The following is a 125,865-nucleotide window of genomic DNA, read 5'->3' on the forward strand; positions in this document are numbered from 1 at the left end:
TTTCCAATATCCTTCATTACTTAATTATTATTTTTGATCATTTTGTGAAGGTTTGTTATTAGCTTCATTAATGAGATGTGCTGAAGACCCTTATAACCGTCCTTGAGCTGGCTTAATTGTCTCTGAATGCTTTACGTTTTATTGTAATGTTTTCATCGCGTTATGCCTATATTATCAGAAATAATCACAGGAAATGGAGGTTCTAAAGACTGGCATTTAACATTACTTTTCTGGTTATATTTTGGTTAAGTCTAAACTACTGCCCCTAACCATTCAGAATCCCCGTTCAGTAGAAATTGCCATCTGTAACAAGTTTTGATATGAAAAAAAAATCGCAATTTCATGTAAGAAGCATTCCAAATCAACACGATCCGTAAATTTTTCATAATTTTAATTTCACCAACTTAAATGCTTTTGAAACTTCTATAGAAAGTATCTTTATAGGATTTATCATAAGGTTCTTGAAGGTCAGCAGGCCAGGCCATGAAGCTTTCTGTAGTAGCCCACCTACGAAAAGGCTTACCGTATATACTCGTGTATAAGCCGACTCGTATATAAGCCGACCACCCCCCCCCCCTCCCACTTCAGGACCACCAAAGCCGTGTATTGGCCGACCCAAAAAAATCCGTGCATTTCAGAAGAAAAAAAAATTCTTATATTTTCATGCAAAATCAACAGCTTACGGAAATTTACAATAGAAAATGATTCAAACTTTTTAATCCGTTTCTTCTGAGTCTCCAAGCTCATCGTAATTCATCAGATCGTCATAGGGGGTGCGGCATCTTCGTTTTTATTCTCATCTGGGCTGTCATCGCCATTGTCACTTTCTAAGAGGATATCATCTTCAGTTCCGTCCATCGCATTGCTGATGCAACACTTTTTGAAGGATCGGATGATAATTTTGATGGAAACGGAACAATGTCAGGTTTCTTCAAGGCACTTTTTGTAGTTTCTTTATCATCGGAACTCATCCATTAGATCCACAAATTCCTCTCGAATAGTCTTTGAAAGGCTTGTTAATACTCACTTCTAAAGGCTGTACAATCGACGTTAGTCCACCTGGAATCAAAGCCAATGACGTTTTCGATTTCTTTGCCTCGGCTTTGACATTATCGGTTCAGTGGGGTTTGAACATATCCCGTACCAATAATCCCGGTTTCTCGAACACTGCTACAAAAATGACTACTGATTGCGGGGTCGATATTTTATCATCAAAAACTGACCCGAATATGAGCCGACCCCCCCCCCCCCCCTAAGGAACGAATTTTATCACAAAAAAAACTCGGCTTATACACAAGTATATACGGTATATAGTTACAGAGTCCTGATAAATACAGAGATAAAAATGCTGAATAAACTCCTCAGAGAAAAAAAAATTATTCAGGAATTGGTCACAAAAAGGAATAATTTCAAATGTTCGTTCAGAAAACATTTCGGAGCTACGTATTGGGAGGAATCATTTCAGAAGAAATGAGAAATAGTTTCGTAATTTATGAAAAATAATTTCGTAACTGATGAAAAATAATTTCAAAATTAATGAGAAATAATTTCGTAATTAATGAGAGATATTTTCAGAATTGTGGGAAAGGGTATTCCGCAATTTATGAAAACTCAGTAATGAAAATTATATTTCAATAATTATTGAAGTATTTCCAGAGTTAATGAAAAATACTTCAATAAAATTACTGGAATATTTTCAGAACCAATGATGAAGAATTGATGGAATGATGAATAATCAAGAATTAATGAAAGATATAATTTCTGCATTGATGAAAGTAATAAATCCAAAATGGATGAAAATTCACAATTAAAGAAGAAAATAAGTTAAGAATTTTGGGGAAAGCTTCCAATATAATTTATCATGAGTGCAGAACCCCACAAATCGGGTGGGGGGGGGGACTGGTAAGCCCGCTCCCGTCCCACACCCCTAAGGGTATCTCTGCCAATGTATAACAGTAAAAAATGGTATTCAAATTCCTTTAAATTTCATTGGATATCAAAGAAAAATCCAAATTTGGCGAAATGTTCAAATGATTCACAAACGCTCAAATAAATTACAACTATGATGAGCTACAATTTTCGAACTCGGTACACGTACAATAAAAAAAACATAATTGAGCTGAAGTCTGTACCATATTTGATTGATTGAAATACATTGTGATTTGCCAAGCGTTCAATAAAAATATTCTTCCAATTACGTAATTTAATGGTGAAAGAAATTGTGATGAAAATCGCGGGCCACCAAGTTGATAATTGTTATTTGAAATGATAATGACTCCCCTAAAAACCTGGATCTACTTTGCCGGTATTCATACATTCATTCAGGTACATTCTGCTCTACTTGCATGAAACATAAGTGTTCAAGAATAGAAAAGAACAGGTAGAAAGAAAATAGTTTCTTGATCGGTCATGGACATTTCAAAATAGAAAAACCTAAAAGCGTCAAATACGTGTGTTAAACACCTAAACATAATAGAATTCTTTACTAAAGGAAGAAACCCATTTTCCCATGTCTTTTCTTGTTGTTGTTTCTCACCACACCCTTTGAATCCCGTCTGAATTGTTTTCGGTCAAAAAATAAATAAATGAAGAAAAACAAATTTAAATATATTTGGGGGGGAAAAGAGAGTTTTTTTTTTTTTTTTCTAACTGACGACGACCCTGAATAACTCCGTTTGACCGAAATGAATGGTTGAGGAGCATGGCGTGCTATTTCACGCGTGGTTACATTGAGCAGATAGTATCTCTCATTCAACTTGTGACGTGTATTGTACACATGTTTCTCACTGCTCTTGTTGTTTAGGACAATTGCAATGAAAATTCATTGCATGGTGGAAAAAAAATACTCCGGCATTGTAATTTTATTTTTTTTCATCACTGTAGATCGATTTGATTGCAACTGGCTCACAAAATACAATGGAACCTCGTTTATACGCCTCTCAGATATACGACTTTCACATTTGTACGACGTTTGGCTTCGTCGTAATTGGTTCTTATACATATAAACCTCAATTATATTCGACGTTTTTCACTTCGACTCGAACTCCAAATTTTTTTTTTTTAATATCATTTATATCCTTCAAACACACGTAATTTCTGTAGGCAATGAAAACGTGTTGCTAAAACAGTTCTTGCATATTATCACCGCAAAAACTATAAATTTAAAGGTGATTGTTGACATATATGAAAATAGCCATTAAGCTAGCCGATGATAATTTAGAATGGACACTCTAAACTCTTTGTTGCTTGTTTCTGAAAATACACAGACACGGCGAGCCGCAAAGAAACGGGTGTTAGTTGTTTGAAAGATGGTCATAATTCCTTTCAGAATTTTTCCCCCAATGTTTTCAGCGTTATCACCAGAGGGTGTAAATTGTAATTATTTAGAGAAAACAGGTCTGCCAATGAAAATGAAATTCGGAACTAACTCATAACCACCCCCAAGTAATACACAATGACGCTGAAACAATAGCAAGTCTTTTTGAAAAATCCTGCTCTACTTTTTACTTCACCAAACACCATCTCTGGCCATATTGCAATTTACTGCCATTAATGAGATAAGTTGAAAACGAAGGCGCTGTCTATCGTCGTTCGCCTCAAGCTCGTTAGAGAAAATATGTTTTTTACATCTTCCCTTGAGTTTGAACCTGGGACCGCGACAACAACCTTCACAACGGTAAACGAGCATCTTACCACCACGCCGCTCGGGCTATGCGCAACCTAACTCTGGCTCCTACATTTGAAACATAATAAACAGGCCCCACGAAATACATTACTAAGGGAATCAAGATTTCAAACGTTATTTAAAGCCGGATTTTTGTAGGATAAAGTTTTTCTGCACCGCGTGCACCGAATAGGACCATTTCGCGTCTTCAGAAACGTGTAACTTCATCACGCTTCGTGTTTGTGTTTCCTAGCGTGACGTATCACCTGTTCTGTCGTCAGCACATCCACTTGCACAATAAAAGAGGAAGGGAAAGACAACACAACACACAAAAGTGAAAAGAGAAGATCGTTGAAATGCGCGGCTCGCGATGCATTTGACTTCTCCAGAAGCAGTCGGCCCATCACGCCCGACGTAAAGCGCTGGCGTGAGGCGTGTTAGGCTCATGCCTAAAGCAGTCATACCGTTTTTCCTATTGCTGAGTGGACGGCGCGTCGCGCTGTGCGATTCACCTTGCACAGAAAACCTGTTCCTAGAAAACCCAGCTTAAATGATTCATGCTCATGAAGGCAAAAGAAACATCGCATTAACTGATAGTTCACAGTATCCGATTATTTTAAAAGTGGACAAAACTTATCGAAATAATTAATTATTTAGTGCTTCTAGTAACAGACAAATGACGCCTATAGAAAACAAAATTCCTCTTTTTCGTGAAATGAGCATCAGTTGGAACCGAAATGGTTGAAGTTGGGAAAGTCCATTGTAAGCATTCGGAAGGTACAGGCAGGGCCGTCTTAATAGTACCATGGAGCCCCCATGCGTGATATTATGTGGTCACAAAAGAGCTGAACATACCTAGTTAAAAATATCTATATGCTTTCTTTTTGTAATTACAGCACAAAATCTAATTATCAGGAGGCCTCTTGTGCACTTGTGGCCCCCGGGCCGTTTCCGGTGGGGTTCATGCGTTAACACGGCTCTAGATACAGGAGAATGTTTACAAAGTGAGCGTGTGGGTGAGTTGTAGTAGTAGCATACTGTATCGTTCTATAGGAGTTGTTGGCTGACACCACAACATAATTCCCAATGCTTTTTTAAGACCAGGGCTTGACAAATTAGAAAACAAATTGGGTGCCAGCAAAATGCCAGATTATGCAAGCATTTTTTTCCCATAAAATCGAGGCAAAATGGTATAGTCAGTGACTTTTCCGGGACTTGGGGGACACTGAAATAATTTTCGATAATTTTGTGCTGTCCTCAGACTTCATTCAGTTATCATACGTAGAAGAAAAATTGAGGAGCTATCCCAACTTTTCAATCGCCATAGTGACCTGGTGACTGGGATTTGTCAAGCCCTGGCTTAGATTAGCTGAATTTAATCAGTGACTCGTGTTAAATGCTGTGTACGAACTAGGTAAAATGTGAAGCCTCTCGCATATCTGAAACGGCTTATCTCTGCAGCAACTGGTTTAATGTTGCACCTCAAATGCACCTCAAATGCTGTTAAACACTTGGCGAGAGATTCAATACCGTTTGGACATCAGCAGAACCACTAATCAGGGTCTGATTTCCGCATGGGCAACATGAGCCGGGGGGGGGGGTCGGCAATTCATCATAGTGGACATATTTTACTCAAATTTTTATAAATTTAAGATTGTGAAATTTTGGTAGATAAAAAAAATGTCCCTAAATTGCATCATTCTTTTTCTAAAATTCTCATTATTAGCAAACCCTATTAAATATAAATTTCAATATTATAACTAATCATTAATAGACAAATAATTATGTATAAAGAGTTGTGAGATAACTCAAAAATTAGATTTTGATAGCATTATCAATGATTTCTCTAATACTGTATTTAGAGGACGAAAAATATTCTATCTTATGAAAATTTTGCGCAACGTTTTTCATATAAAATAGTGCATATCCTTTTTTGTTGTGTTTACAAACATGTACTGTATTTGCTGACGTACCAAACATCTTCGATCGTACTCGGGGGGGGGAGGGGGGGGGCCAATATTTCTTCGGGCCCTCAGGGCTTCAAGTTAAAAGTCGGCTCTGGCACTGATTGTGCTGACATTTAGCATTGTTACCATGCAAATAAACTTAAGGAATTATCCTTTTCAATATAATTTGAATGCATCAGTTTTGTCATGAGTGGTTCTCCCACTATAAGTCGTTACTTTTAGATATTTATTTTCAGTCATTTTTATTTTTTAGATATCTTTCAGTCCAGATACCATGTATATAAAACCACTGTAATGCTGAATCCGACAGAACGTAAAACATGCCATAGTCAGTGATAGACATGAAGGGTTGGGGGACATGATGAGATGATGATGCAAAGGCTGGAGAAGGGCATTGCTGCCAGGACCCCCCCCCCCAAAATGCGTACTTGCTCCGGCTAACAAAGTACTTGGTTTCGGCCCTGGTCAGGGTTGGCCAGGGAGGCCCTTTGGAGTCTGAACGTAGCTGACTCCGGATTAGAGAATTTTTCTGATAACGGATCAAGAGTATTATTCATTTCATAAAATGAGTAAGTTGCCTCTTTGAGGTTACAGATTAATACAGATTATCCCACAATCGACTGATGGTTTTCAAAATGGGGATAGCAAGAAAACGGAGACAGATATTAGAGTCATTCTTGCGGAATATGCTCGTTTTGTACCAAGGCACCAGGACATGTCCCGTATTTGCATTGTTCTGGGATCAAACTTATGCAAGACAATGTCTACTATTGCCCCTACATGCCCAAATAAATTAGGTATTGTGCGTTAGCGTTGCCGGTTAAGCAATCATGACCGAGTGGTTAAGGCGATGGACATGCGATCCATTGCGGTTTCCTCGCACAGGTTCGAATCCTGTAAACCAGTGTTTCTCAACCTGTGCCCACATGGCCCCCTTGCGGTCCTGGGATAGTCTAAGAGGCCACGGTTGAAAATCAGATGAAAGGGGAGCCACGACAACTGGTGAAGTGGGCCTCAGAGAGCTGTGTAAAGATAAAGCTTTCAAGTGAAATATGGTGGTACAAATAGGAGTACTTACAGAATTCAGCAGAGCTGTTCATAGAACAAGGGCCTATCTTAACCCATGGTCCGTATTTGAGCATTGGCCAGGCGTTTTGTAAATTTTGGGCCTACGTGAGATGGTTTTCGACTGTAAATATATAAGTTGTTCACTTCCAGCTAACTATGGGGCCCCCAAAACATCATTTCACCCAAGGACCAGGTGAGACAGTCATGCATAGAATCCCCCCCAAGAAGGAAAAAAAAAAGCTCACAGAATTCTAGCCCAAGGGTAAGCACTGAAGGAAGGTCGTAGGTTTGTTGGACTGCCACGTATTCTACACGTACTTATTTTTTCCACATAATATGGTTCTCGGGAGGGATGCTCATCCTATCTGTGCCTGACGCAGACGTCCAGAGATAGATCTTATTTACAAAATTGTTGTTGATTATAAATTTTGACTACATTTATTTAATAATACGGTCTCTCTTGCTCTCTTGGATGAAGGTAGAGGGACAGATAATACGGGGCCACGGGCTTAAGAAGGTTGGGCAAAGCGTTGTAAATAAATTTATTTTATATTTTATTTATTTTTAATTACCTCAAAACTTGATGAAAAAATATGTCTAAAAAATTTTTCGTAACATTCTAATTTCTACTGAAAATTTCCAAAAAATAAAAATAGAATATACAGATATAAAAGTCATGTTAAAAAAATGTTAGTTTCATGTTTTCAAAGTTTTTTGTATTTATCTTAGTTTATTTTATTGTACACTAGATGGCGGCACTAATGCTTCCTATCTCTGATATCTGAGCTGAATTGGTTGGGCTAGGATTTTTATGACCTAAAAGAAAAATCTGAATTCTCTATGAGAAAAAGAAAAATCTCTTCCTACCTTATTAAGTTAAAAAAAAACAAAAAATTCAGTTTTATTTAAAATCATTTTAATTAAAATTCTCTCGCCAGTTTCAAATACAAACCACGCATGCCTTAATCCACAATAACTATGTTCCTGAGTACGTTGTAGATGTGCACTGAATTTTATGAAATGCAGTTTCAAATATTTTAAAAAAAGCAGCTATCGTTTATGAAACTGCATCAGTGTGTGCTAAAGTTTCTTCTAGGAAATATTTTAGGAAACTACATGCTTTGCAAAGATTTTTTTTTTTAATTCAAGTTACAGTAAAAGTTGTTGCTGTACCTCCCAAAAGTTTTTGACTCCAAAAATGTAGGTGTCATAATTTCTTTCTTTTTAATGCCTTGAATGCGCTTTAAATTTTGTAAGAGGTAATAGGACATAAAAAGAGGAAGAAACGAGCAATTCAAATATATTTTTTAGGTTTGGTTTGGTCGACAATGAAGTGATTTTTTTTAAGGTGCATCATAATTGCCCTCTTTTTCGAGTGTAGCTTATTTATCCTAATACACCCTACTTGCCCGTTCGGTTGTGGCCTTGGTTGTAGGGGGGCTCATTCAAGTATTACGTCAGCATCAAGAGGATGGTTCCGATTTGCTGACTTTTGATGACAGGGGTAGAACTCCTTAATACATATAAAGGCGCCTTAGACAGGGGGGGTTTTGATGATGCTTACGTTATCAACCAACCTTTATAAAAATATGAAATATTCTTAATGGCGGTTTATTCCGTGCACCACAAACAAGAAAAACCTTTCGCCAGTTTGTAGGCACCTGAACAAACATTCTCCATATTTATGAGTCCTCTATAGAGCCACTTTAATGATCTCTAAATGTTTCCCTGATCCAAGTGATCAGGAAATGTGTACGGGCTGCTTAAGTGCTCTGGAAATTTGTACGGGCCGCTTAAGTGCTCTGGAAATGTGTACGGGCCGCTGAAGTGCTCTGAAAATGTTTCCGGGCCACTTAAGTGCTCTGGAACTACACCACGCATCACTCAGGTGATCCGTGATTATGCCGCGGATCACTTGAGTAATCTGGGAATGCACCGCGGGTAACTTGAGTTATGTAGAGCTGCACTAGGGGCCGCAAGTGCTTTAAAACTGTACCACATGACACTCAAGGGATATCTAAATGTGCCACCGATTGTTTAAGTGTTCTGGAACTGTGTTGCGGATCACTTAAGTGATCTATGAATGTGCCACGGGCCGCTTAAATTCTCTGGAATTGTGCCATGGGACACCTAACGATTTGTAACTGTGCCGCTTAGTTCATTTTTACAAAATTAGGTTTGAGTGGGCAGGCCACATCAGAAAAATCCTCAGGACCACATTTGGTCCACGGGCCAAGGGTTTTATCCCATATGGCTTAGAGAGTGGGTCGCAATGAATTTCTTAAAAATAAATTTTGAATTCTTAGCCTCCAAATAGCATTGAAACTAACATAACGGCTTATGCAAGCACAACGACTGTGCAAGACCAAAAGAAAGCGGCTGTCGAATCCCTTCAAAGCAGAACGGAAGTAGCTGTTCAAGCCCTTCAAATCAGAACGAAAATGCAAACCCGAACGGAAGCAGCTGTCCAAGCCCTTCTAACCAGAAAGAATGTGCCTGCCGGAACGAAAGCGGCTCTCCAAAACCTAACAAGCAGAACAAAAGTGGCTCTCCAAAACCTTCCAAGCAGAACAAAAGTGGCTCTCCAAAACCTTCCAAGCAGAACGACTGTGCAAGGCCGAACGAAAGCGGCTGTCCAAGCCTTTCAATCTAGAAAACAATGATACTGAAGCCAAGATTGCTTCACTCTTGCTGCAATTCGTTGGTTACCGTGAAAATTAAAACAATTTTATTTAACTTTAATGACAATTTTTTTTCAAAACAAAAAAAAAATTCAATGAAAAATAAGAGCTTAGACATGAATGTTTTCCGTGCACTTTAAATGAATGTAAATATAAATCAACTGAATGGTTGTTATGCTGTCTCTAAGAGCTGCTAAAACCTTTCATAGTGGCCCTCGCAAATGTACGAGGTGTTTCACTTACATACACGTTTGAGAGTTGAAGTTGAATATAGAGCAAATCGCCAGCTAAACTTCAATTTTGTGTGCGTGCGTGTGTTTTGAGAGAAATGCGGAAATTAGATGATTTTCACACACATAAAGTATAATTTTAAATCAGTAAACATTTGCCATTTTTTCAACAGAAATTTTTGACGAAATGTTAGCAGTTAGAACTTTTCATTTGAAAATAATGGCAAGTACTGAAAGTTGAGCAAGTCGAGTTCTTACATAACTGCTCATTTTAGCACGGGAGAAGTGGTAAAAATCGAAAATTATAATCATCGGTATCTGAATAAAATTTCCTTCAAATTTTCGTTGTTAATTTCTTTCTTTCTCAGTGTTGCAAGTTTAACTGTTGCATTTATTGATTGGGAATTGTGTAGAAACTTCTATATTTTTTTATCCTCCCCCCCCCTTCCACCTCCAGTCGCTATTTTAAAACAAAAAACAAAAACTTAATCCAAGCTGGTAATTTTCCATATTGAACTTCAACAACAGTTCGGACCACAGAATTTTTTCACTTTCCGACGCTTTTCGAAAAACATCTTGTATATGTTACGGTAAATGTTATAGATCAGTGATTATGCATATTCGCCGACCAAAATAGTAGGTGATTATGCGAAATTACGGCAATTATGCATAATCACCAGATTCAGTGTCGACAAGTGTTGTCGAAATTAGTGCTCCGTGACGTAAGAAGTTTAGGAACCACTGCCTTAATGGGATAGTTTTAAGAATTTTTCCCCGCGTAATCGCTTATTACGATTCACGCGACAACTGTAAATATAGATTAACTATTAAAATAATATCTTTATCAGATAAAACACCTGAAAATCACGATAAATATGTTGCCGGTTAAGACATATAAGGCCACTCTAAATAGCCATCAGCTAGATTACTGGCTATTTTCGTATGTCAGCAATCATCCTAAAATTTATAGCTATTGCAGTGACAATATGCAATAAGAACTGTTGCAGCAACGCGTTTTCACTGCATACAAAAATTGCGCGCTTTCGATGGACGTTTTTTCAAAAGATTCGGTGTGCGAGTCGAAGTGAAAACGTTGAGAAATTAGTTTTTGCGTTGAATAAATGGAATTATTTTAACATTAAAATATTTAGGAACATATTGCGATGTAACCCAAACGTCGTATAAACGTGAAAGTCGTATAACCGTATACCGAGTGACGTATAAACCAGAGAGGTGTTCCACTGTTTTTCTCTTTTTTCTTTCTTTCTCTGTGCTGTACCTAATCACCATGTTATTTGAATGCCGTCACTCTAAAATTCTAGAGAGGGTTGTGGGATTTCGGGATTTTTATTTTCATTTTCAGCCTGTATTGGCGTTCAAAATATTTACAATTTTTTTGAGTGGCCCATAATAATTCTGCCGGATATTTTTACATTTTTGTGCATATTTAAATGAGTAAAATTAGTGGTAATTTTTTCGAAGCATTTGACATTTGAGGATGACACCTTCCGACCCTTTCCTTGTAAGCTTCAGTATATTTAATTATTTTATTTTTGTTCTCTGTTATGCCACTAGAGAGCGCTAACTTTCCCAATGAAATTAAAAATCTAAGAAAATCTTCACAACAGCCAAATTCTTCATGCAATATCTTGAAATTAACAAAAATGAATGTGAAAAGAAAGGATTTGAGAGTTTCAGCAACAAATTAAACGTTTTAGATGCAATAAAAAAAATTCGAACTGAAATTGCCAAAATTTAGTATAGAATTTCACAAGCTCAGGTGACAAGGATTAAGAAAGATTTGTATGAAATTGAAAAAATATTGGTGAAAGAGAACGGGAGCTTGATCAGGACAGAAAACCTCATTTCAATGGTGTTGATTAATTTTTTTTATCGTAATGGTTTCATGCTGAAAGAGAAATGCATGGTGCCAGCTCCATGATTGGACAAAAAGCAGAAGCCAAAGATTCTGAAAACTGTGTAAAATTTTTCTGCTTCAAAAAGATGGTTGCACAGAGGACGCCAAAGGAACAATTTCATGTTTAAGACACTTCAAATTACATAAATAATTTTACAAACTGTGCTAAAGGCAATTGAATTGTTCCTCACATAATCGAAACAGAGCCGCCCTTATCAGACCCGATCACGGTGCGAAAATTAAAGCGGGGGCCCCCGCCCGGATTTTTTTTCTTCCTTAATATATATTATTTTTTTTGCTGGAATATTATGAAAGAAGTAATTCCAGACTTGTGTGAGAACAAAACAAAGGAATAATTCCAGAATTGGGGAAAATTCAGAATAAATGAAAGAAATAGCTACAGAATTGATGAAAATTTTCAGAATTTCAGAATTGAAGAAAATCTGAAAATATTTTTATTTTTTCCGAATTTTCATCAATTCTGGAATTCTCAAAATATCCAATTCTGAAACTATTTTCTTCCATTCGTTCTAAATTTCCATCAATTCTGGAATCATTTCTTTCTTTTGTCATCACCACAATTCATAATAATACAAATACAACGCCACAACAGGCAAATTGCCCAACGAGGTGGCTGACTTAAGCCGCCGAAATTCCAGAATTTTTTGTGTTTCTTATTTTTTTAGCGGTGCTGTTTTAGAGTTGGGAAAAATTATTGTTGTGGCCGGTTTTATTGGTCGGAATAGTGGCGCCATCTACTGGGGAATTTCGGGGTAAGTGACGTACACTGAGGATGCGTGTGTAGACTTCCTCCGTCTTCGGATCTCGACGCGCGAGTAGAAGCTTCTGCGAATGTTTGTGCTGCCATCTATATTTTAAATTAGAATATAATTTTGAAAGAAGATAACTAATTTCCACAATTTGTGATAAACGACTGCGGACGGCAACTGCTGCCTATACGATGATTTTCAACGTTGAAAAATATCAGTTTGGCTCCCCTGCACAAATTGTTCCTATTCATGTTATATTCATATAGATCGTTATTATTTTCGTACGGCATTGATGTATAGTTAATGAAAAAAATATTTCTACTAAGGGGTCATTCAAGTATTATGTCAGCATCGAGGTGAGGGGGTTTCGTATTTGCTGACTTTTGATAACAAGGAGGGAGGGAGGGAGGGAGGGAGGGAGGGGGGGGTTCGAAGGTTGCTTACGTCATCAACAACCCCTTTTTGAAAATATGAAATATTCTAAGCTGCTGACAAAATTTTGCTGTTAGGGGGGGGGGGTGAGTGTTTTGCTGACAAAGAGGGGGACGGGGTCAAAAATGGCTGAAAATCTGCTTATACGTAATACTTGAATGGCCCCTAACGAAAATACAGTAATTGATTACATGAATTATAATAAACTTCGAAACGATTTTGGCACACCCCCACACTCAGGATTTTCCGTTACGAGCTGCCACTGCTGTGGTGGGATGGTCACCTTAAGACATGAGCCCACCCGTTCAGGGCCTCGTATTAATTGAATTCAGTATTATAATTTTCCATAGTAAGCATGTGAGCTGGTGGACAGACATCTTCAGCTAAGATAGGGGCCCCAGAACATCATCAATTTCTTCCCCAGGATGCATATTGCCATGAAAATTAATTATGCACTGTTTGTTATGTGCTAAGGTGACGGTAGCGCATCTGACTCCGTATTGATGAGACATGATACGAGATATACGTGATATTCAATTATTAAGTTAGAAAGATATTTGCAGGTGCATATTTACATTGAGATTAAGAGAGAGAAAGACGACGTAGATGTTCCTCATGTGAGAGCTGGAGCTGATCTGGTGTTCTCACACACATGGCCCTTCGGACCAAAGCCGCTTAAAGGACTCTTAATGCAGCTTTGCTTCGGACCTCCGAAGGGGCATCCGGTCAGGTGATAATCTCGCGTTTCAGTACAGAATGTACTGAAATTCTTTCACGTGACCAGAGCGTACTTGGTAGGAGAGCCAATGTGCAAAGTATAACAATAATTACACATAGAAGAATATTGAGGCTCTACAGATGCATTTTATGTGCTATGTCTAGTTTCTTCGTTTTGCAATGCCACCTGAGAATAAAATTTTAATTTTTCTTTTTTCTTTATCCGAAAAAAAAAACTCAAGGCCATGATAAGTATTTTAGTGCAAACCGTATCTCAATTGGTTGATTTGTTATTAAATTTTAAAATGCATTCAGAAATTTTCATCCACCCTGTATTTTGAAATTGCAATTCTATCAAAAAAAAAAAAATTTCCCCTTTAACCGAAACACGTTTGAAAATTTATTCCAATCACCCCATTGGCTACATCCATATAGATCTAAAAAAATAAACGAAAACAAATTCTTTTATGCCTATTTTTATATTCTGATAGAGTGTTTAAATCTCGAAAAAATTCCCGTTTCTATCTCTCTAACGTGTCTACTATTTTCTTCGTGTGTATGTACGATAGCACGTTCAAACTCCACAGTATGATATTATGTAGTCAAAAAACGTGTGAACGCAAGAAATATATATATGTAATATTGGGTTTATAGTATGCACACACATATAAAAAAAAGTCATAACTTTATTTCTTAAGATTGGAAACACAAGGTCTTATGTTTCCAAGATGTTCCTTTAAAAGAAAGAGAGGAAAGGTAGCAATCGATACAGGAATATTGATTCGTCCAAAGGGTCGCAACGGTTTGTAGTTAAAACAACACACGCGCGTGTTTCCGGAAACCTTCTTATTAGATTTTCATCTTTACATTTTTTTTTTTGTTTTTTGGCCATTTTCTTTTATCTGGAATCCCAAGAAAGTGTCCTTCTCGAGGAGAAGCAAAGAGAAATCCCGTCGCCTTTCTTGAAGTGTTTTAACGTCCCTGTGCTTTCTCTCTTTCTCTCTGCTCTTCTATCGTTAAGATAGTAAGTACGCACATTAATTTTTTTTTTAATACAGGTATTGTAAATATCTACAAAATTTATTTTTTTTTCCTCTCAATTTGTCAGTGGTTTTCCATAAATTTTTTCCCGAGGAACATCTTGGTCTATTGCATACATGTTCAACCCGTGGCCTACGGGTCAAATGAGGCTCTCGGATTCATTTGGCCCGCGACTTTTGTAAAAAATTTTTAAAAATTGAAGTAATTGATACATTTACTGATTAAGGGCACTTGAGTGATCTGTGAATAATTATAGTCACAATTATAGTCTATACCAGTGGTTCCCAACCGGGGGCGTGGGAGAGCATTTTTTGGGGTGCGAGACGGGGAAGAAATTGCAAAATGTTGACTGATTATTCAGAAAAATGAAAATGATGATAAAAATTGAAACATCATATATTTCACATATTTATCGAACTAAAGGTTTTTTTTATCGGCATTACATTTCAATCCATTTGCGATTTTCAGTAACATTCATTTCGCGAGATTGGTGATTTTTCAGGGAGAAATGGGAATTTCACTTAAATTTTTGAGGATTTTTTTGGCGATAACTGGTATGGATCCCGATTTCGCACATTTTTATCTAAAAATTATGTTCAACCTAGGTGTCTTACTGGCGTGGTCCCCATGATGAAGGAGATGTAGACCTTTAGAATTGAAATAGGTCTGGCGCTCTACATAACTGTTTCACGGTCACGGTTATAATTTGAGTGTATAGTTGATTTTCTACTAGAACTCTTTCGTGGGTCAAATGAACCCCCTTTAGTAGGCAGAAGGTTGTGCACCTCTCCGGCTTACAGAAGTTCAATCACTTTTTTTTTATCATGTTCATATTACTTCGTAGATATAGTATGTACATGTATATTGTTTTTACAAACGACTGGTAAATTTGTTTTTTCTCAATTCACGTGAGCTGGCCCCGGCTGTTATCAGGCTATGCGTTAAGACAGTGCTGAAAACGAATATTAACTTGATGCCAGAAGTGTATTAAAAGCAGGGGGAATTATAGCCCATAGTGGCAATGCTAGAGAAATGTCAAATTTCAGTAGTAAGTGGTCGAGAAAATTACCCTAGTATGGGAGATAGGCGGCAAACTAATAAATCCGCGTCTGTTTGAAGCCCTGCAAATTGACTCTAATCTGAACTCCGAAATTATGCTGCAATATAACTAATATTGACTAATTACGTCACTTGACCACAGTTCTACGCAGTGTTCGCCAATACACATCGAAATCCAATTTTACTCCTATAGATTTCTTTGAGTAATGGAAATACTTCTCGAGTTTTAGATGATGTTTTTTTTAATCAAGTTATTTCTCATTGATAAAAAAAAATACTCCTCATTTTATAAAAAATATCCTTTAAAATTTTGAAGAGGAGCAAAATTACTCTTCAAAATCATATTTTTGGACATCAGTGATTCTAAGTTATTATCTTCCAACATGTTTTCTATTTATTTACCAATTGATCAGTTGATTCTCTCCCCAGGTTATGAAAAAAAGCGCTGCCGTGAGCAAAGGATTTTCCCTGAAAGACGCCGTTAAGAAATGGGAATCATCCAACAAGCGTAAAGCACTGGAAGCCTCTGTTCTCAAGCTGAACGGCTGGCAACCCCCAATCGAGAGACTTGACGGGTCGCTACCATTTTACGAGTCTTGCGAGAGACTCTCCCTATCGACAAATCTGATCGAGAAATTGACCAACCTCCAGTGTTTCCCGAATCTTAGGATCTTGTCGTTGTCGCGTAACCTCTTGAAGAGCCTCTCCGGCGTCGAAGTTCTATCGGGAACATTGATCGAGCTCTGGGCGTCCTACAATCAAATCGAAAAACTGAGGCCGCTGGCAAATATGAAGAACCTCAAAGTGCTTTACCTTGCGAACAACAACGTCAAGGATATCAACGAGCTGAAGCATCTTTCCGAGATAGAACGCCTAGAGATATTAGTTTTGACCGGTTGTTTATTCCAGAACCAGTTGCCCGGAGAATACAGGTCAAGAGTTGCTGAAATACTTCCACAAGTTCGGGTCCTGGACGGAATCGCTATCTTACATCGAGATGAAGATAGCGAAGGATTGGTCAGAAAACGACGGGCTTCGAACCTGAAACCTAATGAAGAACCGGAGACCCTCGTGGAAAATGTTGAATAAATTAATCAGAATAAAATGAATTATAGAAAACTAAGTTTTTCGCTTGACATGGATTTAGCAAGGATAGATATAGATAACAGGGCGCATGACATTTTACTGGTGAACCGTCGATCCTAGAGAAATACTTCCAATTAGAAAAAGTATCCAAATAACGTTTAGAACTCAGACGCACCATTCATGTTGTAAGGAGTTACAAGGAGTGTACTTATTAAAATAAAAAAGTAACTTTTTATGCGGAACCTGTGCTCAAAATCCCAAGAGAAAGTTGTTGCCTTGTCTCGCCTGATGCCACATTTTTAAGTATTCATTGAGATATATGAATTCGAAAAATGGAGAAAGGTTATCAAAAATCAGCAAAAATTAATGTGAATCCCTTTTTACCCTCAGTTATATATATACTGTATATTCCTAGCTTTTCTTCTTTTTTTATATACTTATAGTTTGTAACTAATATGCCATACCATATATTAAATCATTTCTAGCAATAAAAAACTGAATTGCCGTTGAAAGCGATTCTATACAAGCTGTCCCAAATTGTGTTCTACACAGCTAGTATCTGCAACTGTTGGCTTTAGAAACATACTTTCAAATACAAAAAGCTTACAAACGATGTCCTGATACTCAAAGTGCCGTAAATTTTCCAAGGAGTCATTTACATAAAAAAACCCAGAATTAACTTTTTATGTAGACCCTGTGTGCTGAAACTACCTATTAGTGAAATGTAAATGTGGCTGTGAGAAGTCAAAAACATTTCGTATTTTTAGTTGCAATATTAACGGAGATATTTGACTTTGAGGTTTGCAGCATTCGTTTCCAATAACTGAGAGTGTGGCTGCGAAACGTGAATTAAACTCAAAGTTGTATTAATTCTGTAATTGTGTGACAAAAATGCAATTATTATTTATTGGGAACAAAAAATAAAATGGTTGAGTTCATTCTATTCGTGTACAGTCACTAAAAATGGCAACTTTTGAGCCAATGAAAGCTTACCAGCACAGCGAAAAGTTGCCAAAACATAATGATGTCATGTATTTTATGTCTCGATGAATATTTCATTTAAAAATACGAAATCTTTTGCAAATGACTTTTCAGAGTAGTATCTACATTTTTCAATAGTTGGAAGTCATACAAGGACTGTGTAAAAAAAGTTGAGGTCTTTATTTTTTTCCATCTATACGACCTCTCGAACGAATTTTGAAATTCTGAGTAACGCATGGGATTTGAAAACTTTTTGCAATTAAAAGAATGTTTCTCTCAAGTCAAAAAACGATTGCAGAGATATAAAACAATTGCTGTTCGCTGGGACAGCCTGTAGTTGGAGAGTCGTTTCAGTGCATATTTCCAAATATTGGAAGGAAATAAAACATTCATCGCATTAAGAAATACGCTTTAAACATGAAAGATTTCGATATTACAAAGGTATATTATCAGGCACGTAGCCTTTCGTTCGAGAGGGGGGAAAGTTTTCATTCGGGGGGGACCAAAGTGATTGAACAATATATTTGGCCATCTTTTTCCCTTTTTTTCGGTCACTTTCTCATATTCCGGGGGAGGGGGCAGACTCCCAAGTCATTCCCCCCGCTACCGCCTTGTATATTATTATTATTATCGTGTTTCTCGAGTGTTTCGGCAGTTGTAAAGGCAAGTTAATCTCATGCATGGACATATGGGTAAAATCACGGTCTCGGGTAAATATTTCTTTATACCCTTTCCCCCTCCCATACCCACTACTACTAACCCACATATGCACCTCATTCATATTCCTCTGAGGAACTTCTAACTAATTGATACCTATTGGAATGTGCGTGTACATGTTGTGAACCTAACGGGACGATTGAATTCTGCGTAATCCTTGTTATAGTGCAGCCATCTACCATCTATTTTTCGAACTATGAAGTTCGTGTGCAGTGTAACAGTTCTGTGTGAAGAGTAATGATGGAATATTTGTACCATTGTATAGGCCTGTTGCTCTCCGTGGAGACTGAAACTTTTAAACGGAGAGATCGGCTCGCAGAAAACCAACTTCAGCCGACCACGACTGTGGCGACGGTGGGAATTCCCCATCCGTCATACCACTGTGGGGGATGCTGAAAAAAGCTTCCATTAAAGAGCCTCGAGATGAACCTAGTTATTTAATAGTTATTTTGCATTTTTAAGGGTTCTGACAAAAGAGCCTACTGAATATCTCAGGTTATGGGCCCGGCTTCTGCATGTGGGCACCGACTATAATAAGAGTAGTACAGAGCTAAAAGTCAGTTTCGGGGGGAGGAGGGGGGTAAGCCAAACTATCACTTTGCCTGAGAGTAACGATGTTGTTGAGACTACTTTACCGCACACCAACTCCGGTCATGCATATCGCCATACGTCAATTCCAACCAGTGGAATCGGGTGGGAAAAGAACACTTCATCCATCGGTGGTCACCCCACGGTCGGTACGTTCGGATTCGAACCCATGGACCTTGATGGTAACCTTCACAGTGGAAGACGAGCATCTTACCACTGCGCCACTTGTGGGCCCTGTGGGTGAGACGGGACAAATCTCCAAAAATTTACATGCCCAGTCGGGCATCTAACTTAGGCCAGGATTACGCTATAAAAGTGTTACAAAAGTTCATTTATAAAACTTGAGAAATACAACCAATAACCGCGTCTGTCTGTTGCATTTGAGCAAATGTAACCAAATAGGCTTATTGGTTGTTTCTTTCAAGTTTTGTAAATGAACTTTTATGAAACTTTGATAGTGCAATCGTGGCCTTAAAGTAATACATGCCCGAATCGTTATTTTACACACACGGCTAAAAAATATTATCTTACTTACCGGAAACATTTTGAAAACAAATTAATTCAATTGCATGAAAAATATCGAAAGTTATTTTTTGTTTTTCAATAATCGTAATTTTTGAGTGAAAACTCAAAAGGGTCACCAATTAAAGACCTAAAGTTTGTCAGACCACTAATTACAATTTTGCGTTGCTGTGGGCGTAATTTCTGATAGAATTCATTTCACACAATCAGCAAAAAGAGTGATTGCGCAATTACTGAAAGAGACGATTTCAAGCTGCATCAAGAGAAGGAAAAATTAATTCAGGAATCACCGAATATAATTAAAGAATCATTTGAAGCGATTTCAGATTGAAATTAATCTCAGAATGAATCAATTTAATCAATCAAAAACATTTTTGAGAGGAATTAATGAAAAAAAATTTATTTCACAGAGTAAATAAAAGTCTTCAATTATTTTTGTCCCTGTTTAACTCGAGGTCCCATTGGCTCTTTCTACATTTGTATTATGACATAGGGGTCATTCAAGTATTACGTCAGCATCGGGGGGGGGGGGGGAAAGAAGAAGGTTTCGGATTTGCTGACTTTTGATGACAGGGGGGGGGGGTTTGAAGGTTACTTACGTCATCAACCACCCCTTTTTGAAGATATGAAATATTCTAAGCTGCTGACGAAATTTTGCTGACGGAGGGGGGGGGTCAGTGTTTTGCTGACAAGGGGGGGGGGGGAAGGGTCAAAAATGGCTGAAAATCTGCTTACGTAATACTTGAATGGCCCCCCCCCCCATATTACGATATATGTATTAAGATCTCACTAAATTACAGGAGTTGGTAACCAACGGAAAGTTTCAATTGAAAGGATGGGAAGACCCCCCCTTCCCCCCCGGCATATTTTTTTTACACATTACGTACATATCGATTCATGTCCTGTACGTCGCATTTTAAAATAAGGGGCCGTTCAAGTATTGCGTCAACAAATTTTTAGCAAATTTTTGATACCTCCTCCTTCTTGTCAGCAAAACTCTGAACACCCCTTCCCCCTTCGCATCAAAATTTCCTCAGCTCTGCCCCCTCACCTCCTAACGCATACTGGGATCAGACGTACATTCACAGATCACTTGAGTGACTTGCGGCACGATTCCAGAACACTTAAGCGGTCCCTTAAGTGACATGTGTCACAGTTTTAGAGCACACAGGGCAGCTTTACATCACTCAAGTTATCTTCATTCAACTTTGCCCGCTGCCCATTCATTCCCAGATCACTTGAGTGACGCGCGGCACAGTTCCAGAGCACTCAAGTGGCCCGCAACACATTTCTAGAGCACTTAAGTGGTGTGTGTGGTTCACCGTTTCATTTTCACCCATTTATTTCCCATTCGTCACGTGTATGACCGGGCCTTCCACTAGCGAAAAAAGAAATCAACCGGGCCGTGGGCGTCCAAAGGTTGAGAACCACTGACTTAAAGGATCCGCGGAGATACCCTGAAGTGGCTCTACGGAGGTCTCGTCAATAGATATAGAATGTTAGTTCACCTGCCCGCAAAATAGGAAAAGGTTTTTTCTCGTTTTTGGCACGTCGATGTCATTCAAGAGTATTTCATCATATTTTTATGGGGCGAAGGGGGGGGGGGGTAGATGAGCTGTGAGCATCACCCCGAACCCCCCCCCCCTTTCTTCCTGCCCACTAGTCATCAAAAAGTAAGCAAATCCGCAACCTCTCTCATCGATGCTGACGTAATACGTGAATGACCCCTAAGTGAAATAAATATACGGTTTTTTTTTGTTTGTTTTTTTTATTTATTGCTTTTGCGGGCTGAATAAAATATTTCTGATGGGCCAGATTGACTTGCGAGCTTGAATTCGTACATACGCACTTTTTAGATCTGAAATGGCTAAAAGAGAAAAAAAAAGATTGCTTCTCCCCGGCGGGGAATCGAACCCCGGTCTCCCGCGTGACAGGCGGGGATACTTACCACTATACTACCGAGGACGACTGCTTTGCGGTTTATGTAGTTTCAAAAATCAAAGTAAAAGTTCGATGAAATTTTTTGAATCCGACATCTTTTCATTAACATACAGTGTTTCGACTTCCATTCAATTTATGGGCTACTCAAAGAAAAAAGAGTACGGGGCATTTTTCCATTATATATATAACCGCACCACGCATTTCCGACACCAAATTGGCGTGTTTTGGCTTGTTTCTCTCCCCACGCCTCGTTCAGAAAAGAATAAATTTATCGCTGAAAGGAAATTTGCCGGGACGGACAAAAAAAAAGTGCCAAGTGGTCTGATCATGGCCAACACCTTCTAGAGCAACGGTTCTCAACCGGTGCTCCGCGGACGGGCTCCGCGGCCACTCGAGGTTAATAAAATAAATCAATAAATTTGATAAACAAACAAAAAAAGAGGCTTAAAGGGTGTACCGCCATATAAATAATATACTAAAAAGTGCTCAGCCATAGAAATTATACACTGAAAAGCCAGAAAAGGGTGAGAACCGCTGTTCTAGAGCAAGAAGGTGTTGTTATGGCCCAAGGGCGTAGCGAGGGGGGGGGGACTTGGGGGTCTGCCCCCCCCCCGAAATGTGAGAAAATGACAGAAAAAAGGGAAAAAGATGGCCAAATCCATTGTTCTGTCACTTTGGTCCCCTCCCGAAATGAAAGTGGTCACCCCCCACGAACGAAATTTCTGGCTACGCCCCTGTCATGGCCCCCTGCAAGGGTGGGGTGGACAGAGCCATGGCCTTCACAAGGGTGGGCTGACAAGGCTCCAGCCCCGGATCCCGGGGCAATTTTCACGATTTTTTTGCTTTTTCACGCTATAAATTCATCATAAAGATGCTCTCGTGAAAGTTGTCGAGGTGGCCCGCATAAGATCCCAGCCTAGTGGTCCTGCTCCAAGATGTGGAGGCCATGGACAGCGCTCGAGCCCCGTAGGCGCAGGATACTTACCATCATTTTTATTTTCATGCTATAAATTCAATACAGTAGGATCCGTGAGAAGTCTAGCTTGAGGGCTTGCTAAAGATCTCAGCCTGGAGGCAGGGCCGCAACTAGATGCTTAGCCAGCCGGGGCAAGCACGCATTTCGGCGCCCTCTCATAATGTCGAAGGAGAGGTTAAAGAGTGAAATTTGCGCCCCCTCTAGTCCGGGGCACCAGATTCGCCTGCACCCCGTCAGTTGCGGGGACTCCTCCTCCAATATATTGGGTCTGATTTTCACCGAAGTTAATTCCATAACGGAAGTTCTGGACCTACAAGCGGGATTTTCTTTGTATAGGCCCTGGATTTTGTTTTCCGTTGTGGGGCCGCCTTCATAGAAACTGATTTCTTGAAGCAATAGTTTTTGTGACGTCGCAACCATTTATTGGCTCGTGCACAGGGCTAGAACCTTAGAGGAGGTACAGGAGCCCTGTACCATTTCCTCTACGGCTGGAAATAGAGGAGGGGGTGCAACTACCCTAGGTGGAAAAATTTAGACAGCGGCAAGATTTAGACGGGAACAAAAACCCACCTTTTTTAAATCATCGCCTTTCACAGTACTTTGGGGGACAGGAGCATTGCCGTCTTTAACACGTGGCCTCACCATAGGCGGTGATAGACCAAGAAGTCTGGGGGGGGCACGGTCATTATTTCTGGGGGGCATGATGATGATGATGTCAATTCACATATGCATATATACATTAGATCAGTCAACTTCACCTTTGACGCCCACGCCCCCCCCCCCACGTATCACCGCCCATGGACCTCACCCGGGTACGGCCCGGAGGGGGGGGGGACTCAAAAATGAAATCTGAGAAATTTTCGAGAATTTTCCAGGTAGGGCCTCATAAAAATCACTTATCCCGGGCCCCCTATGATGCTCTTGAGACGGCCCTGGGTGAAAGCGGCATAATCATGTTCGCCCACCAACTTACAAAAGTCCAAGTCAGTACAAATACATAAACTTTCAAAATGAGCAAAGAACATCATTTTTTCCCCTTCAAATTTTTTCCCCTACTCTAGATTTGGCGCCCTTTCCTGTTCAGTGCCCCCTCCCCCTCCAAGTTTTATGATCTACGAGAGCAAACAAGAGCAAGCGCTTTGAGCTTTGGGCCTCAGAACATCACATTTCCCGGAGCCCAATGGTGCTCTTTAAAGCCGCCCAGAGTCGTTTGCCGGGCACCTACATGTCTGAAACACTTCTGGCGCCAAGGGTGTCTTAACAGCACCATGGGCCTTCGCAAGGCTAAGTAATATTCTGGGGACCTTAATTAATGAAAATACCTGCTTTTAATTTTCTAATATAAATCATAAAACCGAATCTCATTATCACCAGCCCCCTCCCTCCATGCACTCGAGGCCCCTGAGCCTTGATCAAGTGGGGCCCTTGCATTTCGGCGGAACTTCTTCCCTGATCGTAAGTGAGATAATTAGCATGATAGGAAATAATTACAGTCGATGCCGCTTATTCGAATCGCTGATGGTGTTATCCAGGGCCACAGTGTGCCTTTTCGGGGTCCCGTGGCAGACTTTTCCTTGGGGGGGCCCCTGTTGAAAGGCTTATTATTAGGCAAAACAAATTTAAACTTTCGTGGGGCTCCCGTTCGGCTTGGGCCCAGGGACAATGCCCTTGTTGCGCCAGCCTAGTTACGGCCTTGATGTTATCAACAGGTATTGTTATAACTTTTGCGAAGAACGGAATTGACCAATACCATAGCATGGGAAGAAATTCGTTTATAGTTATAGGGACTTCGGATAATGCTATCAATTTTTTTTTTTTAATGTGATCCACACGTATTCCCAAGGGATCAATATGATCCGTCCAGGGAATTTGTTAGTATTGGTAAACATCCATGCCCGAACCGGGATTCGAACCCAGACCTGCACAGTGAGAAGCCAGTTCCCTAACCACTCGACTGCAGCCTGGCAGTCGAGTGTCCCGTTTACCAACACCCGATTACCATACATCCCGTTTAACCAAACGGGAAGGATGGTCACCATACTTGCAAACGGGATTCTTTTCGGATATAGTTATCATTCGCTTAATATTATCAGAAACCTCCTGTCTTGTTGTGATCACATCAGGTGGCGTGTGGACTGTGTTAATTTTTCTTTCCTTTTTTTTTTTCAAATATGACATTACAGTAGAACCTCCTGATAACGGACACACCCATGGGATCAAAAAGTTTTGTCCGCTAGCGGGGGAGTGTCCGTCAATAGGGAGGTAAGACATAGACTGAAACCCCGTTTATACGACTTTCATATTTACAAAACATTTTTCTTCAGTCGGAATTGGTTTCCCCCCCCCCCCTCTTATACATTTTAATGTATATTAGTGTGTGTGAGACAATGTAAAAGTGATAGAAACACCGCTGGTTATGCATAATCACCAACCGTCTCGTTAAAGAAAGTTTGACTTTCAACAGCGGTTATGCATAATTTCCGAATGAGGCTCAAAAGTGATAAATATGGAAAAATTTGTAACCTTTCTTCTCTTCATTAAACCAATTAATTATTTCAACCTGTACATGAAACGTGCGCTTTACACGTATTTTGCAATGAAACTTAAATTAAAATACTGCAAGCGTGAAGAAGATAAAAACATTCATAACACTATCAGTCTTGTAATGTTGGCTTTCTTCACACACAGCAAACTAAAACCACCATCCCGGACGCATAGTTACGTACAATTAATCAAGTAATTAATTGGCAATTTATCATAGTTGCAAAGACGAGCTTGGGATTAAACATAATCTTAGCTGAATATGATAAATTCCCGGTTTATAACCAAAAAGTAAAAGTTTGTAGAAAAAAAAATTAGAGTATGCCTGATTTTACCATCCGCTAACGAGTGTATCCAGTGCCGTCTTAAGGTATAGGCATGGCCTCCACATCCTAGAGCAGGGCCCCCTAGGCTGGGATCTTTTGCGAAGCCCCCCCCCCCGACCACACTTTCACGGGCCCCTTTATGATGAATTTATAGCGTGAAAAAGCAAAAAAATGGTGAAAATCCTCCCGGGCACCTGAGCTGGAGCCTTATCAGCCCACATCTTGTGGAGGCCATGGGTATGCGCCCATCCTAGCACGGCCCGGGGGGTCTCAAACGAAGAGAGGGGCCTCACAAAAATTAGATCTGGTCGAAATTTTCGAGAATTTGTTTGGTAGGGCCTCAGGCCCGGAGGCCCATGATAATCTTAAGACGGTCCTGAGTGTATCCACTAACGGGGAGTAAAATACATTAAAGTCCTATAAGGACCAGGGATCAGACTCGTTGACGAGGAGTGTCCGCTAGGGGAGGTTCCACTGTATACAAGAAATTGTAGATGTCGGTTTTTTTTTTCACATTTTTTAAAATCAATTTGATACAAGAGCCGAAAAAATCTGTAGCGTCACATGAAAAAAAAAAAGCAACGTAAATGAATAAATGAGTTAAGAGACAGGAAAAAGAAATGAAAAGAGGGCAGATTACGGTACATGTAATAATGAAAAGCTCTCGTTGCTTCGAGAGTCGAAGAAATTTCGTGTTTTATTTGTTTTGCTTTCAATGATGGCTTTCTTTATATATCTTTTTTTTTTTGCCCCGACGATGAAAAAACGAGAGACGTTTAATGAGATTTTCATCTCTTTCAATGATTCATACGAAAGCCGACTTTTTGTGGAAAAATAAAATCGCCAAAATTCACCAAACACCTTAATCCATTCTATTTCTACGCTATGACTTTCCTAAAAAAAGAAGGCCGCCCTTACCAGACGTGGGGCCCGGGGTAAAAATAATAGTGGGGGCGCCCTTAGCCCCGATTTTTTTACTTCTGTCAAAAAGGGGAATCGAAAATAGAGTATTCAGAAAATGAAAGACATGAAAATTCTAAATAAATGCAAGAAATAGTTCCAGAATTGATGAAAATTTTTAGTATCCTAGAATTGATGAAAGTTTAGAATTGCAGAATTAGAAGTTCAGAATTCCAGATTTGATGAAAATTCAGAATTTATTAAAAATGTTATTAAAAAATTTGGAATTGTTATTAAAAAAATACAATTCCAGATATGGTGGAAATTCCGAATTTATAAAAAGAAATGATTCTAGAATTTTTCTTTCTGGATGAAATGAAATTCATAATTTATGAAAGAAAGAATTCCAGAATTGATGAAAATGCAGATTTTTCCAGAATTGATGAAAATGCAGATTTCTAGAATGGATGGTAATGCAGGTTTTCAGAATTGAAGAAAATTGAGATTTACAGAACTGATGGAAATAAATATTTACAGAATTGATGAAAATTCAAAATTTATGAAGGGAATTATTGTTAACGTAAATGCACTCCCCCACCCCCATAAAAAAAACGCGGAACCAATTGAAACAGCACCTGTCACACACCACTAAGGGCGGCTCCGCTAAAAAAAGGTTGTTGTAGCATTACTATTATTTGATGATCAAAAATATAGTAACAATTTATGGTATTCTGAACGGTATGCTATCATAAATTTTGACATCAAAGTGTTTGTTCTCTCCTAAAATCTAAATCAGGAGTTTTCAACCTTTCACAGATATTGCGGGTCGAATTCGAACTTCCCGTGAAGCTCGCGGGCTACCGCACCATATCATACTGAGGTAGTTAGAATAGTTAAAATTTAAGGTGAAATAATTCAGACTCATAAAGACTTAATGTAATGTGTAATGACGTCACACATGCTTGCATATTCACTTCATTACTCTTTTGTTCGCTCACATGCTTGCACACTATTTAGGACACTCTTGTGTCACTCCAGGGACGTCCTAAGAGCATCGTGGAGGGGGGGGGGGGACGAGTAGTTTTTCTGAGGCCCTACCTGGCAAATTTACATGCTTACTCTGGAAATTTTCAGCCAGATATTATTTTTGTGACACCCACCCCCTTCTTCTCTTTAAGCCCCTGGAACGTGCTCGGGTAGTGTCCATGCGTTGCGTTAAGACGGCACAAGGTCACTCACATGTACTTTTGCACGCTCTCTAGGTCACTCACATGTACTTTTGCACGCTCTCTAGGTCACTCACATGTACTTTTGCACGCTCTCTAGGTCACTCACATGTACTTTTGCACGCTCTCTAGGTCACTCACATGTACTTTTTCACGCTCTCTAGGTCACTCACATGCTTGCACGCTCTCTAGGTCACTCACATGCTTGCACATTCTCTAGGTCACTCACATGCTTGCACACTCTAGATCACTCTTGTTATTGCTTACTGACCAGTCCCTCGATCTCTAGACAGAAGCGGATTTGTGGTTTTGCCGCTTTTCTCCTATCCTATTGTAATTTTTTTACATTTTCATTCCTCCAAAACTTTGCCGTACCTCTGAACTTATCGCCTTGAGTCCGCTTAGCTCCTCCCCCCCCCCCTCTGTAAATGCGGCCCTATTTTTGGGGCTAACTTTCTTGAGGAACAGTACCGGCTGAAGCCCTGTCAGCCCCACCCTTGTTGGGAGTGGGAGTCACGCTGCTTACCCAAGTTGCGTGTCCTCCTTAGGCCGACCATGTAAAATGAAACAGGCAAAAATTTCATTCGCTCACGTTGTCAAAACGAAATTTGACAACATTTTTTTTCTTCCCTTGAACTTTTATACTCAGGGCCGGACTTGGGCAGGTGCGAAAGGTGCAGACGCACCGGGTCGCTAAATTTCAGGGGCCGCAAAACGGAACAAAAATACTTTTATCAAATTACTTTTTGACTTCTTAAAATAAAGCAATATCTTATAAAATTCTTTCTAAGACAGGGAACCCACAGATCAAAGGTCCCCCCCCCCTCGCCCCAAGTCAAAAATCAGCAAACTGAAAGAACAGCATAAATAAGGGAAAGAAGAGTTTGTGCGTTAGTTTTCGCTGTTTTTCCCCCAACTTTCCTTCGATTTTTGAATTAAAATATCTCTGCGAATATTGCACTCAGAAAGGTGATTTTTTTTTTCCTCATCGAAGAGAGACACAGGGTAACAAGTTTCTAATTGGGTATTTGAGGACAGGGTGCTCGTATAAAAAATGTTTTTTTATTTTGATAACTATTCAACCCCTTGCAAAATGAATGACGTACCTGAGCACAACACGGAATTTGGATACTTTTTCTAGTTGGAAGTATGACTCTAGAATCAACGGTTCACCAGTGAAATGCGGCAACAGGGAATTGAGAGTTCTCATCCTAAATATACGTATATTAAATGTAAGAAACATCATTGAATTAGAACTACTGCTGTCACCTAAGAAATAAAAAATACAACTATTGTGGAAGACCAGTTTTAGATTAATGCGCTGCGTAGAAAAAATGAACATAGTATGATATTGATAAATATTTTATAAGCAATAATATTTGTTGAATTTTCAAGTTTGTTTAAAACTTTTAACAGTTGCTATTTGTGTGCGGTAAACTAACATCAGTAAAATGCGTAAAACTTATATGTTGAATAAAGTTTCACTTTTGTTCATAGTACTAATGTTAATTTACCGCACGCAAACAGTAGCTGTTAAAATTTCCAAGCAAACGTGACAATTGCACTAATATTATTGTTAAGAAAATATTTATTAATATCATATTATGTTGATTTTTTTCTACGCAGTGCATCAATCAAAAACTGGTCTTCTCAAGAATCACAACAGTTGTATTTTTACTTCATAGGTGACAGCAGTAGTTCTAGTTCAATGATGTTTCTAACATTTAATATACGTATATTTAGGATGAGAACTCAATTACCCCCTTACCGCATTTTAGTAGTGAACCGTTGATCCTAGAGGCATGCTTCCAACTAGGAAAAAGTATCCAAATAACGTGTAGATATTATCATCGTCATTAATGTTGCAAACAGCATCCGTTAAAATTTTGAAGCAATCGTGACAATTGAACTGATATTATTGCTCAAAAAAATATTTATTAATATCATGCCACATTGACTATGCGGCGCATTAATCAAAAACCGGCCATCTGAATTTCAATCGAAGAATCACAACAGTTGTATTTTTTATTTCATAGGTCGCAGCAGCAGCAGTTCTAGTTCAATGAGGTGTTACATGCATTATAATACATATACAGTCATAGACGTACGCAGAATTTTCTCGAGGGGGGGTTCAGATTTTTGTTCCTTCTGAGGGGGGTTTACATTTTTTCCTGCAATGTAACACTATAATCTTTGCTCAAGGGGGCTTAGAACCCCAAAACCCTCCTTTGCGTACGCCAATGTATACAGTATACATACTGAAGGCCCCGCACACTTATTTTTAATATTTACCAGGAAGCACATCTTTACTGATAAAATTGTAATTTTACCCGTTCATAGGTTATGGACAAAAGTAACAAAGAAAGGCACATTATTGGAAATTTTTATCCACTAGAAATCAAGATTCTTTCGATTGCAGAATTTACGTGTATTTAACGTGACAACCAGGGCCATCTAAACCCGAGTCCCATCCACAGCACGGGGACTCATGGTCGCCATATCTTGCAGTAGGGACCCTAGCCGCTGTGGTGGTCGAGTGGTCATAGTGACGGACTCGCATCGCGAGGTCCTGGGTTCGAACCCTACCGACGCCACAGTAGTGGTCAGCTGAAGTTGGTTTTCTGTGGTTCCCAACTTCAACGCGCGAATGCGAGTGCACCTCCCCATTAAAAAAATGTCTCGCCACAAAGAGCAAACTGTTCAAATATTCAATCATTACACTTTACTTTCCTTCTGAAGTATAGATGGCAGCACTGAAGAATCAGACGCAACACTAGATGCACACTTAAACTGTTAAGTACACACACACTTCCAGCGCAACTCACTAGGTCAGGGTAGAGGACCGCAAAGCTTTTCTCGCCTCGGGCAGCATAATACTCAAGCCCCACATTCATTGGCGTATTTACAGAAGAGCTTAGCAAACTATGGCTCAGGGAGACAAATTTGAGCACTGAGCCGCCAAGGAAACTAGTACAATGTTTTTTATCAAGTGATACACATTATCATAAGTGATCTGATAATGTGTTGCTTGGTTAACTTTTAAAAAATTAGGTTTAAGTAGTGGGCTACATCAGATGAATCAGAGGGCCACAATTGGCCCGCAGGTCGTGGATTGAGAACACCGGTAGCACAACAATATCGTTAGAATATCATACCGATATCGGTACGACGTCAAAATGTCGAATAAATATCGAATGTCGGAAAGAGGTCGGAAATTTTAACGTCTCCGTTATCGAACGATGTAGTAAAAATGCATTCACTCAATGAACGTTAAAATACCTTCTTTTCTTTTCTCTAAAATAGTTTTACTCTCACCTTTACAGCATTTCGTTTCGAATGAGAATATCTTGTATCATTACTCTCTTTTGAAATAATCCAAATTTCTCTATGTCGAACTACGTCGACAAATGTACGCCATTTCTACGTCGGACGATATCGGTAACGACGTCAAACGGTATCGAAATCTCTACGTCGTTTTATATCGGTGTGCTACAGGGACTTGTATGGCCAGGGCCATCTTAAGAGCATAATAGGCCCCAGGGCCAAGTGATTTTTCTGAGACCCTAGCGGGAAAATTCTCAAAAAATTCAACTACCCGTTTTTCTGAGGCCCTCCGGGCCGTGCCCGGGTGAGCCCATGCGATAAGACGGCACTGTGTATGACCTAGAGTTTGCAAGCACGTGAGTGAACAAGGTGAGCAAGCATGTGAATGACTAAACGAGTGGCCTGCAGTGCGAGAGATCTGGGCAGTGAGTGACCTAGAGCGTGTGAAAATATGTCAGTGACCAAAACAGTGTGCAACCATGATGTGAGATGTGAATGACTGAGAAATAGTGACTTTAACACAGGTGTACTTGCAAGAATGGGCTGGGGGTGGGGGGGGAGAGAATAAGGAAAGCTTATAGCACAGGGTGGCGAATTCGAGGAAAGAGTGCTCAAGAAAATTAGACTGGAATGGGAGAAGTGCGGCAAAATTCGTGTAGCCCATGGGCAGCAAAACCATAAATGTGCCTCTGCCGATCCTAATTATATATTATATATCCTAATAATATAATATATATATATTTATTTATTTATTTATTTATTTATTTATTTAAAAAAAAATGAAAAAAAAAATTTGAAATTCCAAAATTTTTAATCAATAAGAAATAATTATTTCTTTTTAATTAATTTTTTATTTCATTTTTCAAAAAAATAAAAAAGCCGCCAACTTGGCGATGGCCCTGATTATAGCCAAAACTGACGTTGTAGACCGTACCGACGTTATACCGAAGTCTTTGTATAATCCCTTTATAAATAAAAAAAGGGACAAAAAAAATTCCCCATTCCCCTCACGAGCTTTGACAAAAGTTTGGTTTTTTTTCCCCCTCCGTTTTAACTTTTTTCATCGAAAATAAAATTTTTCACATAAAAAAAAAATTAAATTTTTTCACGTTAAAAAAAAAATAATTTCAAAAAAAATTATAATTTGAAAAAAAAAAAAATTTTAATTCGATGACGGTTATAAAAAAAAATAAATGAAAGAAAAAAAATCGGACGAGAAAATTTCTTCACTTGACGGCGCGCCAAACTGACCAATCAACGATAGCGACTCCTCCTGACGTCACAGATTGCATATGGCCGATCATCTATTTTTCTCGTGTTTACCCCTGCTGCGGTACTGTGCATCGCAAGCAAGGTAAAGGCTTTTATTATTATTTTTTTCCCCCCCGTTCGCAATCATCATGCCGATCATTGTCAATCGCAAGTTTTGAATGAACCTTTTATGAATATTGATGACAAGCGATACTATGAAATCAGGAGTGGTGGAGTCGGATCGTAACAACAACAAACACGAAAGCCGACAATCCTTCCACAGGAGAAAAATGACGTCGTCGTCGAAAACTGCGCCCATCTTGAACGGCTCCGACGAACAAGTCGTCAACAACAACGCAGCGGCGGCGACGACGACGACGACGACAACAGCAGATTACCACCATCATCACCATGATCATGATCATCACCAGCAGGAGAGCATGATGGTGCGGCAGCAAGTGAATTTGGCCGCGGCCTATCACGATCACATCTCGTGCACCAAATCGTCGGCCGATCTGTGCAGCAAGATCGTCCAGGAGACCGCGACCAGCAATGTCCGCATCATGAATCTGCCCTGCGAGACTGACCACATCTACGCGAACTGCGGAGACAAGTCGTCCAAGGTCCACAGCATCATCATGAGTGCCGCCCCGTCCAAGGAATGGGACGGCGAGAAACGTCAACTTTACGACATGTGCCTACTGCAGTTGGAACTTCTCAAACGCATGGAAGAACAAAACACTGCGAAAGACAAGCAAATACAGACACTCAAGCAAGAAAACGAAACGGTAAGTCCCATTACAAGTTGATATCTGCCCGGGGCAGTCTTGGGACCCCCCCCCCCCCGTCCCCACCGTAATAGAAATCTAGATTATTTTATTTATCCCAACACAAACAGGGGGCCCCCCTTATAAATAGTCTTTCAGCCAAAGAAGGCATGTGGACTGTGCCTAAAGTACAGAAGGGACCCTGGGCACGTGCGCCGTTTGCTCTTACCAAAGTAGAAAGTTGACCCAAACCCAGGGCAGTCTTGGAGCCCCCCCCACACACACACACACACATACATAAATGCAGATCATTATTTTCGTCAGCAAGTGTCGAAAAACATGACAGCCCTTTTTTTTTAGTAGGACCCCAGAGGTTACCCGGGGGCCCGTCCAAACTTGACATTGATTGATGACACCAATCAGGGCACCAAAATAAACTTCATATCCCCTGAATGCAAAGTAATTGTGGCATTTCGTCAATTTTTGGGAACTTCAATTCCCGTTTAGATACCTTGTTTACATCTGTAACTGCCGTTTATCGTTTATTTTAGAAACGGCAAGTCCCTTTCTAAAGTAGAAAGTTGATTCAAGACCCATGGGTCCTTGAGCTAAGTGATTTTTCTTAGACACCCCCCACCCCACCAGGCTAGAAATGCTTGCGTACCAATCTACATGCTCACTCTCGAAAATGTTAACTAAATCTTTTTTATTATGCCCAGGGTAGTCTTAGAGAGACCAATTTTCGAGTGTGTTAATTTCTCTTGTCGGGCCCGAATTTACCCAGGGGCCCGTCTAAACATTAGCGATTAATGAACTTCGAGAATGTCAAGCAATTGGGACGTTTTTGTCGATTTTCGGGCACTTTTATGCCCTTATAGAAACCTTGTTTACATCTTTTGCCGTTTATTTAGCGAGTTATAAACAGCGGCGGTGTTTATTATTATTATGAAGTTTTGAAATAAATAATTATAATAGTCATTATGATTATTTTATTGGCGATAATTGATACGTTCGTCGAGGGGGAAAAAAAACTTCCAGTGCATCATCTATACAACTGTATAAAAACAAAAACGCAGTTATCTTGAGCGGCGACGTATTTCAAGCCAAATTTCCCCCTCCACTCCCACTCGTGCCTGTCAACTTTGTTGTGTATCCATCGCGAGTCACGGCAATCAAAAGTTACGTTTTGGCGCCGATCCACATTTGGCGATGGAGTTTGGCTACTTCCCCCCCCCCTTGCCCGTGGCGTTTCTTCTCATGCCGCCGGTAACTTTGGGGGGGGGGAGGGGAACACGCTGCTCTTTTTTTTGTATTGTGTGTATGTTACTGAATGAGAGATAGGTTAGCACATCTAGTATGGTTGGCCTTTTTTTATATACTCTGTAGGTAGAGTGAGATAAGCCTGGGGGAGTTGAGGTTATTCCTTTCAAAAAAAAAAAAAAACAAGTAGGCCTATATGTTTTGGCCTTGGGTGGAATTGCAGTCAATAACAAACACCAAGTTGGTCAACCTAGAGTTTAGACCTAATTATTACAGGCCTATATAGAGAAGAATTTAGGCTTTTTTTTTTATTTAGGCCATGTCTCCTGTATACTTAATAAAATAATCTCTTGATATCATGTAAACATTAAACATGTGGATTTTTTTTTATACATTACTTTAGAAAAGTCTGAATTGCAATTTTGAAACATTGCACACAAAACTTTCAACATTACTGTTTCCCTCTTTTTTTAACCCTTTAAGTGGTTTTTAAAATTTTTCTGATCAGCTGGTAAGCATCGTGCACCCCCCCCCCCCATGCACTCAAGATCAAGTCATGCCCAGGAGCGCCATGCATTTAGACGTCACTGATTCGGGTCCCAATCAAAACTAAAAGACGAGGCTGATCTCATTTTTATTGTGCGAAAATAACTATGAAGAGCTGCGAAAATGGTCAAGGTGGAGGCTCTATAGCTCATAAAGAGTGTGAAGCCCTAGAGATTTTTGTTTAGTTTTAATGAAACTATCTCGTAGAGTCTCTTCCCAAAGCAGAGAGTGTTTTGCATTGTTCCACAACAAACCCTCAACTGATTGGAAATGTTCTGTGATAAAAAAAATCCCTATAACGGTGCTGTCAACACTTTTCTTCCAGATTACTGTGGGACGTATGCCCCGGTTTTCGGCATATTCTGATTTTGGGGTAAAGGGCTTGTCAAATCAAAAAAAAAAAAAGAATTATGTGCCATCAGTAACTTTGTAGGAGCCAAACAGTGTAACCCCGTTCAAGAAAGATGTTTTTCCGTATTTGTCCAGGAGTTAATGATCGCTTTTCATGTTGGAAGAAACGGTCATCAAACTAGGGAAATTTTGTTATCTTCAGACACCAATTTAACAATCAAATATAGAAAACTTTTGGTGCTAATACCAATCTCCTAGTCGACCTGATGCCTACGATTATTCCAGCCCACTTTCAAAGTAGCTCACAAAATTTTGTGTGATATTTTTCTTCGGCCACTGATGCTAATATGCTAATTCTCTTGCATTCACACTCTCGGCCCATATACAGCCTATCTTTAGACGTGCATGTGCCAACGCTTGTAGGCACCAAAGGTAGGTTGACACCTACCTGGTTGGACCCAGATCTGCCTTATAATTTTTTATCTCTATTAACCCTTTCCGCAACACTGTAAAAATCACTAAACACCCTTCCATATTTATTTTAAGCTTTTTTCCCCTTCCGATTTTCCACAGGTGCAAACTAAAGGGTATAGGGGACAAATATCTTTTCTTGTCAATGCTAAAATAAGAGGCGAGATTTTTCGTTGATGCCACTTAAAGAGTTTGTATAATAAAATCAATATAAGGGGGAATGCTGGAAATGGGTACTATACGACCCACTCGAATATTCTAGGGCATGTATCAAAAAAAGTGTTGGTCATCGAATAAAAAAATAACTTCATGCATCCTGCTTTTCGATATTGCAAATTGTATTTCGGACACCTTTTGCACAAGATCTCTCATCTTCGACCAGACTCGAAATGTTTTATTGAGTATTCTTGTGAAGCGGCTTTTATCCCGATTTAAGATGTTGATGAGTCGCACCATTTTTTAAGTTACATTTGAATATAAAGTTGTGGTGTTGGCGATGTTTAATGAATCCGGCTACTATCAAATCTTATTTGAGAGTCTTCTTTACCATTATAACTACCATTTCGTTTTTTGTTTCATTGCTTGTGTTTTATGACATGTTGAACACCAGATATTAAATATTTTAGGTTTTAAATTTTATACTTTGTTTGATTGCTATTTGAAGTAAAAACACTTATTACAACAGAAATTGAGAATTATTTCGAATCGGTGTTCGAAGGATTGAGAAAATGTTTATATGAATTAGTTAATGCTAAGATGTGTATTATCTCAAAGTTATGAAATCACAATTGCGTGTGTGTATCAATGTCGAGTAAAAGGCTGGTTACCATTAATAGTTATCAATTTTGCATTTTCCCCCCACTCATCAAGAATTAACTCTTGATTATGACTTGGGGTTTACTATGGATTTTAAAAGAAAAACTATATAGAGAGAAAAGTAATAGGGAAGAAAATGCATTGATTGATACAATTATCAACTCCAATGATAATGTTAATGATTTCCTCATGAAACAATAATTATTGAAACAAAAAAAATATGTTGAATCAAAGTACAGAAATGTTTGGCGAGTTTTTTTTTTTTTTGTTTCCCCAATGTCAACCGTTAAGCCTAACTGGCGTATGAGAGAATTCCTCCGGTTTGTGCTGCCATCTAGATGTCTTGACAAGAAATATGTTTTTAATCGGAAGTTGTGGTGGGAGTAAGCTGACCATATTTCCTCGAAAGAAGCACGGGAAATCGGAATCACACATACGGGACATCGTCAAAAGTACACTAAGTTGCTAAATATTGGAGAAATTACGTAAAAATCAAAATGGCGGGAAATAAAGCATTACCGCAAATTGCAGTGGATTTAAATGAATTCTACAAAATAAACGTTCACCAAGACAGATGCGAGAGATTTATATTATTTATAATTTATGAGTGGGGAAAATAGTTTAATTTTTTGACTTCAATAACGAATAAAACTTCGAGCATGCTTCGTGGAAAAACCGGGATACTTCGCTAAAAAGTCGGGACGATCAGAAAAAAAACCGGGACTTTCCCGGGAAATACGGGACGTATGGTGACCCTAGGCGGGAGGAGGTTCCGTGATTAAGTACCGTTCTTTAGAGCCGCGCTTTGGGGTTTGCGGCAAGTTATGATCTCCATCCCTAAAAGTGTTGCACTAGAAAATTATCAATTCACACAACGCAACAGATATCTTTTGCTGACCATATTTCCTTCATAAAAAAATATGAGGAAATAGAAAATCGGGATTCCTACGGTATTATCGCTAACAAAATCGTCAAATGCAAGTGAAGTTGCTAATTCCGGCTAAAAAAGTTTTTCAAAGGCAAATAAAGTTGCCAACTATCGCTAGGATTTGCTGAAAAATCGCCGATGGCGGGATGTAGGGAGCGGAGCTTCCACAAGGCGCAATGCAAATGAGTGAAAATTTATAATTAACTAAACAAAACGTATTTGTTTGACAAATATGTGAGATGAATATGTTTATTTGACTAATCGGGAAATTTTATAAAAAAAAAAAGGTTGGGACTGCCAAAATTACCGAAATGTACTCTAAAATAAGTCGTGATCACACTCTACATGCAAGTTTCTTGCCCACGAACTGAAAAGTTAGCGCATTCCCACAGGCGGAGATAAGACTTGGAAGTCTGGGAGGGCACGATGATGATGATGATGATGATGTCAATTCATATATACATTAGATCAGTCGACTCTGGGGGGGGGGGGGAAGACCCTCCCGTATCACCGCCCATGCGTACCCGTCCTAGATAACCAGTTGTATTGTGTAATCTAGGAGAGTGTTTCTCAACCGCCGGGCCCCGACATCAGTCAAACCGGGCCGTGAATCATCCTCCCCCCCCCCCCCATTTATTCCCTATTAATCGTGTGTATGACAGGGCCTTCCCCTTACAAAAAAAGAAGAAATCAACCGGGCCGCTGGCTTCCGAAGGTTGAGAACCACTGATATATAGGAAGTCGTGGGCAGGGGGCCATCGCACCTGGCCCACCCCCGCGTTTTGGGATGGGGCCGCACGTAAGGTTAATTTCGCTCATAAATTATGAATTTTAATCTATAAATTGCATCATAAATTCATGAAAAAAATGAAATACTTTTAAATTTGATGAAAATTCAGAATTTATGTAAGAAATAATTCTTAGAATTACTGTTTTCATAAATTGGTAATCAAAAATCTATCAAATCAAAATAAATAGTATATTGATATTGACAATAATATACAGTCGAATCCCGTTTTAGCGAATACCGTTAAAGCGAAAATCTCGTTTTAACGAACACTTTTTTAATCCCCCAAATAAGTTTACATGGGAACAATGCTAGGTAACTTGGAATTCCTTTATAACAAAATTTCGTTTTAACGAAGTGATGCCTCCGGTCTCTTGGCATTCGTTATAACGGGATTCGATTCGACTGTATTGATAATCAAATTATCAAAATAAATAATTCTAAAATTTCTAGAATTATTTATTTTATAAATTCTGAATTTCCATCAATTCTGGAATTATTTCTTTCATTTTTTCCGTGTTTTCATCAATTCTAAAAACATTTCTTCCTTACATTCTGAATTTTCATGGGTGGGTGCTGGAATTGTGTATCTCTGTCAATTATTTTTCTCAGTAAATTCGTGTATTCTGAATTATCTCATTAGTTCTCAGACAATTTCTTTCATTGGGTTCTAATACAGTCGAATCCCGTTTTAACGAATACCGTTATAGCGAAAATCTCATTTTAACGAACACTTTTCTAATCCCCCCACATAAGTTTCCGTAGGAACAATGCAATAGCCTGGAATTCCTTTATAACGAAATTTCGTTATAGCGAAGTGATTTCTTTGGCCTCTTGGAGTTCGTTATAACGAGATTCGACGGTATATATTGGTTTTGGAATTATTTCTTTCATCAATTTAAAATTTTCCTCGGTTCGAAATTTTTATTTACAGTCGAATCCCGTTATAACGAACTCCAAGAGACCGGAGAAATCACTTCGTTGTAATGAAATTTCGTTATGCAAGGAATTCCAGATTCTTGCATTGTTCCTATGTGAACTTATCTGGGGAATTAGAAAAATTTTTGTTAAAACGAGATTTTCACGCTGTAACAGTATTCGTTAAAACGGGAATCGACTGTATTTATCTTTTGTTAATCTTTATCCAATTGTTGGTCAATTGTTCTGTACGAGTATTTTTCAGCATTCCTGTGTGTTTTGTAATGTATATGCATTTTTGAATGCTGATTTTCGTCTCCCACATATTATACAAAATCGGGGGGGGGGGGATCGTTGGAGCCACCACGCCTCTGGCCCTTGCTATTATTATAGGATTAAAATCGGGTTTTTAAGTAAATTTCTTTTTTTAGCCTGTGTTACACAGTAGAGGTTTTAGAAAAGTTCTTAATGAAACCAATAATCGCATCGATATTTAATAGGCTTGTTGATTGTTTTTTTTTTTTCTTATCCCGGCTTTAGGCGGTTATTTTATAAACAGTGTTTCCATCGCGTACGGATAGATGGCGTTACTGCCGATGGTGATTTATTATTTTTTTACTTCTTGGCTTTCGAAACCAAATTAAATTGTGGGAAGCTGTTCTTAGGAATCGGGTTTAAACAGTGGTGGATTAAAGTCGGTCGAGGTCCCCGGACGCGAAAGAAAATATTGCCCCCCCCCCTTAAATTAGGAAAGTGTGAAGTTTGGGTTTTTTCGGGGCTTCTGTAGGAGTCGGGGGGGCCCCCGCCGTTAAATCCGCCTCTGGGTATTCCAACCTTTTTTGTCCCATCGCCCCCTTCAGAAATTTTTTTCTTCCATCGCCCCCCAACGCAATCTCACCCATAGGATCCTATGTTAAACCCGTAGATTCTACCGCTCCCTTGGAACATTCCATCACCCCCCCCAGGAGGGGTTAACGCCCCCGTTGGGAATCACTGGTTTAAAGGAATGCTCTTTCGCAGTGCCGTCTTAACACATGGGGGGGCCTCACAAAAATGAGAACCGGTTCAAGTTTTCGACAATTCGCCAGGTAGGGCCTCAGAAAGATCATTTGGCCCGTGGTGCTCTTAAGACGGCCCTGCTCCTTCAGTTAAGACAAAATATTTTCCTGATTGATCGTTTTTCTCACTTTCGATGAACGATAATAAGATTTCACTTTTGAAACTTATGGAAGAAAAAAAAATCCTTTAGGATAACCGTAAATTATACAGGTATCCGTCGTCAATACCTTTTAAGCGGTTTTGAAAAAGTTAAGAAATTGCGACCAGTGAAATTTCTTCTAGTTTGATTTAGGGACGTGTTAAGTATTTTGCGGCCCTCCGAAATGATTATAGCCCCCCGTTCCGGTACTTATGCTAGGAACCCTGCTGCAAGATGAGGGTACTGTATCTACAATATCTGCATCACCACAATGGAGAAAGGCTGTCGTGACTAGACGACGGATTATCTGCCCAGCGTTTCAACTGAATACGTTTTCAGCTGTGTCAAGTATGCATTTTGCTCCACCCTATCCGTGTAGTTTTAGATGCAGTACGTCGTTAGAGTGTGTGAGAATTCAGGCTCTTTCTTGTCCAGCACCCGGGCCACCAAACCCGCCTGCACTCTTGGCTGAAGGCAGGGCCTGTTTCTCGCATGGGAATTTCGGCATACAAATTTTCATTGCGACGAAATTGGCTGCCTTTTGCATGATAGGCACGGGTCGTCTTCCTCTGCCTCAAAGAACACTATGAATAGGGAGGGCTCAAAAAATAATATTTGCCAGGGCCCGAACTTATGAGATACAGGCTCCTAGGTTTGGGGGGGGGGGTGTCAATATCCTAGACCTAGAGGGTCTTCTGTGTTGGACACAATTTTAAGCTATTGCTTTGTTAAGAAATCAAAATGCAACTAAATGTAATCTTAAAGTACCTTTTCCTCATTGATTTTTTTTATCCGTTTTGCAGCTCCTAAAATTTAGAGGCCAAGTGCGGCTGCGCCCCTCGCACCTGCATAAGTCCGGCCCTGGTTTGATTTTAATCTTAAAAATTGGCATGCAAATTTTTTAGAAATACTGTCGAATCCCGTTATAACGAACTCCAAGAGACCGGAGGAATCGCTTCGTTATAACGAAATTTCGTTATGAAGGAATTCCAGTTTATTTGCATTGTTCCTATGTAAACTTATCTAGGGGATTAGAAACGTGTTCGTTAAAGCGAGATTTTCGCTATATCGGTATTCGTTAAAACGGGATTCGACTGTATAACAAAAATTAAAATGACTAAACCCGTTAGATTTGTTAATTTATATGTGACAAATATGGAAGAAACGTTCAACTCCATGTCGCAAACGCATCGCCATCAGAATTTTAATCAAAGAAAACGATCCTAATTGAATCGAATTTTCGTATGTATTTGCGAGGGATATTCGGAATTCTCCAGTTTTGCGTCTAAAGCGTTTATAAAGAGACGAAGAAATCTGCTTGTCAGCTGTGAGTCTCGAAAGTTATCAACCATCATATCAGGCTCTTCGAGAAAGAAAGAAAAACATTAACACTCCAAGTATTAATCAAAAGTGAAGACAAGTGAAAAGTTCTAATATTACATTTATTCATGAGCCATAATTTATGTTAGAATAACTTCATTGAAAAAAAAAAAATTATTTTGCTGCTGGAAGTTGTATTTACCTTTTATCCCTCTCAAGAAAGCCCCTACCTCACTCATGTTAAATTTAACTCGCTTTACGCGATTGTTTTGCTGAACCAATTAATGGCGTAAAGCGATTGATGCCTTTTCAGTATTTCATCGAGAAAAATACGCGGAATTTGAATGTTACCCCTTAGGTATGTAGGAATACAGCACAAGGATGCTCAACCATTTGGATTATGCGGGCCACTCGAGTGTCTGGAAGTGTTCCGTGGGTCATTTGAGTGATCTTGAAATGTGCCGTGGCGGTCAATTAAGTAATCTGGATATATGTCGCTAGTATGTACCTAAATGAGATGTAGAAATGTGCCTCGGGCCTCATCAGATGACTCCGAGGGCCACATTTGTCCCGCGGGTCTGAGGTTGAGCATGTATGGGATAGAGGTACATGTACAGTAATGCCCGACTTACGTCACCCCGCATTTACCTCCTCTAGACTTGAAAAAACAATTTTCTCAATTATGCGCGTTTAGAAGTGAAGAATCTTCACTTCGCGTTTTTGAAAAGAAATGTTTGTTTCTCTAAATCGGTTTAAAAAAAAAAAAAAGAAAGAAAAAAAGAAAGATAGGTATTTATGCAGATTTCCTTTATTTTTTTCTTTCTCCTTTCTGGGGAAGAAGCATTGCCAGGGCCGCAACTAGGTGAGGGCGATTGTCTCGAGTTCTGGGGTCGTTTTACTCGGGCGGCTTATACGCCGGTAGAGCGCTGAAAAGATGTCTCATGCGAGTGAGAATTTTTTTCCGGAACCGCCCTGTTATTAGGGACATAAGTTGGAGTCAGGGCCTGTTTCTCTCATGGGAAAACGAAGCACGTGCCCAGGGCCCCAAAAATGGCTGTCCTTTGTATTTAAGGCACAATGCCCCCCTTTCCCCTGCGTACGCCTTTTCCCCAAAGAAGACTGCATATATAAGGGGCCCTATCAGTTCTTATTTGCTCAGGACCCGAACTTATGAGGAACAGGCCCTCATAAGAATATGGCTGGTTAGAATATGTGATACTTGTAGTACGTACTTCTTTTCTGAACTTATGGGACGGTGTGGGAAACGATGGCAAAAATTTTTGAGAACCATTTATTGGTATCAAAGTTGCGGTTCTTATTTTTTTCCTGATACATCTTGATATCTGAAAAGCAGAGTTACTTTTCGAAACTTTGCAAAGCTGAAGCTCAGGGGCGTACGCGGGACTTGTACCTTTTGTGGGTTTGCTGAAAATTCCTTATACCAAACTTTATTCACCCGTGGAGCCCCTTATTCGAATCAACGTTATTCTAGGTTCAAGCGGTGTAACAAAGAATCGCTTCGAAAAACCTTTGTTAGCGTCATCACTTTGCGGCGCCCTTGACAAAGGTTGCTGACGCACAGTTTGAGAACCCTCGCCTTATAGATTGATTTTGTGTTACTCCCATCTTTGAAAAATAGCATTCTGAAATTAAGGCTTTCGGCTGAATAACGATCTACGCTACATTTTTGCGGAATCGGTTTTTTTCGACTGAATAACGTTCCATATAACTTCCGCTACACGTTCGTAAAGCAGAAACGAACAGATGTAGTTGCTATTCACCTTTACATAGTCACAATCCATCAAGCATCACAATCCGTATCGAGGGTGGAGAGAACTTGGGGGTCTGGTCCCCCCTTCCCCGAAATGTGAGAAAATGACCGAAAAAAGGGAAAGGGATGGCCAAATCTATTGTTCTATCACTTTGGTCGTCGTCGTCCGAACGAAATTTCTGGCTACGGGCCTGCAATCCATGCAAAAAAGGTGTGTCTATCCCTAATTCAGCGAGGACGTTCATTGTCTTTCTCTACTTTAGTCTCAAAAAACGACGTAGACCTTTGTTCGGCCAAAGTTGCCTGAGGACCCGTGTTTTATGTTCATATTTTCCAGTATCGCAGGATCATATATGGCCACCCAACAAATATGATCTAGGGATTGGAAAAGACCTACATCCCCCTCCCCTTTTCTAGACCTGTTTTTCAAGGGAAAGGTGATGTTTGTTTTTCGCCCTCGAACACGATAATTGCCGGAAAAGTGGAGTTCAGTTTCTGAATTATAAAACAAAGTAGGAATTTTTCGTTATTTTTCGCAAAGGCGCAGATGTCCGATTTTATTTTAAGAGTAGCTATTCAGTAATTTAGCATACCAACTCACAAGGAAGGGGTCCCGATGTGACGCCGTCAAAATGTCTTTAAAAAATTACCCTACTGATCCTATTCATTTAAATATGCACAAGCACAAAACCGGCGGCCAGGCGATTGTGTGAGCCCTACACTATACCTTACCCAAGGGTACCCAAACGTTTCACGTTCTCCGGAAAACCCGAGGAATTGTAAATATAGTATCCCTGCACCAAAGCTGCGGCCCTGATTAGCGCCTGCCTCCTGATTACGTTTTAGATCAGGGCATAAATTCCGGCCTGCAAAGGGGGGGGGGGAATCCCAACCGTCCCGCGAACATAGGCGGAAAAGGACATGGGGATGATCGCCCCTTTCAGTTAGAGGAGGCTGCAAGTCTGTGAAAAAATTCTCCATTCGCACAAGAGATACAATTGGCAGATGCCGTCCAAGTGTAATCTATTGCAGAGGCTAGAGGCTTACGCGGGTGGGGGGTGGGGAGAAAGATATCCCCAAGATGATCAAAATTAAAAATATTCTTGAATATTTTTTCTGTAAAAAAACATCGAGATATCCAGAGGGAAAACTTTTATATGCTGTGTTTAAATCTATTTCTGTTAGTAAGCTTATTTTTTCTCTTCGATAACTCAAGATTTTTTTCAAGAAACATTTATCTCCCCCCCCCCCCCATTATGGTGGTTTTCAGAACCAAGGTCGGTTCCCCATACCTCTTGATCGATTGAAGGGCTTGGTCCTTACACCAAGAATAATAGTATTGGCAAGGGTGTACGCAGGATCGACCTATGTGGGGGGGGGGGGGGGTACAAAAGGCTTGAGAGAGGCATTAAAGTTTTCTTCCAAAGAAATTTTGAGTTACCCACCCTTTAAAAAGCATTTAAATTAACAGAAATTGGTTAAAATGCCTTTTGGGATTGTATTCTTATCTCATTAGTACCAATGCTTCCGATTTTTTAGCCTTACCGAAATCTTCAGATCCCAAACCAGATTTTTCCAATTTTCGTATCTTCACAGAAAAATCCTCAAATTATGCTTCGGAAAAATGAACCCCTTCCCCCAAAAAGAAAATTCCTCAGTCGTTGTAATTAAGGGCTGATATATTTTCTCGAGAAAAATACAGAAAATTTTGATTTCAACTACTGGAAATTGCCAAATGTTATCTAATATAATGCCAAAAATGAACAAAGTTGCCTGTTGTTGCTAAAAATCGCCGAAAATTTTCCAATGGCAGGAATTGACGTTCTACTACAAATCGGTAAACATTGGAACAAAATGAATTCCACGGAAAAATTTTTATAAATTTGGTATACCTGTGAGATATATAAAAATTCCTATTTAATTGGAATACCTAGGGCTCCCACTCGTCCTACTTTTCCTACTTTTTGGTAAAATGTTCTACTTTTCCACCAAATCCTACAAACATTTGTGTAATTGATTTTAATTGAGCAGGGAATCATTGATATAATTGCCAAATATTACAAATGTTGGAGATTGTAATTAATGGTTCTGCCAAAGCAGAAATTGTATCTTTTTAAGGTTATTTGGGGATGAGCTGTATGTGGACCATTTTGTAACTTTTTATCAATTTTTTTTTTTTTTTTCATTTCTACGGCATTCAAGATGATAGGTGCAGGGCTCCCATTCGTCCTACTTTTCCTACTTTTTGGTAAAATGTCCTACTTTCTAGTTTTTGTCCTACTTTTTTACCAAATCCTATCTACAAAATTTGTGTAATTGATTTGAATTGAGCAGGAAATCATTGTTATATTGCCAAATATTACAAATGTTGGAGAATGCAATTAATGATTCTGCCAAAGCAGAAATTTTATCATTTTTAAGGTTATTTATGGAGGGGGGGGGACCATTTGGTTGATTAATTTTTCATTTGGTAGGGCTTTGGACAGTAACTGACATTCATCATTCAAAATTATGGTGCAAATAGATGAAACAACAGTTTGCATTACAAAGCAGTTGGATACATAGGCCTATTCTAGGTTTGGTGATTCTGATGCTACCTACTAGTATTCAGTTGTCTTCTGTATTTTTAAGGCATGAAGAGGCATAAACAATATTAACAATGCTCAGCAAAGAGCTAGAAATGAAAGGGCTTCATTTTTGTCAAAAATGATTACACTGGCATTGAACAGTAAAATTTAAACAAATCCCTTTAAAAAGGATGGACAATCACCTTGGATCAAAGGATGGATTCACCTTGCCTTATTTACATCGGATCTTGTAATTTACGCATTTTGCACTATGCTTTTGAAAGTGGTCTCGAAGGAGCGTCATTCTTAAAAAATGTACATCTTTGAAATTTGCTGTGCATTGTCAAAGACAGTTGACAAACTCTGCACTTTGGAAGATTCCAAAAAAAGTATGTAATATATAATGAGAGACAGAAAAGAATTATCTGTGGTTTCTAGTACACTGTTTTGGCCAAAAATTTATTTTGTAACCAAGTCATTTGTCATTTTGCTACGGCTTGAGTCAATCTTATAGGATACTGAAATAGTGTAGTACTGTAGATACTGAAATAGTCAATCATTTATAGGATACTATGAAAAAAAAATTTTAGGGATTTTTTTTTATTATGCTATGATTATGTTGTCTAAGGGGATTACACCCCCCCCCCCTATTTTTTAGTCCCGCGTTTTCCTACTTTTCTAATTTTTTGAGTGGGAGCCCTGTAATTGTCATGATATAAATTATAAAATGGCAAAGTAATTGTAACAACTTCAAGTGCAAACTTTTGACATCAAATTAGGATTATCTCCATCTGACGAATCTGGATTAAATCTGATAACCTTGTTCTAACCTAAGGCAGTGTTCGAAATCATTGGTGGTCCACTGGTCCGAGACCAGTGATTAAACAATCAGACCAGCAAGAAAAAAATTTTGATGGTCCTCTGGATCAGTAGCGAAACATGTTGCCAGTCACTTTCACACCTGGAAATGTCTTGTTTTCTGCTGAATATGCTAAAAAAAAAGTGCATTTATGTGAAGATATTTTGTTTCAATTATTTTGTACTCAGTGTTGCTGTTTGAATCTTAGCAAAAACTATTCAGTATATTATACTTTTTATTAGCAAATATCTTTTGCGAAATGTTTTTTCCAAATGTAATTTAAATAGGTCTCTTAAAACCTCCACACTTGTTTATCGATAAAGCCACACAATCAACAGTGTTGGCTTCATGAGGTTTAACTACAGTTCTAATTTTTTTTTTTTTAAATATACTTTCTGCACCCCTTGGTGGTATATCACTCTTCTAAATGCAACATATTAAAAAAATGAATTATTCAGAAGAGATTTTTCGTTTAGCGGACCACTCATAATGTCTGAAGACCAGTAGGTTCTCAATGGTATATTTAATGATTCAGTCCAACTCTTTTCTAAAATATGATTTTACAAACTTTGTGCCCATGTGTTGCAAGTTTTATTCAGAGTTTATTCATTTTTACTGAGCCACTATTCAGTAGTCATGTAAATTCCATTCAAAACTTCTTTAGTAATCATGCATAGAAACTTCAATGTGACAATGCCAGTTTTTTTATTATTGTCATGGACTTTTCAAGCCCTGTGTTAATCTAGGTGTGTATAGGCTATGTTACTGCCAAAGCCCAAAGTTGACCAGTTCGTGAACTGGCTAGCCCATTTGACCTGGCTAGTGTCCAAAATTTTGGCTTTCGTCGACTTTGGCCAGCCCTTATGTATTGATTCCTATTATTCGGGGTCACAGTGTAGTTTTTGTGATAATTATGGCCATTTCTAATTAGCCATATCTAACCATAATTATTATTAGCTATGGCAACCTTAATGGTCAAGGGAGTCCTAATATCAATATCATGGTGACCCACATATAGGGATATACAAGTTGGGCAAAAAGTCCATAGAAACTTTAAAAATTCATAAAAACTGGAAAAATAACCGAAATAAAAAAAGGTTTGCAGGATTAGCATCGCTAGGTCACTGGAATTTTTTTAAGATGGAAAAAAGTCTCAGAAAAACAGCCAATAGGTGGCGCTGACATGCACAGGTCAAAGAAAAGATATGCAAATGACGAGTTCAATCAGCTGTTTTTTGGATTTTTTTTCCTCCATCTTAAAAAAAATTCAATTCCTGTGATCTAGCGATGCTAACCCTGCAAACCGTTTTTTATTTCGGTTATTTTTCTGGTTTTTATTCATTTTTAAAGTTTTTACAGACTTTTTCCCACTCTATAAGGATCACAAGGCCAAAGCCCAGCGAAAGCCTGAAGTTCTGATATTTGTTGGATCAACTGGGCCAGCCAGTTCACAAAGTGACCAACACTTTGGGCTTTTGCCGTAACATGTATAATAAAGAAATATGATTTACTATGAAAAAAAATATCTACATAAATTGACCATTATTTTTCATTTTTAGTTGAAAGTGCGGCAGGAACGCATGGAAAGGAGAATGTGCCTCCTCAAGAGAAATGTAAGGTCTGATCATGACTCTGATGGATGTCTTTCTGATGTTGGTAGCATAATGTCAGATTCTCAACTTCCATCTGCAGCTGGGCCAATAACATCAACAGTTCCAGCAGTGATAACATCAACATCTTCAACTAGCGAGCCTTCTAACACAGGAAGACCTCCTGTTCATTTAGTTACCAGATATTTGGGCAGGCGGTCAAAAACTGTACCGTTGAGAGCCTTGAAGAGGTGAGTCCTTCATTCTGAGTTACATACAATACAGAGAGTAATTTATGATGGTGTTATGAAAGTGTTTCTGTATACATTTGAAAAATGTTTCTGTATAACTTGTTTACGAGTCCTTGTTAAAAGTTCTAAATTCATGTTTTGGATGTCGTATTCAATGGCCTCAAAGCAGAATGTTCTGCATTGTTCTACAACGAATCCTCAGCTGACTAGAAATGTTCTGCAGTAAAAAAAATTTCCATAATACTGTTTCCTACACTTTTCTTAAAACTCTTCCCGAGATTTTTCTGCAGGAGCAACACTGATTGTTCTATGGCGTATGCTGCAGTTTTCAGCATATTTTGCTATGGGGTTCATTGGTAAGGTTTGTGCATGGATGCGACTGCTTCAGAAAGGTATCAGGAAAACAGTAAATCATGGTACACACTCTCATAAGATCATCAGAGCTAATGCAAGCAGCCAGCCAGAGCATAATTCATAATGCATGTGCTCTCAATCTGCCTTAAACAGTCTGGACAATTTATGAATCTTACTATTGTTGCATTTAGACCATACATTCCACGAATCTGGCGATGAATCTCTACCCTTATCATATTTCTTGTGTTTAGGAAGCAAATAGTGCCCTTATTTTAAAAGTGACAGGCCACTTCTCTTCCTTTGTGTACATAATGCAAAATGTGCATACTTCTAACCTAGTTTGAAATTATGTTGATTGCATGTAAGAGATGTTGATAAACACTCTGCGTGTGTAAAATTACAATTGCAAGGGAAAAATATATCGTAAAAGAATATTTTCAAATGTTCCTTGCTTTAAAATAATAGCCCACATTCAATTACTGGGACTTTCATCCATTTAGATGTCTCAACTCATCACACACACCATTCTTATCTCTTTGTCATATACATGGTGTCTAAGCTAAAGGTTAAAAATATGATAGATTCTCTATAATTCAGATGGCCAGTAATCCAATGTTTTAGGTGAGTTTTCTTGGAAATCAAAGAAGGGGAAAGCGTGTCATTGCATGTCTGTGCCCAGTTTATATTATTTAAACGGGCTTTTTCAATTAACTTCCAGTGATTTCGGTAATCTGACACGTCCTTATCTAATATGCCAGATTACAGAGTCTCTACTGTAATGACTAAAACTGGAGAAGCCACAGGATGTAAGGGCTAAAGATATCCAAAAATAACGATTTATATATATATATATATTTATATTTATAAATAACGAGAGAATCATATATGATTATTTATACATTTTAGTTGCATTAAAGAGAGCGTTGTTGTTTAGTTATGAAAATTTGATGACCCATATGCTTTGGAACTGCATCTGCAGCAGTTGATTTAATAACACCTCAAATGCTTTTAAACACTTGGCAAGAGATTGAATACCATTTGGACATCTGCAGAGCCTCTAAAGGTGCTTATAACCTTATTAACCTGCTATAGGAGCCACTCTCTTTAATGCAACTGAAATTTATAAGTAATCATATATGGTTCTCTCATTGTAAGCCGTTACTTTTGAATATCTTTAGCCCTTACGTCTTTGTCATTACAAAAAATTATCAATTCTTGTTTGTATAGATTTGTAGTTTTTGTAATATTTGAATATCGATCGCATTTATACAAGAGGAATGTTTTCTATGCTCAACTTTTTTAAAATTTTTTCTGCATTAAACTTTTTTTTGTGCTAATGCGACTGATTCTTCTATAGGCGTTATCTGGGGCCCCCAAAATCATTCCCATGTAAGAGACCAGCCATCAAGCATTTACCATCAACAACATCAGTGTCATCTATATCAGAGTCTGTGGAAGAAGAGAAACCTGTGATCAAAGATGAAATCAGTTCTACAAGCATGGTTTCACCGTCTCTGTCTGTCCAAACGCCAGAAGCAGAAACAACAACAATAACCAGGAAAAAAAGCAAAAGGCACAAGACCATTCCAATACCAGAGGATTTCCTGACGACCGACATTGAGTACTATTTGCCAGACTATTCTAGGCAAGACACACTCGACAGCGCACACACAATCGATGGTATGTGATTAGCTTTTTTTTTTATAGTTTTTTTATTGCTATTTATGTGTTAAAAATTTCTCTCTTATTCTCATGGTTAATTATGTGTTGATTATTGTGTCGTGAAAGAATGTGGACTAATTTTTCGTATAACAAAATCGATATCACAATTTTTCAGCCGAAAGTTTAAAAAAAATTGAAAATTACCAATCGGATAATACCCAAACTGACACACAGTAGCATTTCAATCATCCAACATTTTCGGGACAAAGGTCCAGTTCTGAAGTAGTGTATGTTGACAGAGTCCACCGCTAGATGGCATGGTCTGCACCATTGAGAAAGAGCACACAACACACTTCAGTGATGCAGGAACAGCACATATGTTTCATCACTAACAATGCTGTCACACAATCCGCGCATATTGTCCTTATCTGTTGGCCAACTGAAACCGCCATATCTCCTCCACGACCAGTACCTGAACAGTACATTGAAGTTCCATCAACAAGAGCAGCAGATGAGAACTACTATTCCAACCAACCAATGGCGTTTTGTGGTGTGATTGATGGTAATGTTTGCACCCACTACTAATCCAACTCAGTGCATCCATTCTGGCAGAACAGTGAAAGCTCTGGATAGACTGAATTAGTCTATAATTCAGTCTATGTGACTGTCGCTTTGGGGAGGGGTACTGTGGAACCAGAGGTCACCACTATATGGAGCAATCTTCATCATAGAGAAAAAGAATGTGCAATGCAGTCACACAATCCACTCATATCGTCCTTATCTTGTAGATACTGTCCCCTTAATTGTATAGTAAATGTTTTTATATTTTGAGGGAAGCCTTTGTGATTTACCATTGCACTCCCTCTACAGGTGATAATTCCATTAGTAAAGAAAAAAATTTTCAATAAGGATACCTACATTGGTTGACATAGTTCTGGATAATCAAGATCCAATTGTGCATCGATGATGTTGCTCTGCACAAATAACGCATTTAAAATCATTCCAACGTTTTTATTTGTAGCGATAGCAACTTCAATGGATCTCATTGTGGTTTGAATTTTTGTTTTCCCCCCACCACAAGCTGAAATTTTTCAATCCACTTAAATCCCTTGATTGTTTTGATATAAGTACCTGGTTTAAATTAAGTACAGCCACTTCCTGACTTATAAATTTTTGAAGCTACACACAAAAGAATCTTAGACTTGCAGACAAAGCGTAATATAATTTATGAGTTGCAAAATAATTTTGCCCTTGATTTTAGTGAAGAATAAAAATTCACGTTTCTTGCCTTGAAAATATGAGAGAAACGGGACATCTTTAAAAAAAAAGTCGAGACAGCCATGATTAGGGAAGATACTGGGACATCCTGGGAAAATGAGTTATGTGGTCACTCTGTGGTACTCGGTTCGGCAGTACATATACTAAAATTGGAACGATACAGAGAAGATTAGCATGGCCCCTGCGGAAGGATGACACGCAAAATCATGAAGCGTTCCACATTTTTTTAAAAATCCACATTCACTGTATTACAACGTCAGAGAGATTCGTCGCATCCTGTGTGGAAATCCAAGAATACGGTTGGCCTGGGTGAAAGCGCACTCTGGAGTAGCTGGCAACGAGCAAGCTGACCAACTTGCTAAGGAAGCCGCTAATCTTCAAACTCCAGGTGAACACCCATGGCCAAGGAGCTTTGGTCAACGCTTATTGCGTGGGGATCTGTTGAAGACGTGGCAATGTAGTTGGAATTCTAATGCAGCCAAAGACACCTGTAAAGTCCAACGACGGGTCCGTTGGCACCATTATGTTTGGCCCAGAGAAAAGATAATAGTGGTAACAGAGCACGGTCCATTTCCGGTCTATTTCGAACGGTTTAAGCTCTCAACTCACTCTGCTTGTAATTGTGGAGCTTCTGGATCTCTTTGGCACTATGCAACGCAGTGTCCAATGACGGCTCAGTTCCACTTTGGTAAGATGCCAGAGTCTTATACCTTAGCCTGGAAGATAAGGACCCTTCGTAGTCCTATGAACTTTCACCGCCTCATAGGTCTTGTCAGGTTTCTGAAGCAGAACGTTCACCATATGCACGACAAAACCAGAGGAGCACGTGAACCGAGAGGAGGCACCGACCCGACGTATGTGCCATCAAGGGAGTGCAGCAGTCAAGTGAGACAGTACGATTTGCGGCCAAGACTGAGAGGAGTTACTTATGTCACACACACACCCTCGCAAGAGAGCGGCAGCCAGGCGATGATTTACAACTTGCTGCCTAGACGGCGATGGACCGATACTAGACCGATTCACTACTGAAGACCGATACCGACAATCGAACTGATATGTGGGAGCTGGACAATGGATGGCTGTGATTAGCTGATTTACTCTGCGATTCGAAATTTTATATTTATTATTGACAATCATTAGATTTAGATTATTGACAATCATTAGATTTAGATTATTGACAATCATTCGATTAACTGATGATGGCAAGATTCTTATGGGAGGACTATCATCGCATAATCTTGTTTATAATTTTGATTGTCAATTGGCGTTTTATGTTTCGAGTTTAATCATCTGTTATATGATTTTAGATTGACGATCGTCATCAAACCTCGTTAGTGCGTCACCTGGTTAGCACGTCACTCTGCTTACCGGGTCACTTTTTGGAAGTCCCAATTGTCCTCAGGCAGGAATTGGCACAGCTAGGGCTCACTCCATTTAATGAGTCACTCCGCTTACTAAGTCATATTTTTGCTCTCCCAAGAGTGACTCATTAACGAGGTTTGACTGTATATATATATATATATATATATATATATATTTTTTTTTTGGCTGCCTTCGTATGAGGCGACAATGTTTTGTTTTTATTATAAAACTTTCCGGATACACCCACCCTTCGGGAACGCTGCGATATCTCTATGAGATGGGAAGCTGGGTGTGTCCGGTCTTCAAAGGTCACTCTGTGCAGGCCCTCAAAAATTCCATTATATTTGTGTGACTTATGACAAAAACTATAGATTTGTCAAGTCAGGGAGTTGACACTTATGTTATACCAACAGCAATAGCAAAATTGTGTTGATCCAAGGAATAAATTTGAAGTTTATTTATTCACAAATTTATCTTTTATTCATTTTGTTGCTTATTTATAAATTTTTTCAGGCTATTATAAAATCTTCCCATGTCTTTTTTTAATAATATGAGTACCATTGAGATTTTTCTTAGTTTTCATACAGTCCCTTCTCACAAACTCGGGAAATTACTGTCAATTCCAGTACGTCAATATGAAAAAATTAGGAATATCACTTGCATAAATCCGCTGAATACTTCTGTCCGGAGAGGAAGTTAAATGACAGAATAATAATTGTATAAAGAATATATTAACTATTGAATTTATTGAACTGTTTTACAGGAGATGAAATCGAGAGCACTAGTCTGCTCAAGTTACGTGGTGATACTGACAAGAAAGAAGATGTGCGTCTCTCTGGTGAGCGCACATTATATATATGTAGATGTTGCATATTAGCTTATTATGTCAGATCACCGCGTAAGACAACTTGTACCTCAGCATCAGCTTGGAATGTTTACATACACCAGTGGTTCACAAACTTTCTACAAGCTATGCGCCACTTTTCCTTATCAACACTTATCCGTGGATCCCTGGAGTAATTTAACAAAGAATCTCTCTTCAAAAACCTTTGTCAGGGACACCGTGGCGCACAGTTTGAGAACCGCTGATGTGAATCATTGCCACTATCCCGTTTTTGATTCCCCCATTGGCAACCTTTTGCTTGGTGGGATTTCATTAATGTTAAACCAGGACATCAAAATTTCTACGTTCACAGGTTTTTTCAGAATTACATTATAATTTTCAAATCAATTGTTACGATTTTCCCGTATCTCGAGATCCTTTGCACTGCCTAAGCAGGCTTAGCATGTTTGAAAATCACAGTCTTAATTGGTGTTTCTTATGTGTTTTTTATGCTAAAAAATGTCATGCGACATACCTAGCCAATCTCGTTGCAAACCAAACCTTGGCACCCTGTTTGAGAATTTATTGTGCTATAAATCAGATTTTCCACAAATTGTTGTAATTCAGTTCTTCTTTAGTTGATGTATCAGTATTTCTTGATAGATCTTTCATGACATTGATAGAACACACAAAAGTTAATAATTCCCACTTAAAATTTAAATTTTTAGTGGTTTTCTTTTGGCTCTGAGAGACAGATTCTACCTACAAAAACTTTTGTGGTTGCCCAAGCCCATCTTGTGCCACCCTATACCATTATGATACTTTAGTAATAACTGTGCTAGATGCTTATTGAAAAATAATTGGCTGGATAATCCTGTTCTTGCCTCAATAAAATATGGTATCTCTGCTCTAAATCAAGTTATGAACCAATGTTTGGAAAAATGTATTTTGAGTGTGGGAGTAGCTGTATATTACCAGACGTCTCGTAATCTACAGAAATTCTTCTCTACATACATGATAAAGATGGATATCATTGATTTCATAAATATTCAGTTACTTCATATACTTTCATAAGTATTGATGTTTTTAGTTATGAAATGTAGAAGAGACAATATGAATATGCTTGTGGTAAAGTCGTGGAAAATTTTTATTGCTGAAAACTCAACTTCTCAAATGATGTTATTTCTTGCTTATAATCTGTTATATTGGTGGTGTATCATAACCGACACACTGCCCCCCCCCCATGAAATCTTGAAGAATAGAAGAGGTGGTTGTGATTTTTTTTATTATTATTATTTATTTAAAAAAACATCCTTCAACTTGTATCTATGTACCATTTATGTGTCTGTGAGTATACAGTTATAGCCTGATATAACAGCCCAAGTGGCATGGTGGTAAGATGCTTGTCTACCACAGTGAAGGTAGCTGTCACGATCCTGGGTTCAAACCCGAGAGAGGATAATAGATAAGTTATTTTCCCTAACGAACTTGAGGCGACCACCGATAAACAGCGCCTTCATTTCCGATACATCTCATTAATTGCAATATAGCAATATGGCCAGAGTTGGTGATTGGTGAAGTAGTCTGAAATAACAAGAATCTCCCTATAACGAATGATTTGCATGTATGACATGAATGTCGCTCTCCACTTGTTAATACAAGATATACGGAAGACTGGATGTTGTGAAGATATTTATTATTTCAGATGTTTATTTTTTAAGGAAGGAAAAAACTCATCTCTGCCTCCACCGGGAGTCGAACCCGGGTCCCTCGATTGCCGGACGAGTGCTCTGACCACTAAGCTACAGAGGAGATAGAGATTTTCCTTCGCTAGAGCGTATATATGCCGAACGGAACCGTGCAATGGACGGTGAAACCGATCAGCTAATAGCTCATTGACGACGAGCCACCAGAGGGCTATATATATGACATGAATGTCGCTCTCCACTTGTTAATACAAGATATACGGAAGACTGGATGTTGTGAAGATATTTATCTTGTATTAACAAGTGGAGAGCGACATTCATGTCATATATATAGCCCTCTGGTGGCTCGTCGTCAATGAGCTATTAGCTGATCGGTTTCACCGTCCATTGCACGGTTCCGTTCGGCATATATACGCTCTAGCGAAGGAAAATCTCTATCTCCTCTGTAGCTTAGTGGTCAGAGCACTCGTCCGGCAATCGAGGGACCCGGGTTCGACTCCCGGTGGAGGCAGAGATGAGTTTTTTCCTTCCTTAAAAAAAAAAAAAAAATAAAATAAACATCTGAAATAATAAATATCTTCACAACATCCAGTCTTCCGTATATCTTGGATTTGCATGTAATTGGCTAAGAGTCAGTGATAAAGATACAAAAAATATTTAGTTATAGCTAGTGTTTTTTTTTTTTTTTTTTTTTAAATTAGAAAGCTTTCACTATAACATCAAGAAACTCCAAATCACAAGTCTTTTCTCTTTCATCAAGATTTACACTAAAGATGACACTTATGACCTCACATTCTCCTCAAACATTATGAATACCAGCACAAATGATACTAAGAAAGCCTTTCTAATTGGCGGGAAAATGTTAAATGGACTTATTGTCATGTTGATGAGTAGCCGCAAAGCAGAACGTGCTGAAATCTGCGACGTACGTCACAGAACAACCCGTACTACTGCAGAACAATCTGGAAGATTTTTAACGAAAAGTGTAGAAACACACTGTTATGGTAGTTTTTGACTGCAGAACATTTTCAGTCAGACGCGAGATTGTTGTAGAACAATGCAAAACATTCTGCTTTGGAGGTGAGCAGTATAATATAGTACAATCATTGAGAATTTTAATTGTTCGGCTAAATCACTTTGCAAATACAAAATTTTATGCAAAAAAACCTCATAGAAAATTAACTGCTGTTGAGTATAAAATTCAATTCTATGACTAGAGTTCCATTTATTCACTAACATTACAACAAGATAAACTAAAAGATGTTTTGATGCAGATAATGTTTTCATCAATTCATAACTTGACAGGGCAAGTCTTTTACTACAATGTTTCTCGTGATTGTGAACTGTCATTATAACAGACTTGCACGGTTTGTTTGTTTTTTTTATTTTTATTCCAATCTCTTTCAAAAAAATTAAAAAATTTTAATTTTTCTTAGGAATTCTCTCAACAGCTGGTTCATAGTGAAGCGGTCGCTAAATTGTTTGAATCATGTTTCTGCACTGAGGGCTATAATCTATTATACAGGATGCATATGGCATTTTACTGGTGAGCTGTTGATCCTAAAGGACACACTTCCAAATAGAAAAAGTATCTAAATAGCATGTAGTACTCAGATATGTCATTCATATTTCTGGGGTTATATATTTAGTAAAGTAAAAAAAATACCTTTTTTATACAGCGCCAGAGACAGGGCAACAACTTTTTTATTGGGTTTTTGGTCGCATAGGGACTTTTTTTTTAAATAAATATACAACCATTTGCAACATTGATGACATATCTGGGTACTACATGCTATTTGGATACTTTTTCTAATTGGAAGTATGTCTCTTGGATCAATGGCTCACCAGTAAAATGCTGTGCACCCTGCCACCTATGCACCATTGTATGTAAAATGACATGTCCCCACTGATTCATCATCGATGGGCCGAAACCACTCAAGTTATAAATATGAAATTTGGTCAGTAGTTTTATTTCATAACGAAAAGACTCACGAAGGGTTTTTCGAAATTCGACCCATAAGGGAATTTAAATTACTTAGAGAAATCGTGCCGAGCTGAAACCACTGAAGCTATAAACATGAAATTTGGTCAGCATTTTTATTTAGTAATGTAAATAGTCACTAAGAAGGGATTTTTCAAAATTTAACCCTTAAGGAGGGTTCAAAGGTTATATAGTAATAATGTGATCTTCACGTATTCCCAAGGGATCAGCATGATCTATCCAGGGAATTTATTAGTGTTAGTAGACATCCATGCCTGAACCGGGATCCGAACCCAGACCTCCACAGTGAGAAGCTTGTTCCCTAACCACTCGACTGCCAAGCAGCATGAAACAACTATCGCTGAACCTATAAATATGAAATTTAGTCATTAGTTTCATTTTATGATGTAAAGATTCACTAAGGAGGGACTTTTGAAATTTTAACCACCTCTAAAAAATGGAGCTCATAATTTGGTTTAAAGTTATATAATGTAATCATGACTGAACTGAAGCTGAAGAAGCTGTAAATATGAAGTTTTGTTGGTATATTTTATAATGTAAAGACCCACCAAGACAAGATTACTGAAACTTCAACCCCCAAGGGGGTCAAGAGGCGTTCAAATGTTATATGGGAGAATCATTGCCATGTAATTTTCAGATTACCAAATCCATGTGAGAGAAGCTGTGGGTAACAGCTAGTCTATACAATAAAAGTCAAAAGTTTTCGATTTATAAAATCCATGTTAGATTATGGTGAAAAAATTAATGTACTTTTTTATTACAGTTTTGTTCTAGAAAGATTTTCATGTGCACAAAACTGATTCACGGTTATTATTTATTTAATTATATCGTATGATGCATGAAATAATGCAGCGAATAAGTTATATTATCTGTTTTTCTTTGTGCTTTTGTATGTTTGTGAATGTACTATTTCATCTCATTATAATTTCTTTTTTTAAGTGCCTTCTTGGAGGTATAAACCGGTTTCAAGCTTCTACCAGATGGAAGGTACAGAGGTGAGTCGTCTTTGTTGATTAATTTTAATAATTTGATTTTGGAATTGAAAATACAATATCTGTAGCTACAGTTTTCAACTGCTGGACTGGATATTCGAGAAACTGAACACACAAAAAATTGAAAATGTTAATACGGTAGTATCTCTACATGCTCTCATCGTGAGGATCCAGATTCAAACCCCGTTGGCGGTCCAGTGGTGAGCGACTGAAGTTGATTTTCTGTTTTCCAACTTCAAGGTACGAATGTGAGCTGGTCTCCCATTGGAAAAGGTCTTTTCACAGAGAGCAGTAATGTACCATAGCTACACATTTATATATACACTCACACAGCATGTTCCTGCATGTATCGATTCATTAGAAATTCTGCAGAGTACGAGTGTAGTCATGTGTACAATGTGTACATGTTCAATTAAGTACTAGTGGTATCTCTACATCATATGTGCTCAACCCAACCCATCGCTTTCAGGTCAAATGTGGCCCACAACAAATATCCAAACAACTCAAATGACCTGTGGCACATTTTCAGATTACTTCAGTGGCTTGCAGTGCATTTCCAGATCACCTTAGTGGCCCCAAGCATATTTCCATTCACTTGAGTGATGCGTCCCACACTTCCTGTTCACTTTAGTAGTATGTAGTACATTTGCAGATTATTACTTAAGTGGCTGGCCAGCACATTTTGAGATCATTTGAATGGCCAGCGACATGCTACAAGATCACTTAAGCAGCCCATAACACTTTTACAATTCAATTAAGTGGCGACCTTCAGCAGTTGTATAGATCACTTGAATGTCTTGCAGCACACTTTCAGATCACCTGAGTGACTCTAGGCACATTACCAGATAACTCAAGTAGCCTGCAATCTGTTTCAAAACCGATGAAGTAGCCCACACTCCCCAAAATGTTAGCACACTTGCTCTACATGGTATATTCTTCTACATTTGTAAGTTTTACTGGAACATTCACATTTTTTGTTCATTTGCTGAGTGATGACAAATATTTGTGGTCGGCTGAAGTTGGTTTTCTGTGGTTCCCAACTTCAAGGCGCAAATGCGAGCCGATCTCCCCGTTAAAAAGTCTCGCCACAGTGAGCAACAGTCCTACAACGGTAAATCATTCAACCATAACACTTCACTCATAGTTAGTAAAACTGGGGGCAGAGGACAGCACTACACATAACAAGCATTACACAGAAACAAACTTTACGTCAGGTTGCACTACACGTACACGCACATTCCCGCATGTACCGATTAGTTGGGGGGTTCCGCGGGGGGGGGGGAGGTGCATGTGTGGTGTAGCATTAGTAGGTAGGGGCTCGGGGATCCATGATGTTCTTAAGCAGCCACCTCGTTGGGCAATTTGCCTGTTGTGGCGTTGTATTTGTATTTGTATTTCTTTCATAACAAATTTTTTGATGGTTTGATTGAGAAGTGTATGGAGACTGCACTGCATGAAAAATATTCAAATCATATTTTTAGCTGTGACAGAATTTCTGTAAAACTTAATTGTTATAGCTTTGCAATTAAGTTGCTTTCCTGCCTCTTTTGTTTTCATACTGCTGATGTAGCCTTTTGACATATGGTTTGTACTCCCTCTTTTCAGAATATTGATGATAGGGTGTTTCATCGAAGACATTTAAAATGTGAACAAGACGAAAAGCGCAGAAAAAGGTGAGATCTGAAAGAAAATATAATTTCTAAATAATTAAGTGTGTACCTTCATAAGCAAGCTTTTATTATTCCTTTGTTTTTGGTGATCTAAGCTTTTATTCGTCTTCTTATTAGAGAGCAGCTTCAGTTACTATTCCTTTTTCAAATTTCAGATGGGATATACAGAGGTTACGAGAGCAGAGAGCTTCAGAAAAACTGAAGTTCAAAAAACACACTGGGTCAAAAAATGGTGATGAGCAGAAAAAGTCAATGTCTCTGTATCCAGACCCTAACCAAAGTAAGAATAAATCAGCTTCTTATCAACAGTTGAACCCTGTTATAGCACCAACCCTGCTTAGTACCAGAAATTTTCAGTGAAAATATATTTCATATATATACAGGATGCATATGAAATATATATATGGAATTTTACTGGCAAACCAATGATCCTTGATACATACTTCCAATTAGAAAAAGTATTCAAATAACGCATAATACTTAGATATATGTCATTCATTTTGTGTGGGGGTGCATGGTTATTAAAATATAAAAATTATGTATATATATTGTAACTATTTTTTTTCTTTTTGTAATTGGCTACATTGTTATCACTTAAAAAATATGGTGAAATTTGGAGGAATGTAGATCACCTACTCATTCACGATACTCAGTGAACTCCATGCAATTTGTTTTAACAATAGTTATATTGCATTTATTAAAATTATACATAATTTATATTATACAAGTACTTAATATTTATTTATTCTCTATTGATCCATAGTTGAAAAGATAGAGGTGACGGAACGTTTGCCTGTGACAGCGTTTGGAGTGCCCATTCCCCTGTTTCAACCAAGGTAATCATGTTTGTCATTTTTTCCCCGATAAGTTATTTTATCAAACACGAATGATTTTGTGATGTACTGGGTCACTGATTGCATACCTTTAATTGGGGGGAGGGGTTTAAAGTCAGAGTGAAGTCAATTTTCAACAATTCTGATTTACATCCATAAATGCAATCTAGAAGTGCTAAGCTGTTGAAAGGAAAAATGAAGTCTCAGCTTCAATAGTTCACCACTAGATTGGGAAACTATAACATTTTTAGCATGAAGACTCTCTGACAACAATTTTAGTTAAAACCTTTTTCTCAAAATGTGGATTATTGACTGCCACCACTTTGACTTTAACTTCCCCTCAATTGATTCATAAACTACTGATCAGTAAAGGATTGTGATGATTACACTACTGTAACAAAAAAAAATTTCTTTGTTCCTGGTTAGAGGTTGTTATTTCTGTGTTTGTTTAGCCTGAATGGTGATTAAGGAAAATGATGATTATTTTCCTCAAACTGCTTTTGTGGTAACGGAATCAATATTTTAGAATTTGTTGTTTACCCACTGGCAGATTGGGTAACTGGAATATTGAATTTGACACAACAAGAATTTTTCACACTATATGGGTATGTTGTTGTTGTGGTGCTCAAATCATTTTGGAAACTGCAAATAACTTATATGCAGTATATAAGTAATATATGCAGATGTTTCACAGAAAATGACATTGAAGTTGAAATAAAATTTTAAAAGTGATAGGACTTTTCCCCATCTTTTTTCCAATATACACTTCATCACATTTTAGCCTCAAAAGTAATCTCCATTATTTTTTGATGCATTCTCTCTGATATAGATGCTCTAAGTCAATGATAACTCCTTGGTGAAGATGTTTTTTTGAGTAAGTACTCATGCGTTCTACAAATTTGTCGAAATGAGCATCAAGGAGGCAGTGTACTACTTGGAGAGACATTGGGCATCCTATTTTTGTATAGATTTGTTTTTCCTACAAACTCCAATATGATTTTCTGTCCACCTAAGAAAGCCATCAAGCATGCAAACAAAGATATCCTAAGCTTCTTTTTTCAGTTGTTGAGTTTTTTGAGAAGTTCCTTGAAGTTCCAACATTCTTAACTTTAATCCAGTTCTCAAACTTATGTCACCTGCGGCTCTCTTGATCATGATCTATCTGAGGCTCCCATGAGTTTAGTACAGGGGTTCTCAAACTGTGTGACTCCAACCTTTGTCAGGGGTGCCATGGAACAGTCACCCTGACCTGAATAGAAGAACTACTTCAAAGCATAAATCAGTAGCATACATCAATGTCTCTAGCTCTCCGCAATGCCTTTGACAAAGGTTGGAGATACCCTTAGGAGCCATGACACACACTTTGAGAAACACTGCTTTAATCTAATGAACCCCATATTTTAATCTTTGCTATAGAAAATGTAGGGAACATGTTGTAGATGTTTCGATGCTGCTGCTGATTCATCTATAGCTGTGAGGAATTATTTAGTGTGACCAATTTTTATGTATGACATTGCCATTTGTACTTTCAGAAATCAGTCATGTGAGTAAGGAAAATGTTAGGTCACTTTGTGCTAGTAATCTGGCATATTTTACCAGATTTTTGTGCTAGTATCTGCATCTTACATAAAAAATGTAGTCAGAAGAATTATATAAAAAAAAAGTGTGGTTGTGATTCCAAGAAATTATTTATTGCATTTTTGCTCCTAAAAAAAATCATTTTAAAAGTGCTTTAAAACATACATATTTTAAACACTGCACTATGCAGCAATTTTTGAAATACATAAACCAACCTCAAAATATAAAATTTTAACCTGAAAGCAACATGTTTTCTTCGAAAACAATGTTCCCAGAAAAAAAACATTTTCCCCCCAAAAAACTCTAGTTTTTTAGGCTACAAAACTCAGCCCGAGGGGGGTATCTACCCAGAAAGCAAATTTGACAACCCTGGTTTTAATGGCTTTTTCAGTTGACTTCCAGTAATCTGACACATCTTGGTCTGATATGTGCTGGGTTAAGGAGAGTCTGCTGTATACCTGCAGTTTATGGTCTCAAATAAGTGTGTGTTTTTTGTAATGGAAACAATTTTACTCTTTTTAGTGATTGATTGGTGTCAAGTGACTGTATGCCTCGCCTTAATTTCTATGAAATATGGTCATCCTTGCCTATCCATGATTTGTAAAATCAGTGACTAGCAACCCTATAGTAAAACTGTCATTCATAACAATTTTTCAAGATACTCCTTCGCCACATTATCCTGCTTTTCAGGTATCTGACCTCCAAAATAACAAAAATTCACTCTCCCAAGTTCAAAAGCAAAGTTTAAAACATAAAATTGTTATTTTCTGCCCGTTTTAGTTGTAAGTCAATGGAAAATGAGGCTGATTATATACCCAGGAACAAAAATCATGTTACTTAGTGATTATTAATTACTAATGCTATAAACCGATTGCAGTTTTTAACTGGTTAATCACATTTTTTTATTCCATCTCAATCAGCTGATTAATTTTAATCTTTTTTTTTTTTATTTTGCAGCCATGTAATATTAATTGATTGGTACAAAAATATATTTTATTCATTTCTCACACCTATTCGCCAGATGCAAACAAATATAGGAATAGACATCTCTCTCTACCCTCACCTGGAGACCAATTGCTAAAGCAAGGGAGGCTACTAATGCCTCACCAATGAATAAGGTAAACATATGGAAAATACAAAACTCCTGATGCATTTTGACACACTGTAAGTGTCGTCTTCAGAGGAAGAATAAGCAACCACTAATCACGCTGACCAAGGATACCACTTGGATTGGATACCAAATCTTAACTCTCAGTTGCTCAGCAGAAAAAAGTACACCTGTTTACTTCAAACGTTAGAAAACTTTCTGACCACTACGTTTAAAGTGAACAGACATACTTTTTTCTGCTGAGCAACCGAGAGTTAAGATATAGTGTGACCATAGAAAGATGGCCTCTGACCTTGTATGACCTTCATCACAAAAAGAAATGGTTCATTCTTCAGTTTCCCCCCCCCATTTCTCCCTACTAAAGAATAAACCCTGTTTTCATGATGTAGGTCATACAAGGTCAGAGAGCATCTTTCCGTTTTCACACTATATCCAACCTAAGTGGGATCCTTGGTCAGCGTGATTAGCGGTTATAGGTTTATATTTTTCCCCCAAAGATGACGCCCAGTGTTTGTCAAAATGTATTAGGAGTTTTGTATTTTCCGTATATTTGCTTTATTTGTTGGTGATTTTTTAGTACTATCAGACAAAGTTTATTCCTTCTTCCATACTTATGCCTCTACTTCAGCGCCTTATGCCATAATGTGGGAAATATAGAAGTCAGGGTCGTGTCTCCAGTGGTGTATAGGGTAGTGCATTTGCCCAATTAATAAGAGGATCTGGGTTCAGTTCTCGATGGAGACCAGATGACTTTTCCTTACAAGTTCACTTCAGAATTATATCCAGAGGAAGGTTGTCTTATTTCCTTATAGAATTTTAATGTAAGTAAACATTCCGAAAGTCATTGTTGAGACCAAAGGTCCATTGTTGCCTGACAGTTTTTTGCCCATTTCAGGCATTTGCCTGGCACTGAGACAAACTTTTAAAGTAGCTTATCATTCAAGTCGGTTTCTGTTTAGTGTATATATATGTAAAATTTGGCAACAATTGGTCTAAAATTATAGATTTGTATTGAGAGCATACACGGAAAATAAATTTTATATATATAGAGGGTCGGACCAGAGTCATATATCAGCTTTTAACACTTATGTTGTCTGTTGATAAGTGCGTGTGTATGTAGTTGGGTGGTTTTTTTTTTTTTTTTTTTTTTTTTTTTTTGAGTATTCAAACTGTTTTCTTTCATTTTTCATTTTTTAAACTGTAAAACTGTAATTCAATTTGCAAACTTTTTTTTTCAGTGAATTCAGCTTGCCATGGAAAGTAGAGCCTGATTCAACAGACACAACTGCGGCAAATTCAGATGGCAGTAAAGTCACTTGAGTGAATTTATGAGAAAAATTCTTAACCAGGAGATGCTATCTAGTTATCTCTATTGTTCGTTCCTTTTGTTGTAGAAAAAAAAAAGATAACTTTACTTTTGAGGAAATTGCATTTTTGCAAGTGGATGCTCTCGTAGTGACAAACAAACCGGATGAAAAGAGAAAAAAAAATTATTTTGGGGTAGAAAATTTTCCTAATAAATGATGAAATGAGAAAAGAATATTATATGTGACCATGTGTACGTTTAATCATGTAAATATGTAAATTTCATAATTTTTGTTTCATACTGTGTAACATAACTTTTTGAGCCGAGCGGAAAGGGAATCTCCATAAAACTAATGCAGAGAACACTTCCCCCCCCCCCCCACCTCACCTCCCACAGAGATTATCATTCATCATAATGAACCGAGCATACTTGATGTGAATATGTATAGTAGAGTAATTTTATACATTTATTTTTTCGGTAAAATTTAACCGTAAAAATTGTCAAGAGCGTTGAATCCAAAAACGTAAAAAATATCACATGGTACTTTTGTAAGAATAATGTGTATCTCAGACACAAATATTTTTTAAATTTGTTCAAATGCATGCTAATTGCATTTCCATTATTTTAGTTTTTTTTCCCGCATTGTGAAATTTTTCTTCCTTGTAACATTATTATATTTTATTTACAACAAAAGTGGTATCGCACAAATGTTTGTCACGTTACATAAGGGGGGTCCACATTTTCCTGAACCAAAAACTGGTATGCACCATATGGCCTGCATTTTACAGGACAATTTGGTGTCTCAACTCTTTTTACAAGAGTGTCCCATTCTTCCTATATTTTTTGGCGATAATTGACGAAGATTCTGATATTTTTCCATCGGGATCCGAATTTTCCCATGGAAATATTGTCATCTAAATATATATATGGTAGTGTGTTTTGCAGACTTGGCGGAACCCTTTTGGGCAGGCTGCATTTTTACTCTGGGTCGGAGGTCGTGCAACCCCCTGCATTATAAAGTGCAGTGTGACATCGCTGTAAGCTTCTACTTGTTCAAAACAAGTTTTTGTCATGCTCATAGGTCCAAAAACTGGTATGCACCATATGGCCTGCATTTTACTGGACATTTTGGTGTTTCAACTCTTTTTTACAAGAGTGTCCCATTCTTCCTATATTTTTTGGCGACAATTGACGAAGATTCTGATATTTTTCCATCAGGATCCGAATTTACCCAAGGAAATATTGTCATCTAAATATATTTATGGCAGTGTGTTTTGCAGACTTGGCGGAATCCTTTTGGGCAGGCTGCATTTTTACTCTGGGTCGGAGATTGTGCAACCCCCTGCATTATAAAGTGCAGTGTGACATCGCTGTAAGCTTCTACTTGTACGAAACAGGTTTTTGTCATGCTCATAAGTTCATTATTCGCTCGGAAGTCTCCTCATTTTTGTCAACCATTTTTTTTTACTTGCAGGTCAATGTGCGATTATGCATGTTTAATTTTTTTTTATAAAAATTCAACCATTATTAATGCAATCTGATTTGGTTGTGGGTTTATTCTCGTAATATTTCCAGGTTTTATTTTCATTATTGTTTCCATACACAAAAAAATTTCATATACGTTTATATATATATGATATTGAAATACTTAGAATGACTAGGCACATTTTTACATTAGCATCAAGGTGGCTGTAGGAAACCTTTAATTATGAGGAAAAAGTAAAATAACCTCAATTAGCACAGCATAAAAGACAATAAGTACCATATGATATCTGTAAAAAAAATTTCATTTCATTTTTTAGTGTCATATAGCCCTCCGCCCCCTTAGTTGTTTCTCAGACAAAATTGCTCTTCATAAAATGATGTACATGTTCTTTCTAACTGAGCATAAAGTTGCCAGTGTTTTGTGAAATGTATGTATACTGTATATACTCTGTTCAGCGTGTTTCAAAAACATTGATAAAGGTATTTTTCACAGTATTTCACGATTTTATTCACTGTATCAGATTAATTAATGTAAATTACAAAATTGCATTTTTAAAATTACAAGATAAATCAGAAATGATTGTCACAATAGGTTTAAAATTTGAACCCAACTAGTTGGCTGAAATGCTAATCAAAAAATGCTGATATTGAAAATGATTGTAATTCACCTTTAACCGTTTTTAAACTGCTCTTGTTGCAAATAGATGATGGACGCAGTAGTCTGCTGAATTGCTTTGTGTTGTGCTAGGAGAAGAGGGGGTTCGGGTATACAGAAGTGACTTCTTTTTCTTTGTTATTTGTACAGTTTAAGGCTCAAGTATCAAAAAAACACTTTACTATGACTAATACTTCATTCAAGACTATTGAACAAGCAAAAGAAAAAAATCTGTAATTTTGATAGGAACGATTTAAAGACTAATAGATGGCTTCTCTCAATTTGTCCCATATTGAAAATTGTATTTTGCTTTGAACATATCAATTGTGGTAGAAATAATTTTTCACTACAGAAGGTAAGAGCAACTCCTGACATAGACTTCTCTATGACTTCTTGTTCTAGTACTAGTAAATCACACATGAACCTCGTAAAAATTTCTCTGAGGAATTTCTAACAAGTTGGTGCATGCAGTTTCTGTTCCTTAACATATTTATGTTCATGTGACGCTAGCTCTCATTATGCTCTCAAAGTGCTGTCACTCATCTTCCAAATCAGAAGTGACAGGTACCAGAAGTAAAGTGATTATATTGATTTCCGTGTTTGAAGGATCTGCCTGCTTTCTGCATACAGACATTTTTTATATTCTGCATTTTTTCCCTAACTAACCAAAATTGATTTGCTGGCTTATAAATAATTTGTGATTGATTCTGTTCAGTTCTTTAGACGGCTAGAAGAAATTGTCAATGGTTGTCAGATATGATATCAAAACTGAGCTTAGTTTCCAATCATTGTTAAAATCTCAAGTTTTCTAATCATCTGAATTTTCTTTCCATGATAACATGCCCCCCCCCTCCCCCGTCCTGTCAATCAACTGCCAGTAGGCAGAGTCACCTTTTGTTCAAAGTCTGATACTGAAGAAGAGAGAGACTGTTTTTCTTTTCCCTTCGAGGTAACATAGTATTCTTGCAAACAGTATAAATAACAGAAAATAATTTGAAATAAAAAAAAGATTTTTTCCCAAAGGATGTTTATAGAGGTGTAAAGAGTTTGATACCTGGTTTGTCCTTGTCAGAAAAACTTTCCTGATACAGGGGTATAACGGAAACGGCGACATGACTGCAGAAAAGATTGCTACCGCAGGGAGTTCCCATCGAGGGGTTAGTGCACCAACCTCTCGATGAGTATAAAAAAACAAGCCTATCATTCGTAATCGTCAATAAATTGTAGGTCCCAGTCTAATTAGCCCTCGTGTGCCGAAAATAACCGTGGTGCGACAAAAAATGATCAATGATAGCTTTTCCCTCTTCCTTGTTTATTATTGGTGTTTGGGGAGGGGAAATATCAGCTCACATGCCCAAGTAAAAAAATATATAAATTTCTTCTTGAAAATAGGTGGCAATTTCTACTGTGTCTCATAATGTGGATCCAGAAAATTTTAAAACTGCTTAAAGTGTTTTAAAAAAAAATTGTGATTTTCATCTCTGTGTCCCATGCTCTTTATCTCAATGTTTTTGAAACACCCTGACTATAACACGAACTTATTTTAGTAATGGCAAGCTGCCTTCACTGTTCACGCACCATTTAAAAACCACCTTATGCACTCAAATTCCTTTCTTCTTCATACAGAGGTGGATTTAACGACGGCCCACGGCCCCAAAAAACCCAAACCTTCACACTTTTTTCTAATTTGAGGGGCACAATATTTTCTTTTGCGCCCGGAGCCTCAACCGACTTTAATCCGCCACTGTCTTTATATGCGCCTGGTGTATTTTTATATAATTGTTTTCCCCCCCCCCCCCTGCTTCTTGCGAGGAGAGGTGTTTCTTGCTTTCATTGCTGGCATGGAATTTTGATGAAATGTAGCCTAATTTTTTTATTTTAAGCTGTGTTTCAACTAAAATTATTTCATTTTTGTTTTATAAATATGAAAAAATGTTTACAAAGTTATTTAAGGGATTTTTATTCATTGCTTCATGAATCTTTCATAAATTATAGGGAATGTTGTAATATGTGCAGATAAGTATGCAGTTGATCTCGTTTTAATGGGTGTCCCAAAAAAACAAGTGCTAGTTAATTTTCGGGGAAAAATTGCGAATTCCAAAAATGTATTTGGTTATAATAAGTGTTCTTCCTGAATTTCTAGGCCTGCATCGACACACTTCATCATGTTTACGATGACTTGCTGCATTTCTTTCAAGATATCCATGAGATCATTAAGAATTCGCTGGACTATTTGGTTGATAGTTGAGTCAGTTAGGTTGCGCTGTTCACTATGAAATAGTCTTCTCACTTCTTTAGACGATTTGCTGTTAGAGAGAGAAATGATTTCGTAACAACACTGTTGCTGGGAAAACACAATGTTGGCACACTCTCACATGTGTTTTTTGACACTACTAATGAATTCAGTTTGCCTAGCCAATTAAGCCCCTCGCATTACATATTTGAGTGCTGTATATGACAGTTTTTTGAAGAGTCTTGCTAGAGTGTGAATAATCCAAATATCTATTAGCGGTTGTGGTTTTTTTTTTTTTTTTTGGGACACCGTACATGAGGAATGATGATTGCTTATAAATCAGTTTTCTTAGTGAGAAATGGAATTTTAACTACTATAATGTTTTGTCTAAAATAAACTTCTGGCTGCATACTACAAGGGTTTGCAATTTGATTAGCATGCGTCTACTTGAAAAACAGACTTCAATATAATTTTATATAAAATTTGCAGATGATGTGTTAATTATAATGTTCTTATTACATGGTTTCGATTTTCATGCTGTATTAATTTTCAAATTTTTATTTCATAGCAGTTGTAGCGATAAATATGGGCAAATATACTAGATTTTTTATATATACAAAGTTCTACTGTAGTTTGGTCTCGCTCAGTTACGATTCCAACATGTTTGAAAAATGTGCCCACCACAGGGTTCCTACAACCTCGAAAGTCTGGAAAAAATTGTGGTCAGGGATCTAACAAGGAAGTCGGGGGGGGGGGGGGATTTCTGAACATTGGAATGTTTCTTCAACAGGTTGAAAAGAAAAATTATATACAGTAGACGCCACCTATTCTGTCTCTCGAATCACAGGTAATATCGTTCTGGTATTGTGTTATCAATTTCACAAGGTACAGAAAAGTCCAATATATGGGAAAAAGTTTGTTTATAGTTATCAGGATTTTGGTTTACGTTATCAATTTCTTTTCATTGAAAGTTTGTTTTTTGCACATTTTGAAGCTAAGGTGAAACCAGACTTATTCCCCCCCCCCCCCCCCATGAGTTATCATTGTAAACCTTCAAGGCTGTGTAGACAGCAGTTATACCCCCCCCCCTCTTGTTACAAACATATCCATACTCTGTTCATGATTCCCTATATGAGTAGTAGTAGTATGATGTATTCAGTAGTCATGATGCTACTTTTGCAATATCCTACTTATAGTGGAGACAAATGTAATGTGAAAAAGCATGTTGCATTAGGTTCTTTCAGTTGACCAGATTTACAGTTACTCAGCCGGGTAACTTTCTCTGGCCATCTATGGAACGTACCGTGTATACATTTAAAAAATATCGTAATTTGTAAAACATATGCCGTTCCATTCAAACTTTTCATAATGTCTAAATAATAAATGCAGGATTTGAAATTTTTTTAATTGAAACAAAAATATCCTGTTTTTTAGAACAATATGGGAAGAAAATTTGCCCAATTTAGCATTTCTAACTAGTTATAAAATGCTAAATCAAGCAAAAGAAAAACCTTTTTTTTTTTTTTTGTTCCACTTTCATACATACTGGTTCAAACTGGGCATATGGTCATCATATTCACGTTTGGATTCCTTTTGAATGCATTTATCAATCAGTTATTGTTATAGAAATCCTGATTTGGTCACATGAAAGCCCCATTCACATGTGCAAATATTGCAGTAGCATTGGAAGTTCTAGCACCCACATCACATTTTTCATAAGGAAAGAAATGAAGAGAAGTCACTGGTGAAAATTCGTGAAGCGGGTTTTAAACCCGCTTTTTCTATTTCCCATGTGAACAGGGCTTAAAAGACTGTCACACACACACACCACTGTTATTTATTTAGTTTTCTTTTTATATTTACTTTATCTCTCCCTACTGAGTGGTATGGGTGGCTTTTTTTCCTCCCTCTACTCTTACTGTATATTACTGCATAACATGCAACTTTTGGGATTGATGATATTTATTTAGACAACTGAACACAACATAGACAATAACAAACACTACCTGAACCAAAGGGATAGTCCTTCCCTAGGTCATAAAGAGCAACTTGTGACAAGATTAATGATAACATCCAAGTGTATAAAAAATATTACTTTTTTTTTTTTTTAAATACTTACACAAGTGTTACCTTTCCCATTAAGCCTTTATACCGTGATATTCAACCTGCACTTTCAAGGAAAAAAGATTAGAAACAAAATCAGTTCAATGTGGAAATTCAGTTCAATGTTGGAAAATATTCATTATGATGGTCACGGAAATCTTTCAGTCAAAAGTTGTAGGAACCCTGCAGGGTGAAAAATGCAATTGTTAAACTGGCTTTTGGTTATTTACAATTGATTTTACATGAAAGAATTGAATTTTTTTAACCGTGATAGCAATTATTTATTTTATTCAATTCACAATACTTTTTTAAAAAATTACAGTAAAAATCTTAATATTATTTCTTTTTTCTTTTGGTGATTTATTGTTTTAATCAGATGAAATACTCGGTACGAATCAAATAACTGGCGCACAATGGATCGAATTGAAATAATATTCGAGTAAACTTCCAGATCTGTTACTAAGAGCCGAGTATGAACGATTTGATATAATAAAAAGTAAAAAAAAAAACATATGCGCCCCTTAAAGTTACCCCCCCCCCCCCCGTTTTTGTTAATTTTATTAACGATATCTTGTTTGCTCCCTATCTTTTGTTTTCTAAAGCATATCTGATATTCATAATATGTTAATTGAATATCTGTCAACATGTAACCAATGATTACTTGAAGTTAACTTGCAAATATTTGAAGTTTTGTTGGGATTTTCTGAGAAGCAAAGGAAGCATAATGCAGTCAAACTTGGTTAATTCGAAGTCAAGTCACTGGAAAAAAGTTTGAATCGTATCAGTTACGTAACTGTTTCCCAAATTTTAATTATTTATATTTATAATACATATATATGGATAATTGGTCTTAGCAGCTACATTATTCCGCTGTTCTGGGATCGACATCACCGCAGAATTTCTTGATCATGTTCAAAACCTGATTTACAGAAACAGTTCATGATCATCCGTTATGAAACTATTTCCCAAATTTTGCTTACCATTCTTGTGCTGTCAAGAGAATATTCTTTCATTAACTCCCCAAAATAGAATGTTTTGCATTGTTCTACAACGAGTCCTTGGCTGACTGGAAATGTTCTGCGATAAAAATTCCCATAATGATGTTTTCTACACTTTTATTAAAAAATGTTCAGTTTTCATTTTTTTTCTGCAGTAGCACAGATTGTTCTGCAGCGTACATCGCAGATTTCTGTATATTCTGCTTTGAGGCATAAATGTATTACAATCTGAACTTTCTGATACCTCCCATACTTTTAATGACGATGAAAAGATTCAGATTTTGAATGTTAACAGCTTAATCTATAGGTTGAAATGTGTAATTAGTGTTGAGCGGTACACAGTCTCGATGCAACTCCAGCTGAACAGTATTAAAATAAGCGTTAAGTTATCCAAAAAAAATAAAAAATGAGTAGAGAAAAATATAATTTCTTTTATTAGTCTTTAAAAAATTTTCTCAACAACTTGGTTGAAAAAAGCGAAGTCTGGCATCTCTTGTAGAATTTTTCCAATCCAAATTTGCTCAAAAATCATGATTCCCCCAACTTCGAATTATCCAAAAACTCTGAATAAAGTTTGAATTAAACAAAAAAAATTTACCATTAAGTTAGTTAGAAAAATCAAGGGGGAGTTCATGAAAGTTTGAATTATTCAAAATTTGAATTAACCAAGCCAAGTTCGAGTTAATCAAGTTCTACTGTATATGGATCTAAAAATTCTTCCAGTCAGGAAAAACCGGTGGTTTATTTGATACATAAATTGCATTATATCTGTAATTAATTTTTCTTGTGGATATTTTTTTCCTCCGATAAAGGTGAATTCAGACCACAGACAGGACTAATGTTCTTCATTATGCAATCTATAAACATATTCATACCCAGTGTGGGCCTGCAACTAAATACTTCGTCAGCCAGTTCAAGCATGCCGCTCATAGTCCTGTGATATTGAAGGAGCTGTTCCTGGATCTGGCCCACCCCGATCACCTGACCTATCCCCACCACTCCCCAGATGTGGCTCTTGTACCTAGTGACGGGATTCAGATGTTTGCACTGATTAAGTAAAATCAATTCCTAATTCTTTTATTGAGTTTGGCATAATAGTTGCTAAAACGGCACCTGTTACCAGGGTTGTCTGTAAGATGGGTACCTAAGCAGGAGAGACCCATCATAACAACCAATTTGCCGAAATCAGATGCCATGCAGTTGTGTGAGTATCATCATGAACTCTCGCATCATGAGGATCTAGGTTCAAACCTCAGAAGCAGCACGTTATTGGTTTTTTGTGGTTTCCAACTTCAATGCATGAATGTGAGCCAGTCTCTTTGCAGCAGACCTATAACAGTACAAATATTCAATCATCCCACTTCGCTCACGATTTGAAATATGGACAGCAGCACTAAAAATTCACACTAGAGACTGTTAGGTACACGTGAACACTTTCGTCACCACTCATTTCGGAAGTATATAGGTTGTACAGAAATGATTGACCCAAATGCAATCACAGGATGGAAAATATTTTATTCACAAAAACAATACATTAATTAAGCATACTCCCCCGTTCAAGTCTATACACTTCTGCCATTTGGCTGGCAGTTTCTGAATGGCTGTGGCGAATCATTCCATGGGTGTGTTGGTGCATCATTTACAGACAATAACCTACAATTCCTGTAGGCTTCTTGGGATGCTAGCTTGATCCGTGTTTCCATTCCCACGGATTGGAGTTTTTTTTGGTGTTTCATGCGAGAACTACTACTCTTCACTCATAACCAGTTGCGTGGAAAAGCCTCCAGGTCCTCATTGGGCAGTGCAAGCAAATCTCTGCATATGGTGATCCTGCTTCTTCTGATGTGCCAGTGCATTTGGCACCCACTGCGTTCAAACTTTCTCAAACATCAAGTTGTTGTGAACAGTTGACTGCAATGTTCCTCGAGCAAGCCCTGTTTCATTCAGCAACTCATCAAATCTGACTGCACTTTCCTGTTCACTACTGAACTCTGTCAACCAGTAAGACACAGTTTGCTTTGACGGTGCTCTGTCTGTGCATATAGACCATACAACGATGAATATCACCTTCTCAATACTCCTACTTTTTGGTAAAATGTCTTACTGTTTTACCAAATCCTATCAAATTGATTGTTAATTGATTTTAATTGAGGAGGGAATCATCAATGTACTGCCAGATAATACAAATGTAGTTGATTGCAGAATTGCAATCTACATTTCAATTTCTGCCAAAGCAGATATTGTATAATTTTTCATGTTGTTTGGGGGGGGGGGTCCATGTGGTCCATTTTTTTTTCTTTTTGTTTAGTTTGAGGGTTCAAAAAGAGAAGAGTAGTCATTAAAAATTTCTGCCTGGATGGAAATAATAATTTTGTATTTACTACTTCACTGTCTTGGATTATTCATTTTACAGTAACTATGATTCGTCATTCAAAATCATGGTGTACATTTTGTGTATCTATGAAACAACAGTTTCCATAATAAAGTAGTTGGATGCATAGGTCTACTCTAGGTTTGGTGATTCTGATGCTACCCATAGCCTTCAGTATTTCTAGGGCATAAAAAAATATTTACAATTCTTAACAAAGAGCTAGAAATTAAAGTGCTTCATTTGTCACAAACGATGACACTAGCATTGAACAGTGTAATGTAAAAAAATCCCTTTAAAAAAGGATGGACAATGTGGTAAAACCATCCAGTTCACCCACTTATTTACATTGGACCTTGTAAGTTGTGCTTTTGAAAGTGGTCTTGTTTTTCCTACTTTTTATTACTCTTGAGTGGTGAGTGGGAGCCCTGCCTCCCGAAAAACCACCCTCTCTCCACAAAAATCATACTAGCTATCGCTAGCCATGATAATCACATCCCATCTTTGCTATCACTGGCACTGGAAGAATGGTGTTCATTTTTTTATTTATTTTTTGGCATTTTACTGTCGTGTGGAGTTTGTTTACGACATGAAGCAGATTGAGTCGATCATTTCTGTACTACTCAAGTCAACTTCCCATGCAAGATTGAAAAAAAAAAAACCAGTTTTCTAATTACAAATCTTTTGAAGCCCCACCACTGTTTGTACTTGTCCTAAGGTGGCATTTGAGCACATTTTATTTTGTCTACACAGAACACGTGTCTGAGAAGTTTTGTCACCCTGAGATACATAGTGTCTGTAGATATGAATCTGCCTTCAAATATTGAGTTGTCGAAATCGTGTTCTGTTCGCAGTGCTGAAAGAAATTCAAAAAATCAAGATTCATCGTACATAAAATTTTGATAAATTAAAAATAAAAATACGGCCGAACCTACCCCTCGTAATATGTAAATTTTGATTCGATTTTGGGAATTGGAATTTTTCGCTATTGTATGCATATGTATATTCTAATGTTAAATTTTGTTTCATATGTATCATCACCACAACAATCTCGAATTTTTCTCAATTTAAATTTCATTTGCTGTTCTTTTGATTGAATTGATAGATTATGGGTATTATTGTAAATATATGAATATTTTCGCTCTATGTTAATTTTAGAAATCAGCTTTTTGCTTGTTTTTTCCTTCCCCCTTCTTGATTATTGTATTATGATAACACGCCATCTATGTATTTTAATTTCATAATGCACTAAAATTAGCGAAGCTGAAAATTGTTAGTGTTTGTTTTCCTTGCACCATAATGCCCAACGCTGATGCTTGAAACCATGCGGGCACTCATTCTGTAGTTTCACGCTCGTAAGATTTAACATTTAAATAATTATGAATGAATGAATGTGTTGGTGGTATTTTTTTTAATTACCTGGTGATTATTTTATGTATTATATATATGTATGCTAGTTTGTGTTTTTGTTTTCTTTTTTGTTCAAATCATACTCGCACATTGCTTATGTCATTAAATGTTCATTCATTTCCTTGCAGTCGTTACTCATGAACTCACCATTAATGTCCTATGCAGGGATTCTGTAGATATATTATAACATGTATATAATATGTACGTTGATTAAAAAAAATGACAAATGAGATATATTATGGTGCCTGTTCCTTTGTATTTTATAACTCCATGTTGTTTTCCCAAAAATTTTCTGCTAAGTCATTTTGAATACAGTCTATGCTCGTTATAGCGGTCATTCCATTATAATGATCGATAGGTTCTGTTACAATCGTTTTCATGTAGCGTCTATCCTATATAGTTTTTCTTTCTGTGTAATGAGCTCCCAATATAAAGTCTGTTTTTGCCAGAAGGATGGAGGGTAGTTATAACAAGATTCGACGGTATATAGAATTAATAATTCAATGAACTATCTTTTTCATAGGTGTCAGACATACCATTTGTCTAAGGCTGGTAGGGATCCGGAAGTTTTGCCTCTACTATTTTGTCTGCCCTGACCGATTGAGTAAGTGACTGTATGAGTGACTATATAAGTGGAAGAGCTACAGTATGTGAGTGGGCGATTGGGGCTGAGTGACTTGTGGTTTAGTATGTGACCATATATGTCATCAAATGAGTGTGCGTGTGAGTAGGTGAGCGACCATGGTTGAGTAAATGATCAAGTGACTGACTATATGAATTAGTGACCAAGGGAGTAACCATATGAGTGGTCACACTGACTGTCTCATATAGTCACATACAGTCACTCAACCCCCCCCCCCCAAATTGTTAACTTGCATATTCACTTGGTCAGTCTTCTGGTCATTCACTCATACGTCACATCACTCACTCAGGGCAGCCAAAATGTTGGGGATAAAATTTCTAAAAAAACTTTTAGCACTTATCAGCCGTACAAAATCGGGAAAAAAATATATTCTTGAAAAAAGACAACGTTTTACAGAGTTTAGTGATTTCCACTGTGGAATCACTTATAATGCTGATCGGTGAAATTTCGAAAACCACTTAAAGGGTAAAGAAATCAAGGTAAATACTCAGTTTTCGAAATATTGAGTTAGGACCGGGATTACATTATAAAAGTTTGTAAAAGTGCTTTTATAAAACTTGAAGAATACAACCAATAAACTGATCGGTTGCATTTGCTCGAATATAACCGATCAGCTTTTTAGTTTTATCAGAGCTTTTATCAAACTTTTATAGTGTAATTCTGGCCTTAGATTGAATACAAAATAAGCTGGACCTGCTTTTGAGTTAGATGTACAGGGTGAGTGAAAAGTCCGTGGTACATTTTAAAGATTGATAAAAAAAAAATCAACCATTTGACCCAATTAGTAGACCGATGTGATTGATATTTCGCATAAAAATTTCGTTCATTTTCTCCGATTGGCTGACATGTCAGGTTGGGGAGAACTTGCGTTACTTTGACGGAATTTCAATGTCGTTAATGTACAGGTCATAAATTCACATCTTTCTTGCACCATAAATTGACGTATGTTATTTTAGGACGTCATTTTCCGTTGAATACGTTAGAGCTGTGATTCCCAAACTTTGCCCCCGCTAACGATTTTTTGCCGCTTCGTGAAGATATCGGTGCTTGTGAATGGTAGAACTTCCTTTTTACCCTATTATGTTCGAACGAAACACAGGACAAATACGAAATGGATTTATTCACGCAAAACACTTATTAGTGCTTTTGCGAACACACTATCTTTAATTCATACATGCCCAGTGCCGCAACTAGATGCTTGGTCAGACGGGACAAGCAAGTATTTTGGCGCCCCTTTTAATGTTGAAGGAAAGTTTAAAGGGTGGAAATTTGCGCTCCTTTTGGTCTGGGGCACCAGATCTGCTTGCTCCCCCAAGTTGCAGCCCTGTGCATGCCCATGGCCCTGGAAATCATCTCATGTGGTCAGTGAGGTCGAACCCATTTTTGTAAAAATCAACCAAGTGGCACATTTCCACATCACTTGAGGGGGCAGTGGCATATTCCCACATATCGCTCAAGTAGCTCGCGGCTCCAAATCATGTAAGCAGCCCGAGGCACATATTCTCAGGCCTGGGGCAAGTTTCAGAACACTGAAGCAGTGCCGTCTTAACGCATGGGCCGGCCCGGGAGGCCTCAAGAGAAGAGGGGCCTCACAAAAGTGAGATATGGTTGAAATTTTCTAGCATTTACCTCGTAGGGCCTCAGAAATACCACTTGGCCCGGGGAGTGGGGCCATGATGCTCTTAAGACGGCCCTGCTTGAGAGATCTGCGGCACAGTTGCAGATCTCCCAAGGTGGCCGATTGAATGATATGGAAAACAACAGTGTCACTCTTACGGTTACAGTGAGAAAATTTCGAAAATATCAAATGGCAACACCAAGTTTTTTGTATTGGAATGCGATCTCCATACTGAAAAACACTAAATAGCGTTGGAATGGCACCTGTAGCACGAAAATCCCCGGAGCTAGGCAAGGAAAAAGTAAAAAGGACTTTGCCGTGCACCAGAGCATTAATGTTCGTTTCATTCGTCAAACCGTTTCTTCGGCTGAGATCCCAGCCTGATTAGTCCTCCACAAGGTCATGTGGAAACACAATAAAATGCTTTATTTTATGCTGCTTCTCTGTCCTTATTGGTTGTCCTCACTTTTAGCCTATCTACCGCCGGTGATTTTGATGCTACAGTTGCCGTTCGAACGCTATTTAGGGTTTTTCACAATGGAGATCACATTCCAATACAAAAACTTGGTGTTGCCATTTGATATTTTCGAAATTTTCTCACTGTAACCGTAACTGTTAGAGTGACACTGTTGTTTTCCATATCATTCTTCAGCGCATACATCAAAATACCTTATGCTAAAATTTCATTCAGTTTCTGTGAATGGTATGATAGTTAGGGGCCCATATGTCGGGATAGTTTTTTTATAATCACCCTGTATATATATATATACACAGCAAATAAGAAACATTATTAAAAGTAGAACCTCTGCCACTTATCAAATAAAAACATAACTGTTATAATTCTTCCATTGAAATCGGTGACCGGTTTTTCATTAATGTGCCGCATCGAAAAAACAATACGGTAAAATATTACTAAATAATTTATGAGGAATAATATATTTGTTAAATTATAGCTCTGAGGTCAATTAGTTCACCTTTTACAAATTAGCATCTTTGACGCAGTTTATATCGGATAGGAAAGGATTACTTAATCATGTTTCAACCTGAGAGCCATCATGATGAAAACAATTTCCGAAAGAATTCTGTGGTATATCTAAGTGTGCTAGGAAACATTTCTTTAAGCAACTGGGAAAGGATTTTGCACCATCTCGACCTAACACTTCTTCCAACATTAGGAAGTTGGCAAGCATGTCGGCCTCTACTATATTTTTCCCATATTGGTAACTTTCCCAAAAAAGCTTGCAATATTTCCGTAGCATCCATGATGGTCACTTCACGACCTTGAATGGAAATATTTATTTCATTAATAGGGTTAAAAATATCTGCCAGGTAAGCCGAACCGCATGAATAAAATCTTTTTTCTAAAATGCTCCAAGAGTAGGTTATTTCTTTCTGTTAGAAAAAGTGAAACTTCATTCCTCAATTCGAACAAGCGTTTCATAACTTTCCCTCTTGAAAGCCACCGCAATTCAGCATGGTAAAGATGCTAGCTTTTATGGCTATTGGCAAAATTTCTTTCATAATTGGTTGATGAGTCTTTGTTGTCAGTGTATATGCATATCTGTGCAAAAAGCAATGAGTGACAATGACTTTAGGAGCTTCTTTTTTCATCAAAGTAGCGAAGCCAGATGTATTACCAAGTATCGCAGGAGCTGCATCAGTGAAAATTGAATGAAGTTTCTCTTTCGAATCAAAATTTTGTCTGTAAACAAATGTTTTCATCATTTCGAAAACATCAATGTCCTTTGCAGTTTCCGAAAGATGCTCACAAAATAAGAATTCTACTTTGGTGACTCCAACAAAGACATGTCTGTACTTTCATCCAACTGTATACTGAAGGGAAATGGCGAAGCTGCCAATTCCTCGATGACCTGTTTTAAAATATGAAAAGATATATCAACTATTCTGGAATGTATCACATCATTTGATAATGGAACGGCATCCAGTTTTTTCCTCCGTTGTGGTCCACAAATCAATTCGACCTTTTCTAGTGCGCGCATGGCTTCACCAGTTTTTCTAATAGAGTAAGGTTTCTTTTTTCTGACGATCCGGTAAGCAACTTTATGGAATGCTCCAAGAAAACGTTTTCGCGAAATAGCAAACCCAAGTTTTGGAAGTGTTCCTGCTTTTTGTTGTTTTTTTTTCCGCACGAAAAACTCTCAGCTTTAGATGCATGTTCAATATGGACGGACATGAAATGTTCTCTCAGTTCTGCTGCCGTTCGCAAGAACTTTGCCACTGTGGTAGTCGAGTGGTCATAATGACGGACTCGCATCGCGAGGATCCGGGTTCGAACCCCACCGTCGACACAGTGGTGGTAGGCTGAAGTTGGTTTTCTGTGGTTCCTGACTTCGAGGCGCGAATGCGAGCCGAGGCGCTGTGGTTGTCTCGCCACAGAGAGCAACAGACCTACAAACAGTACTAATACATTTCAATCATAACACATCACTCACTTCACTTCCGAAATATAGATGGCAGCGCTAAAAAATCAAACACAACACTACATACACACTCAGACTGTTAGGTACAAACATAGTTACACTTCCGGCACAACTCACTAAGGTAGTAAATCGCCCATAGATGGTGATAGACCTGAGTTGTGCTTGGTTTGAAAGAAAGAAAAATTTCCATCATACTTACTGGAAAAAAAAACTAGATGGCGTTTTCTTTCAATTGAAAAAAAAAATCTACTTTGAAAACAAAACCAAGTATAGGCAACACTGGTGAGTTACCAAGACATTTTCAATTACTTCACTCAGTAATTCATTCGCTAGATGGCAGACCTGAATGCCAGACTGGCATCTAGCGACAAAATTAGCAATTAGCGATAAGGGCAGAGGCACCAACATGAAGAAAACTTGTGGGGGTGGGCTGAAAGTTGTTGGTTGTCCCGTATCGGTGGGAAGATGCATTGCATTGTTTTCCAGAAATTATTGGGGGGGTGGTGTCTCAGCCCCCTTACAAAATTTATGGAGGGAATGTCAAATGACCTCAGTCCCTAGGTTTCGGCACCTATGGATACGGGTACAACTCTTATATGATCATTCCAAGACCTTGTTATTACATATCTGAACTTTTTACAAAAAAAAAATTATGAATACACTTAATTTCGTTCAGTGTAGGAAAAAATATAATTAATATTCAATTTTCTCTCAAAAAAAAAAAATCAAGCTCACGGACCCCCTGAAATGCTCTGACGGACCTCCAAGGTCCCCAAGGTCTTCCAAGGATCCCCCGGTTAAGAAACCATGCTCTATAGTGAATTTGTAGAATGAAAAACAAAAATTGTCCCGGCCCCAGGGCTGGAGCCGTTAGTTATAATTATTTAATAGTTATAATTTAATAATTAACTTGTTGAATTAGTTAAATAAAAAATAATTCATTAATTTACTCTGAACAGTGAACGCCCGTTTTTAATGAATCAATCAACAAACATGAACTTGTTAGTTCCTGGCAGTATTAATAATCATATGTACATATATAATTCATTAATAATTAACTTATCGCGTATTATCACATTATAGTATCAATTATTTTGTTTTCTTTTTTAAAACATGTACTATAGTAGGGGGTCGTCCTCCGACCGTAAACTTGGCGAGATGAGAGTACGAGGACGAAGCCTCCCCTAGAGCCGAGACCGTTGGGAGCGTCTCTCACTGTAGTGTTTATTATTTATACTGATTCATACAAAATCCCACCCCCCCCACTTCCGTGACATCGTTATAATTAAAGTTTTTATTATGTCATAATTACTTAACGATTAATAATGAATAATGGTGATATTAATCGTTGCAAACTTGGACTTGGATTTAGCATAACCGTTAGTTAATTAATTAACAGTTTCGCTTTTATTACGTCCTAATTAAAAATGAAGAAATAATAATTAATCTTTCCAAAAACTCCGTTGGATTAAGTATAATCATTAATTAATTAACAATTTGATTCTTATTTTCATGATCCCTCACATCCTAGGTCGCCCCCCCCCCGGTCAGACTTTTCAGGGGGAACTGTCGTTTCCATTAGAAATGATCTTTCCCATTGGTTGATTCGAATTCCAACCCATTTTCGATTCAAATTGGGAAAGCATGGTTCCGATTGGTCGTTTCGAAAGAAACAATCATTCGTATTGGTCAGTTCAAATTACAAACAGCAATTCTCATTCGTCAGTTTTTGTAACTAACGATCACCCTATTGGTGAATATTTATCAACCCAATAACACAGTAAAAAAATATCATTGCAGACCTTGGGTTCGAATCCCAAGTAGTGGATTGGGCACATTAGTGTTTCTTTTCTGATTTAAATCAACTGCAGGGCCCTATAATTCGAATAACTTGTATTCACTGACCAGCCAAACATCTTCGACCCTAATTGCGGGCCCCCTATCTCCTCATGCTTCTTTTGCCCAGGGGTCCTTAATGAAAACAAAAGTGGGCCCTCGGATTGCCTCTGCACGAATCTTATACCCATGGTTACCACAAGGGTGGTTCTAACAGGGCTCTAGCCCTGTGGTTCATAGAGGAGCACGTGAAAAAGTCCGGTCTGGGGACCCACCGGAGATCCCAGCCTTGGGTCCTCCCGGCTTCAAGATACGGGAAAGGCATGTTTAATGTTAAAACGCAATCATAATTGGAGCCACAACTGGAAACGAAATTTATTCTGTCAAAACCGCGGCTCAGTATAAATTTTGGGTACCCTCTCCATTTCCCCCACAAGGCCAGGGCTGACAGAACTTTTTGGCCCGGAACGATTGCCATCTTTTTTTTTTTTTGTTCCGCTATAAATTCACCACACAGGGCGCCCTACAAAGATCCCAGCCCAGGGGCTTCGGCATAGGCGGAGATAGACTTGGAAGTCTGGGGAGGCACGATGATGATGATGATGTCAATTCATATATACATGTATACATTAGATCAGTCGACTCCACCTTTGACGTTGGGGGCGTGGGGAATTGCCCCCCTCCCTCCCCCGTATCTCCGCCCATAGGCTTCGATTGCAAGATGTGGGTTGGCCATGACCCTAACCGCCATTTTTTTTACAGAAAAAGAGTAAACTCGACGCCCAGAGGCTGCTATTGGGGCCTTTTTAAGAAGGGCACCAAATCCGAGTTGAAACGAAATAAACCTTTCTAGAAAAAAAAATGGCTGGGAGGAGGAGTGGCAAAAAATAATTTTCACGTGGGTAGCGATGTTTTTCCTCGAGGGGAAAAAAATATCACTCGGTTGGATATTTTCTTCTCGAGCGCCCCCCGTCAGCGCTCTTCCTGGTTTAGCGCGAAGAGCACCAGACGACCTCTTACCCTTTCTTTGTTGCAACCAGAGCAAACACACATTTTGGCCATGGGCAGAGATCATGGGCCCCCACAAAGGGGGGGGGGGCTGACAGGACTCTAGCCCTGGGGCCCGGGACAGTTCTCATCATTTTTTTGTTTTTCACGCTATAAATTAACTGCGGAAGGGACCCGTGATAAGTCTGACCAGGGGCCCCGCTCCAGGATATAGGGGCCATGGCAGAGATACGGGAAGAGGCATAGGGGACATTGCCCCTTTAGCGTGGATGGTGGAGCCGACTGATCTAATGTATATGCCTATATATATGAATTGGCATCATCATGTGCATCCCCCTCCCCACAGCCATCATCATTGTTTGTTCCACTCTCGATTTTCAAGTTCATCCCCACCTATGATTTTTGTCGCCCCCCCCCACCCTTGTAATGTTGAAGGGGAGATGCCCCCCTCTCCCTTTTTGGGCCTGGATGCAGCATCTCATCACGATAGCCCGTCATGGCATATAACTGCCATCTTCTCAAAATGATTTGCATATATTAAGGAAACCGATATTTTCTGGATATTATTCCTAGGTGAAGTCGGAAAGAAAAGTCATCTGGTCTCCGCCGGAAATCGAACCCAGGCCCTCTTGCATACCGCGCAAGAATGCTACCATCTCGTAGGCGGAGATAGACTTGAAAGTTTCGGGAAAGTCCATGGCCCGCACATCCTAGAGCAGGGCCCCTAGGCTGGGATCTTCGGGGGGGGGGACTCAAAATCAGACCTTTTCACGGGCCCTTCCGTAGTGAATTTATACCATGAAAAAACAAAAACTGATGACAATTGTCCTGGACTCCGGGGCTGAAACCCTGTCAGCCCTACCCTTGTGCATTGCCGTCTTAATGCACGGCCCGGGGGCCTCACAAAAATGAGAAGTGGTTGAAATTTTCGAGAGTTTTCCAGGTAAAAGGCCTCAAAACATCACTTGGCCAGGGGGCCCATGGTGCTCTTAAGACGGCCCTGCCTTTATGCATGTAGCAGGGACGCTAGGCTGGATTTTTTCACGCCCCCTCGGTCAAATTTTTCACGGGTCCTTCTATAAATAATTTATAGCGTGAAAAAGTAAGAAAAAAGATGAGAATTATCCCGGGCACCAGCGATAGGGAGCCCTGGCAGCCCCGCCCATGTGGGGCCATACCTTCGGGGGTGGACCATGATGTTAATTCGTATGTGTACATTATATCAGTCGGCTCCGGATTTGACGCTGCGGGGGGGGGGGGGCATTACTCTCCTCCGGTATCTCCGCACACACACAAATGTACCATCTACACCAGTGTTTCTCAACCTTTGGAAGCCCGCGGCCCGGTTTCATTTATTTATGTTAGTGGAAGGCCCGGTGAAACACATGATTAACGGAACATGAATGGGGGAAAAGGAAACGGCAGATCAGTCGCGGCCCGGCGGTTGAGAAACACTGATCTACACCACTGGAGACACGACCCCGCCTTCCTATTGGTCTGAGAAAAAAGCCGTCCATCTCCATGATTTACATATTATTACTACCACTAAAAAGAAAAGGGGGGGGGAAGGGCTCATTTTCAATTTCCTTATTTGATTCCGACAAAAAAAAACTGTTAATTTTTTTCATTGAAATTAAGAAAGAAAAACTGGAATCAAAATCCTATTAAAAATGGAAAAAAGAAAATCAATAATTTCAAAACCATAAAAAAAAGAAAAATAATTCAAAAAATAGACAATGTAGAGGTAGTGCAAAAATTTTCCTACCGCCGGTAACCGGAAATAACCGGTTATCCGCGCGCTCGCAATCGTTACGGAGCGCCCCCTATCACGTGTATTGTTGCGGGACTTGGGATCTTCTGAAGCACTGTATAATAAGTGTGTTTTCGTTTATTGGAGAGCTGCTGCTGCGACGAGGATCGAACCAGACGAGAGAGCAGAAGTCTTTGTACGGGGGTTAAAAAAAAAAAAACTAAAACTTATTTTTTGAGTTTGAGTAAAATTTTAATTTTTTAAGCCAAGGGCAAAGAAAAAAAGCTTTTGGCGTTTTTTTGCTCCTCCTCCAATCGCTGCATTTAGTCCTGAAAACAGTTTTTTTGTTCTTAAAGTTTCCCGTCGCGGGTCCCATTTTTCGTGACTTTTTTTTTTCTTCCCGTAGGAGATTTTACTTTTTTTTGTTTCATCGTGATGTCGGACCACCAGGTAATGCTAAGCCTAATGTTCGATTTCGATTTAGTTTTTCTTGTTTCGTAGTAGTTTTTTAACGCCATTTATTGCCAGTTAACGGATTTCATAATTATTAATGATCTATCGTTTGCCATTTGAGTTTATTGCCATGTTCGTTTTTTTTTTTTTTTTCGATTTACCGCTCTTGAGTGCTCGCCGGGTGGCGACTTGAATAATGACGTTTTCTCAACTTATTTTTCAGTTTCTTTGTTCGTCGCTAGATAACGTCTATATTTGACACTAATAATTGCCGTAGCGGGTAATTATTACGAGTATTTTAATATATTGTGTGGGCGTTATGGTGTTGGAAAGTATTGGTTTTCGGTTATTTGATTGTTTTTTTTCCACGAGGTAGGGGGAAATGTGACGTTGCGTTCGGTTGTCAAAGGGGGCCCCCGGGACTTAGTGGGGCCCCTTTTAGGGTATGTAGTTAGATGTAGGGATGTTGAAACTGGGGCCCCGGTGAGAAACCGGCCCCGATAGTCAATGGTACACCCCTCCCCGGGTATGGTTGCGATATCGCTAAGCCTTTAACATGACTTTCGAAAGTCAATATGTTCAATTTTTACGTGGTGATATGTGGTGATTGCAATTATATTAATGTTATGTTCATGTGGGTAATGATTTCCATATTCTTCAAATTATTAAAATGATTATTTCTATTATATACAAATACAAATACAACGCCACAACAGGCAAAATGCCCAACGAGGTGGCTGATAAAAAGATGCCCATAAAAATATGGTTGTCATATTTTTATGGGCATCTTTTTATCAGCCACCTCGTTGGGCATTTTGCCTGTTGTGGCGTTGTATTTGTATTTGTATATAATAGAAATAATCATTTTAATAATTTGAAGAATATGGAAATATTGTGACAGCTACTTGAAACTAGTCTATCTATATTGCCATGTGGTTCTATCATTTGATTTTTTAGAAAAGGCTTAAAGTTTAAAGTGTTTTGCAAGGTTTAGTTTGGTCAAAACTTTTAAATTATTTGGATTGTGGAATTTCTGGCTAATGTACGCAGAATGCGTTGACCATGTGGAGGAGTATCCTAAAGAAACTTGTTAGTTAGGAATTGGTATACAATAAAACCTTGTTAGTGGGTTGCTTTTTGGAAATCTCAGTGGTCCTTCATGGGGGTTCCATTTTTAAATTTCTAATGAGTTGTCCCACTTTGCATAAGGAATCTATTTTTGTGAAATCGCTCAAAAATTGGAAACTGCCATATGAAACTTGCCATTCAAATTGGAAACTTTTCCTGTAATTTTCAGGATAAGTTCAACGATCATTATTATCACATCAAAGATCAACCTAGCATTTGAAGCAGAAGCTTCTATGGGCTTGGTAGCCTAGGTCGATTTATATACTCATCGAAAGTACCAAAGTCATGCCGTAACCAGGATTTTTGCACCCCCTCCCCACAACTTCAAAATTTGATAATTCTACAACTGTGTTCTTTGTTTCCTCCTAAAACTGCTGTCCCTTAAATTTTGCCACCCCGGACAGTTGCTCCCCTTCAGTTTCAGCCCTGTTTAGAGGGGTCATGAGTTGGATACTGGTTGGTTCTTTCAGAACAGTCAAACATTCCTGATACGGTTACAACAAAAAAATGGTGGCTACTGCAGGGAGTCCCACATGACAGGGTTAACCTGCCAACCTCTCAGTGAGTATAAAAAAGGCTGGCATTTGGAATCTGCAATAAATTGTAGGTCCCGTTTTATGTGTAGGAAATAACCATGGTGACAAAAATGATCAAGGAAGCCTCCATTTCTCTCGTCCCATTTTTCACTGCAGTTTTGTTGGCAGATTCTTTTATCATAAGGCTATTTTTTATTTGGGAATGGTTGAGCTGGAATTTTTTTTTTCATGCCGAGTTGCAGTTCTTGGCCAGTTTCCCTGTAAAGGGTATATAGAGAGAAAGACCTTTTAGTTTAAGCCACTTCATATTTATGTCAGCTTTCTGACATTTTCAACAAATCTTGGCTGGACGATTGTTAAGCATCTGTAACCCTGTGCTCACCCTAATGTCAATGTTTCCTAAAGTTTGTTCACCTTGAAGACAAAGCAGCGTTATAGTGGAGGAATGTGAAAAATTGACCTATTAAGAAAATTTGTATTGGGGCTGGAAAGCATGTTTTAAATTGTAAAGAATATTTTCATCTATCATGTCCCATAGGAGAGAAACTGCCACACAAGATGACAATATTTTGGTTTCCATAAACAAAAAATCGAAAAGATAACATTTTAAAAAACATTTTGTTATTGAAATGAGTAATTTTGCAGTAAATAAACATTTAAATTAATTGACAAACTCGAGTAATCAATTTTCATGATAGCTGTTGAATAACTGAAATTAGGTTTTTTACTGCATGGATGCATCGATAGACAAGAATTGGCGCTGTCATGACTTATTGTTTAATGAGTCAGTTTGCTTACAAGGTCATATTTTTGGTCTCCCAAGAGGGACTTTATTAACAAGGTTTGACTGTATATGGCATGATTTCTAGCATTTGTGAAATTTCTATGGAAATGTATTGGCAGTGCCTTTCAAAATTGGTGATATCGTCCCATGGAGGAATGAAAATTTGGAAGACGTGATGGAGCAAGAAGTTCTAAAAACTAAGGTTTTGATCAGTTTCCCGAACTTCTGTTGTATCGCTTTTTCCCTCTCCCCTTTTTTTGAAAAGTTTCCCATTACTCAAGTCCATAGGATCTCACACTAAAACTCTGCTTCTATCTCTTCCCATCCTCCTCCTCAGGGAGTGATATTGTCCACTTTCAGAAACACTGGTACGGATATTGTATCCACATGACTTTGCTGGTTTGGCCATCGGGTGGAGAGAAAAGGAAACTGGGCAGAGGGGTGCTAGTAGCTCTCAAAGCAGAATGTGCCAAAATCTGCGCTGTGTGTCTCATAATAATCAGTGCTACTGCAGAACAATCTGAAAGAAAAACGGCAGAGAATGTTATTATGGGGATTTTTACAGCGGGACATTTCCAGTCAGCCGAGGGCTCGTTGCAGAACAAAGAAAAACGTTCTGTTTTGGGGTCAGTAGCTAATGATAATCCCCCCTCCTATATTTTATTATATCACCAAGCATGTAACATGGCTTTTAGACTCAGTTGCCAAAAATCTCTAATTTCTACTTCATCTCCCGGACTCCAGAATTTTGATTGTAAGTGGAAAAATTACCAAGGAATTTATACCAATGAAGTTTTTTTTTCTTAATCTGAACTGACATCGCAAGTATGGTGTACATTGTGTGAAATTACAAAATTGGGCGAGGACAAAATCAGTCTTTTCCTACATCCGAAATCTCCAGGGATGACGTATATGTTTCGACCGTATGTCCAGTTTTGGGTCTGATGGAAACTTTTCTGCTGTCAGGATTTGATTAGAGAGTAGTAATGACAACCTATTTGTTGGCAATGACTGGCGACTTGGTCGGTGATGGTTTGCATGATGTCATGTGTGTTTTTGCAAGGGAGTGATATCTCACGTTTTACTTTTGTTAATGAAAAATCCCTACATTTTCCAAAAATCTTTTTTATATTTAATTTTGTATGGAATTTGGATCCGCTCAAAAATCTCCCTAATTCTCATTCTCGAAAGTTGTAAGCTATGGAAACTCTATTTTTACATGTTCAATTTTGTATATTATAAAGATTTTCATTGTTTGTATCATGCATAAAGCGATGAACATGATTGTTCGTATTGTGATATTTACTTGAAAATTATGTTTGACCATGTGAATGAATCTATTGTCTGCCCCTGCAATCGACTCTATCATGGATATGGGTATTGAGTTTGGAAACAGGCTTCCAGTATCACTTAACTGATTCTATTGTGCCAAACATATGGCTCATTACTTTGTGGGATTTTGTGCTAAAATATGCGAAATGAATTGACCATGCCTATGGAAACTTGTTAATCGGAAATTGATATGCAGTATAGAACTTGAATAATATGAATTTTGGGTAATATTTGGATTCACCTTGATTTTTTTTATTTTAAGTTTAGCATTAAATCAGGGGCGTAGCCAGAAATTTCTTTTGGGGGGGGGCCAAAGTGACAGAACAATGGATTTGGCCATCTTTTTCCGGTCATTTTCTCACATTTCTGGGGGGACCAGACCCTCCAAGTCCCCCCTCGCTTCGCCCTTGCATTAAGGGGGCAGGGGGAACCAAGATTTTTTTTTTTTTGCATAAGTAAATTTAGTTCGGAAAAAATCTACTAGAAGTTAGGACATTACTTTTCTCTTGATCAGTCCCTGCGTTTGACTGTTGGAGGACCCTTGCAAAACCCCATCTTTACACTTTTTCTAATTTAAGGGACCTAATATTTTCAAGACTTGACAAATCAGAAAAAAAATATTTAAGTACCAACTGAATTTCTAAGGAGCCAAGCATAGCCTTTATTAAAAAAATTATTTTAAATAACGTTCTCCAATTTTCCTTTGACTTACTGTGGAATGAAATTGAAAATTCTGCATTGCAATAAACGTAGCAATCATATTCAGAATGTTTAATTGCCTGAATTAATTTTCTGGTTGCCATGACAACCTGATGCTTGTCAATTCATAGTTTTTATTTTTAAAATTTTTTTCTTATGTCAAAAAGGGTCTAGTGCAGGGAAACTAAAATCAAACTAGTGGCCTTGAATGAGTCTTCCGTTCTCCCTCACAAAGCACTATTTAAAAAAATCTTGGGAAAATGAGTAAAAACAGCAGTGTTTAGTTCACCTCCTTATCTTATACATTGTGAACCACGGTAGGGGGGAAAAATTAGCGATGAAGTTGATATTTTATAATCGTCCTACACTATTATTTTCGCAAAGAAAGATAATTATAGACTAAAAATAAAGGTACATTCATGGTCCCCACATCCTTGAGCAGGGCCACTAGGCTGAAATATTCAGCGGGCCTCCAAACCAGACTTTTCACAGGACTATCTATAGTGAATTTATAGCATGAAAAAAATGATAGTAATTGTCTTTCTTTCTTGGGGACCATGGGTACATCCATTTATTGGCATACAATAATTATTCATTATGGCCAATGAGACTTTGCCTTCTAGAAGGGAATAGAATTAGTTAAAAAAAAGACCAAGAATAAATTGCTTACCTGTAAGTGACTGGTAATAATCCGTAATGTAAGTCAAATTCATTCACACTCTCACATAAATAGTAAATGTCCATTAGCGAGTGATAGTTCAATAAAAGGAGCTTTCCGACCTGCCAACTCTCCCGATTTAGGCGGGAGAGACTCCGGATTTTTCATCCTCCCTCCTGCTCTCCGGATTTTGGCGGAAAATTAGATTTTACGCGAGCTTTCATGTTTTCGTGGCGTCAATGATTACAGTTGCCGTTAAGGAAAACACCCGTAGAGGACAGCCGTAGTCATTTCCATCGAGCAGCCGTAAAAAAGTCTCTGTGACCACATTTAAGCAGCTGGCAAAGACTTCGTTTCTGTAGCGTTTATGGGCAGTCATTTATCAGGGGCATGACCTTGGTTGCCGAAATTCCTGTATAATCGTTATTGTATTCCATTGGCAGCCGTACGGTAAACACGTTTTTTCATCCGCAGCTTTGTAGTTTGAATTTTTTTAAATCTATTTTTCCGATTAAACATCTTCAGAAAGAAAATTTAAAACTTTAAGCTATATACAGCTAAATATAAAGCTTTTAAGAATTCATATACCCAAGATTATCAATCACTGATAGCCAGGGTTTAAGCTGGATAAAAAATTTCTTTTGCAAAAAAGCAAAAATTGGGGGAAAAGCTTTAGTAAAATGCTACAATGCTATGTAATGATTGATGGTTGGATGTATTACTCATTTCGTACCTCCTGTAAGCATTTTTACGAAAGTGGCTACTTCTTCTTTCGCACTCTACGATTGTCTTTTACATTTTGCGAAAGCGACCGTAGCTTAAACCCTGCTGATAGCATCCACGAAAGGAAACACTTATAATTTATGAATAGTATGTAGGTGTGATTTCTCTATTCGGCATGGAAAGACTGACATGGAATTATATTCTTCTCAGGGGCAATGCAGAACCTGCCTTGGGGGGGGGGGGAAAGAATGTAACTTTTTCTTAATTTATTAAAAAAAAAAAAAATCAGAAATTGATCCAGTCTATGAGTGTCGGGGAGGGGGGGCAACCCCCCCCCCCCCCCCCCCCCCCTCGGGAGAATCTCCGGATTTCAAAAGTTGGCAAGTCTGGGAGCTTTGTTTCGGTAACAACAAACCATACCAAAAGAAAAAAATTTGTTAATCTTGAAAGGGAAATGGAGTTTTCGTACATCCTCCCACACTCGTGTGTGCATGCGTGACACATTTACAGGAATCCAGTCAAGGTGAGATAATGGAGGCCTGCATCAGAGAGAATTTTTTAAAAATACCTTAGCACTAGAACTGCAGAGTGGGTCAATTTAACCCAAATCAAACTTAGTTTTCATTTATCTCGCAAACTCAAGCTCAGATGATAAAAAAACTTCATGAAAAATTATATCTTCACATTTCGGGTCCCATCATGCTCTTAAGACGACCTTGGTCTAAACATGATTTTTCAAAAATCTGGAGTTTTTGTGCACCTGCATGGGGGGGTATTTTGTGGAAGGGCCAAAGAGCCGTATGTTGCTCTCTGACCACTGGGATAGATGTGGAAATATCCTTTTCTATTTTTTTTAAAGGCCATAAAAAAAAATTGCTCTCCCACTTGTATGGTGATCCACAGCTAGGCTTGGCAACTCCCAGGCATGATTAAAAAGTTTGTATTAGTACCTAAGATTTCTTGGGAATTGATATGTTTGTCTTAGAACAAACGGTCACACGCACAGCAGAAAAGAAGTGACTAATTCCCAGGAGACTTTAAGGTTGTCTTGAACTTAGAAAATTGACTTAAATAAATTAGGCCGGTGTCTTAAATTTTTTTGTCAATCTTCCCTGATTCATAGGTGAAACCGGCTTATAATAAAGTAGAGTTTCGTTTATCGGAACAACTCTGTCAATCGAACACCTTTTCAACTTAACTCATTTTCAGTTTTCTATAGTTAATGATGATCAACAGTTATTTTCTTGGAAATTGAATGTTGAATCCTCTTTTCTCCCAAACTCGATAGCTTCGCTCTATCATGCAATAATTCACTTCTAAACAATTGTATATGCCGTACCTGTGAGCTATAAGATGTAAGTGTACCTGGATCTACTCCCTGATGTATGTAGTTAGATTATTGACAAGTAAACAAATGTGTCAATGGGAGTAGATTTAGCTGTCATCTTTTTTTCGTCTGACGAATTCATCTTAAATTCAATTTATTCCTATACGTCATAGGTTTTCCAAACTTCTCACTTTTCTAAACACCCTTCGGTCCCGATTTGTTCAGATAATCAAGGTTCTACTGTAAATACTATTTAGTCCTTGGGAATTCATTACAGTGCAGATCCAATTGTATTTACCTATTTAACCATTAGCTCAGTGTTTTTAACTTTTTTCAGCCCATTTCTCCCTCCTGACCTAATTTTCTACTTGTAGCCCCCGATCTTATCCCGGGGAGGGGGGGGGGGAGACCCTAGCCTCATCAAGGAATGATGTCATTCATAATAGAATTGATTTTTGGAGTAAATTTTATAGTGAACAAAATTTTATAAATAAGGTCTATCTTCAGACCCAATGGGTTTTAGTGAGGTTTTTCTGCTTATCCATATTAGCATCATGGACCACTGTACGTAACTGGAAGTAGTACCTCTCTATTCATATACAGGCCCCTTCTCAAAAATTATAGAATCTGTTAGTCTCCTATGGTATGAGAAGACTAGACTGGAAGAAGGATCCGTACATTAGCAAAGTTGTAGTCAAACATTTTCTTAGTTTTTCACTTCCTTCATCTGATCTTTTTTTTTCATTGTTTTCTTTGGAGAGCCCCAACCATAAATCATGTCTCCTGGCACTTGATCTTTATCCGTGGCCCCTTTAGAATACCCTAGGACTCCAGGTTTAGAGCCGCTAAGCTACTTTATCGAAAGCCTGTCATTTATTAAAGATTTGACATGAAAGTTGTAACTTTATCATTACTTTGTTTTGAATACATGCATTGTTTTTAAGTTGGTTTTAATTGGTTTATTTTTCATTTGCAGCAAAAAGCGGAAGGTGACGGAGGATCAGAATACATCAAACTGAAAGTTGTGGCCCAGGATAGTAATGAAATCCACTTTCGGGTGAAAATGACTACACAAATGGGCAAGCTGAAGAAGTCTTACAGTGAGCGAGTGGTGAGATATTCAATTTTATTTCATTCTATCGGTCCACAGGCTTTTCGCAAAGGACCCAGTAATTTTAGTTGATTTAGCTACGATTTTATAAAACAAGTTTTCATAATAGCAATGTATAACTTGTGCACAAGGCCCTGTAGAACCTCGTTATAATGGACTCCTTGGGACAAAATTTTATCTGCTAACAAAGATATGTTCATTAATGGGTAATAAAATACTTAGTCCATCAACATAACTTTAAAAAAAATGTCAGTTAAAGGGAGGTTTCACTTAACCTTGCTGCACGGAGGAATTTCAAAGCGATCACAAAGAATTTTTGTATTGATTTTAATGAATTTTCTCATTGACCTTGGAATGTTATTTAGGAGCCATTAACAGAATAGCCATATCACTTCTGATTTGCTAATATATTGACATTTTTGCAGAAAACTGATTTAGCAATGGAATATTTCATTGTTTAAGTGACATTTTGTCTTGTTTCAAAATGACTCTTATAATTAAAACCAGAGGGTCGAGTTTTTGACATCAAAACATAATCCAAAAGCATTCACTTAGGTTTTTGAACACAATAGGTATATAACATGATGAAAAACTTTTCGCATGTTAGTGTTTTGTTTCGAAATATTAATGTATTGGAATAATTAAAATGTGAATATTAATTTTAATTTGCAATTTTTACAAAAAGGTGACTTACTGAGGTGTGTGTGTGTGGTTTTTTTTTTTGATTTTTTTGGCGTGAAACTGTGGAGCCCAGGGATTCCTTGAAAATTATACAAACATTGAGTGTGGCAATGCCGAGGGCTCTGTAAAATACATGAACAGGTCAACTGTGCAAGTTCCACATCCTTGTGTGTTTCTTCAGCATCTTGTCTGCTCCATCTGTCACATTTAATGCTATTGTAATAAGTGGCAGTATTTGTTGTTTTTTTTAATATGTTGTCATCTGCAGACACATCTATGTGCAAGGTGCTAAGAATTGTGAATTCTTTTTGCTCTTGCACCTATATACAGAGAAATCATTTCGTTATAAGAAATTTTTGTTATAGAGGAATATTCCAGGTTTTTGCATTGTTCCTATGCAAACTAATCTGGGGGATTAGAAAAGTGTTCGTTAAAACTTGATTCAACTGTATAGGTGAGTGTTTCCATTCCTCAGTGTAACAGAACAATATTATGGCATTGAAGTGTCACTTGCAATTGTGTTCTTCATAAATTCATTTAAATTTCACAAGTAAAATAGTTGTCAGTTGTGACAGTGTCCAGACTTGAGATGTGGTTGCAGTACTGCCACTTTCCTAAAGTTGTGCATTGATTGGTCGCTCTATCTTCCCCCAAATACGGATAGCCATTCAAAACATTTGTAGATATTGTAACAATTGTTAATCACACACAGTACTTGATGCCAAACTTGTTTGGCTTATTTGCCATGCGTTGGATAAATTTGCATCAGTATTTACACAGCAAAAATTGCTCATTAATGGTTATTTTTGATCCAGGACTGAGCTAATAAAAAGTTTCCCATTTGCTTGTACCAAATGTCTGAAGCGAGAGTAAATCTGTTAGTAGCCAGGTGCTCAGCTCTGATGCTTCTGACATAGGCTGAGATACCTCATGATTTCACGGTATCGATTGCGCAATATTGTTTCTTTGGTTATAGGTGGTCCCCAATACTTGTTTCACAAATCATTTACATATTTACTTTAAAATCTATCATTTTTTTATGGGGTTTAAAATCACAGTTAACTGTTCTAGGTATTTCTGATTATTTTAATAATTAACAAAAATATTAATTTGTCACGGTATTTCCCCCGAGGTATTTTAAGAAGTTTGAAAATATTAACTTCGACGTTGCATTGTGTGTCGAGATAACATGGGAAATTGGAAAGGGTCAAAACAACTTCCAACAGCGCTTGTGAAATAACAAAGAACGCTTTTATGTAGATTAAAGTTTTTTTTATATATTTTCAATTATAATTACTGAGAAAAAACATCTATTTTTGATATTTTAAATTTTCTGATCTTCCCAAAATTTTATTCCAAATAAAAATTCTCATGCAGCATCTATTAATACAATTTATAACTTTAGCTCGGGTTGTGTAAATCCAGAGTTTTATAGTATTTTCTATCAAAGCTTTGTTTTGTGCATTTGCATACAGCCTCCATTGTATTATAAATGATGGTAAATATACCATATCATAGTCAAACTTATTCTTGTTGCACTAAGAACATGTTATAGGAGATTTTTTAAGCGTCATACACTACTTTGGCTAGCACTGTCAAATTGAAATACAATTCTTCTTAATAAATCGTACAATTAAGTATTTTGATTGCTAAATATGTATATTCTAATGTTATGCACAATAAGGGTATTGTTTTAGGTCATTTAATAACAAATGAATGTTACATACATGGCATAAAAGAACTTTTATACCTCCAAAAACCTGTCTGTTATAAAAAAGGTACAGCAGATAAGTCTATATGTATGCACATATAAACTGAAGAGCCAAAAAAACTGGTACAGGCATGCGTATGCAAATAAAGAGATATGGAACGAATCAGAGTACGGTGCTGCGGTCGGCAACGCCTATATAACACAACAAGTGTCTGGCATAGTTGTTAGATCAGTTACTGCTGCTACGATGGCAGGTTATCGAGATTTAAGTGAGTTTGAACGTGGTGTTATAGTCTGCGCACGAGAGATGGGACATAGCATCTCCGAGGTAGCGATGAAATTTGGATTTTCACGAGTGCACCATGAATATCGGGAATCTGGTAAAAAATTAAATCTACGGCATCGCTGGGGCCGGAAAAAGATTATGCAAGAACGGAACCAACGACGACTGACGAGAATCATTAAACGGGACAGACGTGCAACCCTTCCGTAAATTTCAATGCTGGGCCATCAACAAGTGTCAGCGTGCGAACCATTCATTGAAACATCATCGATATGGGCTTTCGGAGCCGAAGGCCCACTCGTGTACCCTTGATGACTGCACGACACAAAGCTTCACGCCTCGCCTGGGCCCGACAACACCAACATTGGACTGTTGAGGATTGGAAACACGTTGCCTGGTCTGACGAGTCTCTGTTCCAATTGCTTCAAGCTGATGGACGTGCACGGAGACAACCTCATGAATCCATGGCCCCTACATGTCAACAGGGGACTATTCAAGCTGGTGGAGGCTCTGTGATGGTATGGGCGTGTGCAGTTGGCGTGATATGGGACCCCTGATACGTCTAGATACGACTCTGATAGGTGACAGGTACGTAAGCATCCTGTCTGATCACCTGCACCCATTCATGTCCATTGTGCATTCCGACGGACTTGGGCAATTTCAGCAGGACAATGCGACACCCCACACGTACAGAATTGCTACGAAGTGGCTCCAGGAACACTCTTCTGACTTTAGACACTTCCGCTGGCCACCTAAATCCCCAGACATGAACATTATTGAACATATCTGGGATGCCTTGCAACGTGCTGTTCAGAAGAGATCTCCACCCCCCTCTTACTCCTACGGATTTATGGACAGCCCTGCAGGATTCATGGTGTCAATTACCTCCAGCACTACTTCAGACATTACTCGAGTCCATGCCACGTCGTGTTGCGGCACTTCTGCGGGCTCGTGGGGGCCCTACACGATATTAGGCAGGTGTACCAGTTTTTTTGGCTCTTCAGGTTATAAGCAGTTGAAGAAATTTTGGAAGGTCAAGAATCGTCCTGAATTAAAACGTTGAATGATTCCATAGTTTTTCCTTCAGCGTTTATGCTATGCTTTATTCAAATTGCATATTTATAAGGGGGGAAAAACATTGTTCAAAATAATTATGTAGAAAATTATTTTGCAATCATTAAGTATCTGTTCTTTGTATAAGTCACTTTTTAAACATTACATGCAATTAACATGTGTATTTCCAACTGGAACTTTTATATTGAAAAGCAATATTCAAGGTTTTTGACATGACAGTTTAAACCGTCCAGAACTCCCATGCATCAAAAAACTGCCAACCCTTATTAAAACTAACATAGCTGTCAGGTCTCATGAATTTCTACTTCACCACCTGGATTCCTGAAAAATTCTTATCTCCCGAATCTCAACCATGTTTGGGGGGATAATTTTCTGGGGAAAAAAATCTTTCCCTTTAAAAACAATATAAATTGTCACAATTTATTTAAATCATGACAATGTTTCATTTCGTTGGGGGAGGGGGGCAAAATTTGCAAAGAGCAATCGCCAATTGGCTCGCACCATTCATAGATGAGACAACTTGTATTTGCTGTGATCCTGTATTCTGTTTTTGAACACAACGTTATGATTTATTTGAGTGTGATAATGACAATAATTGTTTGATTAGTTCAGTTTGTTACGATCATGTAATGTTAAAGAAGTGTCTTGTTGGCTTATAAATCCCTGAACACAAATTTTAGATTCCCATCATTATAAAGTTGTTTGACTTTACTGCCACAAATGTTATTAAATATTGATATGATGTGGATTAGGCTGATTTTTATTTTTTATTTTTTTTTTTAGGGTGTCCAAGTAACTTCACTCAGATTCCTCTTTGATGGTCGTCGAATCAACGACGATGAAACTCCCAAGCAGGTAGTTTTTCTTTGTTTATTAGAGATGTTTTTAATGCCATAATTGAATGAGTCGTAGAAATTTTTTTTTTATTCAGCTTTTTTTCAATGGTTGTCTGTCCAGTCTGTACTATGCAGAGGAACTTCAATCATTTCTTTAATGTTAAGCAATTACATATGGTTGGCAAACTTTGATTACCTTACAGCAGAAGTGCACAACCTTTTCAGTTTGTGGGATAGAAACACGCGCGTGTGTGTATATATGTGTGTGTGTGTGTGTATGTATATATATATATATATATATATATATATATATATATATATATATATATATATATATATATATATATATATATATTATATAATGACAATTCAACCTGTATTTTACGGGACATTTCTATAGTTTTGACCAGTTGTCTCTACTTCCTTATGCCAGTATTTTTTTTGACCAAAAAAGTTATTTACGGAAATTAAGGGTTGTGATTAATTTGTAAATTATATGACTAGTTATCATAATAAATTGGTCAAATGTATTCACACCTGTATCATATTTGTCAGTTTTTTTGTGAATGACATTTTAATCCAAGTTGTGTGCTGTTAGGTTAGGACAAGGTTACCATATTTATCGCTAATTTAAACAAGTTGGCATGTTCTCCTTGCTACTCCAGTATTGTGACAAATATTTCTTCATATTTGTAGTGTGCTTTTCCACTTGCAGATGTGTCCCTTTTCAGTTTTTTAATGTTAATGTTTATTTTTAGTTGATTGCTAGCAGTTCTTGTTTCAGCATGCCTCTGAGTTTTAATATATTCAGTGAAACCGAATGTCAAGAGTAAAATAATTTTCCGATTTGTTCAGGTTTCCCTCTGGTACATAAAAGCACTAATCATTGAAGAGATTGTTTTCTGATTCTTCATTCAAGACCAGTTTTTACCTCATTCTATGTTGTAGAAGGGATTCGCTGTAATCATGCAATCAAACCTTGTTAATTTGTCACTCCGCTTACAGGATCACTTTTTAAAATAGTGATTGTCCTATGGGGTTCTTTGCAATTACCCGTAGGATACTACCTATGTCTCACAGACAGAGGTGTAGGCAGTTACCATGCAGTTGGTTTTTTTTTTTTTTTAGTTAGTATACATCTCCACACTCTGCTTAACCTTTTACTGTGTTAGGATTTAAATTGATTTTCCTAATTTACTTCTATTTTCCCTTCAGTTTAGGAATATCAACCATAAAATTTATTTTAAATTTCCTGTATCTTTTCTGGATTTGCTCATGGTGGTTACTATAACAACCAATTTATCCCAAATTTGACATTAGAGTCCAGATTATGCATAGTTAGTCTTTTTTTTGTGCATGTAAAGAAATCCCAAAAAATTTGTAAAATTCAGAAATTTTTGCTGAAAATGCAGGGGCCAAAGTACTGAATCCCTGAGCATTTGCACCAATTCCAGTTTGTCATACGGGTCATTTTGAAAGTACATGCAGGTTTTCTAATTGAGACGGCAGACATAGATCCAGAGGAGTTGCAAGAGCCAAATAATATGGAATGAATCTACACAAATAGGTCGCTTCTCCTAGCACACTGTCCTGAATCCTTGCTTGTCCACCAGTTTGTGCCAATCCCCCCCCCCCATGCCTGTAAATGGTGTGCTGGCTGTCGGAATCATCTCTTGTAAGCAACATTCTCTTAGTTCTTAAAAAAAATTAGTTTACTCATATCTGATCTTTTTTTTATTTGTTTGCAGTATAAAAAAATAAAATGAAATAAACAGTTTGGGAAGAAATTGGCTCATTCGCGTGCATTCTATTGGGACAGCCGTCTATGTTACCGGACTATGTGCCGGACTATGTTACCATCGTGTGCAGTGTCGCTCAATAAAAACTCAATTTGAATGAAAAAGTTTGTTTTATTCCACATCAAAATATACAGATTCAGCACTCCCACCCATTCTACTTTTTGGTAAAATGTCCTACTTTCTCAGTTTTGTCTTTTCATACTTTTTATCAAAATATATAGATGAAATTTGTATAATTGATTTTAATTGAGGGAATCATTGATATAATGCCAAATAATACAAATGTAGTCGATTTGTAATTAATGATTTAGCCAAAGCAGAAATTATATTGTTTTTAAAGTTATATTATTGGGGGAGAAGGTGTATGTGGATCATTTGGGTTTATTAATTTTTCATTTGCTTAGTTTGAGGGTTAAACAGAGTAGTAATTATAAACTTTTACCTGGTTGGAAAAATAATTTTGTATTTACTACTACATGGTCTTGGACAGTAACTACCATTCAAAATTGTGCGCATTTTGTGTATAGGTGAGACAACAGCTTTCATAACAAAGCAGTTGGGTACATAGGCCTATTCTAGGTTTTGTGACTGATAACGTTCAGTTGTCTTTTGTATTTCTAGGGCATTTAGAGGCATAAACAATATTTAAAATGCTCAGCAAGGAGCTAGAAATGAAATGAAAGTGTTTCATTTGTGAAAAACAATTACACAAGAGCATTGTGCGTTAAATTTTTAAACATACTTTTCAAAAAAGAGGATGGACAATGCAGTAAGACCATCTGGTGCATCTTGATTTATTTATATCAGACCTTGTAATGTACACATTTTGCACTGTGCTTTTGGAAGTGGTCTCGACAGAGCATCATTTTTAAAAAAAGAAAAAAAAAAAAACTTACACGTATATTTTTTCACATCTTGATGTGAATGTAACTTCATTCATTCGTTCCGGATATTCCATAATAAATGTCAACACGTTATCCACCAGGTCGAGGAACAGCTTTATGTATCCAATACTAATCCAGCATCACTGCAAGAGGTAATGTTGATGTGACTGATTGAATTTGCAATCCACCCTCCGGTTTTGAAATTTGAATTTGCGTTTCATCTTCTGACCTTGACATTCAATTTTGTGATTCATCGGTCAATGATCAAACTTCAGAATTTTTGTCTGCGGAACTGTAATAGTATTGATCGTTGAAAATATTCATTATGAAGTGATAACTTTGTTACAATCGGGATCCAGTATAGCTTCCACTCCAGCAAAATTTTCATCAAAGCGAACATTTGATGTTTCAACCAATTGATTGGATTTAGGCGTATCCAAATGCTTTATCTGTGTTCATTAGGCATATCCAACCATAATACCAATTGTTGCTTTTGAATTTCTTCCGTAATAGGGATGACAGGATTCCTGTGTGAGGAATGATCATGTTATGCTCCCACATCATCATGAAAATTTTAACACAAATGTTCCAGTTTAGCAACTATAGAGGATATATATGTAGGATTTTTATTTTCAGTTCTTTTTGTTGTCGGTAGATGGCGCTGTGGCACGCAAGTGAATGAGTAATATTGTAAAGATTAGTGGTGGCAACAGTGAGTTTGCCGGGAGAAGTCGGCGGGAAAGGCCAGGGTTTTTTTTTTTTTTTGTCGTATCTGTGTATGAACGTCTTGTATGTTTTGTGCGCGTAATAAATGTTTCAAAAATGGAGACTGTGTTTTTCTCTGTGAAGAGCTCTGTATATAAACAAACATGTTAGAGAATTTATTTGGGTGGACAAAATATATTTGAATGTAAACAATTAGAAATTGGTTTTTTGATTATTTTATTGTATGTTGTGACACCCAGGCTGCCATTAATTTTTGATTCTCACCCTTTGAGAACAACCGTTCAAAACATTTTGATGTAAAGTATCATTTTCTAAGAAACCCTGTGGGAAAGAAACTTTTTAAATTGAAATTTTTTTATCAATAGTAAATAGAATCTTGCAGATTATTTTATGAAACCTATCATTGTAAAAAATATTAAATTATTATATGAACTTTTGTATGGAAGCATGAGAGGGCCGATTGTTGGGGAGGGGAAATATTCCTTCACGCCTTATGCAAATAAGGGATTACGCTTGTATGCAACTGGTGGACTTCCATGGGGGGGGGGGAGAAAGAATTTCCCTGTCTATAAAATATTGTTCTTGATCTGGGTTCAGTATAGTGTCAGTTCAGTATGAGTTTCAATATGGTTCAGTTTACCATGTTTGTTATTGCGTCTCGTTGTGCTATTTTGCCATGCCGAGTTTGATGTGGAATAAAACTTTTTCCTTTTTCATTTAAATTTGGTTTTTATTGAGAAACACTACACACTGCGCTAACAATTTTCGTCTGATGCGGATCACGTGACTGATCATTGTGCGTTTGGCACAATGATCAGTCGGGTAATGATGTGCATCCCACATGGAACATTGCTTTATCACTCGCACCTTGCTCTGTTTAATGTTCTACTCTGATGTGATCCCATTATTGCTACATGCTGTAGCACCTCGCAACTCAGTGGGACCAAGTGTGTTCAAGAGTTGGTCATCTGCATGATGCATTTTCAGCAGGCGCACCTGCCAAGCTTATTTTGGAAAGTTGGGTACCAAAGGAGCTCTGAGCATGACAAAACATTGGTGGGTGGGTTTAGGCAGTCCATGACTAGGTTGGGGCAACCTTGACCCTGGGCTGAATCGAGGCCCCTTACAGAAAATGTATTTATTTTGCATAATCTTCCATAACCCGTTCAAGGAAGGCTCCCAAGGAAAAGTGCCTTAAATTTTCAAGACTGGATTCATTTGAATTTTAAAAAGTTAGTTTTATTACCATGAATGCATCAATCCAGGGATAGGAAGTAACCGGGCCATAGCTTTCTGTTAATCGGATCACTATTTACACAGGGTAATATTTTTGCTTTCCCAAGAGTGATTTCTTTACTAGGTTTGAGTATAAATCGTTAAAATTTTAATGTCTCGTACCTTTTTTTATTATATCGGTATTTTGAATATTGTTATGAAAGTAAAAGAACCAAAAGCTTTTGGTTCTTTTACTGATTAAATTTTTCCTCGACCACCTGGGTCTTCAAGCATTTATGAGAAGCACTGTGGGCGAGTGAGTTGGCAGTTTGAGTCATTCTATCTGGGTTAATCCGTGAATTTGAGTGTATATTCATATGATGCAGGAAGGGCCTAGTGTATTTATGAATTTGATTAACAGGTGTAGAAAGCCATAAAACCTAAAAAATTATGTACACTCGCATGAAATCGAATCAAACAATTTGCACTGGGCTGGACATTCGGTTTCCTCGTAACGTTGCTTCAGGAGGGGGGGGGGGCCTCATCATGTGGTTTGAGCCCTCTAGGTTCCAGTGTCACTGAGGTGCTGTATTTAATGAACTTAATAATTTTTTTAAATTATAATTTAATTTTTCAGTGATTTTATTTTTTATTGTAGATGTTGTCCTAGGGGGATACCCGCCCCCCATGGCAAAGCTGAACATTCATCACTACTGTCGAGCTTTAAGCCAATGTTGGCATGTCTGCTGCTATAAATTCCAAATATTTTGTTCTGCTCTCAGCCTGCAATTTAGTGACTACACAAAGAAAATTACAGGTTCTAATGTCAATTTTTTTTTGGTCATTGTTGCAACCTTGTATTTGTCCAGCCCTGCGATAGCATTGATAGTATCGTTGTATATCAGGTGATTTATCTCATCTCCAGGGGAAAGTATTGTGAATTTTGAAATTGTGTGGGAAATCACAATTTAGTCTGTTCACAAGTCCAATTAAACTTTGGTAACTCGAATTGCTTCAGCACAGAAATTTACACATTATTGAAAGTTGTAGAAATGTGACTTATTTCAAATCAAGTTTATTTTAAGAATGCAAACCATTTCATTCAGTGGGTATTTGTTGCCAATAGCGTTTTTATTTTGTTCCGATGTCGTTTTTGTTCATGCAGAAGTCTTAATAACTGAGTAAATTATTGATCTTTGCAGTTGGAAATGGAAAATGATGATGTTATTGAAGTCTACCAAGAACAAACTGGTGGTGCCCATTGAAATGCTGGAAACATCTGTATATCATCTTTGAAAATTTTCATTTTGCTGTATAAAGTCAGTTTTTGTTTTTTAAAAATGTTTTTTGCTGTTTCAGTTGTACCATAATGGGTCAGTAAATGTAGTCTGCTTTTATTTTTCCTTTTTTTTTTCTTTTTTTTTTCTTCCTGTTTGTCAAACCTGGAAACATCAAACTGTCATAACTTGTTGTCAGATATGTCAAGACTTCTGAATTCAAGAATTCCTGAAATTTTTTTCGTGTATTTTTCTTTTTCACCGTTTTTCATGAATAATAAATGTGTTTAAATCTTTCTAGAAGTTTTGTGATACGTTCATGGGTGTTATTGGAAATACATTTATTCAGTACAGTTGAAAATTACGTTTTCCTGGGTAATTTTAGCTTTTCCCCAGTTGATTTTGAAACTTGTTTTATAAAAACACACAAATTTCAATGAGATTCTCTCTCTCTCCCCCCCCCCCCCCCCCCCCCCCCCCCGTAAAATATACAATTTGAATAGAGCCTACCATAAAAGCTGAAGGGAAAACTATGGAACTATTTGGTATTATATATTCAATTCATGATTCTCAACCTTCCAAAATTTGTCCCATTGCTTTACTTACATAATTTATATCGATACACTTATATAACTTATGTACTCTTTTCATAACAGGTGTTTAAAAATTTCTTTCATACCATGTAATGTTGATTTCTGTTATTAAATTATCTAGATAATCACAGGAACTTAAAACAATACCCTTATTGTGTGCAATGTTATGCAATGAATATTCTAGCAATTTTGATATTGCTAGATACGTTCGACTAAAAAATACATACTGAATTGTAGGACTGAAATATTTTTTAATTTGACAGTGCTGGCTTGTATACGATGCTTAAGAAACGCCTATAACTTATTTGTAGTGCAAAAATAAGAATGACTATATATAATTTTGACTGATGTGGTATATTCGCTATCATTATAAATGCTAGTACATTGCATTATGCAAATGTACTATGTATGCCCCAAAGCAGAATGTTTTGCATTGTTCTCAATGAGCCCTGGACTGACTGGAAATGTTCTGCAGTTCCCATAAGTGTTTTCTATATTTCTCTTAAAATTCTTCCCGATTGTTCTGCAATTGCACTGATTGTTCTGTGACGTATTCTGCTTTGGGGTATGTATGTACAATATACATTTGTATTTTGAATAACCAGCTCTATTTCACTTTATATATTGAAACAGGTAATCGGTAGTTTAGATAAAATGACACATTTAATTTCATTTTAGTTAAAGAGTAGTGTTAAAATAAGACAGATACACAGTAGTTCATAATAAACATGAATTTATGTAATGTAGCCTCTCCGAAACGCTATTCCATCCATGATCTGATATACCGCCGAAATATATTCATTTTTATATATATATATATATATATGATATATATATATATCATATATGATATATATATATATCATATATGATATATATATATATCATATATGATATATATATATATATATATATATGATATATATATATATATATATCATATATGATATATATATATATATATATCATATATGATATATATATATATATATATATCATATATGATATATATATATATATATGTCTGGACAGACCCCCTGAATAGCCTTAAAATGTTTCTCCTGGATATTTCAATTCTTGCCAATTAAAGGGTTAAAGATAAAAGCGCAATCCAAATCGTCAGAGGATGTTTCAGCAGCCTATTAAGGCCATCCAAAAAGCGGCGGGGAAGAGTCTGATGGTCATGTCATGAGAAATCAATGCACTCCCCCTCCCACTGTGGTCCTGCGATATTCGGGGGCGGGGCACGGAAGGGAATCAAGTGAAAGGGGGAGCTTCAAAAAAATTGAGATGCGAAGAAACTGCTTTCTAAGTCAAATATTGTGGAGAATGTGACTAGAATCCGACAAAACTGTCCAGAGTCAAGGTCATCTTTACACACTGATCCTCGCATGGCAAAAGCCGCCTAGATGTATCTTATCGTATCGGGCAGGCATGGCCCAGGAGCCTGATATTTACATTCTACGTGGGTTCTTATGGGGGGGGGGATCATGCTGTTGAGACAGAGATTGAACCTTTGTTATTTGTTCGCTATAAATTATCTTTAAAAATCAATTCAGTTTGTGGGAAATGTATAGGGGTGGAAGCACGGAAGAAAGGTTAAGAAGTACTGGTATAAATACGTACTGTCAGGAGCGTACGCAGGATATTCGCCTTTGGAGGGGACAGAAAGGTTGGAGGAGGGACAATTTTTCTTTCTCGAGAAATTCAAAAATCATTTAAATTAACAGAAATTGCAGGGGTGGGAACTCTGCGCCAATTGCGCCGCACTGCGCCAAAACTAATATCTTGCGCCATCCTGCTCCAATAGCGTATTTTCGCATTTTTCTGCGCCAAATAGCGAATTTTGCTTCAGTATGCCCGGAATTTCGGAAAGGGCGCCAAAAAATTTTTGTTCCTGCTAGCCACGAAACGTTTCTTTACGAGAAGAGCGTGTTTTATTCCACTATACTTAAACTATCTGCCCCTGATCGGGCTTTCCATCGCGAAACCCCGATATTGTCCGTGATCGTGGAACTGAAGATGGTTTGCAATGCCTTTCAGCTTTAAAGTGCAAATTCGAGTGTTTCCGTTAAAAAAAAAAAAGTCGTCACTGGAGGCAGCAGAAATTACTGTAGTCGATTGTCATTGTGTTAAATCCCGATGTTTCGTGAAAAAAAATTTCATTCCGGGAGTAAAAAGCGCATGTCCGTCGAATTACGAATGTTAGTTTAGAAACTTTGCCGAATAACGAGCGTTAAATCGCTAATGTTGCCGAATAACGAGCGTTAAATCGCTAATATCGCCAAATAACAAGCGTTAAATTGCCAAATAGCGAGTGTCAGATCGCCAATCTCGCCAGATAATGAGTTCTGAATCGCCAAACATCGAGTTGATTCTTCCGAAATTCTCCCATTTTGCAACAATTTCTTTCCAAGTATAAAAAAATTTTAGCTCATTTGAAGTGCTGCTGTTCAAGGCAGCAAATAGTGTCGTCAGTAAGCAAAAATCATCTTAAATAGACAGGTACAAAAAATTTTATGACAGCCGCTCTTTCAAACAAGGTGTAAAATGCCTAAAGCACCAAAAATCAAGCTGACGAAAAGATGTTTGATAACAAAAGACATGCTGCAGTTTTATTTTGGAAAGGGTTGAGGGTTAACGAAAATATTATTCTTAATTTCACTGCTCCCATTTATAAATATCTGCTCCGAATCCCATATTTTGCTGCTCCAAAATTGCTCCAAATCTCGAATTTGCTGCTCCAAATCCTGAATTTGCTGCTCCGAATCCTGAATTTTGCTGCTCCGAATCCTGAATTTTGCTGCTCCGAAATAGACTTAGTCACTTCCCACCCCTGAAATTGGTTAAAATGGCATATTAAAGGTATTTTCTTTTTCGATATATACATGGTGGTAATTTTTTCTGATAGATGGCACTACGAGCTCGAAAGTTAATGTAGTACATAGTTTCCCAACCGTTTTATCCCATCGCCCCCCTTCAGAAATGTTTATCTCCCAATGCAATCTAATCCTTAGGATCCTGTTATACTCGTAGCTTCTACCGCCCCCCTGGAACATCGCATCGCCCCCAAGGGGGGCGTTAACGCTTACGTTGGGAATTAGTGATGTAGTAGATGCGATGCCGCAGCGGGCAAGAGGCCTGGCAGGCACGTAGGAGGGGGAACCCTTGATGATTCGGTACCATGATTTTTTCGAGGATAGTCTTGGCAAAGCACTTCCATGGTATAAAGAGGTGAAGGAAATAATTTTCATAACATTGAATACAAATACAAGCCACAACAGGCAAATTGCCCAACGAGGTGGCTGACTTAAGAACATCATGGAATCATGGATCCCCGAGCCATTTTTTGGAAGCCCTACCTACTACTGCTACACCACACCCCAACGAATCGGTACATGCGGGAATGTGCGTGTACGTGTAGTGAAACCTGACGTGAAGTTTTTTTTGTTTCTCTGTAATGCTTGTTACGTGTAGTGCTGCCATCTGCCACCAGTTTTTCAAACTATGAGTGAAGTGTTATGATTGAATGATTTATCGTTGTAGGACTGTTGCTCTCTGTGGGGAGACTTTTTAACGGGGAGATCGGCTCGCATTTGCGCCTTGAAGTTGGGAACCACAGAAAACCAACTTCAGCCGACCACCACTGTGGGGTTCGAACCCGGATCCTCGCATCGCGATTCCGTCACTATAACCACTCGACCACCACAGCGGCAATATATACTGGTCTTGGATAAAATTTTAGTGTGTGGGAAGTTCAGTACGACCACGGAAAGATGGCCTCTGACCCTGTATGACCATGACCAAGTTAAAGGGTTCATTCTTCAGTAAGGGAAAAAGTTGGAAAAAAGAAAAATATATCCTCCAGGGGGTGGCTACTGAAGAATGAACCCTCTTTTCCTGATAAAGGTCAGAGGCTATCTTTTGTTGTCGCACTTCTACTTCTGTACCAATCTTGTAGCACACAGTGATCGTAGTCAGGGCCGCAGCTAGAAACGAAAATTTACTCTGTCGCTTGAGGACAGTGTCCATATTTTGGATCATCCTTTCCCCCCCCCCCCCCGTATTTTCGAACTGAAAAACAGTAAACTCAGTGCCCTAACTTATCCGGGACACCAAACCCCACTGTCTTCCCCTAGTTGCGGCCAGGGTCGTGTTAAGACACGACCTCCTATATAACCTATAGTTCGTTTCAGGTTAACTTTGCAGTGGAAGGGAAGCTACGAGGGAACCGCATCACACGTTGCTATGACAACGAAAGCTTTTCAACCTATGTATCGATGCGCGGTCGCGGTAAGGTATAGCTTATTCTCACTGAGAAAAATCTTTTCACGTATAATGGTGACCATTTTTTTTTTTTCTAATTTAAAATTCTTAACCGAATAAAGATCGATTCAGAACAATATTTTTTCAGTATTTTCTTCAATCATTCAAAAAATTGAAATATTCTGCATAAATGATCATCGTAAGCATCCGATATATGGGAACTATATTTTGTGGCGAAGGAATACACTCTCTACCTTTCTCTGCACTGCAAAGTTAACCTGAAACGGACTAGTGGTTATCTAGGTGGTCGTGGTTAAGAGGCCAAGTGATTTTTCTGAGGCCCTACCCTGCAAATTATCGAAAAATTATTCAACTATTTCTCGTTTTTCTGAGGCGCCGGGTGGGACCATGCGTTAAGACGGCACTGGTTACCGCCCTGATACCGGTCCGCGAAATTATTTAACTATTTTCACCGGTCTGCGGGTGCACAAAGGGTTGAATAACACTGGTATGGATCGCACGAAAGGGTTATAAGGTTGGCCTATCACTGGAAGCTACTATAAGCGATAACAGGTTGCGTGTCAATGCGCGACTGCCAGGGCCGTCTTAAGAGCATCATGGAGACCCTACCAGACAAATGCTTACTGTCACAATTTCAACAAGATCTTATTTTTTGTGAGCTCCCCCCGGGTGTGCCCACGCGTTGAGACCTTTTAGAGGAGCGAAATAGAAGAATAGAATCCTGTACCTCTCTCAACTCTCTATGTTGAGACGCACTGAAGGCTGCTCTAAATACACTGTAGAACCAAAAAAACTGGTACACCTGCCTAATATCGTGTAGGGCCCCCACGAGCCCGCAGAAGTGCCGCAACACGACGTGGCATGGACTCGAGTAATGTCTGAAGTAGTGCTGGAGGTAATTGACACCATGAATCCTGCAGGGCTGTCCATAAATCCGTAGGAGTAAGAGGGGGGTGGAGATCTCTTCTGAACAGCACGTTGCAAGGCATCCCAGATATGTTCAATAATGTTCATGTCTGGGGATTTAGGTGGCCAGCGGAAGTGTCTAAAGTCAGAAGAGTGTTCCTGGAGCCACTTTGTAGCAATTCTGTACGTGTGGGGTGTCGCATTGTCCTGCTGAAATTGCCCAAGTCCGTCGGAATGCACAATGGACATGAATGGGTGCAGGTGATCAGACAGGATGCTTACGTACCTGTCACCTATCAGAGTCGTATCTAGACGTATCAGGGGTCCCATATCACGCCAACTGCACACGCCCATACCATCACAGAGCCTCCACCAGCTTGAACAGTCCCCTGTTGACATGTAGGGTCCATGGATTCATGAGGTTGTCTCCGTGCACGTCCATCAGCTCGAAGCAATTGGAACCGAGACTCGTCAGACCAGGCAACGTGTTTCCAGTCCTCAACAGTCCAATGTCGGTGTTGTCGGACCCAGGCGAGGCGTGAAGCTTTGTGTCGTGCAGTTATCAAGGGTACATGAGTGGGCCTTCGGCTCCGAAAGCGCATATCGATGATGTTTCGTTGAATGGTTCGCACGCTGACACTTGCTGATGGCCCACATTGAAATCTGCAGCAATTTGCGGAAGGGTTGCACGTCTGTCACGTTTAATGATTCTCGTAAGTTGTCGTTGGTCCCGTTCTTGCATGATCTTTTTCTGGCCGCAGCGATGTCGTATATTTAATTTTTACCGGATTCCCGATATTCACGGTACACTCGTGAAATGGTCGTACGTGAAAATCCAAATTTCATCGCTACCTCGGAGATGTCCCATCTCTCGTGCTCCGACTATAACACCACGTTCAAACTCACTTAAATCTCGATAACCTGCCATTGTAGCAGCTGTAACCGATCTAACAACTGTGCCAGACACTTGTTGTGTTATATAGGCGTTGCCGACCGCAGCGCCGTACTCTGATTGGTTCCATATCTCTTTATTTGCATACGCATGCCTGTACCAGTTTTTTTGGCTCTTCAGTTTATATATATACATACCTAAAATATGAAGGAGTAGTTTCACTTTCTAACGAAATTCAGAGTGAAATAGAATTTTTAGGACTCGACTAATGTCTAAAGTAGTGCTGGAGGTAATTGACACCATGAATCCTGCAGGGCTGTCTATAAATAAGTAGGAGTAAGAGGGGTGGAGATCTCTTCTGAACAGCACGTTGCAAGGCATCCCAGATATGTTCAATAATGTTCATGTCTGGGGATTTTGGTGGCCAGCGGAAGTGTCTAAAGTCAGAAGAGTGTTCCTGGAGCCACTTTGTAGCAATTCTGTACGTGTGGGGTGTCGCATTGTCCTGCTGAAATTGCCCAAGTCCGTCGGAATGCACAATGGACATGAATGGGTGCAGGTGATCAGACAGGATGCTTACGTACCTGTCACCTATCAGAGTCGTATCTAGACGTATCAGGGGTCCCATATCACGCCAACTGCACACGCCCATACCATCACAGAGCCTCCACCAGCTTGAACAGTCCCCTGTTGACATGTAGGGTCCTGGATTCATGAGGGTTTCTCCGTACACGTCCATCAGCTCGAAGCAATTGGAACCGAGACTCGTCAGACCAGGCAACGTGTTTCCAGTCCTCAACACGGACCCAGGAGGCGTAAAGCTTCGTGTCGTGCAGTCATCAAGTGTACACGAGTGAGCCTTTGGCTCCGAAAGCCTATATCGATGATGTTTCTTCGAATGGTTTGCATGCTGACACTTGTTGATCAGCATTGAAATCTGCAGCAATTTGCGGAAGGGTTGCACGTCTGTCACGTTTAATGATTCTCGTAAGTTGTCGTTGGTCCCGTTCTTGCATGATCTTTTTCTGGCCGCAGCGATGTCGTATATTTAATTTTTACCGGATTCCCGATATTCACGGTACACTCGTGAAATGGTCGTACGTGAAAATCCAAATTTCATCGCTACCTCGGAGATGTCCCATCTCTCGTGCACCGACTATAACACCACGTTCAAACTCACTTAAATCTCGATAACCTGCCATTGTAGCAGCAGTAACCGATCTAACAACTACGCCAGACACTTGTTGTGTTATATAGGCGTTGCCGACCGCAGCGCCGTACTCTGATTGGTTCCATATCTCTTTATTTGCATACGCATGCCTGTACCAGTTTTTTTGGCTCTTCAGTTTACCAAACGCATACACTAAATACTATACGCATACACTATTATCGCTCATTACAGCTTGCAGTGTGGACGTCCAGCCTAATAACTTTTTTTTCAACCGTTACTAGATTCCTTTGACTGGGGGGGGGGGGGACTGGATCAAGACGGGTTGTGCTGGGTATAATGTTTTTCAATTGAAAATTACACGGGGAGGGGAGTGCCAAAATAGACACTGGCGCAGATGACCGAGTAAATCTTCGTTTTTAGCTGCGGCTCCTTGTGTCAGAAAAGTTTCTGAGACAAGGAAACTTGCCAATTACAGATTAAAAAGTGTGAAAGACAAGTGAACAGAGAGAGATGCCAATTAAATCCAGAAAGTTATCAAAGGCAAACAAAGTTACCAATTATAGACAAAAAATCGTTATAAGTAAGTAAAGAAGCCAATTACAGCCAAAAAAAAAAAAATGTCAAAGGCTAGTAAAGTTGTCAATTGCAGCCAATAACATATAAAAGGAAAGTAAAAAAGCCAAAAACATATTCTCAAAGGTGTTAATTAATTATTCATGTAAATAATCTCAATTCTTGGTTTAACAAATTCGAGTAAGCCTCCTTGGAAAAATGGGACATTTTATGAAGAAGTTGGGACGACCAAAATGACGAGGATGTCCCGTAAAACAACGGTAATATGGTCATCCAATAGATACAAGTTTCTGACCCGCGGACTGGAAAGGTTGTGCGCCTGCTGTAGCGAAAATTGAATTTAAACTAGTGACACACGATGATAATTTGAACTAATTATTCAACGGTATGAGTGGGGGAGGAACGCCGGTATTGGGGGGGGGGGGGAGAAAGTTGAGACATGGTTATTTGACATTACATATTTTCTTTCTCGAAAAGAATCGCTGAAACGAAGTATTGAAGTGTGAAAAAATAGACTCTGAATCCGCCCCATGGCACAATAGTCTTTTTCCCTCTCTTGAGTGCACACGCGTGTTGCTTAAGGACAAAATTATTTAGCATTTTATTTGCATATTGCCATAAATAAACCAAGGTCGCGTAATTGGCTTCTTACATATATATTTCTCCAATTAAATCTGTGTATATATATACTATATATATAATTGATTTTCCGTCTGCGCGTGTTTCTCGATCGATCTAAATCTACAATTTTAGATCGATCGCATGGGCGGAGATGCGGGGGCGTGGGGGCCCAGCGTCAAAGGTAGTGTCGACTGATCTAATGTATATATGAATCGAAATCATAATTCATCGTGCCGCCCCCCCCCCAGACGTCCAAGTCTATCGCAGCCATACCAAATAGGGCCCGTCTTGAACGATGAGCTACTTTAAAAGTTCGTCAGAGCTGGGCAAGGGCCCGAAAAACGGCAAAAAAACTGTCGGGCAACAATGACTCCTGGGTCTCAACAATGATTTTCGGAATGTTTACTTTGGTTACCGTGATTCCCTAACTGCGTCTCAGACATGTTTATTCCTTTTTACAATGGTTTGTCACTTTTTCAATGCTCTCAGTATACTATTGAGGAAACGCGAGTAGCTAGTTACCTATATAAACCTTCGTATTTCACTGAGAGTGTGCCCAAGAAATTTTAGGGTCTAAAGTTAAACATGAAAAAATATCTGGGAAAATTCATCTATGATAATAGTTGGTCGAAAGTATAAAAAAAAATCATGCGTCCCTCCTTGTGCAGCAAAAAAGAAAATGTCAATCGGTAAAATTTGCGCCTCGGAAGTAATTAAACCCGTTGATATTTGCATAAAAATTCGCCGAGATGTCGGTGATTAAAATCCAATGATTTTTGATATTTTTATTAATGAGCTATTAATAAATTAAATTTCTTAAACTAATTTTTTAGTTGGTTATTTAGATTATTTTATCCAATTTTTGTGATAGGTTTTCCTCGAAGCTCAAATTTCAATAATCGACCTGAATTTTGTATTGAGCAATTCAAGAATTTTAATTTTTATCTTTTCTGCAATTAAGTGTATGCGTTTTCCGGGTTGTCAGGCCATGGTCTAAGAAATTCACTTTTTTTACGTTTCGCCCATATCTGTGGCAGAAATCTTCAGAGGATTTTTTAAACACGCGCGTAGGTCTCAGAAACTATTCTCTTACAACCCGGAAAACGTTTGCAATTCATTGAACGCCGCCAATGAAAATACTTTCAGGCAATACTTTTCTCCAACTGTTATTTGATATTGTTGGCACTATCTCACTCCTTCACATGAAATACAGTAGAAAGTCCATTATAACGAGTATGGCTCGTATTACGAAAGTCGTAATAACGAGAATCTCGTTATTACGAGTGATTCGGAAGTGACTGTCAAAGATCTAATGTTGAAGGAGCAAAAAAAAAAAAAAAAAAAAATTAGCTTATTAGCCAGTTATTTATCCTTTCCCTTTCTTTAAGAATTATACATAAAATGTATTGGAAAGAGTGGCATTATTTTAATTCCCTTCACCCTATTTATAGGTGGTTTATAAACGAGGCATGTTAGCATCTCCCTCTAGATAGGACCACACGCTTTATCTTATCTTCTTGCCATCCGTACAGGAGGTGGAAAAGCGCATCATGTTTCCCGTAGTTGTGTGGGTTGGATAGGTGAGAGCAAGACTTCTGGTTTTGATATCCTTGTTATTTCCCTTGAAAAAATCCTTTCCCTCCCGCCACTTTTTGGGATCATCCAAAACTGGATACAGGACAAACAGGTCTTAATCATTTTTTTTTTTGCCCTAAATATTATTGGACATTTCTATGGTGCAACGGATACTCCAGATGCAGAAACTGCTGCATTTCACAAAGTTCAAAATTTTATTATGCAATCAACATTCTGTACATGTATAAACAGTTTACTTTAAATGCTTATTTCAGCTAAAGTATAATATTAAAGCCTCTCTTTTCGCTGACACCGGTGGAACAAAAAAATTCGTCCGTAAAAGAGGGGTGACCATTAGTCAGGTGTTTGAAAAGCATACTGTTATTACACACGAGGAGTATTATTTGGCCGTGAAAGAGGGTTGTCCGCTAAATAAAATTCGTTTACAACGACAAGTCCGCTATAAAGGCAATTTCCCTTCTGATTGTGAACTACCGTTATAACGGACTTCTACTGTACCGTGTGTCTATTATGAATGAGCATTCGATTCTGATGGTAATATTCTACGTTGAGAAATTAGGTAATTTTTCCTTCGCCATTAACAGCGCATATGAATTCTTTAGCTTGTATTGGCAGAAAATCGTCCTTGAACTCGAGCGTTTTAATATAAAGGACGAATTTTTCTAATAAAGCGACGATCGATGTCAAAGCCTTCGCGTTTTATCATCACATCATCGTTTATATCTCCAATACAAATTGAGCATGGTCTGCCATCGCCAAAAGAATTCGAAATATTTCTTCAGTTACCATGTTATTTCCGAAGTTTTTCGGCAATTGAAAGTCTCGTAGCTTACTTTAGTTCGGTGGGTGTTCAACCTTTCAGACATTGCGGGCCAAATTAAACTTTCCACGAAGCCCGCGTGCCATCAAGTCGTACCAGGGTATTCTCTGTTATTAAGCGGGGTTCCCCAAATTTTTATTGAATTTTTATTGTTTTGCTCTAAATTTATTTATTTCATTATAAATTTGAATTTTTATTTATTTTTAAATAGCTTACTGTAATTAATTAATCAAAATTAATTCCTTTTGATTAATCATTTCTTTTATTAAATCTGAAATTTGCCCGATAGTTCTGAAATTATTTTTTCATTAACTTAAAATTTTTGTTGGAAATTACTTCTTTCGAAAATTTTTTTCGCGAATTAATTTTCTTGGCAGTTCTGTGAAAATTGCTCTCATAAATTCTGAAAATTACTCTGAACAATTCTGAAATTTGCTCTTATACATTCTGAAAATTACTCTGAACAATTCTGAAATTTGCTCTTAACAATTCTGAAAATTGCTCTTAACAATTCTGAAAATTGCTCATCAATTTTGAAAATTACTCATCAATTTTGAAAATTACTCTGAACAATTCTGAAAATTGCTCTCAACAATTCTGAAAATTGCTCTCAACAATTCTGAAAATTGCTCTCAACAATTCTGAAAATTGCTCTTATCAATTCTGAAAATTACTCTGAACAATTCTGAAAAATGCTCTTATCAATTCTGAAAATTACTCTGAACGATTCTGAAAATTACTCTGAACGATTCTGAAAATTACTCTGAACAATTCTGAAAATTGCTCTCAACAATTCTGAAAATTGCTCATCAATTTTGAAAATTACTCTGAACAATTCTGAAAATTGCTCTTATCAATTCTGAAAATTACTCTGAACGATTCTGAAAATTACTCTGAACGATTCTGAAAATTACTCTGAACAATTCTGAAAATTGCTCTCAACAATTCTGAAAATTACTCTTATCAATTCTGAAAATTACTCTGAACAATTCTGAAAATTGCTCATCAATTTTGAAAATTACTCTGAACAATTCTGAAAATTGCTCTCAACAATTCTGAAAATTGCTCTCATCAATTCTGAAAATTACTCTCAACAATTCTGAAAATTGCTCATCAATTTTGAAAATTACTCTGAACAATTCTGAAAATTGCTCTCAACAATTTTGAAAATTACTCTGAACAGTTCAAAAATTTGCTCTTAACAATTTTGAAAATTACTCTGAACAGTTCTGAAATTACCATTAATAATTCTGAAACTATTTTCCCATTAATTATAGATTTTCATCAATTATGAAATTCAGGGTTGTGTATTTTCGCGCCCTCTTTTAATGTAGAAGGAGCACAGTTATTTAAAGGATTTAATTCAGCGCCCCATTCAATCCATCGCCCGGGACACCAGACCCGCCTGCTCATCCCCACCTAGTTACTGCCCTGATGAAATTATTTTTCAATAATTCTAAAATTATTTCTTTGATTAAGGTGTTTTTTTAGCATATCTGTAAATTCTGTTAATTATGCATACCTTTTGGATGCCGAATTCGGACGCTCGAAATATGTAGCCTATATGAAATAAGTCATAGGCCTCAAAAACCGTTTTGGCTTGGGGTCCCCGAGTTTATTCTCGCGGCTCTTTTAATGTATCAAATCATTACTATTGAATCTGGAAAGTATCTCACAGTTCTAAATACAGCAATACAGATTCCAGTGGCCAAAGCAATTTAATGGGTTTTTTTTTTTGGAATTTAATCGTTCCTCTATGTAAAATAGCTATTTTTTGGCCCACGGGCCATTGATTGAAGACCCCTGCTTTAGTTCAATAAAATTCTGTAAATTAAACGGGAAAAAAGTGCGTTATCTATAAATTAATTCAGCCAATCGTTACTCATTTTTTTTATCTTCTTTCTTTTGACCGTAATTGACCAACACAACTTGTTTGTTTGTTGCGACACATCAGTCGGACAGAACAGGTTCAATAATAATAATATCGCGATTGTTTTGTTCTTAACCGATAAGGCATTAGTAGCTGTGACAATACGTCAGACCTTGGGATAAGTAAAGAAAGAGAGGGAAAACTTTGTCTTAAATCCGAGGTCTTTACACATATCCTCGACCTGAAGGTAGAAAAAACATATCATTATTTAGGCCTCGGGGACTCTAACTCTTTCTTTCTTTCTCTCTTTTTTTGTTATACGGACATGCAATATGCGGAAAAATAGTAATGGTGGGTAATAATAATAGAAAAACCCCAAAGCAATTATCGTTTGGATATTCCGTTCGGAGAAGCTTCCCGCTTCATCTCGGAGTGGAATTTTCCCGCTCTGAACTTAACCTACTACTGTATTTTCATTGGCGAGAGAGAAATTGAAAACCTTATTACACGTTTTTGATACACCGTTTTATGCGAAGTGTACTTCGAACGGCTCGTTGAATTGAAAGGTGCGATAAATATGTAGGCCTATATCAATTTAAGATAATTGATAAGATTACTTTCTCGAATGTTTCGAATACGAATAATATTCAGATAAAATAATATTCATTATATTCGACGTACAAACTATTTTGATCAAGGACATGGCACCAGGCCCGCTACTATAAACGAGAATTTACTTTGCCGCCCGGGGCCAATATTCATTTTGATAACACCCCCCCCCCCCCCACTCCCGTAATTGTTTTTATGGAGAAATTGACTCAGCATATAGAAACTTCCTCTCCATTTGTCAATACAAGATTCATCGAAAGACTGGTTATTTGTGGAGATGAAGATTACAAGGAAGAAAATTCATCACTGCCCCCACGGGGACTCGAACCCCGGTCTCTCGCTTGCCGGACGAGTGCTCTACCATCTAAGCGAGAGACCGGGGTTCGAGTCCCCGTGGAAGCAGTGATGAATTTTCTTCCTTGTAATCTTCATCTCCACAAATAACCAGTCTTTCGATCAATCTTGTAATAGACTCAGCGCCCACAACATAGATGAAACAATGGAGTGGTGTCCGTTACTTTATGCTGTTCTTCCCCCCCCCCTTTTTCCCCGATTTCTGAATTCCAATATCTCAGCGAATATTGCATTTATAAACATGGGAAGTTTTTTTGTTGACTTCAGGAGAGACAAAATAACAACTTTCTAATTGGAAGTTGGAGGACAGTGTAAAAATTTAAATTTTGTAATTTTTTTATCAATTTTGTTTTTTTCATTTCAACGGCATTTAAGATGATAGGTGACATCCATGGCCCCCACATCCTGGAGCAGGGCCCCTATGCTAGGACCTTCGGTGGGCTCCCTGCTCCGACTTTTCACGGGCCTCTCTATAGTAAATGGCGTGGGGGGAACCTAAAAAAAACAGCCGATAGGTGGCGCTGGCACGAGCGACTTCTTTAGAAATATGCAAATGAGACGGTTAATATGAACTTGCGCTCCTAATCTACAAGCAATTCACCGTTATAAAACGTATATGTGGACCTGCTACACTCTGTCCTTGACGGATTTGTGACTCCCCTGCGGTGGTGGTCATGTGGAACATATACTACTGTAATAAACGATTTGGAGGCATTCTGTTCGTTATTTGCGTATCTTTTCTTTGACTTGGATATGTCAGTGCGACCTCTCGACTGTTTTATGAGTTATTTTTCCCGTTTTAAAAAACTTCCCGTGACCTAGCGATGTCGACTCTGCAAACCGTTATTTATTTCGGTTATTTTCCCAGTTTTTATCAATTTTTAAAGTTTTTACGGACTTTTTGGCTACCCTGTAGATGAGTGTTTCTCAACCGCCGGGCCCCGACACCAGTCAAACCGGGCCGTGAGTGGTTAACCAATTAATTTTTACCCATTTATACCCCACTAGGCGTGCGTATAACCGGGTCTTCCACTCACATAAAAGAAATCAACCGGGCCGCAGGCTTCCAAAGGTTGAGAACCACTGATTTATATTATATGAAAATTCAAGCATTTCGCATTTTTACTTCAAAGTATGGAAGACAGATGGCAGCAATACTAACACGAAACAAGCACCAAACCGAATACATAAATGCCTCAAGGTCACGCATGCACACACACGAAACACGTTTCTGCGTGTATACTACGTAGAAGGGAAAGTTATAAATGGTCTCTGGGGTATAACCGTTTTAGACCCTGTATGTACAATGTGGTGATTATTTTTCCTCACTGTAGAATCTCTTTTTTTTAATCTCAAGGAGTTTAATTTCACATTAACTGGAAGGAATGTGTAAGTTTTGAGTTTAAAATACGGTGAATATGAACTTTACGGGCAGAGGGAGGGAGAGAAAGAATCAGAGGGCACTTAAAGTTGACCTTTAATGGAGTTTTTAAGATGGCTTCCAGGAGAAAGTGCCTCCAGGAAAAGTGTGATTTATTATATAAAATTTAGGAATAAAATTCTGGAAAAAAATTGCACGTTAAGATGAATGTACCCTGCATCATTTTGGCTGAAAAAATTTGATCGAAATAAATTACTTCTTCACGAAAACAGAAAAAAAATTTAATTAGAAAAAATATATATTTGCAGACATATATGTTTCTAATGTATTTTTTGAGCATCAGAAATGCAAAAACCTCTTTAAAATTCCAAAAAATGAATGCTCGGGTCTGAAAGGGCGTATAGGTTAATGCATTGTCCGGTATGCAAGTGGACCCGAGTTGATTCCCGGAGGAGACTACTGAGTTTTCTTCCCAAAGGTTCGAATCAGCAGAACCAGGAAAAGCTATTCCTAAGGCCGGGATTACACTGTAAAGATTTGATAAAATATACAAAAAAAAACCAACCAATAAAAGCCTGTTGGTTATTTACGCTCGAATGAACCGATACGCTCATTGGTTGCATTTTTCAAGTTTCATAAAAGAACTTTTGCCAAAATTTTATCGTGTAATCCCGGCTTTTATATTTGGTATTTTGGTTATATTTGGCATCCATATTTTTTTATGGGCAAATTTTTCAGCCACCGCGTAGGCAAATTTGCCTGTCGTGGTCCTCGTATTTAATTAAAATCGGGATTATTTATATGCCGGCAACAAATGTTCCTTTTACAACCATCTCAGAGGCGTATTTCTAAAAGTGGATTCTTTTTTCTTAATTGAATTTCTAATTATAGAAGAGGGATTAGCGTAGTGGAAGTTCAACATGCCTCAAGAGCGATTCATCCATCCTGCCACCGCGTGCAAACCCACGCTGTAAACACTCGGACAATTCTTCCAACCTCTTTTTCCCGCGTGATTTTCTTGGGTTTCCGATTACGCGCACGATTTCGTCTTGAATGAAGAGATTGAAAAAATTGAAATTTTTGTGCTGATAAGTCTATTTTTCTCTCTCATCCCGTTCTCATCCATCTTGTGCGTGAAACGTGTTTTTTTTTTTTAGTGCATATTTTGTTTCAACCACTTTCCTGACGTCTTTTATCGAAACTGTATAAATCATCGGATGTGCAGTAGCTTATCTTTCGGTGGATAAGAAAATCATCAAGTGCTTCGATCTTTAGTTTCGTATTCACTTCATCCTATTATGAAACTATCTTCTGGCCTAGAGTTTCGTTTGATGACATCATGACATTTTTTCTTTTTTTAATTCTGAAAATCCGAATTTTTTTACTACTTGCGAAGCACCGATTCTTCTGGAAAAAAAAGGCAAGAATATGTAATGCCGAATACTGCCGCATTTACTTTCGAGAAAACACGTCAATTGTGTGTCGACTTTCGTGTCGCCTCGTGTTTAGTTAATGGAAATTAAATTAAAATTTTTGTGGCATAAAATACTGTGATGGGGATCTTAGCTTATGTTTAGATACGTCAGCAATGTAAAATAAATTGTGATCCGCATCCGTACTTGACCAACACCAGCTAAAGCTGTTGACTTGACCCAGGCTCGTCAGATATCGCCAAAGTTGTTGCTCCGCGGAGCACTTAGGGCTCCGTGTGCACTTCCCAGGGGCTCCGCGGCGACTTAAGGAAAATAAAATAAATAAGTAAATTTTATAGATAAAAATGAAAAAAGAGCCCTACAGGGCGCCGCCATAAAAATTATATACAAAAAGTGCTCCTCGAGTCAAACAGGGCTCCGATACGAAAATTATGTGCTGAAAAGGGTCATACGCCTCGTTACTCTCCTTCTCTCCCCCATGCATCCTGTATATATTTTCACTTCTATTGCCGTGAGTGCGGGGGTCTCACAAAGCATTGGGCCTGGCGCGTACTCTAGTACCGTCTTGACACAGGGGCTTCCCAGGCACGGCCCGGTGACTCACGAGATGAGATCAGATTAAAAATTTCGAGAGTAGACATGCATTTCTAGCCATGTGGGGCGTGAGGGTGTTGTAGAAATCACTTCAACTGGGAGCCCCGCCCATGACGCTCATAAGACAGCCCTGTAGACTGCACCTATCGCGCACTACTACGGGTGGGAGGCTCTGCTTTCATAGACAAAATCACGTGACTATCTATGGACAAATCGGGATTTGGTCCGTTGGTAGTGGCGAACAAATCGCAAGATATCGTCATAGTCACACGTGCGCACCTAAAAAATGGTTCGCAACTTACTGTCTCAATTTTCTCATCTGAGATGATAAGCCATAGACCTGCGATTTTGGTGTGTGAGAAATCGCAGAAACCCCGATTTGATTCGCGACTGTCACTAGACAATCGCAGAGCATTATCTATAGACACACATGTTGCGCGATTTCTATGAGTGTGACATGCCCTTTTAGAGCAGCTGTCTTTAGTCGTTTTGTAGGTGCAACTTTTTTTTTTCGATGTAGCCTTTATAACCAGAAGCAGAAGAAATTATTTCTTCTGTAGCTTCCGAAAGCTGAGCTCAGCTGATGACAGTCATGCTATAATACGAGAACAATGGTCTTTTAAGACCAGAACAAGTGTGGTTGAGGAGTATAGACAAGATGCATCTTTCGTTATTCTAGGTGCCTCACACAAATTCTGGGGGCGTAACAAATCTTTGTGCCGCCCGGGTAAAATATGGCGTCAAGCAGTGTCAGCTCAGGCCAGAATTTTAAGCACACCTCACTTGTTGATTTTCTTGTACATAGGTTTGTAACTGGAGTTCCGTGGAACCCCTAAGAGTTAATTGAGAGCCCTTCTGGGATTCCGCGGTGTAAAAAGCTGTAAAATCTTTCTTAAAGTTGACCTATATCTATTCTATAATATAAAATCACAAACAAACTCGAAAAGGGCCTGTTGCTAAGCAACCGAGTGACGGAAGTGGGTGAAATTTTTGAGTGACGGAAACTCTGTTACGGAAGTGGGTTCGATTGATATATCGATATTCACATTCATATATCGATATGATATCATATATCGATATTGGGTCGATATTCACATATCGGGACCCATTTGACCCATCGGGACCATGTTATGTGCATGTACCAAGAGGCTCCTACATCCTACAGCAGAGCCCTTAGGCTGGAATTTAGATTTCGAGCCCCCAAACCAGCTTTTCAGGGGCCCCCCTGTGATTAATTTATAGTGTGAAAAATCAAAAAGTGAAAAGAATCGTTGTGGCCCCTGTCAGCCCTTCCTTTGTGGGGGGGGGGGGGAGGTCCATGCCGAGAGGTATATATATGTGTAATATACACACACAACAGCAGTGCTCCCAACACAGGGTCGGGGTACCCGGGGAAGATTTCACGTATAAGTAAAAAGTTTTCATTTCCAGGGGCCCTTGATGGATCTCATTGTTTTCTTGCTGCTTTAACGTTGAAAAATTTCGATAGCGGAAGCAAAAGATATATCCAGTCTGGGGCCCCACCAAAAGTATGCGAATTGGTGTCCCGGGTAATTGGTTGGGGGCCCCACCAAAAGTATACGAATTGGTGTCCCGGGTAATTGGTTGGGGGCCCTGGATTTTATTCGTTGGTAAAACGAATACAAATGGAAATTTTTCGTGGCACTCGCTCCGGGGGATGACCGACAAGCTTCCAAGTCGGGGGCTCCATGTTTACAGGTTTCATTTTGGGGGCCCTGGATTTTATTCGTTGGTAAAACGAATACAAATGAAAATTTTTCATGGCACTCGCTCCGGGGGATGACCGACAAGCTTCCAAGTCGGGGGCCCTATGTTTACAGGTTTCGTTTTGGGGGCCCTGGATGAATCTCATTCTTTTCTGTTGTAGAATTTGCAACAGCCGAAGCTCGAGATAAAGCCAGTCTGGGGCTCCACCAAAAGTATGCGAATTGGTGTCCCGGGTAATTGGTTGGGGGGCCCTGGATTTTATTCGTTGGTAAAACGAATACAAATGGAATTTTTCATGGCACTCGCTCCGGGGGATGACCGACAAGCTTCCAAGTCGGGGGCCCTATGTTTACAGGTTTCATTTTGGGGGCCCTATGTTTACAGGTTTCATTTTGGGGGCCCTGGATGAATCTCATTCTTTTCTGTTGTAGAATTTGCAACAGCCGAAGCCCGAGATAAAGCCAGTCTGGGGCCCCACCAAAAGTATGCGAATTGGTGTCCCGGGTAATTTGTTGGGGGCCCTGGATTTTATTCGTTGGTAAAACGAATACAAATGAAAATTTTTCATGGCACTCGCTCCGGGGGATGACCGACAAGCTTCCGCGTCGGGGGCCCTATGTTTACAGGTTTCGTTTTGGGGGCCCTGGGTGAATCTCATTCTTTTCTGTTGTAGAATTTTGCAACAGCCGAAGCCCGAGATAAAGCCAGTCTGGGGCCCCACCAAAAGTATGCGAATTGGTGTCCCGGGTAATTGGTTGGGGGCCCTGGATTTTATTCGTTGGTAAAACGAATACAAATGAAAATTTTTCATGGCACTCGCTCCGGGGGATGACCGACAAGCTTCCAAGTCGGGGGCCCTATGTTTACAGGTTTGATTTTGGGGGCCCTGGATGAATCTCATTCTTTTCTGTTGTAGAATTTGCCACAGCCGAAACCCGAGATATAGCCAGTCTGGGGCCCCACTAAAAATCTGCGTATTGTGTCCCCCCTACTGTATGTGGGGCCCTGGATTTTATTCGTTGTAAAATTGATAAAAATGAAAAATTCTCACAGGGGGGTGTCCGACAAGCTTGCAGGTCAGGGCTTCATGGAAATGTTGGCAGGTTGTAATTCGGTGCCCCTGAATGTATCTCATTGATTTTTGTGGTTTAACATTGTAAAATTTGCAACACATCGGTAGCCCAAGATATATCCAGTGTGGGGCCCCACTGAAATTCAGCGAATTGAATCTGGGGACCCCCATGGGGAAGTTTTCTGGGGATACTTGATGAATCTCATTTGTTTTTTGTTGCTTTATTATTATTTTCATTAAAATTCGCTTCTTCAGTAGGCTGGTGCTTTCACACGTCCCTTTCCCCCTTTTCCATAGCACGCTGATGAAGTGGGACGAAATAAACAAGATATGTCCGGGAGAGAAGTGGGGGGGGGGTTGGCCCCCAAAAGCGGCAGGGGGGCAGAGCCCCCCTAGTATATATATATATATATATATATATACACGAGTACTATGCGGCTTGAATGGTTTGCTGAAAATTCCCCTATCAATGTGTACGAAATATTTCATTGCGGGACAAGCAAGGCGCACTAGACGAATGTCCAAGTCCAACTTGGGTGGATCGAATAGCGGCCGGCACCATCAAAAAGACTTGGGTCGCG

General features: G+C 38.3%; 2 protein-coding genes, 2 non-coding genes and 1 pseudogene across 5 annotated transcripts; 4 read left to right on the forward strand and 1 right to left on the reverse strand.

The window, feature by feature from the left end:
* The first annotated feature begins 15,979 nt into the window (after positions 1–15,979).
* Positions 15,980–17,041, forward strand: LOC149078615 (dynein axonemal light chain 1 pseudogene; annotated as a pseudogene).
* Positions 17,042–21,334: 4,293 nt separating this feature from the next.
* TRNAD-GUC (transfer RNA aspartic acid (anticodon GUC)) lies at positions 21,335–21,406 on the reverse strand. The gene has a single exon. It is a non-coding gene; the product is annotated as a tRNA-Asp (tRNA).
* Positions 21,407–31,903: 10,497 nt separating this feature from the next.
* msl-1 (male-specific lethal 1) lies at positions 31,904–65,226 on the forward strand. Of its 2 annotated transcripts, XM_089240747.1 has the most exons (9): positions 31,954–32,714; positions 48,045–48,325; positions 50,037–50,359; positions 53,745–53,819; positions 58,452–58,507; positions 60,110–60,177; positions 60,330–60,454; positions 60,938–61,010; positions 64,932–65,226. In XM_089240747.1, exons 1-9 carry the CDS (start codon positions 32,127–32,129, stop codon positions 65,011–65,013), a joined length of 1,671 nt encoding a protein of 556 aa, XP_089096873.1. In that variant the 5' UTR covers positions 31,954–32,126; the 3' UTR covers positions 65,014–65,226. The 2 variants fall into 2 exon arrangements, with proteins under 2 accessions (XP_089096874.1, XP_089096873.1); XM_089240748.1 differs by lacking the exon at positions 53,745–53,819 and having other exon boundaries at positions 31,904–32,714; positions 64,932–65,167.
* Positions 51,739–51,845, forward strand: LOC149078618 (U6 spliceosomal RNA). Its single transcript, XR_016193878.1, has one exon. It is a non-coding gene; the product is annotated as a U6 spliceosomal RNA (small nuclear RNA).
* Positions 65,227–85,611: 20,385 nt separating the features above from the next.
* Positions 85,612–105,087, forward strand: LOC149078619 (small ubiquitin-related modifier-like). Its single transcript, XM_089240749.1, has 4 exons — positions 85,612–85,997; positions 94,164–94,298; positions 98,831–98,902; positions 104,710–105,087. Exons 1-4 carry the CDS (start codon positions 85,983–85,985, stop codon positions 104,770–104,772), a joined length of 285 nt encoding a protein of 94 aa, XP_089096875.1. The 5' UTR covers positions 85,612–85,982; the 3' UTR covers positions 104,773–105,087.
* Positions 105,088–125,865: the final 20,778 nt, after the last annotated feature.

The sequence above is a fragment of the Pholcus phalangioides genome, unplaced genomic scaffold (genome assembly GCF_987345545.1).
Source record: "Pholcus phalangioides strain wild (caught in Gottingen) unplaced genomic scaffold, Ppha-v1.0 ptg000013l_1, whole genome shotgun sequence".
NCBI lineage: Eukaryota > Metazoa > Arthropoda > Arachnida > Araneae > Pholcidae > Pholcus > Pholcus phalangioides.

Coding starts and splice junctions, on each gene's coding strand:
- LOC149078619 (XM_089240749.1), top strand. Junction 94,299..98,830: donor AGTCTTACAGTGAGCGAGTG/GTGAGATATTCA, acceptor TTTTTTTTTTAG/GGTGTCCAAGTAACTTCACT. Junction 98,903..104,709: donor ACGATGAAACTCCCAAGCAG/GTAGTTTTTCTT, acceptor TGATCTTTGCAG/TTGGAAATGGAAAATGATGA.
- msl-1 (XM_089240747.1), top strand. CDS start 32,127: ATGACAAGCGATACTATGAAATCAGGAGTGGTGGAGTCGGATCGTAAC. Junction 32,715..48,044: donor TCAAGCAAGAAAACGAAACG/GTAAGTCCCATT, acceptor TTTCATTTTTAG/TTGAAAGTGCGGCAGGAACG. Junction 58,508..60,109: donor ACCAGATGGAAGGTACAGAG/GTGAGTCGTCTT, acceptor CCCTCTTTTCAG/AATATTGATGATAGGGTGTT.